We start from the raw sequence: 144179 nt of genomic DNA, 5'->3' as shown, positions 1-144179 counted from the left end.
CATCAGTCTGGTCTTTATGATGTATGGGTGGAACGGACCGGAGCCAGCCAGCCCACCACTTCAGAGTGCACGGCAATACAAATAACACTGCGCTGATGAGATTAAGCAATTCAAGATGTGTGTGTTTGTGTGTGTATGTGTGTTCATTGAAGGCAGATAGAGAGGCGGTTTGTTCCACCAACCACCCCTGCTGACGTGCGACCTCCGCACACCACTGAGTATACAACCACACACTAGATTTGTCCACAGTAAACAAAACTCGACTCTGTCCTTTGTTGTCTTGTGTGCCACGCTGCAGTAAACATACTGAACAATTTCCTGTAAAGTCACAGCGTGTGGGAAAAAGCAAAGGGCACAGGATATGGTAAAACTTTGTCTCTAAAATCAAAGCCTTGAAAAGAACCAAGCATTCTTGGTGAACCTGCATGTAGTCAAGCCAAAGAGAATAGAAGTTTAAAGATTGTGTTGTGGTCCCCACCATAAAGCCAAGAAAAAAACATTTTCACACTTAACTTGACTTGACAAACAGAAAGAGCCAACTAAATATTTCTATTTGATTAGCCAACACATGACAGGTCATAGGAGCCGGATCTAATTGAGAGTTTTAAAATTACAGCCTAAATGAATATATTGTCAATGGTTAGTTTTAGATTTTTGTACACAGTCATTCACTACTTTTTAGGACCAGACATCCTGGTTTCCAAACCAGCACACAATCTTGATTAAGCCCAGACAGGGTTTGGATTTATTTTGCTGCTGAATCTAACTATAAAGAAACAAATACAACCACTTTCCACATTAGGTTCATTTCTGGAGTCCACATCAGTGTATGAGTAGTATGTGTGTATAACCTTTTCCAGGTCTGCTTTGTCTTTTACATTTAAAAAAATCATCATAGGCTGATTTATCTTAAGTTGTACTCTAACGTACCAGTGTACAGCGCATCCAGAAAGTATTCACAACGTTACACTTTTTCCACATTTTGTTATGTTACAGCCTTATTCCAAAATAATTTTCCTCAAAATTCTACTTCACAGCCTTTGCTCAATACTTTGTTGAAGCACCTTTGGCACCAATTACAACTTCAAGTCTTTTTGAGTATGATGCTACAAGCTTGACACACCTATTTTTGGGCAGGTTTTCACATTCTCTCAAGCTTTATCAGGTTGGATGGGGAGCATCGGTGCACATCCATTTTCAGTTTTGAGATGAAGAGATGTTTAATCAGGTTCAAGTCTGGGCTCTGGCTGGGCCACTCAAGGACATTCACAAAGTTGTCCCGTAGCCACTGCTTATCTTGGCTATGTTCTTAGGGTTGTTGTCCTGTTGGAAGACAAACCGTCATCCCAGACTGAGGTCCAGAGCATTCTGAAGGAGGTTTTCATCTAGGATGCATCTGTACATTGCTGCAATCATCTTTCCCTTATCATGACTAGTCTCCTAATTGCTGCCACTGAAAAACATCCCCACAGCATGATGCTGCCACCACCATGTCATGTGCCTTTTACTGAGAAGTGGCTTCCGTCTAGTCACTCTACCATACAGGGCAGATTTGTTGAGTGCTGCAGAGATGTTTTTTCTCCTGCAAGGAGCACCATAGAAGAACGAGAGCTCTTTCAGAGTGACCATTGGGTTCTTGGTCACCACCCTAACTAAGGCCCTTCTCCCCTGATCGCTCAGTTTGGCCGGGCGGCCTGCCACCAGGAAGAGTCCTGGTGGTTCTAAACTTCTTCCATTTACGGGTGATGGTGGCCACTGTGCTTATTGGGACCTTCAATGCTAAAAAAAATGTCTGTACCCTTCCCCAGATTTGTGCCTCAATACAGTCCTGTCTCTGAGGTCTACAGACAATTCATTGGACTTCATTGCTTGGTTTCTGCTCTGACATACACTGTTAACTATTGGACCTTATATAGACAGGACCTTTCCAAATCATGTCCAATCAACTGAATTTACCACAGTCAATCAAATTGTAGAAACATCTCAAGACTGATCAGTGGAAACAGGAGCTCAATTTTGAAAACAGGAGCTCAACACCTGAGCTCAATTTTAAGTGTCATGGCAAAAGGTTTCAAGGTGAAGTGAATGCAAACAAGGTGAATAGTATACTCTAAAAAGTAAACATACACAGAATTAGCCCACATTGTTCAATAAAAGTACAGATTAGACAAAAGTGATACAAACACTGGTTGCTTTAATATGAACATATTTACATCTATAGAAGCCAAGTGACAATAGTGCAATATACACAGATCAGTCATAACATTATGACATTATAACATTATGACTGGTAAAGTAAATAACACTGATTATCTCTTTATTATGGCACCTGTAAGTGGGTGAAATTTATTAGGAAGCAAGTGAATATTTTGTCCTTAAAATTGACGGTCTGCAGTGGTCATTATCTATTAAAAGTGGTCTAAGGAGGGAAACAGTGGTGAACCGATGACAGGGTCATGGGTAGCAAAGGCTCATTGCCTTTTTGGTTTATAGCATCATGCAAATGCAGGTCAAGCGTTTAATGTTTACTTCAAATATCAGAACAAAGATCTCAGTGATTTTGACCACAGCATGGTTGTTGGTGACTGACAGACTGGTATGAATATTTTAGAAACTGCTGATCTTCTGGGATTTTCATAAATATCAGTCATATAGTGCACAGAAATTCTTTGTTGATAAGAGAGGTCAGAGACGATCTCTTTTGAGATTACAGAAACTCGATGGCTGCTCAAATAACCACTCTTTACAACTGTAAAGAAAAAAGCATGCAGAATGCACGTCACACCAACACACTGAGAAGAATCTGAAGGAAAAAACAACTGAACAAGTTCTTAGAAACTGGACAACTGAAGATGGAAAGAAAATCATTCTTAAGTAGCCTTTCTTTGATGTCTGACCCATAAAGACAAAAATGTGTGTGTGTGTGTGTGTGTGTGTGTGTGTGTGTGTGTGTGTGTGTGTGTGTGTGTATGTGTGTGTGTGCATGCTTAGGGAGAACCAAGAATACAGAATGTATTCATTTCAATGCATTCAGAATTCAGCCTTTAGCTCCAGTCTCAGAGGTAAGTGGTAGTGGTATCATGCTGACAGCATGAACACACACACACACACACACACTGATTCCAGAGAGAAGACCCAATTACCATCTCAATATGAGCGCATGAGATTACAGCCCGGAGTCTTTGACCAAAATTATCCCATTCACCTTCCACCGCAACGTTCGCAAAATTGTTTAGTAATTCATTTAATTCACTTTTGCCTTTTCTCTCAGCAAAAACATGAGGTAACTTTTTCCTAACCAGATCACATACGTGCACAGTGTTTTAACCCAGGGTTAACACAATTACACTTTGCAATTTCTAAAATGCAAAATATATAACATATAACCCAATCCATGTCTAAATGAACTGTATCACCTCCTCCTGAGCTTTAGCATTGCAATTGTAATGCATTATAATCCAAACATATGTTCAGTTAGCTTTACATTGTCATTTAGCAGACACTCTTATTCAAAATGATGTATAAAATATGTAAACTGCAGCAGCGATTAGGTGTAGAAAAGCACAAAATATCCAAAAATCATTTCTCATTACATGCTCACACTGTAGTTATTTTATTTAAATCTAACAAAATAGCAAAAAACATAACAAAAAACAAACAAACTAGTGTACAAGTCTACCCATCGTGACCCTCACCAGGTCCTAGTATGAATATGAATGAACATGTTCATATTCACAAATACGAATATACATTTCTTTTGTGTGTGGCATCACATTTGACTGCTCACGCACATCTGACCTACAAACTTTGTATGATTGTTCACATCAAGTCACGTTGAGAAGCTTTTATTGTCATTTCAACCATATATAGTACACGCTGTACTTGGTGAAATGAGATTATATTTCTCCAGAACTCTGGTCGTATATAAAACAACATAGCTGTTTAAGTTTAAGTCTGTAACAGTTCAGTCATGCACAGTCATTTACCCAATAATTCTTCTTACTTTAAAAAAAATCTTACCCTTTAGTATGTGATATCTTACTTAAAAAATCTGTTTAGAACATGTTAATTGTGGGTTTCCTTATTATGCGCACAGGAGCGGCAGTCACCTTTTTAACCACAATTATCGGTGCAAAAATGGTGCAAAATGGTGCAGCTTTCTGAGACTAGTATGGGCCATGATAATGAGGAATTAGACAGAAATGATTTTCTTTGCACATTGTTTCAATTAATGACCATTGTTTTCATTCTGGACCTTTGGATAAAGCTGTGTCACAAGGACAGGCATTCTAGTGTAATAAATCACACTATATACAGTTGTGTTCAAAATTATTCAACCCCCACTGAAATTGATTGTTTTGGTCGGTTTGACATTGATTATGATCATTCAGTCATCCTGCTTACAATTAAATCAAAGAGGCACGTGTAGGTCAGACAAATATAACATAACATTTATAATGAAATAACCACAAATGTCTTTTCTGAGCTCACATCATTATCAGTTTTATTCAACCCCCAAGTGACATTCAATCTTAGTACTTAGTACAACATCCTTTTACAGTTATAACAGCTTTTAAACGTGAAGCATAGCTTGACACAAGTGTCTTGCAGCGATCTACGGGTATCTTCGCCCATTCATCATGGGCAAAAGCCTCCAGTTCAGTCACATTCTTAGGCTTGCGCACTGCAACTGCTTTCTTTAAGTCCCACCAGAGGTTCTCAATCGGATTTAAGTCTGGTGACTGCGATGGCCACTTCAAAATGTTCCAGCCTTTAATCTGCAACCATGCTCTAGTGGACTTGGAGGTATGCTTGGGATCATTGTCCTGTTGAAAGGTCCAACGCCTTCCAAGCCTCAGGTTTGTGACGGACTGCATCACATTGTCATCCAATATCTCCTGGTACTGAAGAGAATTCATGGTACCTTGCACACGCTGAAGCTTCCCAGTACCTGCAGAAGCAAAACAGCCCCAAAGCATGATTGACCCCCCGCCATGCTTCACAGTAGGCAAGGTGTTCTTTTCTTCATAGGCCTTGTTCTTCCTCCTCCAAACATAGCGTTGATCCATGGGCCCAAACAGTTCTAATTTTGTTTCATCAGTCCACAGAACACTATCCCAAAACTTCTGTGGTTTGTCCACATGACTTTTGGCATACTGCAGTCGACTCTTCTTATTCTTTGGGGACAGCAAGGGGGTGCGCCTGGGAGTTCTGGCATGGAGGCCTTCATTACGCAGGGTGCGCCGTATTGTCTGAGCAGAAACTTCAGTACCCACATCTGACAAATCTTTTCTCAGTTCCTCAGCAGTCACACGGGGACTTTTCTCCACTCTACGCTTCAGGTAGCGCACAGCAGTCGAAGTCAGCATCTTCTTTCTGCCACGACCAGGTAGCGTTTCAACAGTGCCCTTTGCCTTGAATTTGCGAATGATGCTTCCTATGGTGTCTCTTGGTATGTTTAACATCTTTGCAATCTTCTTATAGCCATTGCCCTTCCTGTGAAGAGTAATCACCTGTTCTCTTGTCTTCCTGGACCATTCTCTTGACCTAACCATGTTTGTAACCACACCAGTAAATGTCTAGAAGGAGCTGAGTATCACAGTCATTTTAAAGCTGCCTAATTGGTGCTTATTAGGCTTTAATGCTGCTCCCTGATATCCACAGGTGTTTTCAATACCTGATTGAAAACACTTCATTGAACCTCTGTTCTTCAGAGTGGTAGTCTTTAAGGGGTTGAATAATTATGTCAATGAAGAATTCACAAAAGAAACATTTACTACTGTATTACAAAACTAATTAATGTCATTTTAGTTGCATATGGTTCTTTAAGAAGTCCTTGTAGGATTTCATTCTGAATACAATTACAAATGTACACTAAATTCCCTAAAACCATTTACACCATTGGGGGTTATATATATATATAATTGGGGGTTATATATATATAAAGCGAATTAAGTATTGCCATTTTAAAGCACACTGTGTGCTAAGAATACTACACATCCCTCCCACCTGCCTCTGCTGTTTTGCAAGACAAAATGGGTGACATAAACGCATTCAGCCTTGGAAATAACTAAACACAATATTACCATTCATGTATGAGCTCAATAGTAGAATTAGTGTTGCGAATAAGCAAGTAATATGCACTAAATACTAACAAAACAATGTACAGTGTGGCTATAACCTGCTCACAGCATACATAAGGTAATTTCAGTTCCCATAATCTATTTACATCTGACAGCTGAGGAGGAGTGTTATAATTTATAAGCTGTAACACACACCTGGCTTCTACTGACAGCTATTACTAGAAACAATTCAGCTCAGCCAGCGCATACATTATTCCATCTCAGATACATCATCCTAGAATTGTTCTCTATTAGCCTTATCTAGCTGAAATACAGACTAGAAGGCCAAAATATACCAAATACAAACTCCAAAAGCAAACAGGAGAATGGGTTTGTTTTTGAAGACTCTATTTTAGCTAGCAAGAATGAAGCCCTGTGGTACTGTTGGCCCTGCTCACACTGCAGCTGAGAAATCTGAGTATAAATAAATCTTTATGCGTTCAACAGAGATTGCCATTTAGCTAGCTAGCTAATGCGATGAGATAGCTACAGTATCTAGCATTGCAACTAATATTAACTTATTACACTCAAATTATTTTTATAATACCACTAAGAAAATTGTAGAGTTGATGCATTTCGTGTATATTATCAAATTTTTAAATGTGATTTTATTCAGTGTTTGGTGCGTCATGTAATTCTGGGCATATTTAATTTAAATGTGTATTGACTTGAAAGATTAAGAATCTTGGACGATTCATTTTCTTCTAGAAGAAGCTTGAAATAGAATATCACAACCAGTATGGGCACTTTAAAGCCACAAATCCCAAACTCTTACATACAGTTCAGAAGAAACAAGACCAGTTGTTGCAGAGTTTAAAAAGAAAAAGCACGATCAATCTGAGGAGCGAAAATGAAATAAAAAATTACAGACATGCAAATGGAAGATGTGTCTACATCCCCACATTCCTATAAATCTTAGAGTGCTCGAAGGCCTCGAGTTTTAAAGCGGAATTAAAAGCAAACACATGGGTGTCTTTCATCTCTTTATTAAGCATGGTCTTGACCTGTAGCCAGGCAGGATGACCTCACCATGGAAAACCTGTTTAAAATCAATGTTCGGGCCTCGCATTGGCCACGCTCACGCACGCCACCACTGTCCTGTCATTGCCTCCATCTGAAAGCGATCTGCCACCCCGTTTTCATCGCTGTCACATCATTGTCTTCTAAAAGAGACAGAAACCAAATATTCTGACTGTTTACTTGCTGTTTGCATTCACACAGTCTCTTGTTTGTCAGTCTGATAGACATACTTGTCCGTATGTTTACAGTGTCAAAAGCCCGAACAGTTCATTTTACTAAGTATTCACCACTAACAAAATCAGACGAGTGGTCAGAAGATTTAGATGGATATACACACACAATTTGCATGGTGACCAAAACAGGAACTGCAAATAATAAGCATATTTCAAGCATGTTTATGATATATGATTCAGTGTGGAATGGTGTATATTTTGCTTGTGCAGAGTGGAAGCAGTCATGGCCCTGGGTTATGGAAAAAGAGATTATGTTGTTGAAGGCTGTCAAAATATTATCAATCAGTATGACCAATGGAAATATTTTTGCCCAGCATTCTGAATTCCTAGCTTTATGTCCGTTATACCTACTGTGCGGAACTGCTGCCCACACAAAAGCCATTTCAAATGGACAAATAGACCAGAGCTCACATTTAGTACTGAATCAGGGACTGGGAGATTGTTTGGCCACCAGAGAGTATTACAACCAGCTTGACATATTTTCAGTATAACATCCAAAGAGTTTGACTGTGCTTGAGGGCTTAGCCTTTTTCAGTGGCCATTATTTCTGACAGAGTGCATGACTGTCCAGAGATTTTCAGAGATTTAATCTTTCTGTCTTCAAGCTCAACACTTTTTTATCTTGAGTGCCTTTCTTCCATGCTGTAACTTTATTAAACACACAGCTGTTCACGGCTAAGAGGATTCCACTGAAGGCTTTATACACCACGATTAATTACAGTAACTCTTGTCATGGTTGTTCCTAGAACTGCTTTGGAAGTAATAAAAGACACATCATGTCATGTATGTACTGATCTTCACCATCTTGTTTGTAGTTTTATGCAAGCTCGCATATGAAGACAGATGCAAATAATGCTGGTAAGTTTCTAATTCTTGCGAAACACATCACAAAACAAAAAAAGCAAATTTAGAAAAGCATCCATGTATCAATGATAAAGCTAAATCTTTTTACATACTCATATCTGATCGGATATTTATAGAAAATACTGTACCAGGGTTTACTTAAGGAACCCATTGATGTTTTAATTCATGATTACTTCATAGCATTCACAGGAAGTTACTTTGGTACAATTTAGTAAAATCGGATAAAAAAAATTATTTCTCACTATATTAATATAACATTACTTTGAATCATTTTCTCTGGAATATCTCAACAATAGACTGTTAAAGAACAAATGTTTTTCATTATTACAGACACATCCAGCAGCATCCAATCAGAATGGAGCATGAGTTCAGTATTGTGTTACCGTACTGTGTAACAGGAACAGAACGGTCAATATTATCAATATTAATCAATAATAATCAATATTATGACACTGTTTCACTGCAACCCAATGCTCTCAGCGTGAATAAGAATATGAGTCTATTGGTAGCTGTCTCAAGTAAGGTGTAATATTTTATTTAATTTGAAACTTCCAATCCATCTTGGGAGCCTGCCTGATAGTGGTCATGAACCAAGTGTTTAAAAAGGTACAATTCCACTGAGGTACAGCAATGAATAAGCAAAAAAAAAAAACATGGAAGTCTATTTAGGGACTTGTGAATTTAAATGTGAATTTTTGAAATATTCCATCAATCCACATCACATTTTAAAGCAATGTGTGGTGTTATGGCATTCTGTTGGGAGTACAGTCAAAGATTATAAGTCAGTCAAATATATATATATATATATATATATATATATATATATATATATATATATATATATATATATATATATATATATATAAAATTTTAACTGAATAAGTGTATTCCAAATATCTCTAAAATGTTATTGGCAAGAATCAGCCTTCATCTCCTAAGCACAGCATTGCCAGATCATTCCTGAGTGTGACAAATAAAATTTGATTTGATTTGACATTGAAAAGTTCTTTAACCAAGACATCACTACATCACAACCTCTACTAAGTCTACAAATGTGATTGTGAGAAATCTGATATGCAATATACATTTATTATATCCAAAGCATTTACCAAACCAGTAAAACCACATAAATTAACTAAACACATAAAGTTTACAATCAGTATTTCCAAAATGGCACTAGAAATAATCCTATGCAGTTTCTGATATAATGTCATGACAAATGGCCTTCTATATATCACAGAGGATACTGCCACTGCAAATCCATATAAAACGATCCTCTTTATTCATAATCCGATAAAACATTCCTAATGCAAATGAAATAGTCTTTTCTAGCTTGACCCCACTCAAGATCAGGGCTCAGGAGTATAAAAATGATGTAAATCATGTGAAATCTTAATCCAATGTCAGAAACATGACATTTTGGAAAGAAGTCTTTTATCATCTTTTTTCACTACGTGTGTGTATAACATACAGTATGTCTAAATATATACTTATATCACCCACCCTCCAACACACACACACACACACACACACACACACACACACACACACACACACACACACACACAAAGTATTTCAATGTGCCAGTGACTAAGCTCACTGTCAGTGCCACTGTCATTGTTGTCACCTCACAGCAGGAAGAAAGTGAGTAAAAAGAAAGAAAGGGGTAGAAGAGGAGAGAGACAGACAGAGATAACAAGAGAGACACACTCACACACACACACACACACACACACACACACACACACACACACACACACAGGCACACACACAAACATACACACAAACACACACACACACAGAAATCTCATTAATATGCAGGGCATGGCTCTGTCCCATTAGAATTCAAACAGTAAAGCTGGCCTACACACTCCAGCCTGTACACTAAAAATAAATTACTGAATCTGCAGAGCAGCTATTTTGTAGTTTTACACACTAATACATTGTTTACAAATAATCTGAACATTCACCTGATATGAATCAAGAATTAGGACAAATAAGTGTCCATACAAACAATATGAAATTATATTTTTTTTTAAATAGAAAAATGAACTGATGTAAAGAGCTGTATGAACAAAATCATAAGGCAGAGGAAAGCTTCTATGCTTATTTTTTCTCCTAGTAATTCTTCTAGTAAAAAAGCTTTCAAGAGATTCAGTTGTAAGTCACCGGTTATAAGAGAAGTTCAGTGCAGCTTAATGCTGCATAGTATCTGATTTAATAGCTGCCCAAGAAAAGTGCAAAAAGTGCACTTGCTAATCATTTCCTGTTGGAACTATTGACTTCTTCTGTGGCAAAGCAGCATTCTGTCTTTCTCTCTGTGCCTTTCACACTTTCTCTAATTCACTCAATTTTAAAAATAAAACAGAGAAATGTCAGGACTATTTTAGGCGTTGTCTCTTCAAGCTGTGTCAGACTGATCTTAAGATTCAGGGCACATTGCTCACTCCTCTCCCACACCACATCATTACCTTCAGCACCTGCTGCTAATGTCAGAGACCTGCTCACCTTATCAAACCACTTTTTTCTCTCTGTCTTGCTGCCTTTGTTTGGTGCTGTCTCTTTGTGCTAGCCCTCATTTCATTTATTTTTTAAAGCTATCGTATAAGCAGTGGTGATTCAACAGCTCCAGCAAAGAAGGCTACACAGAATCACTGACTTACCTAAAAAAATATATTTTACTATGAATATGTATTAGATGAATGCCAATAGTCTGTTTTCTTCATATCATAGCTTTGCTCTGCTTCCAGTAAAGAATGTTTATATTAGAGTTTTTATCCAATCATATTTCAGCCATCAAGATATGCCAGGGTCAAAGAAATCTGCTTTTAAGCATTCAGAATGAACAGTGAGGATGTTTGTAGAATAAAATACATTCGAATTAAGCTGATTAAACAATCATTTTTCGAGTTTGCCATTTTCATGCCGTTTGATTGGATGGTCAGAGAGTGCACTAGTCAGGGCTTGCAAACCGCATCTGTAGGAAATTGTACAAGCAAAAAATATTATTGTGTAGATTTAATTGCTCAAATGATTTGGTTGCAGATACACTTACAAGGCTATTCTCAAGATGGACTTTTCGAGAAAAAAGATGGACATTGCAAGGAAAGGTCATCTTAAACAGTTCAAAATTGTTGTTAAGGTTTTTTTCAGAATTTGCACAAAAACACACAATTTGCCTTCATTTCAAATCCCTGGGAAAACTATAATGCATTTTATTGAATTAATGTTAATACTTCTGCAAAAGATGATGTATAGTATGTTAAAGGAGACTTGTTGAATTGTGTTAATTGAGTCCTACACACGTTCCCTTTCACTCTAACACACTCTCCATTACTTTGTACTTTGTACCTGAACTCCTCCACCTTCTCCACCTCTTCTCCCTGCAACTGCACCCCTCCACTGCCCTCCCTCTCATTCACACACATGTACTCTGTCTTACTTTGCACTCATCATCCTCTTAATCGCTGCTCTCACTTCCTCCCTACTAATCCTATACACTTCCTGCTTTACCATCTCCACACCATCCAACCCTCTCTCTTTCTCATTGTCTTTATTCATCAGGCAAATCTATTACCTTATAGTTTCTTAAGTAACTTTAAAACATTTAAATTAAATGATTATATTGAAAAGGCCACATGGTAGTGTACCAAGGTGGAGGTTGCTTTTAGGTTTTTATACCCCCAATGAAATATTTTTCAACTCTACAGTAAATGTTTAACATAACACCAATAATACAAGCTATGAAAAAGCTGTAATGAATGTGTAATTATCGATAATTTCTTTAAAAACATTCATTTCTCATTTTTAAAAGGAGTCTCTATTAGCACTTTGAAACACTGCATAGTCTGCTGTTTCTTTGTTTCCTTAAACAGTTTTGTACTTTTAATACATTTTTTTGCTTTTTACTTCTTAACTCCAAGAAAAATAAAATACTGAGGTGGGAAACAGCTGCTATAAAGTGATAACAGGAACTAATTAATTTCTCCTATAATAAATCTAACTATAAATGGGAAATTATAAATACTGTACAATGTGTTTGTAAGATTTTTAGTTTTTTTTTTTTTTGCTTTTTTTTGCTTTGTCAAATTGATGAACTGTATGAGGTCTAAAACATTTCGGGATGTGCTCTTCTTTCCTTTTTGATAGCCCTTGGGATCATAACATTTCACTGTCACACCACATTCTTACTGAGCATTTTTAACAGAACACACAGTTTATTCCTTACTTTAGACGACGCTGACATTACCTGCCACTCTGTTGAGATGACTGGCATTATCATACTCATACTGAAAGATACCCAACAGAATATGTACTTGTCCGACATGCATGCGCTTTATACTGTAATAGCTTGTATACCACAATTTTTCCAAGACTGTGCAGGGCTTATTTCTGCCAAAAATACTAGATACTAGAAAACCAGGTCTTCAATTCATTGGCTCCTATAGAATTTGGGTACATAAAGTATGAAGTCATTGGGTAGATTCAAATCTAAATAAAAAAATACTTCTTATACAAAAAATATATTTATTTTGCATAAAAAAAATTGTCCTTATTCTTATAGGAATCTGACGTCAAAATAAGTAACAATATGATACTCTTTTATTTGTGAAAGAACTTGTAGGTCAAGTGTGGTTTCAGCATTGCTTTATTTAAAAAAAAAAAACGGTATTTTATGATAATGTTCAAAACAATTGGAAATGGTCATCTAAATTATGTCACTACTTAAAACACAAGTGTGCATTTGATCTTCTAACCCAACTTCCCACGGCAGAACCCAAAGAGGATAAGATCCCCCGTTAAAATCTCCATGCCTTTAAAGAATTCTCCCATATCCTGTCTCAAGAAGTTCATGTACACTGCTTCCATCTCCAGCTTCCTTCCTGGGCTTTTAAAACGAAACCTCAGTGTCAATTTCATTCGTAGATAAGTTTGTGACAGATATAAATGAACAAAATTTTTAAATGTTTGGCACATACTCATAACACTAGAAAAACTGTAGTGAACATTTATAAGCTCATTTTTCATACTGCAGTATTATTATGTACAGATTTTGATAAATTGAGCTGCCTGGGTGTTTTATGGTATTCATACCTCACATAATTCTTAATCTTAAACATCTCAGTCTTGGGCAGCTTCTTTACTTTCAGAGTAAATGCTGTTTTTTTTTAAGGAATGGCTGTATGGCTGTTCTACATGCTGTCTGCTGTAAGTGGGTTTCGAGTTGCGAGGAGTGGCAAGCATAAACTTGCGTCTGAGCTTTAAAGGATGATTCAGCTTTCTGCCAGACGCGTTAGTTCAAATCAGCTGGGATTCCCATCACACGCTTCTTGGCTTCAAAATGGCACGAAACTTACCACAACCCAGTGCTGCTGCACCTCTCCCAGCAGGAACTTTCATTAAAAAACCTGAAGCCAGAAACAGTTTCGTTGCCTTTACTGTACTTTTATTTCAGGATTTGGCCGTGTGTCGATAAAGAAAACAATGCACATCACTTTTTTTTGTGACTAATGCATTTTTGGGGGGGTTTCAGACCGGTATGAAAAGCCACAGGATGGGATCGTACCCTTGCCAACACATGATAATGTCCAAATTCTTCAAGGCAATTTAGCTCTCAACTGGGTCGAATAATATGCTATGAATAATAGGGTGCTGCAGAAATATCTCCGTCCTGAAAAAAAAACTGCTCAGTTGTGCAGGCAAGAGGACCTTTGCATTTAAAAATAATCCTTATCTTGCACATTATCCACATGGTTTTGTTTGAACTAACTACATTTGACAGATCATAAAAGGTAGAGTTTACCATTGGGAACAATTACACCAATGCAGCGTTAACTAGAGGCTGCTATGAAAACTAGAACACAGAGGCTTGAGAGAGTGTGCTAGTTTTCCTATATGCTTTAAAAAAAAATGTATTAGGCTGCCATTTGGCAAAACAGCCAGGCCACCACTTCATCAACATTGTCTCTAAACCTTGTCAAAGACTAGAGTGTTCATGTTATCTGTGGTATTCTCCAGTACAATGTGTTCAGAAAACAGCTCTGAGCACAGCACCGAGATCAGCAACAGCTTGCCCATCACTCACAGGTTCACGATGAACTGAAGAAATGAAATTTCCTGCAGACCAAATTTCATTTGTATATCTGCTGAACCAACGTAGAGTGGGACAGATTAAATAAGCGCATGTTTACGCTGACATTAACGATGTAAGACTATTCATCTTTTGCAGCATTCCCTATACGGTGGAAATACTTGGGCAGGATCATTTTATTATGTAAATTAGATAAGCAGAGGTGGCTGGATGTAAACGAATCCGGATTCAGCCTGCCATCCAAGCCTCTTAGCGACAGTTTATTGACCCTGTCTTATCTGTGTCTGGAGAAAACCACAATCCTTCATTGGAATAACATAAGCAGGACAACGGCTTAAAATATTCAGGAGATCGAGGGAATGTAAGTCCGCAAAAGTATCAGGAATCAATGGAATAAATAAACAATCAAAGAGCCGACTGACGGAAGACAGCCAGAAGGGAAAGAAGGAATGAGAAAGAATGAATAAAGCAGTTTAGGATGATAACAGTCTGCTCCTAAATCTAATCTAACATCTTATCCAAATACATACTTAAAAGAGAAGTTTAAGTATATGAATCTTTTGAGGCTCTTGTTATTGCATGTGAACTCGTTCTTGTGCCAGATAAAACTCACCAAAAAAAAAGAAAAAAGAAAACGTTTTTTGAATACAAACGAGAGGGTAGACATTTGGATTTAGAATAATGTTTTATTCATGCTGGGATATTAATGAAGCACTATCCTGTTGCCAAGGCTAATAAAGCAGGTTCCAGTGTTCATGTTATCATTTTTAAGGTATCTAAGAAATCATTCAAAATGTAAAATGATTTATAATCCAGTACAATTGCACACAACAGTGGCACAGTGGTGCAGTGAGTATAGTATAGTGTCTCTGCTTCAGTGTTGAGCTCTGATTACAGTCTACATTAAGTGGAGTTGCACATGTTCTCCTTATGTCTGTATTGGATTTTTCTGGGTTGTAAGCAAAATATAGAAAAAAGAGTTTTGCTTCTCTGGTTTCCTTCTACCTCTTAAAAACATGCCATTAAAGGAATTAAATGTATAAATTGTTACTTAGTATGAATGAATGTGTAAAGCAGACTGTATTCTCATTTTGTGAACATGGGATGTTCATGGAATATGCTTCAGATCTACAATAACAATGATCAGGATAAAGCATTTGCTGTAGATGAACCAAAAAAAAGGATACAGTTGAAAAATTAGCTGAAAATTAATAAAGCATGATAAATAAACCATGTAAAAAAAAACTATTTAGAAATTAAAAAGATTTTGTGTAATTATATAAAAAAAAAAAAAAACACAGAAGGTAATTGTTTATGATGAAAAATGATTTAAAAGTTAATGAATCATGAAAATGGATAGGATTTGTAAAAGATTTCACAAGTAAAAATAAATTAACCATATGGGAACCTGGCACAATAAATACATTTAAAGGAAATGTAAACAGCACCTTTTCGAAGAGTTTTTATTTTTTTTTATTTTTGGATAATAAAACTGTTTATTTAACAGGTCTATTACTCTGAGAGTCAAACATCTGTTCATGACTCTTATTTAAGACTTGGCCATGTATTTCCTTGAACGTGACCATGAGCCCCAAACACTATTGAGGGAAGAAATTTGTTGTTCTGACACAGGTTATGCAAACCATCTGATTTTCATTGTTTTGTTGCTTCCTATGTTTCCCATGTATTACTTTCCGTCATCTCTCCCCCGCGAGAAATCAGAGCTTTCAGGTCTTCCCACCTTTTCTGGAAACAACCTTGACCTCTCCTAAAGCGTAGCAAATGTGTGCAGGTGCAGGTAGTGAAGCGGAAAATACTGATTCTTTGAGCTTTATGGGCATGACACACATTGACTCAGTTTATATAATCGAGAGTGACTCAAATGGATATGGCCCAAACTGAAAACTCGCTCCTTCTCCATTACAGACCCTGATGATTGGATCACTGTGAACCTTCTGTTGTGGATGTGGATTCTCCGGCGATTTATTCATGACTCATGGAATCCAGGCTTGTCAAATTTCTTTTTGGGTTTGATTTTAAAATTTATTACAAGAGCTTGTGATTGTTTTTTAAGATATTTTTTTTTAGGTTATGATGAGCTGATCACTATGTGGTCATTTGGAAAAATAATAGTATATTGATTGTTCTGCCTAAAAGGTTGAAATGGGTTGAATTTCTGTCTCCAGCATGGTCTGAGGAACAGCATGTCTCCCAGAGTGAAATAAATGTACCCCATTGAGTAATGAACTCAAATATATGCCACTTGTAGTAGTGTTTTTTAATTAAATAGAAAGCTTCTTGCTTTTAAATAATTGCATGTGCTTGGGAAATTGCATCATTAAATTTTCTCACTACAGGAATGTACATTAACAACACCACAGTTCTTAAACTCTTCTCTTTAAAGGTCACCTCATTTTTTAACTTGAAGCACTTCGCTTCACTGCTCCCCGTTTAGCGCTGGAAGGGGGCCAGGCACTTAAAAATCCCTGGCATTATTACAAAAGAAATTGCTTAATTCTCTTCTCATAAACCCTGTTTCAATGTGCACTATTAAGGTTTTGGAGTGTTTATTGCTTGTCCGTTTATATAGTGCTAAAAAGCAATATGCAATCTGTAAATCCACTCAGCGTGATTGTAAGAAGCTAATATAACTGCATTAAACCACACAGCCTCTTTTGTTACCTATTTAACAGCACAGCACTTGCAACACCAACGGCAGTATGGTGAATTATACAGGGCGTGAGCATTATTAATGACTGTGTCACTGCTCCCATTCTCATGATGATGAAAACACTACTATAACCATTCACTCAATCTAACCATCAGTGACCAGTCCTCTTCTATTACCACTTCGATGCTAAGAAAAGGGAAAAAAACGAGAATGGGTTTTAATAGCATCCACCTGATACAGACCTGCTGAGAAAGCTGTTTCCAGTTTCATGCATTTGACAAATGAGAGAGTCGCCTCCCTTACGGCTGTTCACCATTAGCCACAACAAAATAAGCTGGAGAAGTAATGTCTCATATTTTTCAGACGATGGTTCGAAATTATTTTGTACACACAGGTCTTGAACACGTGTTGGTTTTCTTAATGACCCATAACCTTTGCTTTACAATATGACTACGAATAGTCAGTGCTGATCAGTCCAAGCTTGTAGATCATGTACAGCATTTGGCAGACGTCCTTATCCAGAGAGACTTACAGGAGTGCTTTGTAGTCTCCATCAAAAACATATCTTCAAGCTAGCGCAAATAGATCAGGATTGAAAAATATTCTTAAACTACTCTTAGAGAGGATTTAGTATAACGAGGTAGTAAAGCAACAAAAACAGTAGAAGATCAGCTTATTTATTATTTACTTTTAGCGCTTGGTGAAATGGTAAGACTTCAGTGGTTGAAAAGACAGTGCCTTAGCTGTTCAGAGGAAGTTCATTCCACCACCTGGCTGTCAGTTCAGAGAAGAATCTTGATGAATGTCTTCCTGGTGTCTTGAGGGATGGTGGATTTCATATGTCTTTGGCTTTGTAGACAATACAGTGGCACTCTCTGTATCTGTATTCAGAGCAGGCATGGAATAAAAAAAAATTATATGTACAACTGTGCCTCTAAAAAATAAAAATATATAGTGAAGGTTTTGTCAGCATGTTGTAGATTTTGAATTCTGCTTCTTACAGTTCCTCAAACTCAGCTACATCGTTTCCGTGCACAAAACCTTGACTGCTCTTTTAATGCATTGTTCTCGCTTATTATTTTTATGTGTACCGGCTTGATTTCCTCAGCAATTTATCTGAACTTTTTTCCTTTCCAAAATATAAAAAACATTTTTTTTAGCAATTTTAGCAATTTACAGCATTGCAACCTTGACCATAAGAAAACAAAAAAACTTATAAATCACACAGCATTTATTATTTAGTGCTTTCTTTTCTCACAAGCTTCATATCTAATTGTTTATTTATTTATTGCCCCATTGGATTATAGACCCAATTCTTACCTACTGAATAGTATCAACCCTGTGAACCTGTCACGTAGAATAGACTGTATGTCAGAATTTGTACTGTTTTTGTATGTATTTTATATTGATCAGATTAATATATGTTTTCTATCTCTTCCAGGCAAGCAGAAGTGTTTGAAATTTGATGTGGGCCACTACAGGAAATCATCAGAGGGAACACTACAGTGGTGACACTGGGTAATTTCAGAAAATTGAAAACAAGTAATTTAGCTGTATTCTGTTTTAGTTATTAGGGACAGATGGTGTGTCAAGGAAGATCAGCTTGAAGCCAGCAGCAGTAGTCGAATCGCAAGGTGACAAGTGACTGAACAAGCATCCCAATTCGCTTCTTCGAGAGAAATCTTTATGAACACATGAGGTAAGCAATGCAACAAGAGATCACTTTTGTTTGGTTTACTGTTATGCCTGACTAGAGCTCTAAAAATTCAACCTTATCTTCAGGTCATTTGTAGTCCTCCTGCTTTATTACTATACAACAGTTATTCAGGCCCCAAGCCATGGAACTGCACTATTAATTATCCCACTCCCATTGTGCTTGTACCTCTGCCTCTAAGTTGGGGGAAAAAATGAAGGCTTAACTCTCCAACAGTAGATGTCACAGTGTATTTCCCTGACTGAACACATGATTTCAGTCAGAGCTGGAACAATCATGTGGGTGTGAATCTGGCCCAGACCAGCCACAACTCCAGCACCCAGGGAAAAGCAGGACACAAAACAATGTCATAATTCAGAGACAATAAGTGTAGAGGAGCTAAAGCAGAGCTCAGCAGGGGATAAAAACACCTCAGCCAGAGGGCCTGACTATTTACCCAGTCTGCACAACATATTGCATGTTTTAACATATTTATCTGCCTGATAAATCCTATATATATTTTTTCATAATCTTAAAAAAAAAAACTCATTGTAAAAAACTTTCTTATTGTGTTTATAAAAGAGTCCAAAATGCTGTAGTAAATTATATGTCTGAATTCTACATACCGTAATTTCTGGACTATAAAGCGCACCCATATATAAGCCGCACCCCTGAATTTTACAAATATTTTTATTTTTAACAAAAATAAGCCGCACCTGTCTATAAGCCTATAAATCTATAAGGTGTCTACACTAATGTACTTTACACAGGCTTTAACGAAAGACACGTTACACGCGGTGTAACGGGTGAAATATGTTGCGCTTTCTTTAGGAGCAAAGCGGTATTTTGGGAATAGCATGCCAGAAGCGAGCTCTCCCTTCACCCAGACTCAACGCGTTACAACGACTTGTATCTAAACAGTAGCCGACCAAGAAAGTCATTGTTCAATGTCTTCCTCCTTCCTTTCACAACTATTTTTCTCTGGAGTTTATCTTTTGGCATTGTCATGCGTTTAAAAATCACCCGATGGAAGTTTTTTCTCCCGATGCCGTGCAGCTCAGGACACTGGTGAGGTGCGTTTTTTCGTTTCCGTTTGGAAATTTAATTGGTCTAATGTTATGGGGTTCAGTTTTTTGGCTTGAAGTTTGTGAAACCGGGAAAAATCCAGGAAAAAAATCATAAATTAGCCGCTTCGTTGTTTAAACCGCTGGGTTCAAAGCGTGGGAAAAAAGTAGCGGCTTATAGTCCGAAAAATACGGTACTGTCTATACTTCTGTTTTATATTATTTCAATGTTAATTTAAGGCATGCAGCAATTCTGATCAACTGTTGAATTGAACAAGTAACATACCAAACTGAATATCTTGTAAAAACTTGATCTGTACCATTAAAGCTGTTTTGATTTTCTGAAATAAGCGAATCTTGGTTTTACATATTTGATAGCAAAATCTATCTAATACAGCTGAGCAACTGAAGATCAAGGGCCTTGCTCAAGGGCCCAGCAGTGGCAGCTTGGTGGTGCTAGGATTTGAACCCATGATCTTCTAATCAGAATTCCAATGTCTTGACCACCTTGCTACCACTTCCCGAGCTTGTAATGCATCACAAATTTGACAAAATTTTCACTTCAAAGTGCAATGTTTTTTTAGTAAAAGCAAGTTTTGAACAACATAAATACATACTTCTGGAAAAGAAAACTTCAGCCTAACTACAAACACACTTACATTACAATTACATTATACATATGTGCATATGACTTTTCTGGCTTTCCTTAGGGACATACACATGGGTATGTTTTAAATTTAGCTCTGCATTCTCTATACTGGAAAGAGCAAAATACACACACACACACACACACACACACACACACTACTCACTGACTCTGAATAAACACCTATTTTTCATGCATTTAGGGCAGACCTGAAGGGTATTTCACTATTGGAGACCTCCTCATATGGATGGCTAACAGTAATGAAGAGAATCAGGCCTAGTTACAGTGCCCACTTTAATTAATTGCTCAAATAGGTGACATCATAGTGTCCTGCTGCCCTGTGAATAGCGACATTGAGGCCTGCTTCAGTGAACTGGCTCAGGCTATTGAAACAGGAATGCATCAATATTCACTGGGCTGTACTGCATTCTTTGTCTCTCTAGCAGCTCCAAGATTAATTCTGTTGCTTCTTCTCTTTTTGCTCCCCATATTTTCTCCTCCTTCTTTTTTTTTTTTTTTTTTTCCTGGTATAGACAACAGATAATAATATATACTGTAGAGTGTGTATCAGAAATGATTAGTTGGAATCTGCACAAGAATAGGTGATCTTAATGGTTTGCCCTTTACTGAGAAGTGGTAGATCAGTAGTTAAGTTGTTGGAATTCTATTCAGAAGGATGTTCAAATTCCAGCACCACCAACTGCAACTTAAGAAGGGTCTTTAACCCTCAACTGAGCAGTTTTGAAAATAATATAATAGTTTTAATTACATAAATCAAGGATTCATTTACCGTAAAGACTACTGTATAAACCCAGTGTATATAAATCTTAATTATATACACTATATGGGCAAAAGTATCGGGACACCTGACCTTTCCTGCCATATGTGGTTCTTCTCCGAACTGTTACCACAAAGCTGGAGGCACACAAATGTAAAGGACGTCTTTGGATGCGATATGATAAAAGTTTGCATTCACTTGAAATTTAAAACCCAAAACTGTTCCAGCATGGCAATGCTCCTGCACACAAAGCAAGCTCCATAAAGATGTGGTTTACCTGGTTTGGAGAGGAAGATCTTGAGTGGTCTGCTATAGAGCTCTGATCTCAAACCCTACTGAACACCTTTGGGATGAATCAGAACACTAACCACACCCCAGGTCTCCTCACCCTACATCGGTACCTGCCTTTAGTGACTACTAACACCCTTGTGGCTGAGGAACACAAATGTCAACAAGCACACTCCATATCTAGTGGAACATCTTTCCAGAAGCGTGGAGGAAATTATAAGGGCAAATTGGGACTAAATGTGGAATGCGATGCTCAAAAAGCACATACCATACATATGACCAGGTGTCCTCAAACCTTTGGCAATATAGTCTAAGTCACATTATCAATAACTATTATAAGAATTTCTTATATGACTGTAGCTGACACGTAACTTCATTGCATATCACTTATTTGCAAATCAAATGTGCAGTTCATGCACCTGCTAAAAGATTAACATGCCAGTACTTGTTTGCAGAATGAATTATCCAAATTGTATTTAAAACCAAAAGCCTATGGGAATACGTTTTCATGCCTGCAAGGTCATGCCATGTTAATAACAGTGTCATTTTATACACAAACAAAAAGATTTTCACTGGACTAAAGTTGGATTTCAAATCTGTCTTTGGAGATTTTGAGTTTTTGAAGAAAGCACCCAGCTGTGCATTTAAGATCAATAAGATGCAAGCTTAAATGTAACTACATCCACGGTTTAACGTTAGATCAACATGGAATCGCAGACCAGATACATTAGTACTGTTTGCACAGCCTGCAAAAATGACAATAAGCAATTTAATCAGACACTTGGGATTTTTTTTAATCCTTTGGAATGTGTGGTGTAACCACAAATATTTTTAAATGTAAATATATGTACCAGGTTTAGCAATTACAGCTTTATATTCCCAAAAGCAAATATTAGTAAAGTGTTCCTATTCTTGCAGCTCAAGTGGAACATCTTTAATACCTTTAAAATTTTATCATAAACATTTTATGTCAATTTAAAATGTTAAAACACTTGAGGTGTCCATGAATACCTTTTAAATAAGTATGCACCTATCTCTGGTTTAAGTTTCAGACCACTTCACAGATAGGGTTCTCAGTTTCATCCTGAGCTTTAATTACTGTCTGTGCAGAGCTCTGTATGTGTGGGCTCATTGGGCTTTTTTACTGTTACAGTTTAAAACTGGATCAGTAGGATGATTGGCTGTCTGGCTAGCTCAGTTGATAGAGCATGGCACTCCTAATCTAAAGGTTCTAGGTTCAGGCCCATAAGGGATGCATGCACTGGGCAGCAGTATGGGTCAGAGATGATGATGGACGATCACATCTAAGAGACAAAAAGCATCATTAACAAAAACATTTACTTCTATACCCTGCTATGAAGACTCTAAGATGAGTTGGCATCAACTCAGTAGCACCCAATATAAACATGGTGTGTACACGGTAGATTGGTGTTTCATCCAGGACAAATGTTGATGGGAGAGACTCTCTATCTACTATGTCCAGGATAAAGCGATAAAGTTAGGTGATAGTAAGTACATGCTGTACAGTATGCTTACACTCTGGTGTCACACGAGTAACTCGTGGCTCGAAAAAATCTGTGTCTTTTGTCTTTTTTAATTCAGGCTGGGAGAGAGAGGGATAGAGAGAGAAACCCAATTAGAACCCAATTAGAACCCACCAACAAATTCAATTAGAATAAACCAAATAATACAAACCCTAAAAGTGAAGTATCTGAGCTACTGGGAGCTAATGGAGTGTTATCTGGCCCTAACTAGACAGTACATTATGGCAGAGTACCTGAGCATGGTGATTGATCCAAATCTGAGACATCTTGACCAAGTCTAGACTCAGTGGGCACCAGAGGTCACATCCTTCACTTCAGTAGAAGTACAGATACTAATTTTTTTTAAATACTGAGGTAAAAGTTAAAGTACTGACTATACTTTTTAACCCAAGTTAAAGTAAAGAAGTTTGGGCTCTAACAAGTACTTAAGTAAAAAGTAGCCATTATTACTACCTGTTTTTGTGTCAAGCTGGTAATTTGACCTCACGTCATTATAATATTATGGCTGTCGATCGATTAAAATATTTTTAAATAAAAATAAAATTGAAATATACCGCATGATTGTCATGAGTTAACTCACGACTAATCACAACTTTATTGCACATTTTTATCTGTTCTGAATGTACCTTTAATTAATACTTTCCAATTTTTTAATACTCTAATCAACATTGGAATGGACAAATATTGATTCTGTATGCAATTGTATGTTTATTAACCATGACACCAGACTCAACATAGAGTATGACCACAAAAAAAGTTGTTTTATTGGTGTGTCTGTGAAGAGAGGTGACAGAAACCGCAAAAAGCGCACCCTGTCTGTTTTCTTTATTTTACAAAAGCACAGCATTTTGTTGTTATTATAAGTGTGTACAAATAAAAGTATATCCTTTACAGTTTCAAATGATGTATTGGTTTTATCTGTACGATAAAAAAGACAAGAGTAATTTAAGTTCGTTTTGGTGTTATGAGGAAAAAATCCCACCAAACACGCAGCTCAATTTACCTCAGAGGGTAAATTGTCGGATGTGTGTATCATGGCAGATTTGGGTGCTGATTTGAGACGTGGTGCATCAGAAAAACAAATGATTACTGTATTTTACGGCTGAACATCCACCATATAGAAGATAAGCAGAGAAAAGATGATGATGATCAGGTGATCAGGAATGTCTCTGTTCTCAGTCATGTTTACATTGCTGACTCCCTCTGTCTCATCCACATTAACCCCATATTTCTTGTTGCCTTCTGACTTGCTCATTGTTTGCTTTATAAACTAGTCTACATCTGTGGTGTGTAGGAACCAGAAAACGATAAAGTAGTGGTCGGTTCAAAAAGCTGCGCAATGGCAGGAAATCGGTTGTTGGGCTGAAAACGGCACGCAATGAGAAGAAACAATATTGACATTTCACCAAATAAAATAATACTAAAGTTAGTTGGTTAGAAAATTTAAGAAGTAGAAAGTGCAGATATTTGTGTAAAAATATAAAGAGTAATAGTAAAAATTTGTCAGAAAAATAAATTGTGAAGTAAAGTACTGATACCAGAAAAATGTACTTAAGTACAGTAACGAAGTTTTTGTACTTCATTACTTCCCACCTCTAGTGGTTAGGATGTGGCGCTCTCACCACTGTGGCCCGGGTTCGATCCCCGATCAGGAAACCAACCCCAGCCACTCTTAGTGCCGGTCTCAAGCCCGGATAAATGGGGAGGGTTGCGTTAGGAAGGGCATCCAGCGTAAAAACGTGCCAAATCAAACATGCGGATGATCCGCTGTGGCGACCCCTAATGGGAGAAGCTGAAATAAAGTTTTAGAAAGTTACTTCCCACCTCTGGTGGGCACAGTCTGGCCATATAGACAGAGCGACACAAACAGTCCTGACAGCCCTGAGAACAGAGACTGTGCCAGCAGTGTACACTGAACACATTAGAGACTGAGCTGCACTTCCTGACTGAATGCAACAAATACAACCACATTCGAATCGAATTCTTCAAAAATTTAATGAACCATATCATCCTCAATTTTAACTCCTTCTCAGCCCCAGACAAACTGCCCCACCTACTGGGAAGCACAGAGAGAACTGCACACACTCGCAGCCCACTACATACACACCTGCCTCCAGGTGAGACCATGTCACAGTGTATGCAACACACACACACACACACACACACACACACACACACACACACACACACACGTATAATATGTATATACATTTCCATTCTTTTTTTATTATTAAAACTACTTGTTTATTCTAACTATTCCTTTTATAACTATATAGTTGTTATTATATTGTTATTATAGTTATATTATAGCATATTATTATTATTATACTTTACTATTTCTGACTGACTGTTATTTCTGTTGTTGTGTCTGTCCATATTTATGCCAATAAGAGAGAGAGATAGAAAAAGAGAGAGAGAGAGAGAGAGAGAGAGAGAGAAAGAGAGAGAGAGAGAGAGAGAGAGAGAGATAGAAAGAGAGAGAGACAGAGAGAGAGAGAGAGAGAGAGAGAGAGAGAGATACGCGGGCGCGTAAAAGGGGAGGGATGGAAGGGATGGAGGGATGGAAGGAGGAGGTGCCCGGCGCATGCGCACTGCTTACGCCGACCACACGCGGCTCATCGCGCCGTTTATTCAGCGTCCACCATGCAGCCCTACACAAACACTCGGGGCTGGAGGGAGAGACGCGAGAGCAGCTTGTCTCCGTGTAAACACACCCGCGCACATCCGCGTTTCCCAGTGTGGATCCGAGCCGCGCTGTTCATCCTCATCATGGGCTAAGAGCCGCAGCAGCAGCAGCAGCAGCAGCACGCCGGGATTACGCGCTTCAGCCATGGGGACGCGGATTATCGGCTTGATTTTTCTCCCTTTTCCTCCACTCGAAGAAGACGGAAAGCGCCAAGAATAAAATGAAAGGAAGGATCCATTAACCCTGTCGGTGTTGTCTCTCGCTTTTTTGCTTTCCTTGCAGTTCTTTTTTGTTTGCTTTTGCTTTTGGGGGAGAGATGATTGCAGATCTGGTGTGTAGCGCCGTGGCTCTGGTCCTGTACTTCAACACACTGGGTGCTGATTTCTGCTACGATGACAGGTACACACACACGCACACACACACGTGTGAATGAAAAGCTGAACCCGTGAACCCCGACTCATCCTAGTGCTCCATTCAGTGATTGACACACATGTCACTCATCATTAGACTTCCGGTTCTGCGTAACCATATTATTACGTCACAATTCGAATTACGCTCTGCGTTTCTATAAACGCACGTGATCGATGAATAAAACCCAGACCGGCATCGTGAACTCGATTATCTCGCTTTGATTTGCCCAATCTATCTCGTGTGCATTACTCCACAACTCCCATCCAGTCGGAGTGTGTTCATGTTGAAAGCTGTGGCTGGTAATTTGAGCTCTTGGATTGGATTGAGATTGGATTAGACTGGATTTGTACGGATCACTTGAAATGCACAACACCAGCCAAGTCCTGGACACATTTCTTCATTGTGGTCTTTTTTCTTCCTTCTTCTCCTGATCGAAAAACAAATGCACATGGTTGTAATCTATAGTACCTGTTTACATGTTGATTGTTAGTGGAGATTTGTGGGCTGCATTGAGACTTCTGCAATTTCCATATAATCTCCTCATGAACGGACAATGAACGACAGATCTTGACCTATACGTAGTTTATTCCCAGATCTCCTGGCTTGCAAACCAAGAAGGATGTGAAGGAGCTTCACGCAAAGTTCTTAAAGCGGAAAAACTATACGATAACCTACTGCTTCGTGAAGCCGGAATTAAATAAATGATGCTAAATAAACATTTTAAATGATTTAATCAAATAAGCGTTCTAGTACATGATTTCCGTCTTAATCATCACACCATGGAGACCAAAGCATTGTTTTGCAGCGCCTTTTCTCACATTCACACCTGATCATATTCTTTCCATTGAAATATTCAGTCTCCTTATTTAAATGCACAGTGATAATTCAGCTCTTGTTTATGAACCATAGCGAGGATTTTTATCGACGAAATTCTTGTTAACGGTCCAATGAAACAGTATTTATGACTTTTTCATGTCTCCAGGTTGATCTGAAAGATCAGCAGGATAATAACTATAAGATCGCTGTCATGACTTGAACCGAAACGTATATTACGCTTTCTATTTAATTATTAAATCACTGTTTCGATATATAAGGAAAAGAAACGATTTATTAGCCGTTGTTGGATACATGAGTTTTAATTTAACATGCAAGCGACATCTCAAACTGTTCCATTTTAAATAGTACGCTCAATACACATGTAGGAGTAAATCTAATCACTTAGATGACAAATAAAAGTGGTCCGATCGCAAACAGCTACGCTGAGAAAGGCACCATGTCTAGATTAATGATCAGTGTGGAGACTACTGGAGCAATAAGGTGTTCATGTGATAAGAGCTCCTAATGAACCAGCAATTAAACCAGCAATTAAAGTTATGGATAAATAGATTTGACTCAATGTTCAAATCTCGATTCGTGTTCATTCAGCCGATGCTATCTGAACTGCGAATTGTGGTGGAATTTAGATTTATAAGAAAAACAGCACAAGTAGGTCTGTGCTTCATCATTTCTCTTCCCCCATTTCTTCTCTTTTGACCTACAAAGTGTGACGCCACGGATAAACGTAATTGATTTCGGTCCTCGGCTCGCCTGTTTGCGTGTTTCTGCGTAACAGTATATTTGCTCGGCGTTACAGTAAGCGTCTCGGCTCAGAGGTGATAGTAGTCCCGCTGCTTTAGCTGCTACCTATAATCTCATTCACTGCAGTGGTCATGCTAGAAATAATCCATATGGGAGGAAATACAGCAGGAGAACAGGCCAGATTGTGTGCTGTGGCCTTTCTGCTTGGAGAGAGAGAATAAAAAAGGAGGACACAAAGGAAGTGATGATGTGAAAGAAGGTGTGGGGGAGAGCATGGCGCGCATGCAGTTTAGTGATGGCAGGATATGTTTTTCATATCAGGGTGATGTGAGCATCATCAACAGCATCTTGAGTGTAGCTATGACACAGGTATTAAAGATGCTGAGCTTCAAAGTGACCACAACATGCACGATTTGTTCGAGTTTTCTCATCCGAAGATTTCTTTCTGTCTGGAGCAAAATGGGTTAAATTCCTGATTTTGTTTGACTTTCGTGTCAAACGAATGTTTTTCCCAAATTGCGTCCTGGGGATTTCCAGTGGTATGTGAAGGATCTCTATGGGTCCATTTTTTTTTTGTTCACAACTCACATTTTTATGTTAAATTACATTATATTCATTATATACTGTAGAGCCTGCAAGTCTACACATATACTGTAGGCAAATGAACACAAAATGTCTTCCAAAAGATTTTAAACTTATTTGATTTGATTTTCCAGAAAATCTTTAAAAATGCCTTTTGAGGAAAAAAAAACCCATTGTGTGGGTTTACAAAAGAGATTTTGTAGAGGAGGCTTTATTTTTGTAATACCTTTTGTTTGGAGTCATTGTATAGATATTTAAACACTTTTTATGTAGCTCGTGAAATAATTTTGAGAGTAGACGAAATATATGTTCCAGTTATAAGCATCTTTTGGAGCTGCTTTAGGGAGAAACCCTGCTGTATACTGTTACACGCTCATATGTTGCTGGTTAATAGCTTCCAGTGTCATGGGATTTTCTCAGTCCGTTAGCTGATCGTGTTTTCTGCATCTTTATGCCTCGTGATTGATCCTGTTGTTTTGTGTATTTACTGTGTTCTGATGTACCAGTGCATTGACTTGTCATACGCTTCAGCATGTAGCTCTTCTGTGGTGTGATGTGATCCTGAAGGCACCGTATTTCTCGACTCTGCCTGCTTATTTATGGATGGGATGACGCTACAAATCTGTTTGCCTCAAGAAGTTTTAGAAGAACATCATGACCACCTGTAGAGGATTACAGGACTCGTACACTTCCCACAACAGCAGGCTTGTATCCGTAAGATAAAACTCCGCTTTAGTGTCTTCCGCCACTGTCACTCATGCGTGCAGCATGTTTTTCCTATTTCCAAATTCCATGTGCTTGTTTGGCAGCATGTGTTTTCTTTTTCTCTCCCCCCCATCAATTGTTTTCTAGCATGATATATTTAGGTTCTTAATTAGCGGGCGTAATTCCAAGCCAAAATAAGCTTCAGCCCCTTATCCTCACCTGTGGCGCAGTGTGAGGAAAGGGAGTTGAAATCATCCCATCAGTTTGGGCCTGGCTAGAGTTCCATGGCTTAGCCTCGTTATTCTTTTATTTGTCCTGAGAAGGAGCAGATGTGGAGCCGCAAGAAAAAAAACAAACCGTGATAGACGTGTGCGAGCGGAAAGGTTCAAAAGCGGTTGTTCGGCCATACAAAAAAAAACCGGACTGCTTTTATTTTACATAAAAGTGGAGATTGAAGTGAACAGAACTTCCTTTAGATAACCCCAGCCGCGTAGCCGCTTATTAAAAACGGAGGTTTTTAGGAGTTTTTTTTGAAGTGTAACGAGACAGAAAACTCGCCAGTCATTAGAGTGGATTGAGTAATGCAAAAAGCATACCTGATTTAAAAGGTTTGAACAAGTCTGTAAAATATCTATTAAAAAAAGCGCCTGAATAAATTCCTGAACTGCTCCTTTTACATTTCCAGCATTTCAATATTTTTTCTTTTCACAGTTCCTGCCATTTCTATAGTTTTTTTTATTAAGGAGTGCCAATACATATTGGCCAAATGAATTAACATTAGCATAATGATTCATACAGCAAACCAAAAAGTATTAGTACAACAAAAAACAAAGAAAAGGATAAAAAATTCCTATTTTTAAAATAACCAGCGCAAACGAAAAGGCGATTTGTGAATCAAAGCAGAGCTCTCCGTTTAGCTAATAGTTAAATATTAAAAAGTGATGCAGTCCAGCACCGATGTCCACGGAGACTCTCTTGGACATGTCGATACTGAGCAATGCCAGAGGATAATGCATTATTATCCTCGCTCATATTTATGCACGCTTTTTTATGGTAAGCATTTTTTCTTTTTGGCTGAAGTAGTCGCAGAAAAAGCAGCCAGCGTTAAAGCATAAATTCTCATTAGCTATTCAGTTAAACGTAAAAACAAAGCCTGCTTTTCCGTTACGGGAATGTTGTCGGTGAACTGAACGCACGCCGGTGACATCATGTCACCCAGGTTCATGCGGTTTGTAATAAGCTGCTCATTAAGGTTCAGGTGATGCCGTCTCCCTTTAGGGGACTTGTGTTCTGCTGTGGAACTCCCAGAGCTGTGGAGCCAACACCTGCGATAAGAAACATGAACCATTATTTACAAGTTTCATATTTCCGGTGTAGTGATCGCCTCATTCAGGCTACAGATGGACATATGGGCAAATGCCAAGGGTTAAGTCTCTGCTATGTGCTGCAAATCTGCTCATAAACATGATGTACAAGGATCATCTCAAGGCTGGACAATGGATGATGATTTTTTTTTCAAGAGTATTGTGGTGAGAAGTAGAAAATGATTATCTGGAAATTAAAAGGAAATCCGATCCTTTCATTTTTAAAAACATTTAATCTTATATAGATTTTTTTTCTTCTTCAAAGATATCTAAAAAAAAATGACCCACCAATCTCTTACAGCGCTAGCATTGATCGTTGCTATTGTTGTCATTATAAGCTCAAATAGAAAGAGGCCGTAAGGAAAAAGCAGCACCGTGAACAAAACAAAGACTGCAGCAGTCTGCAGCACTGCTTAGTCAAATCTAGCTACTTGTTTTGTTTAATACAGGGATTGGCGATCACAGCACGCCAGCCTGATTAAGTTGCGTCATTCTAAACAACATGACCCACTTCTGTCAAAAGCGATCATGGTCATGTTGATAAATCATGTAAAAACAGAGCTATAGTAACTTCGATTTGATATAAAAATCATATTGTGTGCTTTGGGGCGATACGGGCAAAATCTTATATCGCACAATAAATGGGCCAAACCTTTTAAGGCTTTTAATGGTTTTAACAAGTAAATATTGGTCAGAAAATTGGCAAGAGCGAAGCAAATAGAAAGAGAAAAATTATCATTATATTTGTTTTCGGTTGATTTCTTTAAAATCTTGTTCAGCTTCTTACAGAAAATAGTCAGTGTTCTACCTGTTAATATTGAAATTGTTTGTGAATTCTGACATGTTGAATTTTAAATTTTACACAAGAAGACCGTTTTGAGCTTTTTCTTCCAATAGGTTCATTGCAGCAAAACTAAACGTGCAAATGGTGGCATATGAGTGCGTTTGTTTAATTTATGTTTATTTTTTATACCAAATGAGACACATTTCATGTTGGGAAGACCATTAAAAGCATACTATTTGACCCATTTTGGACCTGGGTCAGCGAAGTGGTAGCTCAGTGGTTAAGATGTTCATAAGATCATGAATTTAAACCCAGCACCACTAAACTGCCACTGCTAAGCCCTTGATCAAGATCCTTAATCATTAACCGCTCAGTTGTATAAATGAGATGATTGTATGTCACTCTCGATAAGAGCGTCTGTCAAATGCCGTAAATGCCTGCTGCACATTTTTTACAAATGACAGTTTTCTAAACAGTTTCTAATCAAAGCACCTCCAAATCGCAGAAGTATCTCCCTTTTAGATACTAGTAGAAGTAATAACTTTCTTTCGGCTTCTCCCATTAGGGGTCGCCACAGCGGATCATCCGCATGTTTGATTTGGCACATGTTTTTACGATGGATGCCCTTCCTAATGCAACCCTCCCCATTTATCCAGGCTTGGGATCGGCACTAAGAGTGGCTGGGGTTGGTTCCCTGACCGGGGATCGAACCCGGGCCGCAGCGGTGAGAGCGCGCATCCTAACCACTTGACCACCAGGGACCCCAGTAGTAGTAGTAATAGTAATAGTAATAATAATAATAATAATAATGCATTTTATTTTGGTGAACCTTAATGACACTCAAGGACACCTTACATACGATAAAAACACAAAACAATATAAAATAATTAAACACTATACAACCAATAAGACGTACAAGTACAATGTCAACGATATTCCTGCCTGAAAAGATTAGTTTTCAAACAAGATACGAGAATCTAGAGGAAGTATTTTCCACAGGAATGAGGCAGCAATGCTAAAAACCCAAGATCCCATAGATGCCATATATAGAAAGAGTCTCAACGTGTATGTCAGCCTGCGATACGTACGGCCATCGAGCACAGCTGTAATTCTTGTTTTCTGCAAATTTTTTGTGTAAATAAAAGTCAATACTTGTTATTTTCCACACCTGAATTTTTTGTTGTTTTGTATTAATGTACAGTGTTTTGATATACATCAATATATGTAGTATGATACCGTTGCGAACATGCTACGAGTGGCAACATGATTACAGCTGTTTTAAAGGATTACGTAGTCTAAATGTTTTGGGGGCAATCGCATCCCCTGCGTAGAGTAATGGAGCTGTAGTATAAGCTGGTCCAGAGGGATTTGGTTAAGAAATATTTGGGCAGCTGCTGCTATACGAGAACCACAAGATTAATGAACGGGATTGCGTAAGAAATTGCGTATCGGTCCGATCATACACTGTGAAGTCATGACACCATGGCAACCGTGGTGGGCCGAATGGGTTTTGTTGAGAAAATTTACAATTTAACCCAAATTTCACATTTTATGTATTATATACTGTATATACTATTGCTATATCTAATATCATATAAGCGAATTATATTGCAGGCAGCTGGAGCATTAATTTAAACCCTGTTAGTATAGAGTTTGAGTTTCCAGGGCCGTGTGCGTGTTGCAAACCTCAGAGATGAGTTGCGTGTACTTGAAATAGGCCTGTGTGTATGTGTATGTGTCTTCATGGGTATTACTGTGAAGTCCTCATGCTCCGACACCACGGCTGTGGTGAAATCCGAGGGCGGCAACCCAGACTCCTCACGTCTCCCTGTAATTATCCCTCTCTGTCAGAAAGAGAGAGAGATGGAGAGAAAGAGAGAGAGAGAGAGAGAGAGAGAGAGAGAGAGAGAGAGAGAGAGAGAGAGAGAGAGAGAGAGAGAGACTCGCTCACCCTGTGAGGCCTCCTCTAATCCCCCAACGGCTGCGTCCAGATGGCCTTGTTGTTGCGAAGCAATGTGGGATTGTTTTTGTTATTTTTTAATTTTTTATATATTTATATATTTGTGTTGTAGTGAGATGAGTGATGTATCGAGCTCCGATACAGACATCAACACTACAGAAGATTGCAATTTAGCACCGAATGTCGGAGTGAAACTGAGAAGAGAAAGTGCTGTTCTCACATATTGCTTAGGTTTTTGTTTTTTTTAATGGAGACTTTATGGGCATAATTTCACAGCTTTCATTTATTTATTTGGAAATGCTTGTAAACATTTGACCCTTGTCTCACCAAATCAGACTCAACTGTTGTTGAAATGCAGCATGTGGGCGTATCAGTCAGAACATATATTTTTTTCCTCTGCAGGATTTGATATATTAAAGAGCAAACAGAGTAATAATATTAGTTTAAATGGGCACTTCTTTGATTGTGGAGCCCGTTAACCCATAGATGAAAAAATGTGAGGTACTGCTTGTTGATACCGGTACTTATCAATACTGTTATTAATACTACTCTTAATAGTTTATTGCAAGAATACATGATGTGTTATATAACTAGTGTTCTATATAACACTACTGCATATATTGCATCTGACACTGGTGTCGCTTAGTGTTGTGACGCAAGCCTACACTTTTGAAGGTTTCAACCTTTCCGCAATGCGTGCACACACGTACACAAAAACACACGAGCATGGATATCACATGTACGGCAAGGAAACGTCGGCCACGTGATAAAATCATTCAGATACAGAAAATGACAAGTGGCAGCTACTAATTCACCACGAACACCGATGTATACGGAGATAAAACAACGCAAGTATTGATAACAGTACCAGTTTGTCCTGAAGCTTATCGCTAGGATTATTGTTTGAGTTTTCTTTCCCATACTACTCTAATATGGACAAATAATACATTAAGCATGGACCAAAAGAGCATGTCAATTTCGTTCTATGATAAATAGTTATCCTGTGTGTGTGTCTGTTTTCTCATTTTTATTTTAAAATGCATCACTTCCCTGAAAAATAAAAAAAAATATATTGATGGTTTCCAGTATATCTATGTGAATCTTCCTGATTGTCCATTTAAATGCTCTCCAGAGTCATGTACAGCATGTCGTGCCCCCCGAGGCAGTTATTGCTCTACAGTGTACTGTGTTATCTCGTTAGCAGCAAACATGGCTTGTCGATGTGGGGTTTTTTTGGGGGTCTGTGCTTTTTTCCACACACTGCTCACTTTTCTAATCTCTTCCTCGAGAACAATACGGTTGGATTTTATTCATTTTGAGGAGGGAGAAACGTGTCTGTGGTGTTTTACCACCTTGGGGGTACTGGAATGTGTTTGAGAATGCAATTTTTGTCCTTATACACCTTCTTAGGCTGCTTCAAGCAGTAGAATGGTTAGGTATCATCTCTCTGATCTGTTTGCTGTCTGTCATATTTATCTAGCTCAAGAAGCTGCTGTCACAGTTTGTTTAGATTTAGCGTGCTCCAAGTCGCAAATGCTATGTGCAGTGCTATTGGATGTTGTGTGTGTCAGTTTAGTATTTTAAAATGACCTCGCACTGACATCCTGTTTTTGAAGAAAAATGTCAACATACAGATTTTAATCGCAGCTAATAAGCGTCTTCATGCGCATTTTATTTGCTAACAGTTGCGTTTGTTTGTGTACAATTAGCAATTGTCACACTCTTTACCCTCCTGCCTTCAGGAAAGCAGTTCCGAAGCATTCGGGCCGCCACATCCATACTGTGTAACAGCAGCTGTGTAACATATTATATATATTATACTCTGTTATAGTTTTTCGTAGTTCTCTTTGCACAGTACTGTATATTCAGAGTATACAGTAGGTTTACTGTGTGGCGCTATCTTGGGTTATGTGTATTGTCTTGTGTTGTCTGTCTGTCTGTCTGTCTGTCTGTACTGTCTGTACTGTTTTTCGTCTGTGCATTAGGTTGCACTCGATGCACTTTACATAGCTTTGTGTTGTGTTGTACATCTATGTTGTTTACTGTAGCAGCAGGGTTCTGGAGGAACGTTGTCTCGTTTTTACTGTGCACTGTGTACCACTGTGTATAGTAGAAATGACAATAAAAGCCACTTGACTTGACTCGAATTGTGGGTGTATAACAACCTAGCATCTATGGGAATGACTTGAGGACATTTTTTCAATTGATTGAAATTTAGGAAGGTGGGTTGTATTGATGTTCATTCAACTGAAATCCGCATAGACAGTAATTCATTGTGTATAGTATTTTACTGGGTGAGCTTCAGATATCGGAACATTTTCAGAGGCTGACGAAATTCTGTGCATTTTTTAGAAAGGATTATGAACAATGACACATGCTGTCATCAGGTAAGTGACGCATAGGCCTGAAGGATCACTCGCAGCATGAACATGAGGATGAACTGAAGAAGTAAAGAAAGGTCAGAAGAGATAAACCTCCCAATATATGCCCTAACTGCACTTTCAGGTGTCAGAGTATTGATTAATGGTGGTAGAACTTAGAGAAAAGAATTCTTGTTTTTTCAGCTTGTGGTGATTTATTCTCTTCTCAAACACTTCTTTATCATGGCAACTGGTAGAGGATTGAGGTCATCATTTTTTTATTTTCAAGTATTGCTCTGCATGTGTGTGTGTGTGTGTGTGGGGGGATGGGGGTTGTAGGTGTCACCTTGATACATATACTCTATTTTCCTGTTCACACAAAGTTTTTAGACACATGTACTGTACAGGATATTTTCCCCGGTCACAGTTATAAATACATTTATATATTTATTGAATCAGAATCAGAAATAACCTTATTATCAAGTATGCTTACACACAAGGAATTTGACTTGGCGTCAGGAGCTTCCGGTGCAGGAGAAGTACAGACATAATGTAAACCAGACAGTTAAATAATGCAATATATACGGAGTAAAAATATTGTTAAATAAATGTACAGATGTGATTTACAAGTGTGCAGTTTAGGAAAAGACTATTTGATTCTATGTACAAATATTATAGTCTATTAATGACACAAAAAAGAAGCTCTTATCGAACAATCAACAATATAGTACACTGTCTTTTAAAAAAAAAAATTTTTTTATACCTCACAACTATGACATCACATAAAAGCTTGTTTGCTGCTAAAATAACATGGCCTAATTTGACCTACTGTATCGCTGTATTTTGTGATTTACTGCTGTACATGTTCTCCAGGAGTACATGTGGTTAGAGGAAAATCATGAACAGCGGGGTGGCATTGTTTTCAATTCTGGGTCATTGGTCCCCTCAGACACCATAAACAATGTTAAACATAACCTACTATTGAGACAGTAGGAGAAAAGAAGCAATACGTGTGGAGAGAGAGAGAGAGAGAGAGAGAGAGAGAGAGAGAGAGAGAACATGTCATTTGTTTGTGTGAAGTAACCTGACCAGCTTGAATATGACCTGATGAGGTGAACTGTGTCCTGCCATATGTATAGGTGAAATTGTTGGGAGTACTTGGTGGATGTCCTCTATTTTTTTTTACCTTAAATGAGTTTTTGGAATGTAAAGTAGACAATTAGTTATTTATTATATGAAATTTTGGGTCTGAAAAAAGTAATGCACTCTGGACTAAAAGTGCTGGGGGGGATAACTGATTTGCTTAATTGCATAAATTCAAGCTGTGTAAAGGGAGTTTTTTATGATTTAAAAAACTGAACATTCATTTTGTCAAAATTCAAAGCACGGATTTATGTTAATGCACTCATTGCAATAGTTGTATTTTTTTGTATTTATTTTATTTTTATTATTTATGGAAGGAGTTTCCAGTATTGATGCAAACTAAGAGGAAAAAAAAGGAGTTTCCCAAACACTCGGACATTAAAAACTGTGGTGTTGTTTTATTAGTAACATTTTAGTCACATTTTAATAGTGGAAAAATTGCCAAATTGATTTTTTTTATTGCTTGCATATTTTGCCACCAAATTTTAAATAGTTATATTTTTTAACATCTAGACCCACACCGTATAGACAAAGTATTGGGACACCAGACTTTTAGAGACATATGTTGATTTTTCATTGAACCTTTACCACAAAGTTGGAGGCACACAATTGTGTAGGATGTCTTTGGATGCTTCCCAGAAGAATGCAGGTTATTATAACAGCAAATGGAGACTAAATGTGGAAAGAGATGTTCGAAAAGCACTTACCAATCTTATTGTTCTATGTTGAGAAACTATGATATATTGTGATTATGAAGTGTCATGATGTAATGTCTCTGTAAGTGTTGTGTTATTAAGGGGCGGCCTCTTGTGAAATATGTTTAGCACATCAGCTTTTTGTAAACTCGTGAGGATATAGTGTGCAATGTAATTCATTTATTTATTCATTGAAATGTCTTGGGATCGAATCTCGGACATACTGCTTGCTATGTAACCATTATTAGATGATGTCTAGACAAAAATCTGAGTAGACTGTAGCAAGCTTGTTTTATTTATTATTTTTTTTTTATAAAACCTTCTCTCTTGCATCAGTCGCTGTCTGGGATGTGGAAGAGATTGTGCCCCTCTCCAGCTCAGCTTCATTACTGAAGTACTGCTCCATCAAAGCAGGTGGGGAGATTGGATGGCGTCTATCACTTTCCACCCAGAGTAAATGGATTTTATGATTGCCAGGGCACATTATTGGTGTTCGGGTGCCCAATGTGCACTCAAAAAAGCATTTTTTTTGTAGTTGATGGGATAGGTCAGGCAGGAATTGTGCTTGTGAGGCGGCAGAAATGGGGCAGGTCTGCTGTGCGGTAATTGGTGCGAGAGAGAACAAGAGAGAGGAGATTAACTTTAGGGGACCATTTTCAATCCCTCTTCCTGTCTCGTCTCTCTGTGACCGTTATTTAATTAAAACCAACAGCTTATCTGATCAAGTGGTATTATTTTTGGTCACCCTTCTGTTCATTTGCGCAGATATTACGCTGATCACATTAGCCACTTCTTATTAAGATGGATCCTCTTTAATTATTGGTGGATCGTTTCGCCACGAGCGCCACGCTCATATCCTGTTCCTGATCCAGCATGGCAGAAGCGTGCGTCTGTGTGTGTCAGCGGATTAAGAGAAAGTCTTGTGGTTGATGAAGATTCCCGTTTTTAAATAATGAATCACTCCAGTTCTTTAAGAAGACAATAAAACTTGGCAGCGCAGACAGACAGATTAATTTCGCTGCTGTTAAGAGTAATGCTGGAAGGAGGCCTTTCAGTAAGGGTTTGGTGTAACGTTTCAGCCTCATCAAGCTTCTCAAATCCTTTTTGCACGGAGGCTAATGACTCTAGACAAGGGTCTGATTTAACACTAATGTGCGCTGATGGATTGGAGAACCATTCCATTTCGAACCCGTCCTCATTTTTTAATGGGACCAGAAAGCCTAAAGATGGTGAATAAAATGTGGTTAGAAAGAATCTGATCGATTTAAGCCTCTCAATTTTTGTTATCTCTCGATTATGTCTTGTTTGACATCATCCGCACTTCCGGCACTCACTTTTGTGCAGTTCTGGATGGTTTATCTGTTTCAGTATGTATAGCTTTAGCATGTTTTGTTGATTGATGGCTGCGTAGAACAATAGTGGAAGCGTCTCTGGTGTATAGCAGAGGGAAGTTGGAGTGCCTGTGTGTACCAACCTGTCAGAATGCATCTGATCATCGATGTGTGGTTGTACGTGACTGGATGTCTTTTCTTTACATGTGAAAGTAGTTCCAGCTATAATTCATATCACATGTAAGACAAATCGTAGTCCGATCACGTTCGATTAGAAAAAAAAATAACTCACCCCGAGGTGGTAATGCGGCCTTGACCCAAAATAAGTATTATTTTTGTAATTATTCAATGTATTGGAGTCAATTATTTTACTTAATCCACAGTTACTACACCTCCAGGTATTGTTCAAATGTTTTTTTTTTCTCTCCTTGCAAAATGCTCTTGTGTGCAGAATTAATTGCTTATGCATCCTGTCTCTGGCTTCCATTGCTAATTACAGAGTATTAACTGCTACTAACGGAGGCTTGAGCTGTGGATTTTTTGTGTGTGTTATTTGATAGATAGAGAGAGAGAGAGAGAGAGAGAGAGAGAGAGAGAGCAGGAATGTGTGATTGCAGTAATGAGACAGAAAATCCCCAGAACAATTGTCACTCTTTATTTATTTTATTCGCTCTATTTCCTTTGGAAATAAATGATTAAGCAAAATAATGGAAATTGTTTGTCATGGTGTTTGTTGTCAGATCTGAGTGCTGTGGCAGATATTAGGTTTTTTTTCTGTTCTGTTGGAACTTAGATAAGGGATATGGATCTATAATGCAGTAAAGACCCGCTTAGAAATACTTTAGCTGTTCGTTAACTAAAAAATAATTGCACGTTAGAACCGTCTTCCAACCAATCAGGATCAAGTATTAAATAATTCATAAATGCACAAGTTTAAATTTGTTGTTGTTTCCATAGTAACAGCTTATTTACTGGGACTTGGTGTATTATCTCATGTTACCTAAAATGAATTAAAAACCATCTGGAAAAAGAGTTTGTTTCAATAGAAATGTACAATTTTAAAGTTATCAATACATTGGTTAACAATACATTGGTTAAGGCTCTGGGTTACTGACTGAAAGGTCGGGGTTCAAGCCCCAATATCTTCAAGGTGTCACTCTTGGGCCCTTGAGCAAGACCTTTAATCCTCTGTGCTCAAGGGAACACTGTATCATGGCCGACCCCAGCTTGCTAACATTGCTGGAATATGCCAAGAAAGATTTTCACTGTTCTGTAATGTATATGGGACAAGTAAAAAAAACCCTTTCTGCTTCTGTTTATTTAAATTAAATGGAAGGAGTCGCTAATTAAAGAAGATGAGAAATGGCTTGTGAATAAATAAATAAATTAATAAGTAAATAAATGAAGAAATACTGAGTTAGGGCATAAACTAATAAATAAAAAACGAATTACTTTGGTCATATAAAATAATACATTTTTACATATACTAAATTGGGGCTGTTTCTGTATTATTACATTAACATATTTTTGCATTTCCAAATTTTTATTTATTTATATTAATTTCTTTCTTTCTGTGTTTACAGGTAAATTTAGTGTGTGAGCTCGATCTTAGTCTAAAGCATGACAGCTATGCTAATCTTTAGTTAATTACACGTAAGGCTTTGAGTGGGAGACCTGCTTGCAGACCTGCTGCAGGGAAAAAAATGCTATCGGTAATACGGGACTACAAAAAACTGATTCAATCACAACAACTTGGCTAAGTGGCGTTTAGGTAGATAAGTGAAACGATGGCAGAGTTCCAGTAGGCCAAGGCAGTAGCAGTAGCAGTAGAATCAAAAATATACTTATAACTTTTTAACAAATTGTACACTGGACTGAAATGAAGATTAACATGCTAATAAAGAAAATAATTACATGCAGATGGATAAATGGATGGATGGATAAAATGCTGAAATGCAGAATTTCCCAAATAAAGTTGATGCATGGAAAAGCAAAATTTCATTATAGCATTTTAATTAACAATAGTGGATGCGTATATATATTTGTTTTACTTATTCACTTATTCAGTTATTTATTTATATTGAAGTCATTTTTTTTTGTTCTCCACTGTCTGTGCTTTCAGGCAGTGCGTTTTTCCATCCTGAGATCCCAACTCACAAAAATGCTTTGCCAATGAAAAATCTGTTTCAGCTCTATATGAATGGATTTTATTCTGGAGAGCTGATACAGCAATGTTGTCTGGTACCAAAATAGGGTTACACAATAAACATTCCTCTTTATTCTGCGCTATTCTTTACAAATGTATTGTGTAACGTCCTACAGAGATTCCTTACGAGTTTCTGTATAAAATCTCTGCAGTGAAAAGCAAAACGGAGTTTTCCAAGAAAGTTTCCCCTTAAGTTTAATTACATGTTTGCACAAAGCTAATTGTGTGTACAGTCAGCAAAAAAAAAGAAAAGAAAGAAAGGAAACATCCTGGCTTCTGCACTTTTGGACAAACACTATTTTTAGGGTTTGTTAAGCTTTAATTACTGTTTGGTTTTGTTGTTATTTTAAACTAATCACGTTACGATGTTTATCAGAGGCTGAAAAGCCTGAACAAACCAGCGGATATGAGCAGTTTAGTTTTCACATTTGTGCAGCGTTTGAGGTTTACATGACTGGCAAAAAAAAGCTAATATATAAGCAAATAATTCACTGGTGTTGATTAAAAATGCTTGAAACATGGAAAAAACTTATATTTCAGCTTTTAGAATTTTTTCTTAATGGGGTTTGAAGAATGTTAATGAAGATATGAACACTATGAAAGAAATATTGGCTTATTCAGTGACTATGGAAGGTATTAAACACACACAAAAAAGAAATATTTATTATTTTTAATAGAATTTCTGATCAGGTTTGCTCTCATTCAGCTTTTTAGGTGCATGTATTGGATTATTTTCATACAGAAAAAAGGTATGCATGGGAATTAACTGTAAGTTTAGATTTACAGGTCTGTATCAAATATATTTAACACAAAAATGAACATTAGTTCAGGTGAACATTTGAGCATCTGGTATGAAGTTTTTCAGAAAGCAAAGGCATGTTCATTAACATATAGGACTCATATATAGCTTTCATTCATTCATTTTCAGTCAATACTTTATCCTTGTATGGATCCTGGGGATATAAACTACTAATTTGTTTATATTCTGAGAAACAGAAACCAAGAAAGTTTGTCCTGAAATATTCCTGAAAGCTATAAACAACAGTAACATGCAGGCAGGAAACAGGCCAGATTGTTCACACACAAGTGGGAATAGGATCAAAAATTCATGACCGTTAGTTTACATAAAGAAAAATTGTGACTGGTTGTGTACATAAAGATGGCTTCTAGGAAACCGGACCATCCGTGTCCAATGATGGCATGTGCCTGCATTGTGTTTTAGTTCTATCACGTGTTAAACTTGGTCCAAACATGTCAGGCATAAAAAAGTTTTTGTAAAAAATGTAAGATTATATACATCTATATCTATGTAATAAACCTCAGCATTCTTTCATAAGCATACGAGCAAACTCCATCATACCATCATAATGTATCCAAGCCCATATAAAAAAAAAATAATAATAATAATGGATATGTAATAAATATATTTGTAACATTTTAAACACTTTAAATTTTTCTCATATGATTAAAAGTACTGAGTCTCATTAAGTCCTAACTTCTGTTCTTTGCTAACGCAATCACGCGTGCGGTTGCGTGGTACGCCAATGCGGGTATTTTCAAAACATGCAAAGTTTTTGTAGACTCTGTAGCCTAATACGTGCTCCACTCCAACTTTACTAACTGTTTTATTTAGGATACAGTGACTTTCCACATTTCCAAAATACGTGTTGCCATATGACTCGTGTTACCATGTGACTGAAACTAATTATCTTAAAAGTGCAATATGTTCTTTATTATATGCAGTTTTTTTTTTTACTATGGTCATTGTGTGTTTTGTGCATTTGACAAAAGTCTCTTTTTCATATACATTCTTTTTTCCCCTCCAAGCTTTTGTAATGTGCTCCCTGTCTCTTCACTTCATCGCCCAGGCTTTGAAAGTAAAGTGAGAACTTCGGTTTCCTGCACAATCCTGCTGACTTTTATCCTGGGCAGCTCTGGCTGGAGCTGTAGTAGGAGTTTTCAGTTTAAACCCTGTTCAATGCAGCAGGCTCTCAGGTGCTGGGTGGCATATGAAGGAATGGAGCTCGAGATGCCTGTAGGCTCAGTCATCACTCCTGACTTCATCCTTGCTTTGCTTTTTGGCTGCTGTAGCCACGGTGGACATATTGGACAACAGCTGTGGGAAGCATGTGCGTTTGACTGGCTCTGTTCCCTGTGTTGTGTTTTTTTGTTGATGCTTACCTCAGACCTGGATGCCTCCAGCATGCCATCATTCACATGCCTGACATCATCACGAATCCGGAACACACTTGTCCTCTATAGAGATGTACAAGCAGACATGGCTCCAGAAGGTAAAGCGGTCAGGCTGCGCTGTGTGCTGTAAGAACTATTCTGCTCATTTTTTGACTCGAGACGTTAATAGAATATTCAACAACAGGGAGTTGAAATTCTCACACTAAATGTATTATTTTCCTATAGCAGCACACTAATATTCCCCAAAGGAATATGCATGGACTTACAATATTCTCCATACATTAAAGAATTAACAAGTGTTAAATACCCACAATCATAAGGTTGTTGTGTGCTTTTTAACTGTCTTGTTCCACATTTAGTCCATATTTGCTGTTATAATATTATATATAATAAAAAATAATTTACTGTTCCACTGGATTTTGGGGTGTAGTTGTAGGGATTTGTGCTCATTCATCCACAAGCTCCTTATGTAGGTTGAGGAGGCTGCAGTCAGCTGTACTATAAAGCGCACCATATATAAGCCGCACCCACTGAATTTTACAAATATTTAGTGTCTACACTAATGTACTTTACACAGGCTTCAACGAAAGACACGTTACACACAGTGTAACTTGTGAAATATGTTGCGCTTCCTTTAGGAGCATAGCGGTATTTTGGGAATAGCCTGCCACTGCAATTTTACAGTATTACTGTGTGTGTTCAAGACGAGGATTATGTCCTTATTATTTTCTAATGCTCATTTCTAAGTTTCTTTGACTAACCCATAACGCTGTTGCCAAGAAAAATAAAAAAGCACGAGTTTTGGAAACCTGTTTGTGCTTATATGATTTCTGTTGCAACTGGAGTTAGCGCGCTATCCCTTAATCATGACTCGAAGCGTTACAACGGCTTGTATCTAAACAGTAGCCTACCAAGTAAGTCATTGTTTACTGTCTTCCTCCTTCTTTTCACAACTTTTTCTCTCGGGAGTTTATCTATTGGCATTCAAAAATCACCCGGTGGAAGTTTTTTCTCCCGATGCCGTGCAGCTCAGAACACAGGTGAGGTGCGTTTTTTCATTTCCGTTCGGAAATTTCATTGGTCTAATGTTATGTCGCTCAGTTTTTTGGCTTGAAGTTTGTGAAACCAGGAAAAATTCATAAATTAGCCGCTTCATTGTTTAAGCCGCGGGGTTCAAAACGTGGGAAAAAAGTAGCGGCTTATAGTCCGAAAAATACGGTAATTTTTTTAATTGGCTTTAAGAATACCTTTCAAAAGAAGAAATCATAGCACGATTGGAAAGCTGTCACAAGGTTGCGATGGACTTTAAAAGAAAACATGGCAGGAACATGATGCACATCAAACTTAATGACGAAACTTAAAACAAAACCAGGTTTGTAGGCTTGCAAATAATTTAACCTATTAAAGATTATTCTGGATTGTAGTTATTGGGTGGCTTGAATTGTGTTTGTGACATGCTTATACACAGGAATTTTCCAACAATTAACATATTTTGTTTATTAAAGGAAGTCAGAATGTTTCTTATTTTAAAGTTCAGTCTCTCAAGGACCTCTTTAAATACACCTGGCAATGTTACTGACAAGCCACAAAGCCCTCCTTCTTAATGACTTTCTCCTGGCAAAAATATACAGCTTTAACTTGGACATTGGAGACTCATTTAAAAATACTACATAATCATCTCCTGACAGAAAACATCACCATTTCAACAATTCCATTTCTTTCTGGAGAATTCATAGACATTCATATTGCCAATGATTTCCTGTACAGCCGCCAGTATGACTGTCAGACCTGTTGTAATTGAAATTTAATCAGCACCTTCTGACCAGGTCTGATCAGATTTGGGGTCTCACCATGCTGCATGTAATGGATAGTAGACAATACCTGACTCAGGAACTTGATCAACTGCTGTGTTTTTTGTTCTTGGCTTGGATTCAAGAATGAAATGAGTGAAGAGCGCTGGAGGGAATTTCTCTTGAAGTTGTGCAAGTTGCGGGTTGAGATCGTTCATCGATAGCACAGTCTTCACCTGAACTAGGAATCAAACGATGTTTATTTTCAGTTGTCGTGACGTTTGAGTTTTGGTTTCGTTTTCTTACATTATTCATCATACATCGTAGGAACCCAGGTGGGGACGTGTCAGTTGCTGTTTATTTCATTTCATTTCATAGGTCTAAAATATAATAAACATTTTAAACAAAGAAATTTATTACAGAACACGAATCTCAGACTTCATCTGTGCGCTGCATTGTGCATATCCTGTCTGAGCTCTGAGGGCCTGCTGTCAAATATACGAAGATTTATGGCCGAGGAGATGGCAGGTACAATACCTTCTTATGGCCGTGAACATTTGGTTCCTCCCAGAAGGTCTGAGCCAATTATAGCTCACCAGCCAGCTGTCTCATGGTAAAAACATCCTGCCTAATTAGAACAAGTTCAAATGAAGCAGAACCACTGCAACACGTTTTTTTTTTTTTTTTTTTTTGTGAGCGTGACTGCTAGAAGATTGAGCTCCTCACAGCCTCATTGTAAGTATTTCTCATCAGAGGGCAAATTCTTTCAAAACAAAGAGTCCCTCAGAAGCTCAGAGGGCTGCGGTCATACCCCCCTGATCAGTGCTCATTCATTCAAAGCTTGTGGGGACTCTAACAAGGGTCTGCTGCCACCGTTTTTGATCGGCCTCTTTGATTTTAGCAAACTTCGCGATCTGGCTTCATTTGGCAAGATGTGAGTTTGGGGGGAAATGCAGCTGCTGGAGAAGAAATGAACTTTGGTGAACTTTTGTTGATGATTTACCGCTCTCTTCTTTATTGCTGGAAAGCTCAAACTGTAGTCAATTAGTGTTCTTAAATTGTACACACACACACACACACACACACAAACACACACTATTAGATCACATTCTTTTAAAATGAGATTTGGCTCATACCTTTTGTAAAAATCGGTCATTAGTAATCAGTGATCGTCTAAAGTCATTCTAAAACATCCAGATGTTAAGCCATCTGGCCTTATCACATGATCACGATGTTGTCCAATTAACTGCATGAATGACTTTCTCACTTATTTATTCATAAATGTCTGTATATTAAAACTTAAAATCAGCACTTGCTTATTGTGAAGCATTACAGGAAAGCATGCATTTCACACACATTCGAGACTCTTCCATCTTGGGAAAGTATGCGTGAGTAAGTAAACAGGGTCTGTGATTGATATAGGATGTCAAGAGAAACAGATGAATTGGCATGCGATAGGGCCTCACGATCGAATGTCAGCCTGTTAAACGTGCCTTCAATTACATGATAATGGCTTGTCATGTGAAAAGACCAGGATGGCGAGTCGTACCAAAAAAAAACCTTTGAGGTGGGGGGATTGATCCAGTATTGTTCCATCGTAAAGTAATGTACAAGCGTAAAAACAAAAGAATAAATAAAAGTGTAGTGACCTCAAATTTTATGCTTAGTCCTGGTAACATCCTTGGGTTCCCCTGTTGATGCCATTGCTTTGAAATATCAAGCGTTTAGATCGCAGAAGGAAAAAGCGTTCATGTCCTGACAGTCTTAAAGCGGCAGCATTTGCAGGGAGAGGGTGCCTAAGCACATAGGCCTTAGAATGAAACTGTTTCAATTGCAAATTATCATGCCTCTCACCCAAGACACATCCTTCAGTCGAACTCACATTTGTCATTGTCACAGCCGTTCCTCCTCCCTTATTTTTCACTCGCCAAGTAAATCCATGCTACGGCCCTGAACGTTGCGCTTCCTGTTAGCTAATAAGACGTCGGGATCTCAACCGATGACACGTCTCATTCCTCAAACTGGAACAGTTCAATTTCTTTGAAAGAAAATTCAACCAATTGTTATACTACAGCACATTCAGATTCTTGCATCTGATTGATATGATGTTAGAAGATTGAGTCATTTTCCATAACATCAACTCTGACAGGTTTATTTTAAAGTTCTCGCTCTGTTATTCAATCCAGTTCAGTTTTATTTATACCTTGTCACAAAGCAGTTTTAGAGAAATTAATAGGAGTCTAGATTTTACATTCATAAATTACCCTTTATAAGTTTATCCCTGATGAGTGAGCCAGAGGTAATGCCGACAAAGACAAATTACCTGAGGTGAAAAGAGGAAGAAACCTTGAAAGGAACCCAACTCAAAAGGAAACTCGTCCTCATCTGGGTGACAATGGATTTCTATTAACTGTAGTTTTATTTTTGTTGAGGTTAATCTGATTGAAACTTGAGTGCAAAACTGTACAGGGCATTCTAAAGCCAACTTCATGGTTCTTAATTAAAAGCCATCTGCAGTAATCTCATGAACCTTCAGGTTGTTCACATGGAGCCTCCCTTAGCAGCATCAGCAAGTGGGTTCCAGCTGATGAGAAATGATGAAGGGCATTATATTATGTTTTTATGTCTACATTTACAGCTTACTCAGGCACTTTTAAAACAAACACTTCTTATGAACTCGTGTATTCGTTTATTATGGAGAAGTGTAGTTGACTATTTTGCACAGAAAAGTCTCCAGTGTTATTGCTGTGTGATGGAGGTACATGGTAAGGCTTCAGGACAATATAAATAATGAAAGGAACATGTTTTTTTGAGTATTGTTTTACTGTAATGTAGAAAACCATTTCGATAAATGGAAAAAATGGACAATTTGAGTAAGAAGTAAAAATCACAAATTCTACTGTTTAAGATGAACTGAAGATGAAGACCTCAGTGGCACCGTAGCTCATCATTGATTATTTCCCATAACAGTTTTCCTAATTAGGTTTTTTTGCTTCCCACTTAGTAACGTGGAATTCGTCAGCATGTGTAAAGTAGCCACCTGAGACCCTTTTATTTGGTAAAAGGTCAACAGCGCCTCTGAATCCCGTCGTTTCTATGAAAGCAAGCATGACCGTTTGATCATGTGTACGTTTTTGATGTTTGCTCTACTTGTTTCCACACTTAAACTTGACCTCTGACCTTCCATCTAGGCACATTCAGGGTGAAGTATCCACTGACATTCTGGATTGCTTCTGCATTGCATCAGTGGCACTGAGAGAAATTAGTCTTTTTCGGCTTGATTAAAAAAAAAACGTTGTTTGAAATGAATATCCTCAGAAGCCACAGGACCACATGGCTTTTCACAGTATTGCCTTTCCTGTATTGTGAGCACTTGTCAGTGGTTATCACAAGAAGCTTTGACGTACACATTTAACCTACTTTAATCATCTGGGATTTTTCTTCCCCCCTCTCGGGATCTTTCTCCTGGGACTACTAGGGGTTGGGTAGCATCTGTACAGCGTAACCTGATCCACTATGTAGACACATGCAGGAGATTTGTGATGTATGTTTCCAAATGTTTTTTTAGTTCATTGTGGAGAAAATATGCTATGAAATATATACATTTGTACTGACACCGGCCAAAGCAGATCTATTTTCCTCTTCTGGTTAAAGTGTTTTACCGGTTTGGTTACAGTTGGAGAGCATTTGACGACACAAGAGGTGGAAAAATGAAATAAAATAAAAAAACACTGTTGAAATTGCACAGAGGGTACTTTGAGATCGGAATCTGATCAGATCAGCGAGGCCACTTCGGCAGTGCTCAGAAATGGAATGAAAATCGATCACAACGTGCAAAGCTAACACTTTTCCGTTTTCCGTTCTTGCGTTCCAAACTCAATATAACTTTCATAACACTGGTTAGAACAAAACAAAATTAAATAAAACTTCACTTATTATTCAGATACTCATACACAGCTACTGCAAGCTGCATTTGGGCCTAGTAGTCTCATTCGGATACGTTAATTCAGATAAAAGACTAATGACTAAGACTTTTGGTTGATGTATAATTCGCAAATTGTCTTTGTTCACCAAAAAAGAGCGCTAACAGAAAACACATTCTGTTTTAAAAATTAAACATCAACAAAAGTCTTCGTGAGGGTTCAAGTGGGTCCGTTTATTGTTATGTGCAATAACATACACAAAATTACTATTATACATAATTACAGGTAGTCTATGACTTCTGATGACCACATCGTAACTTGAAAATATTGTTAAGTCGAGACATGGCTAATCCTACCCAGGGGGTCTTAAAGAATGTGATCAGTATAAGGTAGTACTGTAATTCAACAAATTGTAGTACATAATTTAGCAAAACGGAGCAATTTACAGTACTGTACTGTATAAACTATACAACAATATGTATGTGGCTGCAGGTGAGTTGACGAGCACCTGTTCTTTTATCCGAAAAAATGAAAAGTCGAGCCATTATAACTCAGGGAACCATCTGTGTATTTTTTTGATTCATTTAATTGCGTATATATAATGAAAATGTCTTATAAATTCAACTTTGTGGTAACAGTTTGGGGAAGAGCCACATATACGTAGCTAGAAAGGTCAGGCGTCCCGATACTTTTGTTCATATAGTATATGGAGCTTTTAATGCTCTTAATAACAAACAGTGAGCTTCAAACAGTTGCTGAGTAGTTGTTTGGACTCTAGATGTGTTGAATTTACATCAAACATTTGAACCATGATGATTTTAGTTTTGTGTACACGAAGACTATATAAGCAAATTCCTCTGGTTAGAGCATTTCCCCAAACAGTTCAGTGCAGGAAAATGAAAACGAGCAAATAGTGTCACAGCAGTGTCTTGGAAGTGCATTTATTTGATTCCTGCTCATTTTCAGATTTTTTCAAGACTTGATTTGCTGCTTATTACTTGTTTTTACATTTTGTTGGTGCTGGGATTAGAACTCATGACATTCTGGTCAGAAGTCCAACATCTTAACAGTTTAGCTACTAAATCTCTTGTCTCTTCTGTGGTTGTGTAACTGCTTCAATTGTTAAGGTATTTAAAGATAATTTGAGGTTAAAAATGGTGTTTGTGTTGAACTGAAAAACATTTGACCATGCACACCATCACCTCATCCATCCAGCCGAGGTTCTGCATCACTGGTTGCAGTGAACTACACAATAATCCGTTAAGCCGCTGTAGATGAACCTTGCGATTTTATATCCGTTGCCTCCGGGAAGAGGTTGCATGTCTGCGATTGTGTAATTGCATTTTGAACCCAAACACCACAAGAAGCAGCTGTTTTCTTGTCACCTTCAGGCTGGAACCCAGACAGATTCAGAACTCTGATTCAACCTAAACCTGCATTAATGTTACTAAGCAGTGGTATCACACGACACATGAAAATATGATTTGATAGGAGTATAGTTTGGTAAAGAAGACGTTGGTTTTCTTCACATAAAACTCTGGTTGATGCAGAGCTTTGAATTTGACACTTCTCTACAAGGCAGCGGGAGCCTGGCTCAGGGAAAGCAGCCTGGAATTAAAGCAAGTTTTGAAATCCTCAATAGAGGAGGTCGGTCTTTTACAAGGAATAACTGATTGGCCTTGGCGAGCAAAACAAGGCTTTCTGACAGGTGCTGTAAAGGGCAATGCCGACTCCCTCTCCGGGTCTTGTTTGGAGAGAGCGAGCAAATTTATTAAGACCGTGCACAAGCATTTCCAGCTGTGGAAGCTGGACATGAACTGACAAGCCCCCAGCCATGAGAGCCTTACAGGCACTTATGAAATCCCCAGTCACTGTCAGGGAGCTTCACACACAATCTTTCAAATCCAAAAAGAAAATCATATCGGACTTGAAAAGAAAAACATGGTTGATTTATTTAGATTTTTTGATTTGTTAATACTCCTGCAAAGCTCTGGCATCCCATCCGGGGTGTATTCCTGCTTCACACCCAGTATTCCCGGGATAGGATAAAGCGATTACTCAAAATGAATGCACGATTCTAACCATAAAAATTATATTCATATATAAAGATCTAAGTGTATCTTAATATCAAAAATCTTCTTCTATTTGCACCAAATAAATGTATTATTCGTTATGTTCTTTTTATTTTTTTTATTGTCAGAAGTAAATTGAAAATTGTTTATTTATTTTTGTAAGTTCTGTCTGCAAATATTGTGTTTTATTCAAAGGATGTGATTTACACCAAATGTCTCCTCCCCACAGTCTTCTCAAATCTTGATGAACCCCTTCTATAGAACAAAACAAAATAACTCCGCGAAGCCTTTAATAAGAGAATTGCATGTTTATAGGTTTTTGGAAGATCAACATTCCGTGTAGAAAATAGGAGGGTTGTTTAACTGAAGAGGCAGTAATGTGTTTATTCTGTGTGGAAAGCAGCTGGAAAACAGGTCAGTGCGTGCTTTGAAATTCGGTTTGCATGGATTTTAATGCCAAAGCGCAAATGTTCAAGGTCACTGAAACCAGTGCATTTTTTTTGCATTTGCGCAAACTCTTTGCAAACTTCTAACATTAATCATCGCATTGTTTAATGATTTGTGCTTGTGCCGTCCTGGATATGGTTTATTTTTTTGCTTTAGTTGCTGTTCTAACAACCATCTTTGGTCCTCTCACGTGTTAGAGGAACTTTAAGGCTTTTTATTGTTTTGTTTCTATTCTCGGTATGCTGCAATCAGTGTTTTGTTATTGCTTTTAATTATTAATTTATTTATTTTAGCTGGATGGTGTGTTGAGGACACTGTTGGTTTGGCATTCAGGGAGGTTGAGGGTCAGGTCCATTAGTGAAAAACCTGGCTTGTAGCCAGTGATGCAGAGGCAATTCTTCTTTTTAAGCCGTGGCTTTGTATCGATGAAAATAGATCACCAGTGCTGACCTCAATCAGCTCTGTGTTCCAGGCTTTTAATCTGCTGTCCTCGAATTTCCTAACTTTAAGCAATTAATCAATAGGAACAGGACTGCAGCAAGACCGATTTGTTTATGTCCTGTCCACTGGTATTGGCTCTGATTGTACATGCCGTGACTGATCCAGAGGCCATCAGCGGGATGAAGAACTGAAGGACTGTCTGGGCTTTAACCCAGTTTAATGGGGGTTGGCTTGCCTCGGGCTAGTCATCTTCTGGCTTGTCTTTACACAGCATTCCTCACAGAGACAAAGGCACATGAACGGTGGAGGGCAGGAGTCCTATTTGTCCAATACACCAGCAGCCATACTTCAGACAGGCTGTTAATTTAGGAGTGATTTTGGAACATTTTTCAAGTTCATGTATAAAGGCGAGGCGAGTCGAGGCTAGGCAGTTTCAAAAGAGATTTGCATCTTTTTGTATACATGCTAGAGTTGGTACGTGTACACATGGTTTTCTAATTGTATGCTTTTTTCTTCTTTCCCCATTTATGTTCGTCAATGCTGCCATGCCTCCCTTCCTAACATCCCATGACTTCAACAAAGGTAAAAAAAAAAATTATAACTCCTACACATAGATATTTCTATTATAATTCAATATTTATTTAGTTACATTTTTTTAACCAATTACATACCTATTTTTTTATCTGCAGTTACCAAAATCAAACAATAATTAATATTTTGTTATGAAATAACTGCCCCATGTATGACTAGCAATTACAGCAGAAAAGATTTCAATGTTCAACACGATCATCTCTTTTGTTAACTTCAAACCAGATGATTTTAGTCATAGTCATTGAGAAAGCTGTGTTAAACAGTTTGTGGCCTTTAATGAAGTATAAAAGCAGCTGGGCTGCCCACAGTGTTCCTCACCTCCAACGGTGTGCTGGCTCTGAACACTGATTTAATGGAGCTTTCCCTCGTAGATCAGAGACGGAACCACACGAACAGACGAGATGATTGCAGAGAAGAGAATTATCACAGCTTAATAGTTTACGATGAAATACACATGACCATACTGCATCTCGCCATTAGTAATAAGTCCAGCATTTTAACATTTTCTTTCGAATCTGTCATTTAAAATCATATAAAGTTGTCGGAAAGGAATTGGGCATTGTTAAGAATACAAAGTGATGGTTTTTGATAACTAGCTAAATTTCCTCAGTGCAGAACTAGCTTTTCACTGTTCACTGGTAAATTACTTACAAAAGGGGTTCTATGTAAATTATGGGGTTTGTAAATAAAACAGCAGTATACTGTAAATTTAAATGACAGCAATTTATTAATATATAATATACTATACAGTCAGTGCACATAAAAAAACATGCTATAAATATCAGTAAACTTTAAAGTTTGTAAATGTAGAGCTGGATAAATTACTTATCAAGGCTTATCATTTTACACTCTTGTTTTTTTTTTCCCCCTCGATAATATTTGCAGCGTGTCAAGTCAAGTTTATTTCTATAGCGCTTTTCACAACGGACATTGTCTCAAAGTGGCTTCACAGAATTAAAGAATCATGTGTATTTATCCCTGATGATCAGCCTGGGGTGACTGTGGTGAGAAAAAACTCCCTTAGATGTTATGAGGAAAAAACCTGGAGAGGAACCAGACTCAAAAGGGAAACCCATCCTCATTTGGGTGATTTCCAGAGTGTGTTTATAGTCTTTAAACAAAACAAAACACCAGACAGTGAGAACTAACATGAGCACCAAAATGTAAGATTGTGTGTAATGTCTTTTCTACAGTCTTATACAGTCAGCTGATGATATGAGACAAGGAGCTACTGAGCAACTCATAAATTAGCTCAACATTTGAGATCGTTATAGATCCAACACCAGCTTCCCAGCAGTACTTTTCATTTGATATGCTTATATGTGTTGAACCTGTTGCCACACACTTGTATGCAGTGTAAAGAGTAAATTACACATTCTGAATCCAGCGCATATTGTGCCACACGTTAGCTTTTTCTAATCAGATCGATGAGCTCTAGATAACTGCTGGGAAGAAATGTCATTGATAAGTATCTTCGTGGAAATTCAAAAAGTAAAGGATGCGGAAGCAGGAACTACTTTTACCTAAATAAAGCAAAATAACTAGCAATAAAAATAAGAAAACAAATAGATAAAACCGATGGCATGAAACAACTAAATTATTAGACGAGCAAATAACAAGGAGTGAAGTAAACCAAGAGTTAAGTGTACAAGTAAATGAATATGAAACATGAATCAAGTGCAAAAACAAACATTTTGCTTGTAGGAAACCATGTGTAGCAGCTTGTAGGAAATGCTATTTTTGAGTAATCATGACCACTTTATGTGGGAATTTATAAAGCAGTTGTTCTTGTATTCTTTAGTTATCCAGCTAACAAGTTTTACATTTTCTTTGCTTTATATAAGCTATTTTTTTTTCTGTGAGCTAGTTGATGAATTGATGCTAGGTCTAGCTAGGCAACAGAATTGCTAGGTTTCTAAAAATTGCTAAATCTACACTTAAAGTTGTCAAGCACCAAGTGTCTACTATGTAAAGGCTTTTATGTGAGGTTTTGTTTTCACATTCTTCTTATATTTTAACACTTTGACTGGCTGTTTAGTTATTATTTGTTAATCCGGAGGTCTTTTTTGTTATGTTCCTATTATTAGAGTTTCAACGTTTTTTCCTGTTTTGGACATTATTCATGAAAGTGCCTCATTGCTGCAAGGGAATTTTTTTTTTGCTCTGTAAGAGCGTGGCTTTTCGTGGTTTGTTCCAGTAACCAAGCTGATTTGTCGCGCTTCCTCAATGTTTTGAGGCAGACCTTGTTAACGCGCCCAACGCCCGAGCCACCATGTCTACCTTTGCTCTTAACATTTTCATATTTTAGAAGGGTTTTATTTTACTTTTAAATCGGATTAATCTGTGATTTCATGGCAGATTTTCTGCCTGATGAAACTTTTGTATTCTTTTTTCTTACTTGCACTGATCCTGTGTGTACTTAGTGACTTAACTTCTCAGCAGTAAGAGCTTTTCATTTTACAAAACTGCTATATATGTATTTCTTTTTTTTTTTTTGCATTCATGATCAAAAAGAGAAAAGTAGGAAGGGATGAGAGTAAAAAAAGAATGTCCTGCTTTGCACCTTGTAACAAAAAGAATGGCGCTTACATATGTAAAACGGGGCTTTATCCCAAGCATTAGCACACTCATCCTCTCTGAGTGTTATTTGAAGTGGTTTGGGAAGAGCCAAGAACACAAATCTTGCTCACAGGTTTCAGCACTCATATTTGGGGGGTAAAGGCCAAGGACCTTTTTTTTGCTGTGAAAGAAATATGATCCAAAAAGACTCTTATCCAGAAACTTTGCCCTGCTTATGTCTGCTTTTTATTGATTTAGTTTAAACAGCAGGTTGTTTTACATTGTTGGAACAGAAGGCTGGGGAAGACTTACACCTCCACCGGTTTCCATAGCATGGATTTGGCACGGCGTGAACAGTGGGGTACGAGACATTGTGCACCGAGATTATGCGCGTTAGGCCACAGATCCAAGAAGTCGGTCTATGCCTGCAGCCGGCGAGCCGAGCTGAATATATCTTCTGTGTGAGGGCTTTAACCCACTTTGTGTGACTTGAATTTTTAATGAGAGTTAAGCTGCAGGAATGCACTCACCAGAGCTGTAGATGTGGTAAACTCTCTTTCTCTGTGACTCTCTGTATCTCTCAGACTCTTTTCCCTCTATTTGAATTATTCAGCAGAGGCGTGGGCAGACGACTTACTGATGCAGAAGTGGTGATTAGATTCACCAAGAGCACAAAAGGAATGAGACACATGGTCTGTATCAACAGAGCTGTCGCTTCTGAAATCATTAAAATAATACTGGGTATGTTTCAAGAGAATGAAATAACAGCAACATGAACAGATATAAATTCTTTCCTTTTTTCCCCCCCCATCTTTTTGACCATAATTTTAAACAAAAAAATCAGTTTCTCCAAAAACTTTGGATTCTTTCACTGTTTTTTTTTTTTTTTCTTTTTTTTTTCTTGCTGAATTCATCATTCAAATGAATTGCTGACCAGGTATTATATCGATGGTAGAATGTTGACCTGAGTTTGACATTTACAGAATGTGTGGTGCTGGTACAAATAGCACAAAAAGTCATGTTTATTCACACCAATATCACTGCCATATGGATGTCAAGCCATCAGCTATCAGTCTATCAGCCATAAACATCCAACTGACATCAGAAACTTTTAGCAGTGAAGGAGCAGTGAAAAATTAACACGCGATGTACATGGAGAACATGAGAACTTGCAGTAACTTGCACCAATGCGTTTCAAAAACAAATAATAGTTTTAATTATTGAAAAGTGGAAAGATTTCTATTAAACACTTATTGCTGCTGCCCATGATGCACCAGGACTGGAAAGTTATCGGAAATCAATCAGATGTGTCTTTTAACTAGCTTTTGTTACTTTGTATATATACATGTTATGAAAATTTTTCAGGATTTTCAACATTCTTAATCAGCTGAAGTTTCAGTTTGCATTTGAGTAGCAACAATAGAGCAGCTTTTTTTTGCTTGTTAATCGAGCCTGGCTCGACTTATTCCTGAACGAGTTAAAACTAAATTTAGGAACAACAAATTAATATTGCTTTATATTTTATTTTTATTCATGATTTTTCTGTGAAAACGTTGGTATGCTTTGATATTCAATAAGCAAACTATTATGAACGTCTGTACAATTTACTTTTGAACTTAAGTGCTGTTTGTTATTTTTATGCATTAGTTCTGTTCTGGGATGCGCAGTCTGCTGTCGACATCCCCATGTCTATTGCATACCCATCCCCCTCTAGAATTTCTGATTGACAGCTGTACTTGTGGGAGGGACCTTGTCTCATGGCTTGCTGGGGCCCCTTAGATTTGCAGTGTGCCACTGTCTAGACCTAGAATAATAATGTGCAACGAAGGTAAAATGAACGGAATTTCCATATACCAAATGTTTCTGTTTTTCTTTTCTTGCATGTGAGCCTATTAAGGTTGAGTATTTTTGTGGTTAAATTAGATGGCCATTTCTTTTCTACCATCAAAGTTTCCAAAAACACCAAACTTCTGTTAACACTTTTGCGCCTTGGTTTTGGATTCAGGCGGTGTTTTTTCCCAGAAAGTCACAGCTGAATGAAATTTTTGGATTATGTAGATTTACTCCTGTTGTAAACATTGTCACTTGACATTTAACTAACACGAGACAATCAAAATCTTTATAAATTATAAGCATCACATCACATTCATTAATAATGTTTTAACTGCTTCACTACAAAAAAAAAAATCTTCAGTCAAGAAATCTGTCATTGCATCATTGTCATCACTCGCACCCAATCAGGTACTTTTTTTGCCTTACAGTAAATCTATTGTAGGGTTACAGATACCTTAATGAGCACCTTTGCTTAATGAGCTTGGATATTAAAAGCGACCTGCTGATTCAGTAGCTGAAATATTTAGGCCATTTTGTGGTAGAGAAAAATGTCATGAAATTCTTTATGTAGGTTTAGGTAGATAAACTAAAAAATATATATTAAAATAGCATATAATTGTAAATATACAGTGTATATATATATTCACTCAGAGGGTACGAAACTTCACTGTAGTAAATTAAGAGTAGCCAAGAATCTATCGTTGTTTTTAGTATTTTCAACAGCTTACTAGACATTTGTTGATCTGCTTGTTGTGCAGGTTGTGTTGGTTGTGGTTACTTTTGCTTTACGCTGACTTCATTCAAGTGAACTTTGAGCTTTGAATTTGAAGGCCTTAGTCTTGCCTCTAGTCATTGTATGCCATGAAAGATGTACTTATTGATGGTGGCATGTGGAGTGCCAGAGATTAACCGTGTATAATTTTGAAATGCGTTTAATATCGTGGTTGCGATGAATGCGTGGCTGTCTTGCTGCAACCCTTCAGTCCTAATGAGTTAAATATGTTTGAGCCCATGCTGCTCTCAAATAGCGGCTTAGCATTCTTCTAGCATGGCCAGCTTTTTGTTGTTAGTGTGGGAAGTCTCCGTCATTTATGTTCTTATTTAACAAGCTTGCATCTATAATATTCTACAGATTGGATTTACTGCCATGAATGCCAATGGGATGAATCTGCTTGCTTACTAGTCAAGCGCCAGACCTCCCAGCTTCACGTTTTTACCCGAGCTGCTGTAAACAGGTGGTCCTGAGGACACGTGAAACACAAACGCATCAATAAGAGCAACTTTATTGTCTTGAGCTTTCCTGTTTTTGGTTTACTTGATGGCCCTGGTGTGAGTCATATGCCTATGTTGCTTTTATGAAACTACGCAGTAACCTCAAGCAGTCCTGACCATGATTTGCTTAGACAGCATGAGACGCCTCGTATTTCAGTCGGACACTAGCTGGTCTAACAAGATCCTGAACGTTATAGCGAATGTTTCAGGGCCAGGCATTTGCATTCCTGTGTTACAGTGGCTTATAGCTACAGCCCAGCTGGAAAGAAAAGTGCTAAAAAAATCATATTAATTGCTTCCAGTAGGTTCCTTTCGAGCTGCTCTCAGGTCTGTTGGTCTCACCAGTCATGGCATTTCTCAGAGATACTGCATATTGTCTAGTATAAGAGTCCAAGGTTCATTTTACATAATGCATTCTGGGATGGGTTTTAAAAGCAACCTTACAGGAAGGGGAAAGATCATAGTCATATATAATACATTGATCCCCAATGTTTGTGTGTGTATACTTTTATACTATTCTTTTTACAAGTAAAAGATGTTTCCTCAGATTATGTTTTTTTATTCTTTAGCCTGGCAGTCTGTCTAGGAGTTTATAGGGAGTAACAGATGTTCAACCTTTTCCTTTCTTCTCAAAACTTTACCTCAGTGTGAGGTAGCTGAAGTATTCCAGAAGGCGTGGTTTGGTTTTATTTGTTCTGAAACAAAGAAAAAAAAAAGGTTTGGGCTGAACTGGATGTATTGTAATGTCAGCTTTTGTGCTGTATGCATTTTTAAGGTTAATGGTGAGCTGGTGTACAGTAAGAGCGAGTTTGTGCATGTTAGCTGCGATTATTGGGCCTTTTGAATTTTTGTTATCTTTTTACAAAACTTTTTTTTTATTATTCTCTTTTTTTGTAACTACTTCTGTACATGCTTAGTGCCCATAATAGTGCTCTTAGTGCACAGAAAACAAGTGGTTAGCTTAGCTTTAAGCTGTTAAGATTTTATTGATCCTTCCAGTGCCAGATTAGTCAAATGTATAAACACAACAGTTGATCTTTTTTTTTTTTTTTGTTATTTTATATAGGGGTTGTTGGATTTCTGCCTGATCGATATGATACACTGAGATAGTGTAGAGCCATACAATTGCATTTATTCGAATTATTTGGATAAATAATAATCATTTAAGAGAGTAAATGAGTGTTTGAGAGAAAAAAGTGAGAATTATGTCTGTCACTGGACAGGCATTGCAGAGGTGTGCAGCCAGTTCTGGCTTTTTGATTTGCAGAGCCACTTTTATAAACTGCCGCTGTGATACTTTGTTCGGAGGCCTGTTCAGGAGAAAGCATAAATCAGACTTAAATGAGGCTTCATGTACGCACAGATTCAGTTCAATGAAAAAATAAAGCCACTTGTTCCTTACAGCAACTTCACACAAGCATGAAGCCATGGTTCAGTTCTAGCTGTTGTCCAGCCTCCACTTAGTAAACGCATTCATTATAAGAGAGCGCAAGGCCTCAACTGACACCAAAATATTTTAAAAAAAGATGACGTGTGGTTCATTCTTTTTGGTAAAATATAATTTTTAGCAAAGTCATCAGCCTAGACCTCAAACCTCATCCCAGATGTATTACACTGAACTAAATTGCTGATAAATGTTTTCCCAATGCAAGTGAAGCGTTTCAGATGATTAATGCTTGGCAGAAGGGGTCTAAATTTGCTTTGCAGAGTGCAGAGAGAAGAAGAGAGGTTTGGAAAGAAGGAGAGAATGGCAATAGCATTGTCTCTCTCTTTCTCTCCTCCCCCACCTCTCCCTTTTTTCTCTATCCTCTCTCTACAGGATCATTTTTTCAGGCACTTCTAGCAGATGACTCAGAAAGGCAATAACTGTTGAAAGCCTTTGAATAATTTCTGCTTGGATTTATAGGTCACTGTGCCATTTTTTTCAGACCATTTCTAGAAAGGCAGCCAGTGATGCAATGACTTGTCCTGTCCTGTCTTTTTTTTTTACATTCTATCACTCCCAGTTGCTTTCCTCTTGACCCAAGTTTGACCCAGACTGCAGCTTCCTCACAGTTTTAAATAGATTAGACTCTTAACAACAAAACAAGGATTAGAAAACTCTTTTTTATAAAGTTTATTTTTGAATTCTATTTTCTATTTTGTATACCTCAGAAATTTCATTTTAATTTATATTTCCAAAATATGCTATGCATACACTTACAGTTAGGGTTACTATCGTGGAACATTTGCTTATAATTGAAACGTTATCACTTATGCTATTGCAGCTATAAACCATTTCTTTCTTACTTTTGCCTCTTTCTTGAAGTTGATTAATAAAAGCATGTTTGTCTTTCTGAAAAACCAGTAAGCTCAAAATCCTCTGTCCTAAAGATCCGGAAGTTTCATGCTTCACTAAACCTGACTTCTGCTGACCTTCTCATGTGTTAGACAATTCACCTAAGTCTCTCTGATCGCCGTGTCTAAGGGTTTTAGGATCTCTGCATATTTGCTAATGCTTTTTTTTGTTGTTGCATGTTATGCAAGCCCACTGCTTCTGTAATTCCTTGGACATTCCTTGGAGTAAAACACACACGCACTGTTTGAGTATCATTGTCGACATGAATTATTCACAATAGGAAATTTTATATCTAATGACAGGGCTTGAAAATAGCAATTCGAATAATCCGTCTCTACTCAGAGCCAGCTTGTGCTGGATTTAAGGCTCTGACGGAAAGATTTGGAGCTGCAGACTTTGAGGTCGAGGTGATTCATGTCTTTGCAGCTATTAAAATGAAGTACTGATCTATCAATCTATCCACAGTGTGATTCGCGCCGTCATCGTTCCGTGCTTAGGAAACGTGTGCAAGTGCGCGCTTCCGCTTTGAGGCATACACTGACTGCGGCTTGACGCGCTCATTCTGTTCTGGAAGCCGGTTTCACGTCTGTGTTTGCGCTTAGTTGTAGCAGCAGAGGTTGGACATGCGCTCGGTACACACTACGGCGAAGAACTTGCAATGTTCTTCACCCTTCTAAATACTGCAATGTGCACACACATCTGTCAGCACTGGAAACACTCTGATGACACGAGGACATGCGCGGTTTATGTGCGCACTGGTACAGGAAACGGCAAGAGCTCCACAGAGGCGACAGTCTGTCTGAACATCTAACTAAAAATGCCATTTTTCTTGCTGAATGATTTGAAAAAAAAAATGCAAGGAACCGGAGTGTATCGCTTCCATGCTGATGCCCCACTTCTGGTTGGAATTCTCATTGCTAGGAAACCACTGGCTGCTGCTGGGGATGGCTCCAAATGAACAGCCTAAAGATGCATGAGATTTCTGTGGATGCGACGTTAAAACCATCCACATGGTTTTGGACTTTAGGTTTAGGACTACATTTTCGATGGCTGCTTTAGGACAAGTCTTTATCAATCAACGGTTGGTAGATCTTATGTTTACAAACAATTTCCTGCTTTCACAATTGCTGCATTTGACCACATAGTGCACAGAAAAGGATTATTTACACCGATCAGGCATAACGTTATTACATTATAACATTATGACCGGAGTGACTGATTATCTCTTTATCATGGCACCTGTTGATATATTAGACAGCAAGTGAACATTTTGTTCTCAAAGTTGATGTGTTAGATGCAAGAAGAATGGGATTTCTCTGAAGCTGTTTTGTGACAGTGGATGTTGTTGAAAGTGTTATACAAATGAAACCGAATTGAATTATGAACTTTGCAAAAATGTTCACTCCCGATTCACCTTCCTGTCTGAATGACCCCTTATGACCTGATGCTCCACACACGCACACAAAAACATATCTAATAGCTAGAAGGCTTCCTGCCCCGTGCTCTATGACCTGGCTCCGGGGAGGAAGAGCTTGATGACGCATGTTAGCACAGCTGTCAGGATGCTTTCCGAAAATACGGACAACTTGTAGCGTTTGATCTGCGTAAGATCCGTTCCTATGTGTTTGCTTTTCACTTGGGAATTGGGCAGAATAAAAGCTTTATTTTCTTGAGAATGTTTATATTTCCCTAGTGTTTTTTTCTCCACGTTTTCTTATTTATCCTCATTTGACTTTCTCTGGTAAAATCCGGAGCTGTTCTACCACAAAGACATTCCGAACATGGCAGTGATCCACCAGGGGGATTACAAACTTAGCAATGTTCCTGTGGCTCTTTAATTTTTTGTTGTTGTTGTTGTTGTTGTTTTTCCCTGTTGCCTGTCAGATTCCATACTCAGCTTGAATTTGTTGTAAAAAAAAATAAAAATAAGTTAAACAGCATGCTCAGAGCAGCCTTAGCTTTGCAGAAGAAATAAAATAAAAGCATTCTGACATTTTCTAGCAAAGCACGCACAGCATTTCCCCCCCTCTCCTTTCTCTTTCTCTTTTCCCATTAAGCACCTGTCAGTGTTTTTTCCCCCTTTCTTTATCTTGCTGATTGAGCTTAAGTAGTCTTTTCGGTTGTCCCTCAATAGCACTCTTTCTGCTAATGAATAGACTTAGCTGGTTTTAACCAAGCCTTTTCCAAGCTTCAAGAACTACTCATCTGTTAAAAAATAAAAAAGGGACTGAGGGTGTGACTGCACGCACTGGTGCGATAATGGACCACACATGGACCATGCTGGCCTCCTGTTGCTACGCCCTTAACCACCTTGTCTTCTCCTCCCTCTCTGCAGCTGGTGGAGAGCCACAGTTGTTCCTTTATGTGGTTTGTTCTCAAAGCTGTCATATTGACAGACCTGGGAATGTTCTATTGTCCTCATCACTAGGGGAGAGGCTCGGTACAACCCTCTCTTCGTCTTTGTCCCCTGCACCCACTCGTGACGATAAGCGCCAGGGAAATATCTCCAACATGTTAATACAACTTTCCTTTTGTCAATTACAGCAACCAAATTAGATTTTTCTCAACGCAAACCAGGACAATTGCATTTTATCGCCTCGTTCCTCTAAAGAACATTTCCCAGTCGGAGACGTAAAAAGATTTCCTGTTATTTTTTTTTTTTTTACAACCTGATGAGCATAGCAATCTATCAATAGCGCTTGCGGTCAAATATCTCCATGATTCCTCAGGACAAGAACCGCAATTTCTTCTTTTGAAATTCTTACATTCGCCAGCGGAATGCATATTTGGAAGCAATGTTTATGGCTACGGTCTAACGACCGGTTAAAAGACAGTGCGTTTGTGACACCGAGCTCGTCATGTTTCTTCAATCCACAGCGCTGTAGTTTCGACCGCAGAAATGCGTAATTTAGGTCACAAAGCCGAATCTGGAACTTTATTTACAATGCCACATGGACAGAAAGGGAGTTCAGCTCTCTATAGCATAAACATGCCTTCTATTCGGCAACATTATACACACACAAGTCTCCGTTTCATTCTCTTAACGTGGACCCATAAATCTTGCTCAATGTGAACGGATTATAATTGCCGATTTTGGCTTCAAACACGACACCATTTGATGCGTCACCCACATGCTGGAGACTTTTTCTCTGTGCGTCGTGTCTGGTGATGGCTGGGGGCCAGGGTAATTTCTAAAACTGCTGCACTGCCGTGGGATTTTACTCAGTCTTTTAAACTCCTATAAATCATATTGGTTAAAAAAAGATGAGGTAAGTTTTGTGAAGGCTGCAGATGTAAGTCAGTGTATTAATAGCGAACATGTAGTAAAGATTTAACAAGAATGGAGTTTTCAGACCTTGTGAAATGTTTGATAGAGTGCAGATATTGTGTGACTGGTTAGTTTATATCTTTTGGAGAAATCTAAAGGATGATAAGTCCTAAATAAGTTACCAGGTCCCCTATATTGGTCAAACCTCCAGAGTTCTTGGCCAGTCGGATATTTCTGTTGCTTGGAAACTCAGTGAACTAATCAGGTGTGATTATTACAGAGTTATGTCCAGTTTTAATCCTTATCCTCTCAGTACTTATCTATTGATTAGGTATCACATTTACACCTGCCAGAAAAGAGTCTTTAGATAACATTTTGGCTATGAAATGTGGTGACCTCTCACACAGTATGACATTTATTTGAATCTGGCTACCGTTGTCAATGCAAAGTGACTGAGGGTTGTGCTAGCTTTACATTCACAGCGTTTCACAATCACTCTTATCCAGACCCACTTGGAACGTGCAATCGTTTTTAGAAGTGGGATTCGAACCAATCCGTCCCAAGGAGACCTGAACTTTAGATCACTTCACCTTGCCATTCCTGCAACCACTACTCGAACATCCGGTAGTAATTCCGATTTTGAAAAGCTTGGCTATATTTTATGCCACCTAATTAGTGGAGGATGAAGTGCACTACACCTGTACTTGAATAAAAGTGCCTTCCTTTGCTTAAATATTACTCCAGTAAAAGTAAAAGTGCTTCATTTACATGTGTTCTTGAGTTAAAATCAATTAAATAATTGACTGTTGCACCATGTTTGGTAAAGACTGGTTCCTACCAGCATCAAAACCATGTCCATGTACACCAAGTACACCTGTGTATAGTGTTAAAGAGGCAGCAGTCAGAAAGCATTCTGTTTTGTGAAAGTCATTATGTTTTGTCTTTTTTATTGGCTGGTCAAGAAATTGTATACATAAAAGCTGTTTCAGCAGCCTACTGAACCTATTTGACCAGTGGGCAACTATAAATAAAAAACAGCTTGTCCCAGATGCCTGGGATAGCAGTTTGACCCCCCCCTGGACCAGGAGATTTCATGCTTCGTCATATGTTCTCCATATGATCAGCGCATATGTTCTAAGCTGAATAGGAGTATAAAACGACACTTGTGGGGGGAAAGAAAATTTGGGGTAGGGAATCCTGGCAAGTTTTTACTTTCTTAAGATAAATAAGTTACTCAAGATTTTTTCAGTTGATATTTTTTGTACCCTTTTAAAGGCATATTGATCATCATAAAGTGGATGTTTTGAAAAACGTCAGCAAATTTTTGCTTAAAAAATAAAAAACTTAGCTGACTGTAGCTCAGATATTCCTCAATCGTTTTTTATCACATGTTCTCCAAATCCGACTTGCACATTTGATTTCTCCTCACAGATCTTACAGCCAAATGCCTTCTAGTCCATTGTTGCTGTTTCTAAATATAGTGCAGGATGATGTCATTATACTGAGAAGTATCTAGTATCTAGTGAAGATCCTTCTCTAAGGTGTGCCACGAAACCCGAGCTGTTTGTCAGAGATTCATCTGGAGCTTGTTGATCAGGCAGTGGAAATGGTGGACATTTGGACGCATCTATCTGAGGCAGTAAGGAGGATGCAGGCCTCGAGTGGGAGACTTCAGCCTGCGGTTAATGGGGTTCCCCTTTGTGTGGTCAGCTGCAACTATGCAGATACAAGCACAGGAAGCTCGGCTTTATTGGAACCGTATGATCCTTTGGCACGGGTGTGTGTAAGAGATCTTTTTAATTTTTTTATTATAATTGGGGTATACAATATGTGTATATATACCATATGTATCATTCAATCAAGTGTAAACTGATGGTCGGCTTGTAAGAATCATGTGACGGTATCTGTTTTTGTCCTCTCTCACAGCACAAAAAGAAATCAGTTGCGAATTCAAAAGGCTGTAAAGCTCAACTGCTTACTTGCATGGCCGTGTGGTTTCTTCGAGCGCCTATAAAGTCAAAAAATGCGTAAATGAGCTCCTTTGCAAAGACTCAAATTGACACCATGTGGAAGACAAAGCATTTAAAAATAGTTAAGTGGCAGGGTGGTTCTTCATTCTGCCTCTTTTATGGGTTTAACCTCGGTCCTCATCTCACGCAACAGCAATACGAAGGATATTTTAGCATCATTTAAATTAATCTAGTGTCTTTGAGCGAAAATGAACGATTTGAAAATGAACTCTCATTTGCATCGCAGCCACTAGTTAAGGCGAATCGTGAGTTTAAATTACCAGCACCCGGCCTTTTCTTCAGTGATTTGGGTTGTCTAATTGCTGTTTCATCTAGCCACAATTATAATGTAGACTTGTAAGTGCTCTCATTTTGTTTAGTTCGTGTATAATTTCAGATTGTTCTGGAATGTGTACTTAGTTACACAGATGGCGCCGCCTTAAAGACATGCAATCAGCCGTCATCATCTCCACAGCTGAAAGCACATTGGGGAAATTAATCTCTTTCATAGTGTAGGTATAAACAAGCAATAGTAACGTAATTTCACATATTTCTACCGGAAGATAAACTCTAGGCTTTATGATCCTCGTCTTTTTAGAAAGAGTTGTTTGGGGTTTAGTTCCACCATATCATCAGGCGTGGAAGCGATCTGTTAACAATGCCAAGTTGCATGATTAGTTCAGCGCTGAATCTTGTTTCAAGTTACGTGATCAGCAGTGGTGACAGACATGCCTGGTCATATGAAACCAGAATGCGTATCTTGTGCATTACTTTTTTTTTTTTATAGTAGAACGGTCGTTCCATCCAAAAAGTGCTGTCCTTTGCAGCGCAACAGCAAAATGAATGAACCTTATTATTTCGTCAGTTTGAGTGGTGTATGAACTTACACACCCAGTCCATGGAAATAAATTTTCTCTGTGAAAGCAAACCTGCGATACGAGTTCCTCTCTGAAACAAGCGCAAAATCAGTCCTGGGTGTGAACTCGGTACTTAGTATTCACTGATTATTCAGGCTGATTGTAAGAATGCCCAAAGAATGCTTCTAACTCTATAAAAAGCTCTGCCTGCAGCTCTTCCAGTAGATAATATAATGAGAACATTCAGCTGGTGCCTCCACACCTTCATACCGCCCAGGGTCAGATGTCGAGTCTCTCCCAGGTCACCGGTGCAACATATGTAAATTCAATTAAGAACCAGTCACCTAATGGGAGGTGGATAATGTGTGCACTTGTAAGCGAAACGTTCTGCGATGGCAGCTCTGGTGTGATTCTATCTAATGAGATCACACTGTGCGGAACTGTGAAGGATCCCCCCCGTGATGCTTTATAATTAATGTGGACGTGGAAGCGTGCTTCGGGCTTCAGCTAGCTCATTATCACAATGGAAGAGTTGCACACTAACAACCTTAATTGAAGGAGAAATCATCTTTGCCAGGAACAACGTGCATGTGACGGTGGAACGTTTTTTGCATGCAGGATGTACAGGTGGAGGAGAAGTGAGAACGTGTGAAGACTGTGATGAATTTGGAATTGGGAGTGGGGAAAAAAACGCAGTATCGTACAGTGGAAGGAAAAAGGGTTGCAATTTCTCAGGAATGTTCAATCAGGCTTGGCCACTCGTGTTTTTCTTTCATCGTTCCAGCCTCCGCCCTTTCCCCTCACAATACTATGTAGTTATCAGGAGATGAGCATATGCCTTGGAGAGAAATGAAAGAACAAATTTCAGTTCTCGTCACCCAGTCGTTCAGGAGAAATCTCATTCCATCTCATTGATTTACTGGCTTTGCTCTTGAGATGATGGATTTCGTCGCGCTGCACAAAAAGGTTGGCTAATCAGAATCCTCTCTGGAGCATCAGTTCCATGATGAGCAATGGTCGATGTGTCAGGATTTATCAGAACTGCATATTTCAATGGTCTTAGCTCTGAATGCACAAGGCTATAAGCATGTTCTGATATACGTGTCTACATTATGGGTGGATAAATCATAAATTCTAAACCTAATAAACTAGACTTAAACTTCAGAATATTCTAATAGTAAAATTATAGTTAAGTTCAAAAGGGGTTGGAACAATAACTGGCTGATAAATTAAACATTTTCCAGGGAGAGAATAACAATACAGTAATCCCCCGCTTTACCACGGTTCGAATCTGGCGCCCCGGTTTATCGCGAAATTGCATTTGCCACATAACTAATTAGTTTGGCTGATTTTCCCGGTCTCTCGCAGATAGCACGAGACCAAAAAAATGAATAGGGAATTGTTTTTATTTAGTTTAATGTTGAAATAATGAAGTGTATTAATAAAAATATAATTATCAATTATAATATGTAGTAAAATGTTAATACCGTACCATTTCCATAAAATAGCATTTTTGGTGTGGCGTCCGTTTAGCGTGTTTTTTCCTTTATCGCACACGGTTTTGGAACGTAACCACCACGAAAAACGGATTTTACTGTACAGTCAAAGGTGCTGTTAGAGCGGTATAAGATTTAAATTCTGTTGATGTTGCCAGAGGACATTATTTTTTTATTTGCATGGAACGAGTATCTTAGAAATCCCAATGATTTTCTCATAAATGTAAAATGCTATGTAAATGCAAACTGTTTTGGTTTTCGTTTAATTTGTTTATCAGTAGGTCACATGACCATTGCATGGATGTAGTCGACATCCATGCTAGAAACTCAAATGTGTTGCTTTTTTTTTATATATTTTATGTCATTCATATACTGGCTTTGATTGTCTTCGTATTAAAGAAAATGTGAGAAATCAACAGAATATTTTTGTTTTTTTAATATGTAACAGACTATGTCATTTTTCCTGTCAGGTGCCTAGACAATCCATAATCTTAGTCTAAAAACACTATCTATCTATGATAGATAGGGGTGCAACTCATGGTAATTATGCTAATAAATATATTAACCCCACATACCTGTGTACATATAATGTAGTCCAAATAGTTGGTACTTATAGTCAAGTCAAATCAACTTTATTTCTATAGCGCTTTTCACAACAGACATTGTCTCAAAGCAGCTTTACAGAAATTAACAGTTAAGGTGAATGGTGTGCATTTATCCCTGATGAGCAGCCATGGCAACATGGCGATATGGCGACTCTCTTCACATGTATGCCTGTGAATAAACAGCAACATCTTTAGTTATATATATTTTAGGGTTGTCTCACATTAGTTGTGTTTAGCATCTTCATTTTTTATCTTTCTGACAATTACATCATGCTTTGCATCTTGGGGAAATGTCTGTTTGGAGGTATTGAGTTACAGAATTGAGTTGTGTCGAACCACCAAGAAATATTTAAGCACTATTAATGCATTATAAAAACATGTATGCAAAATGAAAAAATCAATTTGTGAAAGTCAATAAATAGTTTTTCGTTCCTTTTTTTGGTTATTGGAAGAAAAATCACTTGAATGCAGCATCAGCAGTTTGATCCTGTTTATGTTCCAGGCAAAAGACTGATAGCGCAGACACCTAATCGTAGAGATGTGCTCACCCTCGCATATTTCACAATTGTGCATATGCACATTGCTCTAGCCCTGTGTCATTATCATTAATATTTCAGCAAAGGTGCTTTACTGTGGTCTATTGATCAATTGGTATTTACTCGGCTAAATGCCGCACTTCTTGCTGCAGTGAGTCTTGGCTAAGATATGACATACTATAGTCTGGCTCAGCCTGTTTATGCCTCATAAATAATTCCTGTGTCTTGTGCAAACAGCCACTCCAACCCGCAAGTGCAGAACATCCGCCACGTGGCTTCAGAGCTGGAGTCGGTATGCTTCAGTGGCGAGAGCAAAGCCAAATAAAGCAGTCTAAAAAAGACATTCATCAGATTCCAACTGGATTTTGTTTTCTATGTATTAGAACAACAGTTTGTGAACACTGAGAGCCCTGTTGTGAGCTGTGCTAACAGAAAAACCTGGCAGATTGTCGAAATGAGTCTTGAACGCCAAGACACCCAACAGTTAAAGCAATAACCGAGACTGTCACCCACACAGCAGCATGAAAACAGAAAAGTCATTTTCTCTGAAAATGTCTCTTCGGTGTTTGTGTAAAAATGCCAATCTCCCCAGTTGTTCTGGAGCCTCCAGTCTTGAGTTCTCCTCCCTGTGCCACATGTTCCTCTCAGCCAGACCTCTGCATTCTTCAGGCCCGTTCTTATTCATTCGCTGTCTGCCTCCTCGTTTCATCCCGAATGATAAAGCAGCCTGCTGGTGGCCAGGACGGGCCTCAAAAGCAAAACCGGACAGACTGAATACCCCTTTCTGTAATAGGAGCTCCATTGCAGGCAGTCCAGCTGATTTATTGTCCCCTGGCCGGAGGGGCATGCAACATGACAAAACACCCCCTGTTGTGCAGAGGCCAGTGCGTGGGATGTACTTTCGCTCGAGGTCAAACTGGGATAAAAAAGGTTTCTGTTCCAATCAAGAGGATTCGCAGCGCATGAAACATTTGGCTTTTTAGGCTAATTGATAGAATGGATGCATTCGCTTTGAGAAGCAGAGGATAAGCAGCAGTTGATGTGGCTCATTTGCAGAGTGCTTTAAAAGCTGGTAATAGGATTTCAGCAATGAAGGTTTTAATGCTTTCCGTTCTAGTGTGAAGGGCTTTTGAAGCATGCAATTGCACGATCTGTGTATTTAGGTTTAAAAATAGAGTACTTAACGACAATCAGTAGGAAACCCAACAGTTTGTATGCTTACACTTTTGTTCTTTTTTTTCCCCTTATGGTTTATTTATATTACAATCCATCAGCATTTTAATCCTATAGCATGTGATTTGGAAATCCTCTAAGAATCTACCTTATGAAATGAAAGAGCAAAGACGCCGTGACCGACTAGACTTCGTGTTTAGGATGTAAGACAGCGCTCTGCCTTGTGCCAGTGATTTATGAGCGTCGTAACAGGGTTGTATATCACTCAGCTCGTCTTTTCTTGCTCAGGAAGGCTGCTTTTAATGGCTCTCACACCTGCTACTGGCGATAGCTTACCTGCAGACGTAATAAACCCCTGGGGAATTCACATTCTATAAGACATTCTTTTCATTTGATGTAATTCTTCTGCATCAAATTATTAACATAGTGTGAACTTCTAGAATATAAACCCGACTCCTTTTTTGTATTCTAATGCATTAGTCATAAGTTGAGGTGTGTTCATGGCCGGCTTCTTGATGATGTGTATAGAGGTGGAAGAAACAAAACATTCAATCGCAGCACTGTGTGGGTTTTTTTGTGTATGTGTACTGAAATGTTAATAGTGTGACAAAGCAGTGTCTTTCAGCAACATCTTATTTTTATTATTATATATGTACTTAGTTTAACATTTCCAAAGGGAAGTAATCCAAACTTTCTAGTAGTCTACCAGTCTCACAGATTCTACTCTTACAACCTGAACGTGAAATCTGATCCCGCTACAGCGCCAAATGGGGGGGCAAAAAATGACCTAAGGAAAATATTTGAAATTTCAGATGCATATGGTGATGGTTTGAGAGCGCGCTCCTAAACTGCGACAAGGGAAACAGGGATTTGAATTAAGTGCCAGGTAATATCGGAGCGCAGTAGTGGCCGGAGTGAGTCTCTCTTTCTTTCTCCGCTGTGGCATGAAATAAAGTGGACCTTGGAAATTGCACACTTCATATATAACATGACAAGAAGCCTGAGGAATTGCACCGAACAGCTCTCAGAGTGCAGATCTTAGTGCTTCCTTTTGTCAGAGCGTCTAGCATCATGCATTATTTCATTACAATCTAAAATAAAGTGGGGTAATGACTTACAATCTTGGTACTTATCCCCAGAGGATGTGACACAGTCTAGTTAAAATGAGGTGCTGATCTCAGCTTCGCACTAAGTTAATAGGCAGATAATGTGCTGATCATTTTTCTTTTTCTTTTTTGTTGAGGTCGCTTAAGCAGGGATCTCTCCTGCATTTGTATCCTTATTAATAGAGGATACCTGGGTGTATGTATATATATATATATATATATATATATATATATATATATATATATATATATATATAAAGAAAAATCGAGCAGAAAGTATGGTGTGTTTGTGTGTGTATGTATGCTGAAGAAATTGTAAAGTGATAAAAAGTCTAAAGGGAAAAAATTATGACTTTTCTGGAGTAATACAGAGTTTGTGGAATAGAAATGAGTAAGCATGGAGAGTTTACAGTTCGTACAAGCCTTCACACTCGGCCTGCCCTCGTCCATGTTTCCACAAATCTTGCTAATGTTGCTTTTATTGTATTGAGATAAAAAAAAAACATCCACCCACACAATGTTAATTTCATGGTAGCCCAAGTTGGTTTGTGCCCAATACAAAGCTTCTGACCCTCTCTTTGTGTGTGTTTGGATTGGCCTGGGTGAAGTTCCTCTCGCTCTCCCGATTTCCACATCAACCCACAGGTTGACGTTATGACGACAAATTACCTGCCAAACCGATATACGTGAAGGTTTTTGGTAGCTGAACAAAATGCACCGGGAAGGCTGTTAATACATTTTGAATTTGTGTCTGGAGTCTAAATCATTAGGCCATGTTTCTCCCTTCTGAATCGATTTGTACTGTTGCCTTTTTTTGGGGGCGAAATTACCTGTCTTACTTTGTTTTTCATATCAGCAATGTGCTCGTGTATAAATTATTCATTTATGCAAATTGGCTCTTTTTTTTCGCTCTCTACCAAATTGAAGGAGCACAGGATGAAGAATGACATCTCTCCTGATCTGCATATGGAAATGTCCTTGTATTGAGCGAGGCTGTGGTTTTAGAGACGCACTATACTCGGTTTTTTGGAATCTCAGGTTTTCATGCTGAAGAAATAAAGTGCACAAATGGACCTATAAGAAAAAAATGGAGATGCTATTTTGGAGTCTAAGAACCACTCTTTGTTGAGCGTGTTTGCTTTCGAACACTGTGGAATGCACAAGGACAAGTCCCTTTGTATTGAAGCCCTTGTTGTTCAAGCCACAATACATGTATAAAGTCTTCTGAATAACCCATGAGCAGAAATGGTTAAATGGCAGATGCTCTGTATTTATTTTGTTTTGATTTTGTAGCAGCTGAGTGCATATATAATCATTCTGCAAATTTAAATAGTAAAAAACAGTAGCAATTCTTGCGGGAGTGAAGCAGCAGGTCTTGAGAGTTGTTCATGAGCACCGCTGGGGAGGAGAAAGTTTTCTATTATTTAGCCGCAGGCATTCTCATGGGAAGAAACCATAGACAAAGGGCTTGGGAAGCAAAGCTGAGTGGTCGCAGCAGAGGACCTCCCCACAGGCATTCGCAAAATATGAATGTGGCCCTTTCAGACATTGGAGCTGGGTGATGACCCATACTTGGCAAAAAAAAACAACCCACTGTTCTCTAGATGCCAATGCTGCTTTTTTTACCCCCCCAACATCTTCCTGTTTACTGGTGAGGGATCATGTTTTACATCATTTTTTTAGTTTGTCAGATACTAAAACAAAGTTCAATTCAAGTGTCATTAAAACGGCATCTACAGTACATTTGCGGATATGTTTTGATGACTTTTTATAGTTTCTTTTTTGTTTCCAGCAAGGCTTTGTTTTGTCTTGTAGCCAGGCAGCGTTTGTCTGGAAACATCAGACTGCTATTTACACCACTCTGGGTTTCACAGTCGGCCGCAGGGTTTACTGAATTTGTACTTTAGTCTGGGGAATGCAAGCTCAAAAGTACAGCGGCTCATTTGGACATCACTCCTCATTAGTACAGCTCCAAGACCGCTCTACGCATGGCAGAACAAACATGATAGGCAAACAGGTACTGACAGGAGTCATCTCAGAATTCCCAGCCAAGATGGTGCGGACTTTTTGGCGTTGGGTGTCACATGATACCCTCAGCCCCTCAAGAGACCAGAGGTGTGCGGTCTCGCATAGATTGTTCCCCTGACTGGAAAAGGCATCACTAGAGCTCCCTCTTTTTTTTTTTTCCTTCAACTATTACACACATGTGATACAGGAATTACTCAACTAATAATAGTAATAATATTGTGCCAGGGTAAAATTTCTAAGTTTCTTCAGTCTTTCCAGCTCTCTCTCACCTCCTCATCTGTACACTTTGCTCAAAGGATATGTTTCCAAAACTTTAGCTTTGATACTAATACCACGCCAACATGCTCGTCATTTAATAGGGAGCAAAATTCTGCGCCAAGTCATTACTCAGCACAATCTCCACATTACATTGCATTGTGGAACTTTGAGTGCAGTGCGATTTCGTTTCCCTCTGTCTACTACTGGATTTCTCATTCATTTTACTTTGAACATTGGTGTAAAATGGTGAATAGGGAAAAAAAAAAGGTCTTGCTCTTTGTTTTTTAGGTGCACTTGTTATCCCTTGTGTTACTTCTTTTATTAAATGGCAGAAGACACAGGACCCAACAGTTCCCCCACAACTAACACAGAGAGAATGACATGAAAATCAAGATCGCAACAACTAATGATGCCCGAGCGATCACTTTTTGAAATTGTTTAATGATACTTTAATTTAGTAATAGATTTGTAACTATTATCATTAACACTGAAAAAGGCTTTAAAAAAAACGTACCTTTATGCAATGTTTTGCAACTGCCTTTCAATGATGTTGGCACCTTTGGGGAATATAAGCAATGAAATCTGTGAAAAGTCTTTATTGTTTAACCTTTTGATATTTTATTCAATAGATTAAGTTTATCAATATGTTCATCAGATCAAGAAACCAATATTAATGGAGGACACTGTATTGAATTAGAACGGCTTCAGATCATCAGGACATCAGATCGGCTGCATCATAGTTTAGTTCGGAACCTTATTTTTTTTCTCACAGGAAGGCTTAAAAAATGTATAACACAGATTTTTATAAAAAAAATATTAAAAAAGGGGATCGTGTAGTGTTATTGCTACAATAGTACTACAACAATTCTCTTATCATATTGAACAGTCGTAGGTCTCATCAGTGCTTCACTTTGTTCTGTATGACTGACAGATTCTTTAAAAGCATTGCTCTTTGAGACCCCTGACCAAGCTAATAATTGCAGGAGCTTTAGTTATTTCTCCTCGATTCGGTAAGTGGCATGGATTTTCCAAGCCTGTGGTAGTGAAATAATAATGCATGCAGCTTAGGTCTCGTATACTGGCTTTCCACACAGCAGGATAGAGTTTATTTGGCAAATGGTTTACAGAGATTAAAATGGACCTGAATAAACAGAAAGAAGGAAGAAAATGGCTGCCAAAACAAAGGGTGGAATTCATTTCACACTGTATGGTGAATTTGAATGTGTTGGATGACGGATTTATCATTTTCGCTTACTTTCTGTAAAGCTTTCTGTATTGTTCGAATTGTTTTTGCAAACTGTGTCTTGCATTCCTTCTGCCCTTATCCTAAGCCTCTATAATTGTAGAGCTGTGTTTGGCAGCACGTTGAACAGTGTTCTGAAATCTCTCCGTCTCCATCTGTTTAGTGAGGTGGCAGGTGGACACGGTCACTACAGGCAGCAAAACAAGGCAGTATGCCAGCTAGAAACCTCTGATTAAAGAGGGAAAATACTGCAGCGAAGGAGGAAATGTTGAGCTTCATACAGTGCTGGTCGGCTTTATACCTTAATGAATTCCTGAGTCTGAATGATGTGAATGGTGATGAATAACTTTCTGTAACGAATATCTAAAACAACAGTTCGGACGAAATTCTGACCACTGTTGTATTATTTCTGTGGTATATAACATAAATTATCGCTTTATTATTATTTTTATAATCTATAGATTTTAGTTTGTAGATTCACACTATTATTTGTCATTTACAGCTCGATATTATTGCTTTTATTTTCCGTAGCTTAACGTTATTATTTTCTACATTTTACATTTTATTTGTATATCTGCTATCTGTGATTGTTTTTGTGTTAGATTCAAACGAGATGCCTGTTTACACTGTAGGAGATAATACACACACACACACACACACACACACACACACACACACACACACACACACATATATATGTGAAAATAAAAGTATGTATCAGAACATTATAAAAAACATAAGGAAATTAATGTGTGTGTGTGTGTGTGTGTGTGTGTATATATATATCATTATGCTGTACTATACCTATACATGGTCAGATTATGCTAACACACACCTTGTTGTCTTCATTATCAGTTTATCTCCCAGTACCTGTACCTGTCTCACGGTTCGTCTTTTTGACATGGGCATCCCGGGTCTGCGTGCATCTGTTGTTTTTCTGCTGCAGTCTTAATTGCCTGCGGTAATTACGAGTGCCGTGGGGAGTGATTGCAGCGTGGCGTAAAAAGCACGTTGTCGCGTGTGCCTTGTTCCATCCATTGCAGATTTTAATTACAGGCCTGTATGTTTCCACACACAACACAAGGAGACTAATGGCGCTTGCCAATACTCCCCCTGTGTACACACACTCACCTTCTGTAAGGGGCAGCGTTTGTATGTGTGACTCACAGTAAGACATCACATCGTAGGGCAACCGAGACTGCATCACAGATGACTGATAAATGGGTCATCGCGTGTGCGTGTATGTTGTCGGGGCCAGAGCAGACAGCATGGACCCCAGTGGGTGTGTGGGCCTCTGGGGCATCCACCCGGTGATCTCTTTCTGTTCTCTTTAGGTTTTTATTTTATGCCTTTGGCAAACAAATTTGGATGCTCCCCAGGTTGCTGTGTCCTCTGTGCATGAACAAACAAATCGTTCTTTATGTCAGTCTCCATCATTTATTTATTCTCTGTCCCTCTTCTTTTTGCCCTTCCCCTCTCTGACCACAAGTTTGATCGACCTGGCTTTTCTCTCGGTTTCTCCTCGCGCTTTGTTATGCCGAGATGGAACTCCCTCTTCAAATGCATTGTTCTGTTTTCTTTACGTTTTTGGGTGTGGTGTTTGTCCTCAATTGCCAAATCTACAGAAGGAGGCTGAATCATTTTTTGCCTTCGTCTCTGTAGTCTGGTCACTACCTCACGTACACTCTCTCCTGGGTCTTGCTTCTGAAGCGTTAAGCTATTTAGTAAACACCACACAGTTCCCAGACAGAATGTCATGAATTTTAAATAAAAGACACTCAATACGAATGCAGCTTTTCTGTTAATAGCCGCTGCGTTTTGAATTTAATTAGTTCTCTCATTCCTGCTCCTAGTGGACTCGTAATAATTATGAAATCGTTCAAGGTTTTTATTGGGTTTTTATCTCCGCACAGCGCAATATCGTTTGGCTGAAAAGAAGGTCTAATATAATCGATCTGGACTGGCTCAGTTCTTTCGCTATCCATCATCCTGATCCTAGGACACGCTCTGGATTTAAGTTTAGCTCAAGCTTGAAGGTGAGTGCGTGACAGCCGGACACAGGTGCAGAAAGATAAATGACCTTTAGAAAGCTGGAGAGCTCGGTCACCATTCAGTACACACACGTTCATCCTCTTATTACACACACACATGCAATCAGGCTGCACTTCACACTCTTTTGGCAGGAATGGGAGGTTCAGTCCGCTTCTTTTAGAGATCTTTCAAGGCTGGCTTGTCAGCTCAGAGGGTGATGAATGTCGACGGCTGTCCACTCGGGACCCTTCGTTCAGTCAGTGAGCAAGCAGTGAGATATGTGAGAAGCTCTGCCCTTTTTTCCTTAAAGCAATGTCTGTGTGCATAGAGTTCAATTCAGTTCAATTTTCCTAGCAACCAGAGAGCTCTGCTATTCCAACTGTCACACAACATGCGTGATATATCTGTTGGGAAAATCCAAACCAGTTGTTTTTTTAAATGTATTAATTATTCTCACCTTTATCAGCATTATTATTATGTATTTTTTACTGCAACTTTAAATCGTGTACCTATTTAGGAGAGTGATGAAAATGAAAAATATAAAATATATAAAACACTAAACATTATGACATTTTAACTTTTTGACAGGTGAAATAAATGACACTTCACCTAGTGGGTGGGATTTATTAGGCAGCAAGTAAACATTTTGTCCTCAAAGTTGATGTGTTAAAATCAGGAAAAATGGGCAAGCATAAAGATTTGAGCGAGTTTTGACCAAATCGTGATGGATAGACAACTGGGTTCAGGGCATCTCCAAAACTGCAGCTCTTGTGGGATGTTCCCGGTCTTTAATAAAAGCTTATGGAGCTCATGTATGATTGTGTGCACAGGGTATGTGGCAATAAAGATTTTCCCCAAAAAAATCAGTTGAAAATGCACAACATCCAGAATGAACTAATATAGGTTATGGTTTGTAGTTGAGAGGTCTGGCCCGTTTTGTAACTTGAACCATATAGTGTATGTTTATATGTGTGTATGTGTGTATACTGCACACTTAGACAGAGCTAATGTTTATTTGGTGACCGGGAGCATGCAGGCCAATTCTAAAGCTGTGTCTGTTTTACACTGGCATTTATATACATGTATTCTATTCATTTTTTATAAATGATCTATACACACGATTAACTCCATTAACCTTGTCCCTGAAAGTAGATTCAGACGTTTCCAGGAAGAAAAATGCTTAACCGTTTGCATTATTAGGCCTAGATGATAAAATGTATTAACATGATTAAATGTTAAACTCGCACATACTTATCTTTGCTTATGTCCTCACACACCTTCATGCTCCATCAACCCCCCCATCACAGTAGATAATAAATGGGTCATTTGCATTTAACATTGTGACGAGGTGTTGATTTAAAACAGTGTTTCATCCATGTGAGGTTGAAGGTGTGAGGCCAAACAAGACGATATAGAGCAAGAGAATGTATGGAATAGACCGCATATTCAGATGAATGTTCTTGTTAAAACCAAATAAACGAAAAAAAGTTATTCAAGGGAAAAAGACTTGTGTTTGCTTTACACAGCTTCCTCTCGGTTTAAATCTAATAAAAGTGCAGGGAGAAATTATATGAAGTGCTTGTAGATTTCATAAAACTTTTCTTTGTGTTTGTTTTACAGCCGTGCCATCAAAACCAACCAGGACCTGCTTCCTGAGACGCCATGGACCAGCGTGTTCTATGATGATTTCTGGGGTACTCTGCTCACACACAGCGGCAGCCACAAGTCCTACAGGCCGCTCTGTACGCTGTCCTTTCGCATCAACTATGCCCTGAGTGGCCTGGAGCCATGGGGCTACCATTTAGCCAACGTGGCACTGCACTGTGCCGTAACAGCGCTGTTTACGCGCCTGGCACGCCTGCTGCTGGGTACGGGCTGCTGGAGGCTGCTCGCAGGCCTGCTTTTTGCCTCACATCCTGTTCACACCGAGGCTGTGGCGGGCATTGTGGGCCGGGCCGACGTGGGTGCTGCTCTGTTTTTCCTTCTGGCACTGTTCTGCTACATGGGCCACTGTGACCAGCGGGCAGAGGGGGCACAGCGGCAGTGTTGGGCGTGGTTCGCGGGCAGCCTGGTCTGCTCAGCCTGCAGCGTGCTGTGGAAGGAGCAGGGCATCACCGTGCTGGCCGTGGCAGCGGTCTACGACGTTTTCGTCTTTCACCGGATGAAGCTGCAGCAGCTCCCCGGAATCTTCTACAAGGTAAACAAGTTTTGTGTTGTGTTTTTATTTGTGATTTTTGGCAAGTCAGCTCCTGAAGTTTTTTTGTTGTTTTTTTTTTTTCTGACACATGCAAGTGATTTCCTCCACTCCCTTCTTAGCTCAATGAGTGCTCAGTGACCCACCGGTGGAAAGCCAATATCGCTGTGCCGAGCCAGTGGGTGTAAACGTGTGTGTGTGTGTGTTGTGTGTTTGCTTTTCATTAGAAAATCGCTTTCTGTGTATATTCAGCTGGATGATCCGAAATGAACCGGAGTGGGCTTTTTATTCTTCGGTGCTACAAAAATATACGAGAGCAGAGGCAAACAAAAGGAACGTTTGTGCTTGGGTTGGTTAGAATGCAACGGGCCAATGAGTCTGTGTTTGCGATTTTTATATAGGAAGTATGTAATGGTTTATTGAAGCATTCACTCTTGTTCAGAACACCGTAAATGCCAGCTGTAAAAGGACGAATGATTCAACCTCTAGTATAATGAACCTGTGATAATTAGAACATTTCCACAATAATAAGACTAATAAATTTAAGAACGGCTTGATCATGTTTAAAACCGGTCTGATAGCAGCATCAGCGAAGGGCAAGCGATGGAGATGAATGGTCCTGTTACTTCATAAATAATGAAGTAAGCATGTGGAAAGTTTTTTTTTTTTTTTTTTTTTTAGCAATTAGTGTTGAGATCAATCATAAGCTGGAAGAGAGAGAAAGAGAGAGAGCTGTTTGTGTTTGCTACCGAAATCAATGGCAAAAAACGGATTTGACATAGTGCTGCAATTCTCTTTAGTGCAAACACCCTTTTCAAGCATCTGAGTGTTGAAGCAGCATTGCCTCAGCCATGGCTTGTCAGGAACATTTAACATCTACCCATGAGACCTGGTGACTTTGTCGACCCCTAGCAAGTCTGTGCAAATTAAACACGACATGTGCACCACTGCGACTTGCCCTCGCGGCTACTTCACGACGTGTTCATCCAGTTTCTGGTCCGCGTGCTTATGTGTAATCCGTATGTATATCCCTAATCATTTGATATAAATTCTCAGTGCTGTGATCTATTTGCCCTGGGCTGTAGTACTCATTTTCATTTTACGCAACAGCACGAGGCCTTTGATGCAGTCATCGTATTCATGGCTTCACAGCTGACAGTATCTCACATTGACTGGATTCAGATCAGAAGCTCGAACAGACCTGTCATTAAAGTATAAGCCTTAAGCCTGAGTTGTGCTCCAGTGCCAACAGGCTTTTGAACACGAGATGGGGCGCAGATGTCCGAAACTAAAGCATCTGTATTGTCCGCCCACATTAACAGGGACTTGATTTGAAAAACCATAGGCCTGACTGTTTACAACAACCTGTTTATAACAGTTTGGGTGTAGCAAACGTATCAATTGAAAAGGATTTCTTGTCGCAATTTCTTAGCATTTTAAGCACTGATCTCTTCAAATTAAGCAGTGCCTAAAAATGTACACTATAATTGAGCAGATTGTTAAGCGCCATGCTGTAATTGTGTTAACTTATTCTGCGTACTTAACTCATTACTCAATTATTTCATCCACTGAAAGTTATTGTATAGAAGGTATTCTTTATTACTCACTAACTCACTCACCCACTTTCTATGAAAGCTTTATCCTGCCAGGGTTGATGTAGGTCCTGTGCCCATCCCAAGAACACATTCAACTCACATTCACATGAGCAAATTAGTTTTTTATTATTGGTAGTAGTATTTTTATAGAATAGGAGGAATACAGAGAACCAGGAGGAAAACCTCACAGACAGGAAGGCGAATATCCAAAACATTTCACAGACAGTAACCTGAGCACCAGAATGAGCTCACAGCAACACCATGACACTCTTTATTGCAACAGACAACAATAAGCATACAGTAGCATACCTTTGCTTACTAACATGTCCCACTCTCTGGGGGCAGCCAAGATCCTTGTATTGTTCTGAAAGATTGTAAGCATTCAGCAGCTCATTTCGGACCCTTCTCCAAAGCAGTTCTGGTGAAGCATTGTATAAAGCTGGATTTACTATGTGTTTGTCTGGGCCGTGCACACTGGCTTCATCAAACACTCATACTTTGTGTACATACCCTGCATGTTTTTCCACTCAGCTATTCTCAGAGCTGTCACCCTGTGGTACGGTTCACGGGGCCAGCGCCAAGCCGGAGGCGAATAATTCCGCAGTTTCCCATTCGAAAAAACACGCCACATTGCGCTGACAAGTGAAAGCTGACTATAAAGGAGAAAGAGCTGCCAGAATTACTAACGAAACGTTTAAGCTCTGTGAAATGTCTCTGATCCCTGATCTGAAGGACAAATTTATTTCATCTTTGACACTGCAGTTCAGTGATAAATCCTGACAAACTGACCTGAAGAGCTGACAAACTGCTTCCTGCAGCACTAAACATGTTTAGATCAAAGTGAAAAACAAGGCAATGACGTGCTAAGGCGATGCTTGTCAGCAGATCATAATAAACACTTTAGTATGTCTTTCTGCGTCTTTTTTACAAAGTAACGTGTCTGCTAGCTAGACAAAAGCAGTCGACCAGCCCTTCAAGTGCTTCTGTGTAAAACATTTTATAAAGCTAAAAACAAAACGGATTTATTTAACGTATCATTAGGAAACACTTTTTATTTTTTATTTTTTTAGGTATAGATTGCAAATAGAACACTTACCAATCATTGGACAAGACACCTGTCATTCAAGATATACAGGAAGTACAACAGCATCTTCTTGCTTTCCAATGTGCCAATTCAGTTATTTTTGTTTATGTTTAAAGGTGCACTAATTAAAATAAAAGATAGTTTAAAGTAAGAGAACTGAGAACTTTACACATATACAAGAAACAAAGGTAGAAGATTTCATACTGTATATCTTGAATGACAGGTGACTCGTCCAATGATCGATAAGTGTTCCATTCACAAACTATACCTACCTTTTCCGGCTCGTCGGACTTGTTGTTGTGTTTTCGGATTTGTTAATGTGTTTGCTGAGTTGTTATTTTGTTTTTTGATTTGTTCATTTGTTTTTGCATTTGTTCATTTGTTTTTGCATTTGTTATGTTGTTTTCAGATTTTTTAGTGTTTTCTAATTTGTAAATTTGTTTTCTGGATCATGCGTTTTGCACTTCTTGGCCACCGTAGCCTGGTGTGCAGTCAGCGTTCCAATTCATCCCAAATAGGATGTGGTCAGAGCTCTATAATGTAACAGGCCACTCCAAACCATGTAAACCATTATCCTCATAGAGCTCACATTGTTCACATTGCTAAGCTGAAACTGGTTTGGGTCTCCTGGTTCAAAAAAAGGTAAAATGTAATGTTGTTTTCATTCAAAAACATCCTGTATAATTGTGTAAAAGTTTTAAAAGGACCTCATGTGGCCGGTGTCCCAATACTTTTGTCAATAAATGGTTATAAAGAGTAAGGTAAAAGAGTGGGGTGTGGTAGTGCAGTTTAGTGATAATACTGTAGATATTGGCAGTGCAAAAGCACTTCAACCGTGTAAACATTGATAAAATGAACAATGGTATACAGTGATGTGTATAAGTGAGTGAATATTAGTGTAAAAAAACAAGTGTACAAGTTCTTAAACTAATAAATATTGTAAACGTTTGGTAATTTGCTTTTGTATTTTATTGTGTGTATTCTTTGAAAAGCACTTTTTCTAGTTTCATTCAGATTCTTCTTAGAATCAGCGTAGTTTATGCATGTTTTTATCTCGATGAGCTTAAGATCTAAAAGCTATAGAACACACAAGAACACTATCACATGACAATAAAGTGTCAAAAGTTGCCAGTGATTTCCACATGACCCGTTACTGTAGGTTACAGATGTCACGTTTCACTATAAAAGCTTCACATCTTAATGTGGTCTCAGCTCCTTCTGGACATTCATGTCTTGAAAAGAGTCCCTATTAGTCTTTTAAACTGCCATTCACAATCATTTTATAGTCACGCGTGGCTTGTATATTTCAGTTGGAATCGAATAGAAGTGTACAATACACACCCCTGATATACTGGAACAGTATATGTGCAGGCTGTTACGTGGTGCGTGTTGCTGAAGCTTAGCCACGAAGATACACACTGCTTGCTTAAACAGCATAATTAATATCCTTTAGCTTGTGTAAGGTTTTTATTAGGCCGTTGATGGTCGGTATCCAGGATATAACCTTCCACCCATTTACTGCTGGGTTAAACACCGCAGGGGGATTAATCTCAGTGAAAGCTTCTGTATCCATTTCTTAGGGGTCAATGGGAGCTGAGCAACGTAGCCCAGCACTTCCAGGGATTAACTAAATGTCACTGAGCCAAGGCACTGAGCTAGCCAGCCGCTGCTAAGAATGGCTGCACTGTGTGCTAGTGTACACTTAAATTTGTTTAGTACTTACTCAGACACACCGTGACCAGCTATATTACACATCAGACCTGGTTTTAGAAGAGAATTTATACTATGTACTCAGGGATTTTGGATTGATATGACTTCAGTAATAGAATTATTATTAAAGGAAACAGGTCGTTTCCGTTAGTAGTTAGTCCTACACGTGAAAATGCACCAGATTAGGTGGTTGCATTGGTTATTGTTAACCCACCCACGCTCTTGTTCCAAATCCATGCTAAACCCAGCGTAATTTGTGGCCAATTTGTCCATGCAGGCTTTCACATGCTAATGCTTTTTGTGTGTGCCGGGTGTTTAATGGCCAGTCCGCTATTCTTCGGATCCTCTCTTTTAACTAGGCATAATGATAGCCTGACAGCAACGTGGCGTCAAAGCGACTCGGACATGGTTGTTGTTTTTCCTCAGCGTGAACAAGTATATACAAGGTTTGCATGTTGAAAGCTGTTTCTTATAGAATTAAAAACATAGCTGGCGTTTGTGTGCAGGAATTGGAAAGCTATTTAGATGAATCAGGACATATCGTGTTAAAAGAAAAGTCCGGGAACTTGTTTGTACCAAGTTTGCAACAATGGAGCTCAGAGGAGATCTTTTGTTGAGCTCTTAAAAGCATTTAGCCATTGCTTAGACCGAAACAAAAAAAAGAGAAATCATTTATTGTTATGCCAGTTGAGATGATTCGGATTACAACATAGCCTGCACTCTACTTTGACTTTATACTTTTGTATAAATATTATTTACCCACATACAGCTTTTTATCATGGTCATTAATATATAATATTACATAAATAGAGTTTAAAAGAGTAAAAAATACCTAATAAATAAAGGGGTAATTATAAATATGGCAGATTACTGAGTGAGTGTAAGAATTTGAAGGAAGCCAGTGAAGGAACAGTTGAGTTGGCTGTTAATGGATATACATAAGATAGTGTGTGTGTGTGTGTGTGTGTGTGTGTGTGTGTGTGTGTGTGTGTGTGTGTGTGTGTTGTGTGTTTTTTTTATAATTTTGTTTATTTAGTAGAATAAATAGTAAAAAAAAAAAAAAAAAAAAAAAAAAGGTAGTTAAAAAAAAAAGAAAGAAAGAAAAAAAAGGCATTTGTCCTGTGACACTGTCCCGGATGGCCCCAATCTGTGAGTCAACCAGAGTGTAACCAAGATAAATTGATCTTATTGTTCATTTTTAATATGATATACATGTTTTGTTTTTCACCATATGTTTGCTATTTTATTTTATTTAATTGTAGGTTTTGTTTATAATTCCTTTTTTTTTTCTTTTTTTTTTTGCAGACTCAGTCCACTAACAACAACCATATGTCATTTAAACTTGCGGTTATGCTTCTTGGGTTTAACTAAAAAGAATAAATAGTAAATGCCGCCATAATTTGTTTTAACCCACAGCAATGCTGAATTCTTAGATCTGATTAGTAAAAAATAAATGATCATAGACTGGTGAAGGAACGACTGACTTTGTCTGTGTTAACTGAATGCTTACTTCTTGGAGGTTCCATTTCCATTACATTAGGCTCCAAAGTGAATTTTATTATTTTTTTTATATACAACAACCTTCTGTTGTATAAGAGAATATAAGACATTTCAGTACATGCCATTAGTGAAAATGAATCAAGTCTGGGGTAACAGTAAGTCACTTTTAAAATAGGCCACATCATACCACATGATTATTGATTATATTCCCATAACCGCAACTGCGTTATTTTCTTTTACTCTTTACTTTCCAGTACATTGAGATTTTGCTATGTTTCTACTATCATTTTACTGATAATTATTTTGTCAGTGTAAGCACTTATTAAAGCTGCCTGAATGAGTGATGCTTTTAGCAGTTCGTGTCCACACCTCATTGTCAAGTACAGCATCAGGAGTCAGAGAGGAAGAGCAATAAGTTGTGTTCGCACGATTCTTTTTCTACAACCAAAATACATGCCTGGCAGCTATTACCTATCTGTGTGTCGTGAGCGTATCTTAATGTGGAAAAAAGCTTTTTATTGGCTAATTTTTTTTGGGTGGAAGTGGTTAAGAGGCTCATTTTAAATAACAGATACGGATGTTGGGAACATGCAGCAGAGTTTGGCGAGCGCACCGTTGTTGTTGTTTTTTTTTTTTAAGGTATGAGCTTAAAATTGTTGTTCATTAGCGGTGTGCAGTAAAATGGCGTTCCTGAGACTTGGCAATGAATCCGTTATTCCACAATGCGTATTACATTGTTGTTTTGCCCTTAGAGTGAAAGTCTGACAGGATATGTTGGCGAGAATTTTTTTATTGCGTTTGAATAAACATTTTATGTAATCAAAGTCAATTAGTTAATTGAGAAATCTTAAAATAGCAAGACTATTTTATTTTAAATGGAATTGTTAAGAGGGATTAGGCCTTTCTGTTGCTGGGAGGTGCTTTGCTTAATTGCTTTAATAAAATAAGAGCTGTGGCATGACTTTAGGCTGTGCTATTTTCTTTTATAAAAAGACGTAATCTTCCTGAATTTACAATTTTACCGGATGCTTGACACACATAAATGTTCATTTGCTGTTGGAGAGGATGTTGTTTCCTGTTGTTTTGTGACTCTGTGTTTAGTAGGTGTGTGTATATCCCCAAGCATGATCATATAACATTATTTTTTATATGTCTGTACTCAGTGTGTGGTGAAAGAGAGGATTATTTTAGATTTCGACTCTGCTTTTGTTTTTGATTATTAGTTATTACTCCGACTTACTTTACATCAAGGTTATATAGGACTGAATGAGTTAGGGGAGCGGATCATCCTACTCCATCCTACTCTGTCCTCTACATCTGCCCTTTTCTCAAACCAACTACCTGCATGTCTTCCCTCACCACATTTCTAAACCTCCTTCATAGGCTTTTTCTTTTTTTTCTTCTTTCTGGTCGCTCCATCCTCAGCCAATGCCCCTCCTCTGAGCATTCATTCCTAGGTACACTCTCCACCACTTCATCTAATTCACTTCAGAATTTTTTCTTCTCCTCCAACTCACAACCCACTTGGAGCATAAGCACTGATGACATATTATAATCACCTCTTCAACTTTCAGCTTCACGTTCATCACCCTTCACCCTTTAGCCATCAGAAACTTTCTTCACCACACTACACTCTTACTGTACTCTTCCTTCAGAATCACTCCTTCACCATTTCTCTTTCCATCCACACCATGATAATGAACAGTTTAAACCCACCTCCAGTATTCCTGGTCTTACTCTCTTTCCACTTGTTCTCCTGAACACACAACATATCTACCTTTCTCCTCTCCATCATATCAGCTACCTCTCTCCCTTTACCAGTCATAGTACCAACATTTAAAGTACCAACCCAAACCACCACTCTCCTACACTTCTCTTTTTCCTGCTGTCTCTGTAGAAGTCTTCCTCCTCTCCTTCTCCTCCTTCGACCAACAGTAGCCCAATTTACACCGGTACCCTGTTGGCAAACGATACCTGTGGTGGAATTTCTCTTTCGTGAGCCACATATTTGATTTGGCACGTGTTTTACCCTGGATGCCCTTTCTAACGCAACCCTCCCCATTTATCCAGGCTTGAGACCGGCAATAAGAGTGCACTGGCACTCTTGTGCAACCCTAATGCCTAGGTCAGATGCTAGCAAAACAATTAGCCAGTGTTTTTACTTTGATATCCAGTTTGCTTTGACATCACTTCCTCTCAAATCACCTGAAACATCTCATCATACACGTTAGCAACCATTATCTTACCTGCTGAAAAAATGAATAAAAAAATCACCATTAAAATGTTTTTTATATATTGTTGATTTTATTGGCTTCTTTTGGTGCCATGTTATGTCTAGTGGTAGTACCTTTTAAGGACCAATAAACCCTTTTGGCAACATGTAGATGACGTTTGTATTTACAGGACACCAATAGGAACCACTAGGTGATGATGGTTTAATGATGCTTTGAATTTTTGTTAGCTGATGGTTCTAATTAAAGTCATTAGAACTTTTTTTGATGATTTAAAAGTTTACAATTACGGCTTGTGTCAGACACTCTTATCCACAGCAACTTGCCATTTATACAAGTGAGTAGTTGAGACCTTGCTCAAGGGCCCATCAGTGGCAGCTTAGTGGTGCTGGACTTTGAACTCATGAGATTCCAAGCAGACATTCAGCATCTTAAGCATTGAGCTACCACTTTCTATTGGGTTTTCTTCACAGGGTTGGGTATATACAGCATTGTGTATCATAAAGTCCACTTAATTACAAACTTCTGCAAAATTTGTTATATATTTGTTGGATTGTTTGTTTGTTTACACTTATTGATTCTTAAAGATTTTTACAGAGATGGCTTTTTTAATCCAACGACCTAGATCGATAACCATAAATACTATAAAACATGCAGATGTCTGCATTTCAGGATTTAGTTTTTGGTAGGTTTCTAAAATTACTTTTTGGACTCTCATTTTTATATACATAAGCAATAACATGTATAAACTGTATACTATGCATGCTTTACTTCTTTAAAAGAAAAAGTCTGTTGTCAGGCTCTTACATACACATACACACACACACACAAACACACACACACACACACACACATGCACACACACTCAAACTCACAGTAGCAGCTCAACTTTAGAGTAAAGACCAAGTTGTTTACATTTATCTCCAGAGTTCCAGAGTTCCATATAATGTACAGTGATGTTGGTACGAGAGTGAATAAATGCATGATGATGATGGTTTCAGTCTGCTGTGATGTACCTACCTCCTTAGTATTTTATACAAAATGCTCACTGAAGAGTTTACCAGTAACATTGTGGGATTCTGTCCAAGTTCTGTACCCCGAAGGAACTCATTCGTTATCACACTTCATCGCTACCCGAGGCCTATCTGAATGATCTATTCCTATATGCATACTTATCAGTAATTCTTCAAGAAGTACGACAGTTTAAGCATGATTAATGCCAACTAAGTGGATTATCAGATAATTGGACAATCTCGTCTCCTCCCTCGCTCTGATTATACATGTGAAAACTGTGCTGTTTATGCTAATGGACGCAAGCAGAATCAATGATATTCTGCAGCTGTTTTACACCCACACGCTCCCTCCTTCCTCCCTCTTCCCTTGCTTTTAGGACGTGTGATAAATTACTGTTGTGTATCGAATATATGGAGTGCAGTTGGCAAGAGAGTAGATTTCTCCATAGTTTTATGCAAAAAGAATTGCAGTGTTGTGAAGACCACCAGAGCTCATTACAGCAATATGTTATAATTCATGGACTGGATAATGCTATACATTATTCTGATACTAGAAGACATGGTTACGATGCTGTAAAATAGCGTTTAGCGATGTTTCCTTTTCATTTATAACATGGTCTGTTGGAATACGCAGTTCTGGTTGTATGTTGCAGGTTGAAAATTGTTGAATGCACAAGTAGTTCGGTTTAATTGCAATTTTAATTTTAATTTCGGACTTGGAACAATTGCAACCATAGTAACATACGGATACTGTTGAATATTAAGCAAAACGGCTTTTGTAAACATTTCCGTATGATCTTATTAAGCTAATTAGATGATTTCTGTGAATGATTTCGAGCAAGCAGAATACTTGATCTAATGACCTTTATATAATATAACTAATGAAAGTTTACTGTTATTTTTATGCAGTTGGTCAGTTTCTTCCACTGCAACGATCAATGACAGCTTTGTCAATGCTGGCCAATGACCATGGTATAAGTGGGCTAATCCATGATTATCCCTTACTTATATATCAGCACTTAAATTGTTTATTACAGTTTTCTCAGAAGCACATTGTTGATATTTTTTTTTGGACCACAGTTATGGCTGCAGGCAAATTTAAAGGTCTATTATAATTTATGTATAAATAACTTACTAATTTACACATTTGTAAGAAGAAAAGGAAAGGTGTAATGTACAGCTGCAACTAACGATTATTTTGATAATTGATTATCGGATGATTATTCTTTTACTGTAATCAGATAAAAAAAAAAATTATCTGTTTTGCTTATAACAATATAAAGCCATAATTCAGGGTATTTATGTATAAAAGTGTACTCAAAAATGTAAAAGCCACATACTGAGTTTAAACTGAGTTTAATCTTTAATTTAGACATTTTAAAGCTTATCGTGGCTGATTGTTGGGGAAGTTTTCCTTTGAACTCCTTTGTTGTTTCTTTCTATTAAAAAAAGAATACACTTTAAGTATAAAAGGTGAAGCAATTTGTGTAAATCAACATTTGTATTTTATTTTGCAGATGGCAAGTTGACAACCATGCTTAAAAAATCTATATCAAATATAATAAATCATTGTTTTGACAAATTTTGTTTAAAAAAAAACCTATATAAATATATACAATAAATGTAAAACAATATAAATGTAAATATATAACCATCTAGAATATGTAATTAATATAATTTTGTATTATTATGAAATTATATATACATAAATTAAATATACAAACATTAAAAACAAGCATTTGAACATAGTAAAGCCACAGTAAATCACATTTGAAAATAGATAATGTTATAATGCTATAAAAAGAGAATGGAATGGAGAAACGCAGCAAGCTAACAGGCTTGATTTAAAAAAAAAAAAATTATAATAATAATTCATTGGTGTAAAAATGCATAATTATTCTCTGAAAACCACAACACTGACTGCAAATGTAATCGTTTACTGCTATTGTAATTTGCTGCTTTTAGATTTAGTGTTTGTTCTCACCGCTTTAATCGAATCCATCACAATGTCGCGAACGAGCTGATTATGCAACCTGACGCTCGCGAGTCACGACAGAACAGATCCAGTGCGAGTCTCAAACAAACAGTTTACACAATAGCACTTCATTAAACTATACCATTTTCACATGATGAGGATTATACAGTTTTTGCTTACAGTGCTGATGTTTCGCCTTCATTCGTGACACCACTGGGTTTTCTTTTCGCGTGCTGTGCATCACTGTGGTACTTCCATGCCACACAAGCTCAGCTTTGTATAACTTCCAGGTACAGTTTTCTTTGTTGCGTTTAATATAAAATGCTCCTACCTTGTATTACTTGAGACGCACACTTCCCTGCTGCCGATTGACCCTATACTGTCTATACTATAGACTATAGACTATAACTTGAGCAGCCCAACTAATCGATAACAGCAATCATTGACAATGAATTTTATTATAAATCATTATCGATTTTAGCGATAAGTTGTTGCAGCTCTAGTATAATGCTATATAACTGTTATAATGTAAATGATTAAGACTACCTATTTTTTTTTTTTTTTGCGGTTCCACACCATTGATTCTACATGGAGGCTTTTTTAAAAAAGAATTGTTACATTTTTAAGGGTGGAAAATGATCACACCCGCAGCTATTGATTTTTTTTCTTATAGCACCAATACCTGGTGTTTTATTCCCTATTTAATGTCTACAAAAAATTAACACTGAAAAAAAGAAGAAAACATTTAAATTCCTTAGTGCGTTGTCATACTTTATTATAGTATAGATGATACGCCGATCCAGTCTGAGTTGCTTCCTTTCTAATATGCTAAGACATGTTTTATATAGATCATGAAAATAATAGCTGAGTTGCATAAAACTTGGCCTTGAAAAGTCTGTGACTTCAATCATTTTACCATGCGAGGCTACGATTTTATTCGGCTGCATATTTCTCATAAGCAATATAACAGCCATGATGCCACATGCCTCCCAAACAATAGAGGTTAGAGAAGCATTAGGACAGTCACAAATTATACTCCCGTCGACCTCGGAAACCCCGCCGACCTCCTCTGGGCATTTTTTCTGCTCTCCAAAGATTCTGTAATGGAGAAGGATGCTGTTTAGCAGAGCATGTAACCAGCCATCACACAGTAAGTAGAGGCAAAGACTACAGGGACAATTGAAACAAAAGGCATTTGAGATTTAAGAAAAGGAGTCATGATTAAAATATTCAGAAACACCCACTCTTCCATTTTTCCCCCCTCTCAAAAGCTGGAGACACTCCCTTATCTGGTCTTCCCAGACATCCTTGTGGTTCAACCACATGTGTTTCATTTATGGTTGATCATAAATCACTTTCTTTTCCTATTCACTACATACTTTTTTTGTCATAGCATTGTACCGAGGGTTATCGCTAACGTCAGCAGGCATTAAAGACATGTTTTTTTCTGAAGACATTGTTAATATTTGTAAATTTAAAACGATATACTTTACTTATCATATCATGTCATACTTGTAATAAATAGTTAAAAATGTTAATTTCTCAAAGTTGTTCTTGCTCGAATATGACCTAGTATGTGATAAAGGTGTCTGGACTACATTGTTTATATTATTAATATTAATGTAAGTATCAGTCAATACCCAGTGCTCTCATCTTTACAGTAACCATAATTCTTATGTAACCAAGAAATTATGTAAACCGTATAGAAGCTTTATTATAAATTCTTATGGAAAGATTCGCTCGAGGCACCAATACACAAATTCACACTATCAATTTAAATGCAAATTAAAGCCCAATCCATTTTTTGATTATACATAATCACACTAATAATCGTAGTCTCTTATACACTTAAAATGCCAGAATCCCAGCTATAAATAAGGAATGATGATGCTGACAACCAGCAATTATTACAACATTGTAATAAGACCACCAGAGCTCTTAAACATAAGCCCAGACTCTTTTTGTTATTGAGTCCAAATCCATGTTTGTGATTAGGGAATGGTGATGTGACACAATTTCCATCATACACAATTTGTATCATGATGTGTACGCTCTTGGCTAAAAATGCCCTAAAGTAGGCTTTTAGTGAGTTAACAACAAATCAGTGTGTCTGGAAATAAGCAAGAATGAAGTCTTGTATTGCTATATTCTGTTACAAAAATTTGTCACATATATGATGGCAGTGTTCTTTTAAAACAGAAAAGAAATGCCCCATGGACAAAGTGTTTAACAGTGAACATGTGTTAATGGCATAAATCTTCAGAATCCAAGCCAGTAATGATTCAGCATTTTAGAGCATTCTTTTTCTTCTTCTTCTTTCGGCTTCTCCCATTAGGGGGCGCCACAGTGGATCATCTGTCTCCATACCCCCCTGTCCTCTACATCTGCCTCTTTCACCCCAACTACCTGCATGTCTTCCCTTACCACATCCATAGACCTCCTCCTTGGCCTTCCCTTTTTACTCTTTTCTGGCGGCTCCATCCTCAACATTCTTCTACCGATATACCCCATGTCCCTCCTCTGCATCTTGCCTCCCTAACCTTGTCTCCAAAATGTCCTATATGCACAGCCCCTTTAATAAACTCGTTTCAAATCCTGTCCATCCTTATCACTCCCAACGAAAACCTCAACATCTTCAACTCTGCTACCTCCAGCTCCACCTCCTGTCTTTTACTCAATGCCACTGTCTCTAAACCATACAACATCGCAGGTCTCACCACAGTCCTATAAACTTTCCCTTTCACTCTTACAGATACCCTTCTATCACACAGCATTTTAGAGCATTGTTAATCCTAATAAAGACACGGAGAAAACTTTACTAACTGGTAACTAAATAAAAGTACGTTGAAGCACATTCAAATTCTTGACTCCAGCATATACCAGTCAGTAAGTTTGGTTCAGAGCACAAAGTCAGCTTTGATACATTGCCCCAGGATAGGCACCCTGCTCAAGAGCCCAACGGTGGCATATTGACAGTGTTAGGGCTTGTTCTCTGATGTACTGCCACCACTGCCCTGATAGGTGGGACATCTTCTAGTCTTTGTTAGATGTACAGAGGGATTGTTCCTGAATGTGTGGTTCCCACTGCGAAGCATGGACTAGGAGATGTAAGGGTGCTTGTCACACTTAACCAGCATGGCTACCACAGCATTTTGCAGCGACATGCCATCTGATTTGCACTTAGTAGGGCCATCATATTAGATAATACATTTAAACAATTAAAAATGTAAAATATATTTTGGGCTATTTAAGACATTTCTGTTTACTACAAAATTCTACTTTGTTCTTTCATAGTTTGACGGTCTTAAGTATTAATATACAATGTTAAAATTAATACAAATAAAGAAATGGCTGGTACTGTATATTTATACATATAATTGTGACTCATTTTACGTGATCATAACTGGGGCTTGTTCTTGTTCCATCTTGTGTTCTTAATTACAAGTCTAAAGTGAACTCTTATAGCCATTCACTTATAACATTGTGTAGTTCTTTTGTTAAATTTTAGCCTTTTTTTTTAGGAGTAAACTAATTATTTGTGATATGATGCTATAAACCCACTGGTGATTTTTTGTGATTTATTTTAGTTTGCAGTGCTACAGTACATCACCAAGCTACTCCCTATATCCAACTAGCAGCTTGTGTGGTCAATTCTAAAAGCATGGTGCGGTTTCTGCTCTTATAAAAGTGTGTGTCAGGGCATTGTACTGACCAGGTGACTTCAGTGTGATTTTAAGGGCTTTTATTAAAAACCTAAGGTGACCACACCACTGTTCCATGAACGAGCAGGCTGATATATACCACAACTGATCACATCACACTCACTTACATACACTTTATTCTGACTGGTCAAGTGTAGCCAACACAAACAGCCCAGCACTTTCTGTACACAGTCACAGTAATGTGGTGGAAAAGGGAAGAAGTCTAAACTTGTCATAAACCACAAAGTCTCTCTCTCGCTTTCTTTCTCTCTCTCTCTCGCTCTCTCTCTGAGAAAAGTAACTGCAGTTTCAAATCATGAATTTCCGACAGCTGACATCCGAGTTCAGTCCATAACTGGAGTCTTGCCTCGGTTTAGTCCTGTGATTGCACATGCTCTCCATCCAGAGTGGACATAATTGGAACATTTTGTGTAATGTGTTTGGGCAGTAGCTGCAGCTGTCATTGTCAAGAATGGGCTTTTCATTGCACCATTTTTAAACCTCTGTATTCAAGCCTTGATCAAAGTTAACCAATTGTTAAAAGTGTAGACAGGGTTTACCTCTCCATATGAATCAGACTTTATTTGATTAGGTTAGGATGTGGAGGTGCACTAGATAGCCAAAACATTCTTGCTACATAAACACCAACAGAGAAAATTGCTGGAAGCAGTTGGAAAATGGACCACAGAGGTAATTCCATGGTCATGATTAATAGGTTCTTGCTATAAATGCATTTGCGTTTGTTGCTAATAAAGATTTATTTTAATCATCACTCGAATTCCTTCACCTTTTTGGTCGACAATGATGCATAGTTACAGGTGTTTCTCTTGGCTGCCTTAGCTAGAAAAATCACTTCTAGCTGTCTCTGATATGGACGTGATGGCTGATGTGTTCTGACCCAGCTGTTGGATAAAGAGTAGTTTGGAGAGTAAGCAAATTGCTTGCCAACCGTCATTCTCAGATTTTTTTTTTTTTTTTAACTGCACTGAGCTTTGCATATCACCTTGATGGATTGTAAATGTTCCACTTTATTACAAAATATAAAGTTTCATACACCCAGGTTAAAGCTAAATCAAACATAATTCATAGCTTTAACACATTTTTTTTACGATGTTTGTTTTACATCCGTGGCCTTTCTTACAAGCTGGTCACCTTGAATGAAACTGAACTCCATATTTCTTTTTGTGAATTCAGCCATACTGCAGGATTTGCTATTGCTTTTACTAGATATTGAACTTGGCCGAAGATCGTGTTCGTGATTAGAGAGTAAGCCGTGTTTGGCGTATTCTACATGGAGTTTTATTATCTCTTTATTCAAGACTGCTTTAGCTGCATTTACTCATGATCTGTAATAATCCTAGGTATTGTCTGTAAGTACTACACTTCGAGTGAAGTTGGAAGTTTTAAAAGGAGGCTCATGGCTCAGGCTGATGAATTGACCACACTTCTAAAACCTGAGAAATCTGCCAGTAAGGCTGGCAAATCGAAACGTGTTCATGCATTGTGGCCGTGATTTGTGCCAATATAAAGTCATTTAACGGGACCGGCCAATAAAACCAAGCTTAATTAGTTGTATTTCAGAGTGAAGAAAAGGTGCACTTCTGTGTATTACTGTCATTGTGGTTCATGGAGAGTCTGCCCCAGCTGATTAAAAAAAACCTGGGCAGTTGCTCTTTTTTCTGAACTCTCTACTGAGTACTATACATGAATAAATATTAGTACCATCCTTTTGCTCTTTAAACAGGCTTGATGTAGGAACATGCCTTTGGGATTTTGACACATGATCATGTCAAATAATTCCTGCAGATTCGTCAGTTGCTTCAAATCTGCCTTTAGAGTCAGCTCTGGGAGCTGAGAAAGCCACTGGTGGACAACGGAAATTGTCAAGTTCAGGGAAGCAGTTTAAGATGACTTTGGGACAATATCATATTTGAGAATTCTATTATCAACACTCAAATGGCCTGTGGAAATCAGACAATGCTAATTTTTATATAGCACAATAGTTCTGCCACCACAAGACAGACTAGGTTCAAAGATTCATGCTTTTGATACAAATCTACTTCAAAAATCCTTCTATGTTTGATTGTAAACAGTGGTTATTTGAGCTACCTTAGTTTTCCTGTGTGGGCAGCTCAATCCTGTCTGGACTTTCTTCTCAAGCCTCTCTCATCAAAGTTTTTCTGCCCTCAGGTCTACCATTAATTGTATGTTTTTCATACTGTTCGGATTGTTGGGGGAAAACCCAAAGAGATTGGCAGAAATATATAAACCAGGCCATCAGGATACAACAAACAATCAACGATTAATAATATTTCCCCCTGTTTTAGTGACTGACATGAACACTGGCTCTTGATGTTAATCTGCATGATTTTATACACTCTTCTGCTCCCACATGATCGGCTAATTCGGTTAACTGCATAAACGAGCCGGCGTTTCTTATAAAGTGTCCATTGCGCTTAGACCCAGTTTTAAAATCTTGGATTGTATGTTCACTGAAGTGCACCAGTAAATGCAGGATCCTGATTTTAAGACTGTGGAAACCCAGGGATTTGTTTAATTGAACTTATCTCAGTCTCTACAGTAATAAATGTCACTGTTTATTGGAGACTAATTCCTGACCATCTCTTCTTACCGTCTGGCTCCTTCTATCATGTGCTATGTTTTGGCAGGGGACTCTATTGAGGTGCTGCTGGTGATCTCTTACACCAAGGGATTTGGCTCTGAGAGATAAACCTGACTTTCTGGGTGCTACAGGTTAAATGCACTAATCCAGGCTTTTCATCTGCTTTTCGCAGATTTAGAATGTGTTCTATGGAGTATAGTTAAGAACAAAGGCCGGAAACAGTCCTCGTTAAAGGATAAAGCCTGAGGGGATTTCACAGTTTCTAGCAGTAATAATTAAAAGTAACTTACAGCTTTTTCTTGTCCCAGATTTAATAGAGCCTTACAGATTGTCTATAGCAAAGGGAAAATCCAGTTCAACCCTTCGTGTTCCTTGCACTTGTGAGAGGTTGTCTATAAAGAAACGATATATAGGGAAAAAAACACCATCTGGATTTCTTGTAAATTTCCTCTGCGATTTTGTTTTGTTTGTTCTATGTTTTGTACTTATGAAATAATTTCATTCATCTATTGAAAATCGTTTAAAAGGCCATTTTTATTTTTCCAGTGCACATTTCCACATAAAACGTCTTGTGTTTTCATTTTATTCAGTGTCCAATTCTCATCAAAATGATGCTTTGTAAACCCTGGATAATTGTGGGTACCCGATGACATTTAATACACTCCATTAAAGCAATCAAAATTTTATGTCTTTCAGTAACATTATGCCATAGCGTGCAAGCGACTACTTTCGAAAACTCTACACGAGTTATAAAGATCAATGTAGGAAAATATATTAAGCACCAAAAAATCTCAACAGTTTGCCAGCTTTAACTGTTAATGAGCTTAATGCGTGGATTAGATGAAATGAGATGTCAGACGAGACTATATTAGGAAACAAGCGCACGCATATTCACACTCCAATTAGCATGTGAACAACACAAACCTCTGGGGTCAACCTTATAACGCAAATACATTGTGCTAATTGGTGTGAAAGGTTTTGTAAATTGCGTTTTGAAGCCAAGAGTTGCGACTTATCAGGAAGCTGTCTGTAATCACAGTCCAATAGTAGGATTCAGAATCTAACCATGAAATCTAATGCTGTTTGTTTTCTTTGCTACTCAGACTGTTTGCTTTGTAGGCTAATTTGGTCAGAATGTCTTTATTTGTAATAAATGCATTCACTAAAAGCAAATGGAAAGCTCGTAGACCACATCGCAGGCCACAGAAGGTGTAGAAGCTTTCCACTTCATGTGATTGCGAAAACTCACCCTGTTACTTCCTGTTTGAATTTGTGTAATGGTAGGGAAAGGGTCGTTCTAGTTAGTGGAAAAGACAGAAAGTGTGATATACAAATCCAGGCTTCTATAAAATTGGTTCACTGTAATTTGCTTACTCAGCTGTAAATCTTCTTACATTTAAGCTGCTAGTCAATGATATGCCGTGACAATGATATGCCGTGAATCCAAAAACAGCTGCTTACACCATTGTGGGGAATTCAAGCCATGGTTCTGGAGGACTTCTTCCATTTGAAAACCTGTGATCAATAGCCCCTCCCATAAACAAGCCCAGATTTTTGCTTTAAATATTGCCATCTGCCATCAGATCTGCTTCAAATATTTGGGGGAAAGCATGAAAATTTATACAAGCACACTCCCAAATCTAGTCAAACATCTTCCCAGAGTGAAAGTTATTATAACAGCAAATGTTGGGGGCTAAATGTAGAATGGGATGTTCAAAAAGTGTGTTCAATAACTTGTCCATATAGCGTATCTGGGTGAATGTGGGTATAGCCTCATTAGACACCAGGTACCTGATTAAAAAAACAAAACAAATGGTTTGATCTGAACATTGTTTCTTTCAAGACAGATACATTTTTGTCGCCACTGTGGAAATCTTGCTTCCCTTCTTTAACAGTTAATCGATCACTGAGTTCCTCCAATGACCACAGGTGTTTAAGATAACAATTGGACTGAGGCCTCAAGTCTATTTACTAGTTAATTTTCCCTATGTAGAAATGCGTAGCGTCACTGGGAGGCTGTCGAGAGATGTTTACACCATGCTGATGGCCCACTTGACGTATTGCCTGCAGGCACTTTGCCTCCATTTCTCTGAATTATCAGCACCATGCAAACATTCTTGTGATTTTTCCGATGCTGAATGATGTGTATTTTTGTGTGAGAACATTTGCACCGATGGTCTGTCATTATATGTTTTCGAAGACCACCGCTCTGGCTATAAAATATAAAATTGGCGCTCAATTTACTTGTAAACAGAGGCTTGAAATATTCGCATTTCACATTTAAATTCAACTTGTACTTGATTTATATAAAGATGGATTTTTTTGTGCCTCACTTTGTCTGCAAAATATTTTTTTTTTCCCCCAACGAGCTAAGCCATGCATTTACCAGCTGTGATAGTATTCTGCTTTTTATTTTTTATTTTTTTCCTCCCCCCAGTTTTTGGAAGGAAAATGTTCTCAAAAAAAAAAAACTCCCCCCTTCTTCTAATTGGTCCATTTTGCACTTCATCTCCAAGGATATTATCCTCACATGGCCGCTTCATAAAAGCTCAATTGTTTCATTTTAAACTGATTGAGGCTGAATTACAAAAGACTGAGAATAGGGGGATGAAAAAGCCTCTCTCCCTCCTACTGGGTTTTGCTAAACCACTTATTTCAAGCTAAACTGGATTAGAGACAAGGAGGGACAGTGCTTGAATTCCTCAGCAGGCCGCCATGGCAGTCCTGCTCTGCCCCTCTCGCACTTGTGCTTTCAAGAGTTTCTCATTAAGGACCCTGGTCCTCATTAATGGGATGCGCGAGTTTGTTTACATGCGAGTTGATCTTCACCGAGATCTGAACTCAACAGACTCGAGCATCCTTGGCCAGGAGACATGTTTAGGACAAATTTACGGCTTTTCAGATGGAGATTTTGTTTTGTTTTTAATTGCCTGTTTTTTTTTTTTGTTGTTGTTTTTTGGTCTGTTTTCTTGCCTGTTCATTTTTTGGAAACTGAGCGTTTAAGTGCTCAGCGGGACGTTGCGTGCAGAGCCGTTATTAAAGAAGCTCTGTTTGTGTGCGATACTCTTCAAGTTTGTTGTTTAAGTATAGACGTGTAACTAGCGAGTCTTCACCACGCATATGGATGTGGTTAGCGATGCCGAGGTTCTTCATGTGCCAGAGACCAGACAGACTGCAAATGACACAGTTGTTTGTCCCTCACCATATGTGTGTGTGTGTGTGTGTGTGTGTGTGTGTGTGTGTGTGTGTGTGTGTGTGTGTGTGTTTTCCTATCTTTCTGAGGAACATGAGGTCCTTATACGGATAGGAATGTCAGACAGATTGGACCTTGTGAGGAAGTTTGGCTCCACTCAACATGGAAAACCCGTTTACAAAAACTGGAGGTTTAATTTCAAAAGATCTAAAAGAGCCTTCTTTTAGTTCCTGGGGTTAAGGTTAGGTTCATTTTGGGTAATTATTAATTAGCTGCAATACAGATTATGTGAGCTGAAGGTCCTTATGAGCATAGTAAGACCAGCATGTGTGTATGTGTGTGTAAGAACCAGATGGTAACCACCACTACACTTATCATGATTCCAACATGAACATAACCTTGAGTTGAATAGCATGCATGCTCACACACATGCGCTTCCATTCTCTTAAGGAAGTCACAACAGTAAAGATGAAGCTCTAAGGAGTCATGCTTTGTGCTTCTCACCTCCTCCTCTCACAAGCTGCCTTCTATCTAAGAGTAGTGATAGAATAGTTCACCTGTTAAACCTCCAATTTGATTGGATACTCTTTCCCTCTCGCTCACATACAACTCTCCATATCTGTGTGTTTTGCCTAAACGGTGTGAGCATTGTGGTAAATCCTGCTGGGCCCCACGAGCCAACACAATCCCAGACCCCTAGTCTCCTCGTAAATCTGCCAAGGATCCTGAGCGGCATGCAAGTATTAACATGGTCGTATGACCTCGCTGGCACAAGGACAGTGTTCTCTCCGAACTCTTCATTCATGCTTACCAAGACCAGTGTTAAGTATGTGCTTGACGGCTTTTCTGCATTAAAAAAAACCCCTGCTTGATTAGTACACCACCTGACAATCATGAAGTAAAGCCTGTTATTTAGGAAACACTGTGTAGAGTAGCCAAAGTGCTGTAGAGACAGACAGTGTATGAGCCTGGAAAAACTCTTTACTGGGGACTTTTTTTTAAAACATATATTGTTCTACATGCTTTCCAGAACTGAAATTAGATTTTAGTTCCCTAAAAATGGGAGGAAATTACATTTAAAGATTCCACTTCAGTTCCATTGTGGCTGCGTTTATATTTTGGACTCTTTTAAACCAAAATGATATTTGCTGGAGGAAAGCCTACGCAGCGTTAGAAAATTGCTACAGCTGAAGTATTGGAGAATATTATAGGTAAAACCACAAATTTGGTCAAATTTGGTCTTTATTTTCTACTGCATCTTTTTTTTTCTTCATTATTCTGAACTCATTATTATGTGTCTGTAGGATTTCCAAAAATTTCTATTGGTGGGGTCTATTTAAACAGCGATTATTGGTCCTTTGGTCATATGTAAAATAAATAACAAAAATGTTTTTTTTTTTTGTTTTGTTTTTTAAAATGAAGTTAAAGGCCGGATAAAATCATCATGGATGCTGACTGATAATACCTACAGAAAATACCGTGCCAAAAAATATTGCACTGAACTGTATGTACATGACGTATTGAAAAGCCTCAATGTCTCTCCGACTTGCCAAAATCTGATAACAAGTAATTATATGAATAATACAACTGAAAGGATCCAAAAGCTGTTCTGAGGTAATAATACTGGTTCAAGGCGGTTGTAAAGGCAAACATCAGACATGCATATATTTATGTGGAGTATGCTGATGACATTCAAACATTCATCATTTTTTACCTCCCCACCTTCACCTTGAACCAGTCTGTCTTCCTACTGCACACTTCACTTCTGTCACACTGTCCTCATACATGCCCTGCACCTTCACATACTTCTCTGACACACCTGACTTCCTCATACAATACCACAACACCTTTTTCAGCACCCTTTCGTACACTTTCTCTAAATCCACATATACACAATGCAGCTCCTTCTGACCTTCTCTATACTGCTCCATCAACTTTCTTAAAGCAAATAATGCATCTGTAGTGCTCTTCCTCGGCATGAAACCATACTGTTGCTCACAGATGGTCACCTCTTCTCTCAGCCTGGCTTTCACTACTCTTTCCCATAACCTCATGGTGTGACTGATCAACTTAATTTTCCTGTAGGTACTGCAGGTCTGCACATCTCCCTTGTTCTTAAAGATCGGTACCAGCACACTCCTTCATTCCTCAGGTATCCTCTCACCTTCCAGAATCTTGTTAAACAATCTTTTTTTTAAAAACTCTATTGCCAGCTCTCCTAAACACCTTTACGCTTCTATCGGTATATCATCTGGTCCTACTACCCCTTTTCCTTTGCATCTGTGTGCACCTTCCTCCTCTCTTATACGTCACTATATGATTCTCTTTCTTTTTAAAATACATATTTACCACTGCCATTTCCATCCTTTTAGCAAAATCTGCCACTATCTGCCCTTTCACATTCTTTTCCTTAAGGCCATACCTACCCATCACCTTCTCATCACCTCTGTTCCCTTCATCTTCATGCCCATTGAAATCCACCCCAATCACCAATCTTTCATTCCTGGGTACACCTTCTACCACTTCATCTAACTCATTCCAAAATTTTATTTTTCCTCCATCTCACAACCCACTTGTTGAGCATAAGCACTGATGATATTTATCATCACTGCTTCAACTTCCAGCTTCATGTTCATCACTCTATCAGAAACTCTCTTCACCTCCACTACACTCTTACTGTACTCTTCCTTCAGGATCACCTCTACACCATTTCTCTTTCCATCCACCCCATAATAGAACAGTTTAAACCCACCTCCAATGTTCCTGGTCTTACTCCCCTTCCACTTGGTCTCCTAAACACACAACATATCTACCTTTCTCCTCTCCATCATATCTGCTATCCCCTTCCCTTTACCAGTCAAAGTACCAACATTTAAAGTACCAACCCAAACCTCCACTCTCCTACACTTCTCCTTTTCCTGCTGTCTCTGTAGAAGTCTTCCTCCTCTCCTTCTCCTCCTTCGGCCAACAGTAGCCCGATGACGAATCGGAACAAATCAGAAATCTGTGTGAACAGATTGTGATGCATTTCGAACGGCTACTTCCTTTTTTTTTTTCTCAATCATTTAAACAGTGGAATTTGACTTCTCCAGACATATCTGCATACTGTGTAATCACCTTGGACCGGTCTTGTGTTACTCAACGTCACATAGTAATGCCTCTTAGTGAAACTAGGCCAGGTTAGGTTGTCCTTCGAAGACTAATCTGTACACTGAGGTGTGCATTCCATAAGCATGCCTCTGTTTCCGAGATGATCCTTTTAACACTAATTAATTTAGCATGTGTGTTTATTTAGTAGCAAGCATGTTGACATACAGGTGCTAATCACATCATTCCTCAAAGGCATTGTGTGGTAATTGGATTTATTGGGGGGAAAATATGCACAAGCGCAGAAATGATTTCTTGAAGTATGACTAGCTTTTAAAATGTTTGTGAATGTCACATATGAATAAAAATACATTTACGCATTACATTCTTTTGTAATAACCTTGAAAACTTACACAACAATGTCAGTGGTATAGAAAAAGAAAAGAGTTAAAGCAGTGCCAATGTGGCTACATATTCCGTATGAATACCGGAAATAAGATTTGTTTTGTGCATGCATGAATGCTGAAGAATCCATAGCTCTAACGTTAGCCGCGAAACAGTAAGTGGTTAGGCTAAGGTTAAAAGGCTAGCATTTTGGATGCTTTAGCTTTTTGTGTCCAGCTTCAAGAATTTCTCTAAAAAGGAGAAAATTCTGACAATTCCGCATATCAAGGAAGTGAATGAATAAAGGATGGAAGGAATGAATACATTTGTTAAAGTATGCTGAAATAAGTAGAACAGTTAAGTACAACGTATCATTAGAAAATTAAAATTTTATGTAACAAAGCTAAAAAAAAAATACTAATCTTTTCCATTTATTTAATAGTTGATTTGTACCAATTTAATTGTTTACTCAAATTAATCAACATAATAAAAATGCATTGCATTAATTGGAAATTATTTTATTTGTATAAAATATTATAAAATAAAATTTGACATATTATTTAACCAAGCAGGCATTTAAAATTGCTTTAAAAATGTAAACTGTTGATGTCCACAAATTTTAATAATAATAAACTGCGTTAAAAAAAAGAAAAGCAATTTTACGTTTTGCATTTCTTTCCCCAAACCTAACTGAAAGTGAACTGAACCGTGACTTAAAAACGAGGTTTGTGCCAAACCATGCACTTTGTGTACTGTCATACCGCTAATATATATATTTTCCGTGTACTGTTCTTCAGACTTCCACTTTGCTTGCATCCTGGTGTGCTTTATGCTTATTCAGACTTCCTCTCAGCTGCACCAAGTGTTTCTGCATTTCTCTTTAGTCGGCTTGTTCCGCTTGGCCTCTATAGCCCGCTGCTTAAATATGCCACTGGGATGGACCATTTTACGTCCACTTTTCTTCGTTGTGTATTTTGCCCTTGTGGGCTTGTATGCTTCACCTGCAAGCTAAGATATAAAAACCTGATCAATCCCTCCTAGACGTGCCGTTTTTAACACTAATTAACTGTCACTCTGAGCTGATGTATTTCACTTATTTTGTAGGAGTATCATTACTATAATGCACACTCAGGCAGTTTTTCCCCATACTGACCTGGACTGGACAAATCGATATGCCCAATGTTGATGCAGCCCTTTCAATGGAAGGTAAAATTAGGGAATTAAAATAAGTTGTATGTGGTCCTTATTTTACTGGAACATCTATTATATAACGCTACTATATAAGTGCATTAGAGTTTTGCCATATATGTGTGTGTGTGTGTGTGTGTGTGTGTGTGTGTGTGTGTGTGTGTGTGTGTGTGTGTGTGTATTGGGGGTGGGGGGGAGATACCTAAGTGCCAGTGTAGATAATAAGATTAGAAAGCTTACAGCAGAAATTGGCCTCTTTAAGAGATTCCCCTTGAGAGGGCTTTTCTGTTTACAATGAATAAAAACAAAAATGATAAAGACAGGGGAAATCAATACTGTTGCATGCTGCTATTGGGAAGCACAGAAAATACTTTGTCTTGTATTGTCGAGGTTCTCATCAGTATTGTCTATGTTTTACATAATAAATCAGTTGTAATAAATGAGGAAGTTGGATAAATGGCTGTGCTTGACAAATCACTAGCACAGGCTCCTTGGACAAGCAGATTGAATCTCTGGTCGTTTTAAATTTGTGGATAGGAACAGTAGATAGGACGGTTTAACATCGTATAAAAAAAGAAAAATAAACCCTACTGACTTCTCTGAAGCAATTCTTTATATCACTAATACGATTCAGTGTGGTGCAACAAACCTTAATGCTGAAACTGTGTTCTTGAGAATGCCCAAATCAAAGCTGTCAAATCAGCTTTCCTATGTACATAGTAATGAGAGAAAGAGAGATTGTGTAAGTGTGTGTAAATTGCTCACTCTTTTTTGCAACTATAAATGTCTATTACTATTTTATGATTTATAATCATTAATTGAGGATGATTATTAAACTGTTCACAATTACTTGTGCATTCAACAGTCACACCTTCCAACCAATCACACTGGAATACTATTCAGACAGACCATAATATAATACATCATTAGCAATCAATTTTTGGTTTTATCAGTTTGCTTTTCAAATAACCAGACATGGTCCTAGGCAGCACATTGGCGTTTGTTTTTTTACCTTGCTAATGAATACATTATTTGTCCACCCCTGTGGCACTGCTTTCTTAAAGCAACTTAGTCAAGTGCAAACGTACCTCACTGTGATCACAAAGCTTATACATCCATAATCAGATTTGTGATATACACTCACCGGCCACTTTATTAGGTATACCTGTCCAACTGCAAGTTAACGCAAATTTCTAATCAGCCAGTCACATGGCAGCAACTCGATCTGCGTCAAGACAATCTGCTGCAGTTCAAACCGAGCGTCAGAATGGGGAAGAAAGGTGATTTAAGTGACTTTGAACGTGGCATGGTTGTTGGTGCCAGACAGGCTGGTCTGAGTATTTCAGAAACTGCTGATCTACTGGGATTTTTACGCACAACCATCTCTAGGGTTTACAGAGAAAAGTCAGAAAAAGAGAAAATATCCAGTGAGCGGCAGTTCTGTGGGCGCAAATGCCTTGTTGATGCCAGAGGTCAGAGGAGAATGGCCAGACTGGTTCGAGCTGATAGAAAGGCAACAGTAACTCAAATAACCACTCGTTACAACCGAGGTATGCAGAAGAGCATCTCTGAACACACAACGCGTCGAACCTTGAGGCGGATGGGCTACAGCAGCAGAAGACCACACCGGGTGCCACTCCTGACAGCTAAGAACAGGAAACTTAGGCTACAATTCGCACAGGCTCACCAAAATTGGACAATGGACGATTGGAAAAACGTTGCCTGGTCTGATGGGTCTCGATTTCTGCTGCGACATTCGGATGGTAGGGTCAGAATTTGGCATCAACAACATGAAAGCATGGAGCCATCCTGCCTTGTATCAATGGTTCAGGCTGGTGGTGGTGGTGTAATGGTGTGGGGGATATTTTCTTGGCACACTTTGGGCCCATTAGTACCAATTGAGCATCGTGTCAACGCCACAGCCTACCTGAGTATTGTTGCTGACCATGTCCATCCCTTTATGACCACAGTGTACCCATCTTCTGATGGCTACTTCCAGGGATAACGCACCATGTCATAAATCATCTCAGACTGGTATCTTGAACATGACAATGTGTTCACTGTACTCAAATGGCCTTCACAGTCACCAGATCTCAATCCAATAGAGCACCTTTGGGATGTGGTGGAGCAGGAGATTCGCATCATGGATGTGCAGCAACTGCGTGATGCTATCATGTCAATATGGACCAAAATCTCTGAGGAATGTTTCCAGTACCTTGTTGAATCTTTGCTGAAGGCAAAAGGCGGTCCAACCCGGTACTAGTAAGGTGTACCTAATAAAGTGGCCGGTGAGTGTATGAAGAATAAGGCTAGTTAGCATGTATATGCTCAGGGTATTTCAAAAGACTAAACAATAGGGAACAATAAAAAGGTATTGTCTGTAGGAACAATAAAAAGTAGCTCTTTTTCCTCATTGTGATCAACCTTATGACATAAGCATTTTTGACTGCATCAAATATTGCCACTGCTGTTGGGTAGATAGATAGATAGCTCTTAACATGTACCTAAAGGTGGCACACTTGCTTTTATTTTTATTTATGCCCCAACCAAGTTACGCACCAACATCCCCATCGTTTATTTTAAAATTTCAACCCCATTAGAGCAGAAAAGATATGGAAGTTGTAGACTGGCCAAGAATATTATACTTCTAGCCCTGATCACGTATCCTTTAAACTAAAAAATAAAATGGACTGATTCTTTTTATATAATGCTGAATGATGTCATGGTGAATCATGCATTCTGAAGCATGTACCTCAGGGTTGACTGAAATGTGCATGAAAGCATATTGTGTTCCAAATTGCACTCATGAGCTCCAGCAGTTGTCATGTTAAAGGCAGGATCTGGTAAAGATTCAAGTTCTGGTTTGAAATTCACAAACCAACCATAAAACTGCTTTGGCCCAATTTCTATAAATATTTCTCTTTGCGGTCAAAATTGTGATTTTCATTGCTGTTTTCTCTGTGCTTTAGAAAAAGAACATGCGCCTCCTGTTAAGTGTGTTTCTTCTGGGCTCCTGGGGGATCTTCCTGCTGGGGTTCCGTCTGTACTGGATGGGCAACAAACCTCCAAACTTCTCCAACTCTGACAACCCTGCAGCAGACTGCCCATGTTTTCTGACCAGGGTACTCACCTTCTTCTACCTGCCCGCCATGAACGTGTGGCTCCTCCTTTGCCCGGACAGGTTAAGCTTTGATTGGTCGATGGACGCGCTACCTCTTCTGAGGAGCATCACAGATTGGAGAAACCTCCACTCCATCATATTTTACGCCACACTGCTGGCACTGGCATGGTTTGGCCTTTTTACTCGAACATTCAAAGAGAAGGAGACAAATGGGAAAGCCCATGTAGCAAACGGAAAGCCCAGCGCCAACGGGCACAGTTATCATTCTGACTATGAACATTCCATTCCAGATTCGGACTCTGTTCAGACAAATGGGCTCAATGGGACAAAAAAGCACTATACATCTAGGACTTCTTTGCCCACCACTGAGAATGTTGTGGTCTTCTCATTAGGGCTGTTAGCCATTCCTTTTCTCCCTGCCACCAACCTCTTCTTCTATGTTGGTTTTGTGGTGGCAGAGAGGGTCCTCTATATCCCCAGCATGGGCTTTTGTCTGCTGGTGGCAGTGGGGATGAGGGCACTCTGGATCAGATTAAGGACAAACTCATCTAGGACTCTGGTGCTTGCCTGCAGTACTTCTCTGGTGCTGCTGTTTGGAGTTAAGACATTTCAGAGGAACCAGGACTGGCATAATGAGGAGATGCTGTACAAGTCAGGGATAACTGTAAACCCTGCTAAAGGTCAGTTAAATATTTCTATGCTTTTTTTGTGATTTATAAAATTATGATTGACTCTGAATTGACAGTGGAGCACTGAGGCTTCATACAAGGTGATACATGAGAATACTGGCCTTAGCATGGATAGTCCAAACTTTTTGAATTCTGTTTTTACCTTTTCATTTGGGACATATTTATCTTTAGTATGTGGTCTTTCAACATTCATCATGCTCATTGCATTTTCTTTTTTTCTTTCTTAAAAGTAAATATAGTAAAAATTACTATACAATTATCTATTGCATTTATAATCTAATCTATTTTTGATAATAATAAAGAATGTGATTTTTTTTCCTTTATGAAAAAGCAGAATCTATAATAGGCAAGTGCTGGGCTAATGGGATTTTTATGTAGCCAGTAATTAAATTATGTTTGAAAACTGTTATTTCTGAAAAAGCTTCAATTCTGTCTCTACTTTCTGCTGTAGCTTGGGGAAACCTGGGAAATGTCTTGAAGAACCAGGGGAAGATGGCAGAGGCTGAGCGAGCATACAGAAACGCTCTGTACTACCGGAGGAACATGGCTGACATGCTGTATAACTTGTGAGTGAGCGTTTATCTTTTTCGCTTGGGACAGCTGAGGCAAACTCTCGACGGATTCCTCAAAAAAATATTTTTTCAACTGCATATACTATCATTAATCATTCATCTGTCCCCTGCAGGGACACTGCAGCTTTCTTATGAACCCCAGGAGTCAGTGTATTTATACCTAGAATGTATTACACACTGTACATAAAAGTTCAAGCAGTACACCAAATAATGATAAAGTTTCACCACTTCAATCTTTAAGCATAATTAGGATAATAAAATTAGGCTAAGTTCTAGCCATGCTATTATCAGCCGATTAACTAAAATGTTAGTGAATAAAAGGAAAGAAAGTATATTACTCTTTATATATACACTACAGCACAGTCAAATTCTTTCTTTCTTCGCAACTTTGCAGCAACAGTGGCAGCTTGGGTGCCTGAGTCTCTTCACTTGATCACTGAGCTACAACGTCTTCTTTATTAATTGTAATATTAGATTAACTGATATTAACCTAATGTATTTTAATAACATTATAATAACCTTATATATCTATTCGTATAACAGTATGTAATTGTAACTTAATAGCATATCCGAGATAATCGTCTAAATATCTGTATATCCGCTGTTTATTTATTGTAACGTTTGTACAGTACCTCATTTTGTAAGTTTATATCTCAAATTTCTCTACATGTATTGTGCCTTTCACACATCTTGCTTTAAATGAAATTTTCTCTCATTTTCTTTTTCACATATACGTCGTATATATTGTACACAATTTTCAACACGTCTATCTGTCTGTCTGTCTGTCTGTCTGTCTAGCCAGCTAGCTACTATGTAATTGCCCCAGTTCACTTAGAAGTTAATGAACGTTATGTAGTGAAAAAACTGTCCAAATTCAATAACAAACGAGCTAATGTTCGCTTATATATATAGGGCTGTCAAAATGTACCTGTTAATAACGTTAACGGCATTAGTTTTAACGGCACTATATTTATTAACATGCGATTCATTCAGGGTGCATTTCTTTTTCACCATATTTATTGTTATTATTATTATTTCTATGGTATAAATCTTATATAATATGTATAGGTATATATATATATATAAACCTTTGAAATATACTTATCTGACGAGGTGGTATTGGTTGAGCCGGAGGGGTGGGTGGTGGTGGGTATTATTATTATTATTATTATTACTATTATTATTTATTTATTATTAGTATAATTATTATAATTTGATTTTTTTTTTATTATTGTTATTATGAATTTTTTCGATTAACCCATCGTCAAGATAATAGCGCGAGCCAGTGAAAAAGTAGTACTTTTAGCTGATTTGTCAAAATTGTAGTTTGGATATATGAGTATACAGTATTTATTTATTTATTTAGTTAGTTTTTGTTTGTTCTGTGTAATATTGTTCTTACTTTCTTTTCTGACTTGGGTTTACATGTAGTATTTAATTTTAAACCATTTTTATCCTACCTGTCATGCATGGCGATGAAGGATGAATTTACACCCCACCATCTCAGCGAGTAATAATGAAGTTTAAAATCATAATAATAATAATAATAATAATAATAATAATAATAATATCAAGCACTATATATTAAGCTGGCATCAGACTAATAATGCTTTATAAGCCAGGGATAAGAACAGGCTATAGCTCACATTGTGCATATTAATGTATCTGGAAAGTCAGTAGCCAGGGTTATTATCAGGTTTTAGGCTTATGGCTTATGGACTGGTGGCTGCTGTCTAAATCAGGGACACCAAATTGAGTGCAAACAACAATATTTCTCTTTTCACCCTAACCCTGACTTGTTAATAGCCTATTAATATCCTAATTAATGTTGCAGCAAGTGTTTTCTGGCAAAACAACAGCAAAGCCAAGCTCATTCCACATGTGAGCATCTTCTTTTCAGGTCAGTAAGCAAGCTGTAGTGTGTGTGAATGCTGACAGCTTAATGAGTACCTCTGTTTTCTCCTTTTTTTTTCTTTCTATCTCAGGGGTCTGCTTCTCCAGGAGAACAACAAGTTCTCAGAGGCACTCCACTACTATAAGCTGGCTATCGGGAGTAGGCCAACTCTCGCCTGTAAGTGCTTTTTCATTTTATTGACGATTTAGTTGACTCCTGCAGTCGTGACTGTGCCAAGCAACTGCGGATTTCAGAATTGCCTTTATTGCCAAGTATGATGGGTTGCAAGTACAAGGAATTTGTCATGGAATTTGTCATTCAAAATATAAAAACCATGAAATTAAAATAAAGTGATAAATAATGAGAGACATTGATTGTACAATTCGCGTGTGTTGATATTTAATTACTCAGGCTTTATCGAAAAAAATGTCTTCCAAGGTTTCTGGTTACCTGAAGTTCAACAGTGTCGATCTTATAGTCGGTTATATAAGTTTGTGTCTTGTCATAAAGCTAAAAAAATGTAGTCCTGCTTCTAGAATTAAGAATCTCGTATCGGGGGTATTTAGAGAGAATACGACTTGCTATGGATATTTATAATATTAATAGTTCAAATTCTAAGTTGTTGTTTTTTCTGGCCAAAGTTTTCAGCAAAAAGATTTGCTACATTACCCACAATGCTGTTTGTCTGATTGTCCTGCGAATATTGGCGGCAGCAGAAATGCAGTGTTGCTCCATTTCTGTGATGCAGAAATAGAAAGTGATGCAGCAGTGCTTTAAGGATTTTAGTACTGTATATCCACATCACCCACCTCCTCGGCTGTTAACTCAGAAACGGATCATGTTCCACATCTGCAATTTTCACAATAACACTGTCAATATAACATCTTAAACCGCTAGATACTGTACTGTAGGTTCTTAAAGTTTAAAGTTTGCTTTGTGTACTTTTTAAGCATTGGGTTTTTATTTCTATTACCTTGAGCCTTTTTTATTTTAGGAGCAACAAAATCTGACCATGTCCTTTTTGTTTTGATGTTTTTTTTTTCTGTCAAACATCATAGTAACTGTGCTTTCAACATCTTTCTTTGACGTTAGCATGTCACACCACCACAGAGAAACAAATACAAAAAAGATTCAATCAGAGTATATATACCATGGTTCAGGCAGACTTTGCTTTCGGTTATAAGAGTGCTTTGTTACATTTCATTCTGTACTGCAGCACAAATAGTAAGGAATGTCCCGTTGAACAAGAAAGGCATTATACCTGATTTATTATTTTTTTATTAAAAGGCATGCCGAGTTCGCCATCTCATTTCTATTCATTGAGTGGGAGTTAGGGAGGAAGGTAAGAAAGAGTCAGGATTGATCAGCCCCCTCGAGGCACGAAGACAATGACTAATTTATCTGATCCACTGCTGAAAATGGCTATTTAGCAAAGCAAATAAAAAATACGCTACATCAGAGCTAGTCCATCATGGCCCACGGATCTTAGGCTGCCGAAGAAATCGATACTTCCCCTCATTCTCGCTTTAGACTGCATCCCCCGGAGTGTTGAATATGTATTGGCACCCCGCAGCCCAGTCTGCCAATTCATCTGCCACAATCAGCGGGAGACCTTCCCCGAGTCCCAAAGAACCTAATTACCCAAAGCCCTGCATGGTAATAAACTTTCACACTTCACTCTTTTTCTCTTCCCTTTTGTCACACTCTCTCTCTCTCTCTCTCTCTCTCTCTCTCTCTCTCTCTCTCTCTCTTTCTCTCCGCTCTCTCAGCTGCCTACTTGAACACTGGTATCATCCTGATGAACCAGGGTCGCTTCGATGAGGCCAAACGAACGTTCCTCACCTGTGCTGACATCCCAGATGAAAACCTGAAAGATCCTCATGCACATAAGAGCTCCGTCACCAGCTGCCTCTATAATCTAGGCAAGCTGCTGCATGAACAAGGCCACCAGGAGGTGAGTTGTAGTCCAAATGTCATCTCGGTACTTTAGCGAGCCATGCAACAGTCGCATCAGACACATGCATAGAGCTTGTAGAGGCTTGATGTGTTGATGGGAATGTATTTTCATTCATTCCACAGGAAGCCCTGTCTGTGTATAAAGAAGCAATCCAGAAAATGCCCAAGCAGTTTGCTCCTCAAAGCCTCTACAACATGATGGGTGAGTTGATGTACTTCTGCTGTAGAAGTATAGATAATTATAGAAAAATAAACAATATCACCATGCAGCTTCACGGAAATACAGATGTAGGTCGGATTGGATCCCTAATGAGCAAAGCAAGTAGGTGACGATATTGAGGAAAAACTCAAACTTGAAATGAAGAAAAAGCCCTAAACGAAACCAGACTTATAAGGTCTTATTATAGAATAAGAACAGGGCACACGATCACCATTCATCCGATGAGTCGACCTTAATCTCTAATAGGATTAGAGATCCATTTAGATTTGCTGTTAAATGTGTAATATTTAGTACATCATACAGCATTATTGATGACCTTTTACTAGCTTTTTGCAATATTATACCAAAATGCTGTTATTCTGATTGGTCTATTTTTACATAGAAAACAGATACATGTGATTGTTGATATGATGAATTTTTATTCAAAGGGGCCGAATTTATTTTTGTTTATTTATTTGTTTTTGATCATTGCATTTAGTCAGCTAGAGCGCTAGCAGAGGGTTTTCCAACGCGATGCTTCAGATTTAGGAGGGCTTTGAGGTTTCTCTGTAACTTGACAAAATTTTGGTCATAAATTCGAAAGAGAGGAAAGGAACGGGAAAGGTGTGAGAATGACTTGATTATACTTTCAATAGCATATTGCTAATAAGAATAGGAACTTAATTTTGGTGGATATTATAAGTATAAATCAATCTGGTTGATGTGGTGTAAGAGGATTAAAACACTTGGAACTTTCTGGCTATTGGAAATAATGTGAGGTGAACTCTCCAGTGGATGTTTAGACAGCTTAACTTGAACTTTTGAACTTGAACTATTATCCCACAACAGAGCAGACTAATGCTTTATACTCTGATGACTGTATAGGACTGAATCTACAACTGACAGTAAAATCTATGGTGGTTATATCAATTTAGACCCTGGGATATTCGATTTAATGCAGCATTAGGACATAACAAGCAAGCAGGGTCTAGGATACATGTATGAGGAAATAAAAAAAATGACATTTGGACTTAAAAATATAAAGCAAGCTGTAAAACCTGCTGTACCCCATGTGGGTTGTCATATTGATTTTTTTTTTTTTTTGCACTTCTGGAATTTTTTTTCCAAATATGAACATGAAACCATGAAATTACCATAATATTAATCTTTCCTAGTCCTACTTTCAGTCATGCTCATTTCTTTTCCTTCCATCATTTCGGGTTCCACTTTTCCTTCTTTCCTCACCCGTACGCCAAAAAGAACCAGAAACCTCTTATTAGCATATGTGACTTGACAGGCGAGTTAAGATTATGACCTCATTATAATATTTTTATAAAGGATTTTAAATTCTCCATCATACATTTGAGTGTTTAGATGCCTTATGAGTGTCAGGAAGCTGAAAATGGATATCCCTGTTCTTTACAAGAATGTTGATATCAGCTCGGTATTGAATTTTAGTTTTCAGTTTGTCAGCTGCACAAAGGATAGAGCTTGCGCCACATAACCGTGTGCCTTTCAGCACTGTAGAATTTGTGTCGGTTTTAATTTAATCTAAGTTTAACTCACTCGCCATAAGACCAAGGCAGGACTCCAGGTTTGGACGGATATATAGGGAACTGCAAACACTGTAAAACTCTACCACCAACTCCTAAATGTCTTAATATAGCTACCAAACACTCCTGTACTCAGTTCTCTCTTACACCCTGCTCTGTGTAATATACAGTAGGTTTACTGGCGGCGCTATTTTGTGTTTTGTGTATTTATCCAACACTGTCTTGTGTTGTCTTTGCACCAGGTTGCACACGATACACTTTATGTGGCGAGGACACTTTCTAGTCCTTAGCCCTGTGTTTTTCTGTTATGTAGCTTTACGTTGTTTATGTAGCACCAGGGTTCTGGAGGAACGCTGCCTCATTTCACTGTGTACTGCGTCAGCTATATATGGTTGAAATGACAATAAAAGCTTCTTGACTTGACAAAGTTTTTTATATGCATAAAAACTCCAATTCCATTGTTCAGTAGTAGATCAACTTTATATCCTGGGGGTTTGTTCATAGGATTAATTAGGACCTTAATACCTTCATGTGCACACTTTCTTTTTCCCGGTACATTCACCAATGTTCCCAGTTTATAATAAAATAAACATTTTTGTAACAATAAGTGAAGGGACCATTAAGTAATATTACAAAAGCGTTGCTGTTCAGTGTAATTAGGTTTTCTTTAGGCATTATCTGATAATGGGATTGTATGTGGAACTGATGCAGATGCATTCTTTCACCTCTAAATACTGCGCAGCAAACTACAGTGATTACAGCAAGTGCAAGAGGGTTAAAACATAATCGTTCCAGCCATCCCTGGAATCTCCAGGCGCTTATCTTTGCAATGATGCCCGAGTTATTTTAACTCCGAACATACCACTTGAATTACATGTGCTGTAATTACTACAAAATAGGACATGGGTGTGGATTAATTTTGTAATCCAGGATACAAGTTCAAGCGAAACTCCATCTTCTTCACGTCTGAGTTGCCCTATCTTTTTACATTAATTATATTAAAAACTTTGCTTGACACTTTTGAAAATGTGTCAAGGATTCTGTTGTAATCCAGACAGTATAAGGAGGGGATATTATTCCAGGTGCTGGGCGGCTTTAAGCCTGGTGTCAGATGATGTCTGAAGGATCAGATTCTGTGTGTCTAGCTTGAAAAGCCTTTAAGCCTAGTTTCCAAAGAGCAAGGTTAGCGGCGAGCCGGTCTGCCTCTGTTCCAGAGCAGCACGCTGATGTCAGCCGTACAGGAAATCAGCCATTAGTGTGACCCCTGTCTTTTTTAATTCCTCTCTTAAATTGTTTTATCAGGTTGCTGGTGGTGTTGCGATAGCGGTTGTCGTTTGAAATTGAAAGTGAACCGCCAGAGCAACATTATGTCCATAGCTTACAGATATACATGTACATCAAAAAAAGTTCTGCTTTTACTATCCAGTTGGCCGTAAAGGTGCCGGATCAAGTTTCACAGTCGGTCTGATTTGACTTGGGTCACTTTCAGATGACTGACTGTTATAGGATCTGGTAGTAAAAACAAAAGGAAAGGGGGGGATGTGTGCTTCTATAACCTTTGACCTCTCAACCTGCCCTCTGTCTCCAACCATTACAGGTGAGGCCTACATAAGGATGAACAAGTTAGCAGACGCTGAGTACTGGTACAGGGAGTCTCTCCGGGCCAAACCGGACCATATACCGGCGCACCTTACCTATGGGAAGCTTCTGTCTATGACGGTAAGAGCCATCACCAGGACATGTACTTCAAAATCAAATAAAATTGCTGAGTTTGCAACAATTTTTCTTAGAAATCCAAATGGTAAAGCTTCCAGTGAAAGACTCTGTGTCTTTCATTGTGAGACTCTTTCCTGCTCTTGTCTCCTCTCATTTCCAGCTTAATTTTACAGAACCACACGTCTCACGCTTCATCCTGGTGACCCCTTTCATAAAGAAAAGAAATAGTGCTCTTTTTTAGTTACCCCAAAACTCAGGACAAGCACGCTGAGCTTTTCTGAATGGGTGTTTGTTCCGAACTGGGCAGCGATATCCAGTGTGCAATATGAGCACATCAGATTTCATAAATCATCATCATAAATCATCATCAAGTTGTCAGGTTTGGTTAAAAATAAAAGTGATGTACCTTAAAGTTGAAAGAATGCCAGTACATGTCATTGCTCATTTATAGCAGTCCAGACTTTATTTCTTTTTTTTTTTAAGCCAAACATTTGTTTTAACTTTCTTTATAAGGTTACGAGAGGGAAACAGTAGTGCTCTTTATCTGTCACGACAGAGCTTCAGTGTTTTAGTGATATTGGCCTTACTTGTTGTTGCTGGATGATTTTTAGTCTCGAAGTTCCACAACCCCCTTGGCAATTAATGTTTTTTCGATCTCCGGTGCATCCAGTGTATGACGGTGTGCGCACCGACACACTTTCTCAGCGATGCTCTATGGGCAATAAAGAAACAAGAGCAGTCCATTAGAGAGCACTTTCTGCACCAGACCGAGTTCGAACCCGGTGGAGTGAGAGGAAACTTGTCTTAGCTTCAAAGCAATCTATTGATTTTGAGGCAAGGGCTGTAGCTTGAACCGACCTCATTTATTTGCTGATAGCTGGATATGGGGAAAGTGAGCGATGGGGGGGGGGGGGATGGGGGGTTGGGGGGCACCCAGTCCTCGAACGACCAGACACTGTTGAGTAACCTTGAATTAGACTGAAAATGAAACTTTGGATACTGAACAAATGTGTTTGAGGCGTCTGTTCAAGCGTGTATTAGTCAGGCTTCAGCATTGTGGTTTCTTCGCATGATATTTTTTGTTTTAGTAGATCCACTTTTATCTTTGATTTAGTCTGCATAATGAAACAGATGTGTCTTTTAAATGACGACTCATATGTCAAAAAACGGAAACACTGTTACTGAATGCAGTCCTATTTTTATATAATGGTGGAAATGAATGCTGTGAAGTACAATGGGAATTGGATGTCAGACTGACCTTTAGATTTAATATAATTTTGTTTTATTTTGGCAGGCTTGTAGATTCATACTCAAAAAAGACTTGAGACTGTAATTGGTGCCAAAGGAGCTTCAATAAAGTATGGAGCAAAGGCTGTGAATTCTTATGTACATGTGAATTTTTTTTTTCTTTTTCTTTTTTTCTTTTTTTAAAACACACTTTTTTCACATTGTCATTATGGGGTATTGTTTGTAGAATTTTGAGGAAAATAATTAATTGAATCGATTTTGGATTAAGGCTATAACAACAAAATGTGGAAAAAAGTGAAACGCTGTAAATACAAACTTGCGTACCGAGAGTTTGTCCTGTCAGTGTATCATGTCTAAGGTTCATCTGCAGGCAGGGGGTGATGGTATACAGGCAGTCCGTGAAGGGGCGACACATGGTGATTGGATGAAAATCAATGCTTTTCCCTGCTGAGCCGACCCTTGTGACCTTTCCTTAGTGACCCGAAGCCCAGGGTGTCAGGGGGCTCCTCAAGCGCGTTATCGAATTCTGTCATTTCCGCAGCTAATCACACTCAGACTCTTTTCATAAACACCCCAGAACAGCGGCCCGTCTGTTGTCTCTCTGATGTCACGCTCAGATTAGGGGGTCAGCGGAAACAGGGTGGAGTGTGTGTGAGTGTGTGTGTGCGCAAGAAGGTGGTTGTGGGCAGGATATTGGTTAAGAGAAGATAACCTGAATATGAGCACATAATGTAAAAAAAAAGCATTGCAATTAGTAACATGAGACCTTATTTATTTATTTTTTTATGTAGCAGCTTTTTCATAAAAAAAGGTGTAAAATTCTCACAAATTGGAATTACAGCCTTAATATATGTTCCTTTGATTAAATATACACTAAACTGATTAATACATCTTATACATCTTATTCATCTTAGTCATATTGTGTAAAAAGTCACTTATGTCTAACAATACACAATGTGACTTAGTGATAATCGAACACACAGCTGGTGTTAGGGTTTAACTCCTGTATGTGTATATAGTCTAAGTACAAATACGTCACTTTTACACCATTCCATCTGCTCTGCAGCTGAACCCTTCCTCTGTTTATCAACCCAAGTGTGAAAGTGTGTTATGATAATTTATCTGATACCATAACCAGCATGTCTCTCACACGTAAAGATGTGTTAAGGGTCGACATATTTCAAATAAAATATTTCATCACATTTACACTTCTGTTTATAGCACACCCTCAGCTCTCTGCTTAAAGAACTAGTAAACTTAAGTGAAGCCTGGACTCATCGTAATTCGTAGTTCAATTGTCAGTGAATTTAAAGCTGTACTTTTTTTTGAATCCTTTTCTTGTGTGTGTGTGTGTGTGTGTCTTTGATTTAGGGTCAGAAAGCCGAAGCAGAGAAGTACTTTGTGAAGGCCATTCAACTTGATCCCACTAAAGGAAATTGCTACATGCATTACGGTAAGCGCTTTCATCTTATTTAATTTTTTTTTTTTTTTTTTAAGGTTAAATGTATTCTGTACTCATATATATCTTTTTTTTTTTTTTAAGTATGTACGTATTAACATGGCACTTACATTTGTTTTTTTTCAGAAGAATTTCCAATTAAATTGCTTTTAGAAGCTTTAAAAAGCTAGAAAAAAAACCTTGAACATTTTTGTGAAAATGTATGAGAATTAAAGGACAGCAAACTTATCACATTACCCTGTCATTTCTTTTCTTACACAAAGCAACTTAAGGTTTTTTCCCCTTTTTATAAAACCATTATTTGCTAACATTTTTTTTACATTAATTAAAAAACAGTCACACTTTTTCTTTCTTTATAGTTATATATATTTATATATTATAAAAAAAAAATCACATACATTTTAAATGCTGTAAACTATCATCCATCATAAATCTCTCTTAAAAGAATTAGAAACATAACTTGCCATGAGAAGACTTTTTACATCAACAACCATGCAGTTACACTAAGAAAGTGTTAGCATTAGAGCCTCTTTCCAAGATGGCTAAATCTCAGAAACGTATCATTGTAAAAAATCTTACAAACAACACTTAGACACAACACAACATTGTAAACACTGCAGCTATAAATGCTGACAGAGCTTTTTTTGACCAATCAGAATCAGGCATTTCATAATACTATGGTACAAATGTGATTATAGTGATGCCACGTGAGGCCAACTAGTTCATGCAGTAGCTTATGTTTGTTTATCTCAATCTGATCAATAAAATGCTTGACAATTTAGCATTTTTGAAAACTGTGGTAGCATCTAATCTAGGCTAAATCTGTGCTCTCTTTTTGCTCCATTCGATGAAAGGCTTGTTGATGTGAGTCCATGTTTGAATACTGTGAATAGAGTTGTCGTTCCGCCAAAAGCTAAACTAATGAGCTGTTTTATCTCTATGGGGAATTGACATGTGTTAATGTGTGTACATGATTCAAATTAATGATGTCCAATAGCTATCAGAAATGATGGGGGAGTCCTCTGTGACTGGATAAAAATGCAGGAATACAATTGATATCAATTGCTTTTATGGAAAAAACTTTTTTAGGCAAAAAAGAACATGGAAGAATGTATTGAAATCAGTCAGAATATTACCGGAGGTTATCACTGGTTGGCTCTTGGCATGTTTTTCTTGCCAGCACATGTGCATCGTTTTCCACAGATTCCTTTCAAATCACACTTTTCGCATAGCCAACTGGGCTCCAGACAGAGAATTTTCTCTGTATACTGTAGCTGAGACCTCTATCAAAGTAGTGTTGACTAGCCCTACTGACTGGTCTTGCTGCCAGTGGATTTACATAGTGCTGTTTTGTATGTCTGATCAGGGATCACACAAAGCTGTTTGGCCAGTAAATGAAGGCTCACACGTTCCTTCGCATTGTTCTCCAAACTGCTTCCAGCACATTAGAGAATATGACTCCTAATGTTTCTTACTTCGGTGATGCTGAGTATGGATTTCTAGAATGGATTTTATATCAGCCTGAACAATTTCCTTATGGGGATTTGACTGGAAGGCATTTCCTCCAGCATCGCGAAAGCTGACAAGATTGAAGGCAAGCCATATTTGTCCACTTAGCCCACAGATGTAGCCCAAATCAGTGATGGTGGTGGAGCACCGACATTCGCTGGAGAGCACTTGTAGTGGTTCAGGTTTCCTCCACAACTATTTGGGAAAGTATGCATGGTTTGGCAAGCCATAGTGGGAGTCTGATGCTCTGGAGATTCTAGAACGAACCTGGTACCCAGCTGCCTTAAATTGTCAGGACCCACATCTCTTTAGATGTAAAGAGTTTACGACATAGTCCTACCTTTGTTCGTCCATTTGTAAAGTCTGAATCAGAGCGTAAGTGATACTTTGGTTGAAGGGAAAACCGCTGGCAGTGGGATGTGTACGGCTGAAAACCTTCTCTTTCATTCATCGGACTGAAATGCGAAGACTGGAAATGTTAAATAAAGCTTTGCTACTTTACTAGCACTTTCTACTTTAATAAAAATAGATTAAATTAATAATTAGTTAAAAAAATTTTGTGTATGACATCCAGTGTTTTTGTTGTTTTATTATCCATATAATAGAATGCATTGCTAGTTTAATTAGAGAATAGAAAACCGTTTCGGTCTTTACTTAAGTGCGAGTCAGGAGTGTAACTGCACATTTGCTGAGGGGTATACAAGATCATGTTTGGTGCCCCTCTCCCCCTCCCGAAAAAGAGGGATGAATACAGGAAGAGATATACTACATGCAATGGTGTCCTGTGCACTGCATATACTGTATACCCAATGTTTTGAGCCTCTGGTGCGAGTGTGCCCAACTGAACCCCACAGAGAGAAAATACAACAGGTTCAGAGTCAGTAAACTAAATGTATTTATCAACATGTAAAAGCACATATATATTCATGCATGCCCATTAAAATTTAAGTCAGATTTACTATTCTTTGTTAATCTCTGTAACTGGGAGGGGCTGAAACAGACCCTTTTCTCCAAACCAAAAGACATTTGATAATTCGCTCTTTGAAATGTAACACAATGCGGCTTTAATTTACTCAAATTTTCTGCCTCAGGTCAGTTTTTGCTGGAGGAGTCCCGGCTCCTGGAAGCTGCAGAGATGGCGCAGAAGGCTGCTCAGCTTGACAGTGAGGAGTTTGACGTGGTTTTCAGTGCAGCACATATGCTCAGGTAAGACTGCAAGCTGAGATTTGTTTCGGGCTTTTCTATGAATTGATGCGATTCTCGGAAAAACTTCCTGAGTAAATTCGGTGAATGGTAAATCAAATAATTCTCACGCACCAGAGACATTCATTATTAACCCTGCTGCTGTGAGAGGGAATCTCATTACCACCAGAGCAAATGCACTGTAAGCAAACAAAAGGATTGTAGTATTTAGAGACACACAACTAATAAAGATGGTCATAATTTGGAAGCTTACAAGGTGAATTTGTTCAAAAAAAATCTTTGGGATTGGATCATTCTGTTAATTTTTCAATATATAATGAAGATACTCACAGAGACTAGACCAGGGGTGTCCAGTCTTTTCCACAAAGGGCCAGTGGGGGTGCAGGTTTTTATTCCAATGAAACAACAGCAACACCAGATAGTCCATTGAAATTAAGATCTAAACAGATGGTATCATGGTTAAAATGAAAACTTGCATCCACACCAGCTCTTTGCGGAAAAGATTGGACACCCCTGGACAGGACAATAAAATAAGAGAGCAGGAAAAGAAAATCTGTGTTGTCTAATCTAGAAAAGTGTCTCCACACTCTGTTTTTGTGGGGGTTTATTTAATGAGCAGCATAAAAATTTCCAGCTGAATGCATGATCAAAAACGATTATTCCACATACATAAGCTCACAGGAGCCCATGACAGGGGTGCGTCACAGTGATAGACAGAAAACAGAGTAATAACATCCCTCCCACCAAGAGAGCACAGCCAGTTTGGCTCTTTTGATTCAAGGCTCAGGATTCAAACTTGCAAGTGTCCGTACATTTTAAAGCTTCAATTCCTGCCTAAAGGCTTCCAAGACAAGCAAAACCATTTCATGTTTTGTATTTCTCATGTGGTAACAGGATTTTTGTTGCACTTAATAGCAAGTATTGCAGTGTTTTAAAATACTAAAGGGCTGAAGTTGTTGTCAAGTCTTCAGGCAACGCTGTACATGGGTTTGGCTGTTAATCGCAGTCTTGAGCTTTGCCTCCTGCTGTCCTACTGCCATGTGGCCATGCTCATTCAGAGCATATATTCTTTAAGATGTTTGTTTTGGAAGAACACATGGAAGGATCTCAGCTTGGGGGGGTGAAAGGCAAGAGGGTGGAGAGATATTGAAGGAGGCTTCAAATGTTTAGCTCTTTCTTAATGCTCTCTGGGACTCTTTCTCCTCAGTCATCTTCAAACAAACACTGGATATTCGAAACCCTGGCCATGTTTGAATTCTGGCATGCTAAGCCAAATACACTGGACTCCTGGATCACAAAGAGAATATATTCAGACTTCTAAAAACTTGTTTTTAAGTCTATTGAATTAGCATGCCTGATTTTTATTTGGATCAACATTCTGCCATGCATGAAGAGCTGGGTCAACAGTTTTTTTTTACGGCCAATCCAGTGCATCACAGTGCTCCAGTCATGTGACACATCGGCACACCCATTCTTGTTGTTTGTTTTAACCAAAAGTGCCATCTCGTAAACAGAATCTAGGATTTTGTGGCAAGAAAATGACCAAACAAAAGTACTGTACGAGTTCATGGAGGTTTATTATATTCAAGGAAATCCACTTACACTTCAATTTTCTGCTGCTCTGCCTTTAATAGTATTTTTTTCTCATTTTGTAGCAGTGGTCTTTAAAGCAAGCCCACTCCCATCTGACAGACATTTACTCATTTTAATACCACTTTGATGGGAGACCACGTTCCCACTGGTGGCACAATGGTATGGCAAGAGACCAAGGCCATATTTTACTGTGACTGTGAAAAGGGAGAAGAACGAAGGCATACACTCATCATGTAGTGCAGTGATGATAAAGCATGAAATAGAAATCTTGTGGATTACACATGGACATGGTTAAATACTAAACCCACATTAAACATCCCAGTATATTTGAAGTTTTATTATTTGTCTGACTTTTATAATTGCTTTGGTTTCAATTTTACTATTCTCTTATATGAATGGATCAGACCAATTCAATTTGATTTCTATTTTGTGGATAGCTGTGGTGGGTAAAGGATTGTAGTAGTTAGAGACACACAACTATAGCGATGGTCATAATTTAGACGTTTACAGGCCGAATCTCGAAAAAATAATATTTTGGATTAGATCATTCTGTTAATTCTTCCGAATATAAATGTGTCAATACTCACAGAGACTAGACCACGGGTGTCCAATCTTTTCTTGGGGGTGCAGGTTTTTATTCCAATGAAACAAAAGCCACACCTGATAGTCCATTTAAAAAATGAAGATCTAAACAGATGGTATCTGGTGTGGCTTGGTTGAAAGATTGGACACCCCTGGACAATGACAATGAAATAAGAGAGAAGAAAAAGAAAATCTGTGTTGTCTAATCTAGAAAAGTGTCTCCACACTGTGTTTTTGTAGGGGTTTTTTTATGCGCAGCATAAAAATTGGCAGCTGAATGCATTATGAAAGAGAGTAGCCCATCCAAAAATTATTCAAATAGATTTATTCCACATTCTGTTTCATAGCAATTGCTTACAAATGACAGTTTCCTTATAAATGTCTAAAATTATCACACAAAACATGATGACCTTTTTTTTATTATTCTTTGTGTCCCTAGTTTACCCCCTGGCCTTTATTTTTCTTTGAGTTTTTAGAAATGTTGCTAAAGTTCAAGTCTGAGGACACTCCAGCCTATTTTAACCACAGATGATTCTTCAAAAAATAAACAGCTACAATATTGTGGCCCATATTTGCAGTCTTTCACCAAACACAGACAGAATGATGGATAACTTGGTCCAAACTTGTGTATAGAGGTGATGTGTGACATCCGTGCCAATAAAGTTTTGCATTTCAGCTATTTTTTTTTTTTCTTCAATTTTACATTTGAAACCTTAGAGCAAATATAGAGTATGTTTTTCCCAACACACCAGTTCCACACAAGGCATCTGTGCTTTTATCTTAAACAGGTCGTACAAGGCAGAGTGGTGTTTGGCTTTGCGTTTTGAAGACAAAGGTTTAAAAGGGCTTGGAACCCTGATTGCAAGTTTTGGCCAAGCTGCCTTTTTCCCATTTAAACAAATCAGTCAACCTTCTCTTTCATTATTAGAATGAGCAAGACCGGCTGTCCTACTGTAGTCTCGAAACGACAATAAGATGCTTGCTACCAGATAGTACAAGCAGCTGTATGCTGTAAAACTGTTGTGGAAAATTAATAAATACAAAAAAAAAGGTTTCTGGGGAAAACGGGGGCTTCTAGAAAGATCCAAAGGTAGTTTTTATAAGTGATGAGCATATGGAAAAGACTCTTGCCTTGTGCTTTTACTGTCGCTTCTGTAGTCTTCTGGGATGGATTGAGATGTATTTGTTTTTCTATAATGGTTGTACTCTACTCTTTCTTACTTTGTCAGTGCAAATTTGCATTTCCATTTCTTTATCAAACCAGTGTGGAACATTCACTTCATCATGAAGACAATAGAATATGGGAGACGTCCTGTACTATGAGGTGCTCTAGAAGCCAGTGCCAAGATTTGCTCAATCTGCCCCATGTTGATTCGGTGTTTTTGCTCTTACAGACAAGCAAGCCTCAATGACGCAGCCGAGAAGTACTACAAACAAGCAGCAAGCCTGAGACCTGATGTGAGTAGCAAACTTTGGGACTTTACTGTTCCTTGCAGTGCAGTTGTTTATGTGGCTGCTTTTAGATTGATATATCCTGACTGGATATGTGCAAAAATGAATGAGCTCATGTTACTGTCATATCTTTAGCAATTTAAATATGTAAAACATTTAAGAATAATATTTTGCAATAACACTATGAGTTAAAGATAAATAGTACAGGATCGCTGTTTCCAAATAACTGCTTTAATCGCTGCCTGTATGCACATGCATTAGTTATGAATTAAGTAAGGAATAAAATATGACCAGGTGTTTTATAATACAAATGTACAGAGTACGACATGCAGTGAAATGCTTTGTAGGACTGTCCAACAATGAGTTTTTTCTATAACTAGGAAAAGAAATTAAAAGAACAAATCACTATACCTTTAGTTTATGTTATTATTAATGATATTGTGGCTATAAACAGACTTTCCCTCTCATTAAGTGCTTCTTTTGTAATAAGTACACAGCTTGTCATGTCACTGCGAAAATGTACTGACTTTTACAAAATGATGACACTGGAGACTACTTTAATAAATGTAACCGGTATGATAGGGCACTACTTTTTTTTGCTAGTTTGCTCTTTTGTGTTTGTTTGTTTGTTTTTTCTGTTCTTTAGCTGTTTCTGTAAAAACAATAGTGTCAATATTGTGCACTAATACAGTATAAATTTAAGGTACATGTTAGCACTGCTGATAACCATTCTGACCGATGAAATTCAAGAACAGCATTGTGGTGTAATGCCCTACTATATATGTGAGGTTTGCAGCAGTAGAGCATTTTTCTCCCAGCTTTTACACGCTATGTAAACAGTTTTTGTTTGAGATGAAACATTCGATCGAAAACACTACGAACTCACAGCCCTCGGTTACCTGCTAATCTCTGCTCCAGCTGATTTTGTGTCTTCAACAGCTGGTTCTGTTGAGGTCATCTGATCCTCCCCACATCTGGAGCTGTTGTCTTCTCTGCATGCTTTAGCAGGGAGAATGGCAGACTGGAGCTGGGTGGACAGAGGGGATGAGGTGGGGGAGGGGAGGGGAGGGGGCGCGTGGGTGAATGCGCAGGGTTGTTTGAACCTTTGATGGAGCGGTGCCAAAAGCACATCCATCAGGTTTTTCATTCTGAAGTACCAGCATGTTGCTGTGAGCGTGGCCATCGCTCTTTTCTGACAGTATCTCCTCTTCAGAGGTATAGGCCTTAATTGAAAGTTACTTCATTGTGTTAGTCACCCCTTCCCCCACAAAGATCCGTATCTATGTGAAGGTCCATACCCATGTTAAGGCTGTTTTAAGGACTGCTTTAGATAACGGCACATTAGTTAATACAAACAGTATCTCCAAAGATACACCACCACTGTAAATATTCAATTTAAATCCGATGAGACATTTTGCTCCCTTTCATAGGTAGATACATGAAGCCTGATTGCAAATAAAATGGTCGACAAAGTGTAAAAATACATTTGCTCTGTGAATACCCTTTAACATGTGTTGACTGTCTGATCTGTTGCCTGTGAATAGTTAATGCCAAAGCTGTACTTGTAGTTGGTCCTATTTTGTGGTTTGACCTCATATTGTAAGGTCACATACCTGTGTAATTTATTACTTAATGCACAACCAAAATGACCACCTTCTTTTATATTGCAAGTCTGAGGCCTGGCAAGTTGCCGAAAATTGTCTGCTAAACTAACCTCTGAGGTAAAAGTCTCCCGAGTTTTGCAGAAATATACTGCCGTCTTTCCTCAGAGACACCAAGTGAAGCATGAAATGGTTCCAGAAATGAGTATAAGATTAAACCACAATCACTCACTCGCAATTAAATGCTTTAGCATATTGGACCCAGCATGAGCTGGGAACTTTGCTCATGCCAGGCTTGCCTTTATTTTGGCTTCAGCCCCTGTAGAAAATGTGTTTTATTATGAACGTATGGGGACCTGAAAAACCTTCGGCAGTACACAGAGATTATGTCAAGACACATTTGATCTATTTACCTACTTCCATCCTTCTCTCCTGGAAGAATCTCGGCATTCGACATATTGTTCCCATTGAAATCTGAAGAAACATAATTCATCTGACCTTGACACGAAACGATGAGCATCCAGAAGGATGATAGAATGTGAAATAAGAGTCTCAAGCTGAATGTTTTGCACTTTAAGACATCAGATTACCTGAAACTAGTAAATGCATTAAGAAGTCAATTGTGTGTTCACATTTATGCCTCATTATAAAGTTTGCCCTTATATGTCCTTTCTAAACAAGTAGAACCCGTTAATTGTGGATTTTGTCTAATATCTCTTTTTTTCTTGTTATTTTCACTCAGTACCCTGCAGCCTTGATGAACCTTGGTGCTATCCTTCATCTGAATGGCAAACTTCAGGAAGCTGAAGCCAATTACCTGCGAGCCCTGCAGCTCAAACCTGACGATACCATTACACAGTCCAACCTGCGCAAGCTGTGGAACATCATGGAGAAACAAGGCCTGAGGACAATGGCCCCTTGACTCAAAAACATTAAGTGGAGCTCAGTTTGAAAGATACCCTCTCATGCGAAGCAATCCATAGATCTTGCACAGTTCGGCAAGAGTTGTCTGTAGAGAGACTATGGTGTTTCCCTCGTAGGTTTGGTCTGTTGGAGAACTTGCTTGAGGACTTTTACCCATGCAAGAACTTCTCTGGGGAGTGCAGGACTCGGCGTTCTCAACACGAGCACTTAGGTTGAAGCGGGCTGTTAGTACTTGAAGTTTCTCGATTCTTTGCTATTACTTAGATAAATGATGCCTAACTCAATATGTAGGGCTGCGTTTGGCATTTGCAAAATTAGGAACGAATGATTTTTTTTTTTATATATCATTGGTCTTAATTTCTTTGGGTTCCTTGAGTTTTATGATTAGATGATCTAATCTTTAAGGATACTGATTGCAGGAATTATTTAGAAAACAGAAATTCTGGCCACCTCTAATGGTGCACCATTTATTTTCATTTTTTTGTAAACCAGTGTTGAATCATTGGTAATTCCTGTCCCCTAGCTAATTCTCTCAACTACAATTATAAAGCAGTGAATGCAATGGCTCACACATGCTTCCTCCAAGACATTTTCACATTGCTGCTCTTGCGTCGTCACATGGCAGCTGAACATTGCATGAAGGAAAGTGTTAACTGGTCTCATTTGTACAGACAGTTGACTAGTGATTCATCAAACAAACAAAAGCAGGCAAATAATAGCTATTCCTCTATTGCAGAAAAGAGGTATGATTATTCTTTAATGGATTCCTGGTCACTTGTGCATGTCAGGATCCAAATTCATCTCCTAACCCAACCGTGAACAATTTACAGTTTAGCTATTCATAAGCCTTTATTAAATTATACATTTTTTTAACAAATTATTTAATTCTTTGTCATATTGAGAACAGTTTTGATGTGCAAACATTTATCAAATGATTAAGGGGTAATGACAACATGATAAATTGCCATATTGAACACAATTTGAAAAGTTCATATCCTGGAATAAGTCTCTCTTTTTTGGGGGAATTTGAGGAATATCATGGATGGTGGTGATCATCTTTAAATATTAATTTGAAGTGTTTAAAAAAAAACAATAATATAGCACCCTTAAAGTTAATAAGCTACTTGTAGCTTGAAGGATTTTTCTTTTCTTTTTTTTTTTAAGAAACAAGCAAAATGTACTGTAGCACAGAAGGCTTCTTTGCTTTTTGTTAATTAAAAAAATATTTCTGTAATTGACACAGAGCTAAACGACTTTTGGTTCACTCGACTCTGTGTCTTTAGCTAACAGGGTTGTATCAGTTGTAAACTTTGTACAGAACTGTATAGATGAATGGTGCAGTAATTTGAGTGTAGTCTGAACAGGAGATACACACAAAATGCTACACGTTGGCCTTATAGAAATTTGTTCAAATCTTATTTTTTACTATTTCAACCCAAAGCTTTATCTACTATGTGTGTGCTGAAGCTTACAGTCTGCCTTTTGCTGCCATATGAGTAACACAACCTGGAAGTCCGATTCCTCTGTAATTTAAAGGCATTTATTTGGATTGTGTTGTATTGTTTATTTATTTGGGACAATTTCCAGCCTGTCATTTTTTTTTTTATTTAACCCATCTAGAAACATGAACATACACTGGGCCTCATTTCTCAGTTTTTTTGGTACAGGCCACAACAAACAATTTATTTTTTTATTTTTGAATCATTTCCTTTGGGAATCAGTGTATATTATTTAATGCCAATCAATAAATTACAATAAAGTGTGTTAACTGTATAGCTGATTCATATCTACCGAGCCTATAGAAGGTAACATTCGTGGTGAATAAGGGCCAAGCATGGTGTACACTAAATATTCCAGTAATGCAGCTCAGCCATCGCACTGCATTGGCTGCAATATTCTTTTCCTTTTAATTTATAGGGTACAAATTGTTTTTGTTATTTTACTATATCAAAAACACTATATGGTGAAAGTATTGGGGCACCTGATCTTTTCAGCTATACAGTATGTTGTTCTTCCCCAAAATGTTAGCTCACACTATTGTATAGGATGTCTTTGTTTGCAGTAACATTATATTTTCCCTGAAGAGTGGTGGTTATTATAACAGCAAATGTGGCGTTCATAAAGCACATATGAATCTTATGGTCAGATGTTCATCAACGTTTGTCTATATACTGTATAATGGATTATTTGGCTTCCGTTTGTTTTTCGTAAGATATTTGAAATTGTGTTTTACACCTGATAAGATAGAAACAATTGTTTTTTTGCTAAACTGCCAAATTTCTTGTCTAAATCACCATAACAGTTTACAAATCAATTTATTTGTACCCAGTGTGATAAATGAGGCCCAATGTGAAATACTGGAATAATGTCTTGAATTTCAATGTAAATGTTTCAAGGTTGCAGTTTAAAGCAGATTAGGTGTGAGACTCTGAGCATCACCCACAGCCCATGAGTTACCAAGCTGGCACCAGGCTTCATGGTCCTCTAGCAGGATGATTACACAAATATCCCCTGATTTAAAGACATTTCTTTGACCTCTGCTAAGCCAGAATAAAACCTTTAGCTAAAAGCTCTGCCAGTTGAAAAAGGATTTGTTGATATAACCGTGCTAAACAGGAAGCTCTTGAGCTACTACTCAAGCATGTCCTTCTGAATGCCTTTCATTTCATTTCACAGCAAAACTGTAGCCGAAGAATGGAATTGTGTCACGTGCAAAGCTTTGAGAGTCTCCTAACCAAATATAAACCACATTGCACTCATCTAACAATGCACAGCCATAGGTTTATAAGGAATCGTTTCTGTCACCTTGGTGGTGGGTTTTTTCTTTTTGTTTGGTTTAGTTTTTTGGTGTGTGTCTGTTTTTTTGTATTACTTATACTGAATTTTAGTGTATAAAGTAACTTAATATATGCCATTGTATAATAACTCCTGAGATTTTTTTTTTTTTTGGGGGGTCACTAAATCCTAACATCCACTTCTATCATTTTATTTTTGTCTTTAATTCAGGTGTTAATATTTGTACATATCGTGTGCGAATATATAACTTGTAATTAACGTTCATGTACTGCAGTCAGCACTACCACTAGCTGTCATGTTTCTCTTGTTTGGTTTAAATCATGAAGAATATTCAACTCTTTTTTCCCACTATATTTGAAAGGCATTTTATGGGATGTTTAGCAGAGTTTAATTCTTAATTTATTTCCATTGTGGTGTCTTGTAAAAAATAATAATAATAATAAAAAACAAAGCAGCTGGCACTGTGTTGTATAACCATGTAACATGTTCATTCATCTATTCCCTCCTTCGGAGACACTTTGGAAAGCAAACTGTTGATTATGGTGAAAATAGCCAAGCTGTTAACTGGCCTACTATGAAATCTTCTTGTTTATTCAGATGGGCATTTATCGTAAATCTGGATAAGGATATTTTACAATCAAGCTTCCTGAATTATAATAAATGTAAAATTCAAGCATTGTGCCACTATCATTGTTCCTTTGCTTCTCTTTTTAGCTGATTTGACCATGTCTAATTTTTCTCCTTGGATCTTGGGGCATGATAAATTTAAATGGCAAAAAATAATAATGCTGTGCAGATCAGACCCTGCAGTGCTTAACTATACTGCAAACACTGCATATTTCCCTTTGTCAATTTCTCCTCGCTTTTCTCACCTGTACAAAATTGAAAACCATTATATACGAGTCTTGCGTTTGTTTGTCTTTCCTCAGGGATTTCAGTCAGTGGGGTCAGTGCAGAAGAGTGCTTATGGAGCACTGAGAGTTTACTAAATTTCAGATGGTTTTTTTTTTTTTTTCCTTTTTAAACTTTGTATTTCTATAAATTATCAATTTGTAGCTTTCCTTGCTTCCTTTTTTTGTAATATATAAAATAAAGTATGTGCCAGATATGACTTTTGTTCATGTCACAAGCTGGATTCTTGTTTTGTTTTTGTTTTTGTTTTTTGTCTTTTTATCTATATATTGTTTCTCCACAAGTTTCTAAGGCAAGGATACTCAATAGTAGTCAATTTGTGAAGATCCACTTACATAAAATTGCTTTCTTATAAATTTGGTTCAGGAAAAGGAAAAAGGATGAGGAAAATGATGAGACATCTGTTTCAATTTTGATGCTAGGAGTTTATTAACATAACTCTTTGCCTAATTCTTTTGTGTTGACTTTTTTAAGATACCAAGATACGCCATTAAACCAGAGACGGTGAAATGAAATGAAATTGAATTAAATTTAAAAAAGTGAGGGCATAATTTCTGAAAGAATATCCATGACCTTGTAGCTACTTGAACAATCCACAAAAAAGAATCAGTCACTGAGTTGCAGACATTCGTTGTTATGCTTTATTTATTTTTTTTATCAGTTCTGCTAGAGTATTTTTTTTAGGTACTTTGATATGTCTATTTAAATAATTGACTCAGTTTCTATGATGGCAATTTGCATATACACCAGAATGTTATGAAGAGTGATCAGATGAATTGCAGTGAATTACAAAGTCTCACTTTACCATGAAAATGAACCTAATCCTCACAACGTTTTCACTGCATTTGAGCCCTGCCACAAAAGGACCAGCTAACATCATGTCAGTGATTCTCTCGTCAACACAGGTGAGAGTGTTGACGAGAAAAAGATTGGAGATCACTCTGTCATGCCGATTGAGTTAGAAAAAACAGCCTGGAAGCTTTAAAAATTAGGGTGGTGGTTGAAATCATTGTTCTTCCTTTGTTAACCGTTGTTCCCTACAGAGAAACACGTGTAGTCATCATTGCTTGCACAAAATGGGATTCACAGACAAGGATATTGTTGCTGGTAAGATTGTACCTAGATCAATCATTTATCGGATTATCAAGAACTTCAAGGAAAGAGGGTATAATTGTTGTAAAGGCTTCAGGGGACCCAAAGAAAGTCTAGCAAGTGCCAGGACTGTCTCCTAAAGTTGATTCAGCTGTAGGATTTAGTGCAGAGCATGGCAGCAGGCATGTGTGAGTGCATCTGCACACACAGTAAGGTGAAGACTTTTGGAGGTTGCCTGGTGAAAAAAAGGTTAGCAATGAAGCCACTTCTCTTTAAGAAAAACATTAGGGACATACTGATATTCTGCAAAAGGAACAAGGATTGGACTGCTGAGGACTGAGGTAAAGTCATTTTCTCTAATGAATGCCCTGCCCATTGTTTGGGGTATCCAGTGAGAAAAAGCTTTTCCACTGAAGAAAAGTTGAGTGCTACCATCAGTTTTGTGTCATGCCAACGATAAAGCATCCTGAGACCATTCATATGTGAGGGTTGCTTCTTAGCCAAGGACGTTGGCTTATTCACAATTGTGCTTAAGAACACAGCCATGAATAAAGAATGGTACAAAACATCCTTCGAGAGCAACTTCTCCAAACCACCCACATTTTGGTGACAAAACAATGCCTTTTCCAGCATGATGGAGCAGCTTGCAATAAGGCAAATTGGTAAGTAAGTGGCTCAGGGAACAAAACATTGAAATTTTGGGTCAATAGCCAGAAAACTCCCCAGTCCTTAATTCTATTGAGAACTCGTCGTCAATCCTTAAGAGGCAGGTGGACATACAAAAACCCACAAATTCTGACAAACTTCACACATTAATTATTCAAGAATGGGCTGCCATAAATCAGGTTGTGGCGCCAAATTTGACTGACAGCACACCAGCGTGAATTGCAAAGGTTTTTAAAAATAAGGGTCAGCACTGCAAATAATGACTCTTTGCATGAACTTAATGTAATTGTCAATAAAAGAGTTTTGACACTTAGGAAATGCTTGTGATTATACTTCAGTGTAACATAGTAACTTTGTGAAAATGTACATTTGTGTCTTTCTCAAAACCTTTAGCCACGGCGTTGATGAGAGTCCTCAAGGTATTGAGCCGTGCTCTATGTTTCATTTGTGCTGCCCGAAATCCAGCAGCAGAAATAGTAAAAAAAAAAAAATGTCATGCATAGAGTTGGGGATATGCCTTTTCCGTCCACTTTAATAAGAACACCTGTTTATTTACCTACCGATTAGTTGTCTTATCGGGTGGCAGCAGGACACCGCATAACATCAGATAAAACGTCGGAAATTGTGGAAAAATAGGATCTTGGTAACTGTGGTATGATTGTTGGTGCCAAATGGGCTGCTTTGAGTATTTTTTTTAACTGCTGATCTGGGATTTTCTAGATTTTGATCCGTGACAGTTGTGGACGGAAATGGCTTGCTGGTAAGAGAGGTCAGAAGGTAATGGCAAGATTGGTTTGAGCTGCCAGGCAGGATATACTGTAGTAGCTTATATAATCAGGTTGTACAACTGCAGAATAACACATCCACACCTGCCAGCCAAGAACAGGAATCTGTGGCACATGGACACAGACTCACTAAAACTGGACCAAACATTTTCAGTCTTCAAGCGTAAAAAGTTTGTATGAGTCTGCGTCACATTTTTAGCTGTTAAGAGTGGAACATGATGCGATTTTCTTCTGACCATGCACCTCAAGGTTTGCTTGCTATGGTTGTATTTGAATTACTATAGAATTCCTGTAAGCCCACCAGTCTGGTCATTCTCCTCTCCTGATTTCTCTTATCTACAAGACATTTCGGACTGCAGCACCTTTGCACTCTGAATGTGTTTTTTGCTCACTTTTGTATATAAATTCTTTAGTTCTTCAGTCTTTTTGAGTGAAAATCACAGAGCGTCAGCCGTTTCAGACATACTCAAACTAGCTCATCTAACACCAGCATCCGTTGCATAGTTAAAGTCACCAAAGTCACATTTTGTTCACTCATTCAGATGTTTGAAATGAGCATTAACTGAAGTATGTGTCCTGTATCTGCAAATTCTTTTGGATTGTTCTGCTGTCACATGATTGGCTGATCGAATAATAGCATAAATAAGCAAGTGCACAAGTGTTCGAATTAACATGGACAGCTGACAGCACAATTTGACTTGAATATATATTTTGTAGCTATCAATAACTTTGCCTGCAAGGTTTCTATGGAAACTGGATTGGCACAAGACTCATATGCAGTATGTTTGCTTTAAGAATTCACAAGGACTTCACAAAATGTGAAAAAAGTGATTCCTTTGTTCTACTTTCCTCCCCTCAGGACTTTAACTTTCCACACATTAACAGTAGCAGGCTTCATTACAAGTAAAATTCTTTTTGCAAATGAAATTGCCATAAAAACAAAGTGCTGCCATTGGGAAAATAGGCTACATCATGTAAATATTCCCAGATGTACGAGTGACATTTAACATATAAATCTGGACATGTGGCTCATCCTTATACAGGCACACACACTATCCTGATGACAAGCAGAAGCTCTAATCTGTAAGATGTTCCTCCTCTGTTCATTTTTATAATTTATTACATGCTGTGGGTATATGTTCCTTTCAAAATGAATGTGAGGTGGTTTTTTTATGCTCTCTGGTTTGGAGCTGCTTGAATGAATAATGTAATCATTCATTGTTAGTTATTTATAGTGTAGGTTCAGTGTCTCTCTCTCTCCCTCTGTCTGTCTGTCTCTTTCTCTCTCTCTCTCTCACACACACACACACACACACACACACACACACACACACACACACACACACACACACACATCTGTACAGTGCAGTTGGAAAGTATTCAGACCCCCTATTCAAACCTTTTTTTATATTGTTGTGTTGCAGATACTACAAGCATTCAATAAATTTTTCCCATTAATCTACACGTAGTACCCATTAATGACAAATGAAATAAAGAAAATCTAATATATATTTCCATATTGAAAAACTAAAATGTACACAAGTATTCAGACCAGTTTATCATTACTTATTTGAAGCATCTTTGGCACCAATAACAGCCCTTAGTCTTTTTGGGTACGATGCAAGAAGGTTTGCACACCTGGGATTTTCCACCATTCTTCATTGGAAAGCTGGGTCAGGTTGGATTGTAACCATTGCTGGTCTACAGAGATGTTCATTAAGGTTTAAGGCAAGTCTCTGGCTGGGCCACTGTAGGTCATTCACAGAGTTGTCCCTAAGCCAGTCCTGTGTTGTCTTACCTGTGTGTTTAGGGGTCCAAGCTGAGGTCCTGATCTCTATGGAACAGGTTTTTATTGATATATTTGTACTTCGCACCATTCAGCTTTTCCTCATTCTTGACCTGTTGCCAAGTTAAATCTTGTTCCACACAGTCTGAGAGTCGTTCAGGGGCATGTTGGCAAAATCCAAGCAGGCATCTATGGGTTTTTCACTGAGGAGAGGCTTCTATCTAGCCACTCTGCCATAAAGCTTAGAACAGTGCAGGACTGCAGTGATGTTGTCTTTCTAAAATGTTGTCCGATCTCAGCGGCAATCAAGAAAAAAATCATTCTCAGTTGTTGTTGCAAAGGGTCTGAATCTTTATGTGCATGTGATATTTCAAGTTTTTTTTATTGAAAAAGATTTACAGACATTTTTAGAATTTTGTTTGGGAATTCTGTTGTTAATTTTCATAATATTTTTAAATTACATTTCTTTGCATGATTTTGAAAGATTTCCTTGTGGAAATTTTCCTATAGATGAATATAAAAGAATGGTTTCAACAGGTTGTCTTTTTTCTTTTCTTTTTTTATTTATAATTTTTTTTTAATACAAAACAAAGTTCTCTTTTCCAGCTTTTGCCGCCATTTTGGCAACAGTGTCATGTTTGTTATGTTTCCTGTAAAATCCTTTATAACCTTGTAAACTTGTGACAGTTCCTCAGTCAACCATAATAATGATTTCTGTATGTACTTATATGAAAGGCATTCTTAAAGAATATATAATTTAGATTGAGATATTTATAATTTAATCATGTATGACATCATGACCACCTGCCTTATATTTTGTTGGTCCCCATTTTTGCTGCCAAAACAGTCCTTAACCTTCGAGCAGTAACAGCATTAACTTCTTCAGCAATTGGAGCTACAGGAGCCAGCCTTCGCTCCCCACGAGCTTCGACCACCCATGACCCAGTCGCCGGTTCACCACTGTTTCTTTCTTGGATGGACCTTGAATAGATACTGACCACTGCTGGCCAGGAACTTCTCACTAAGGCTGCAGTTTTGGAGATGCTCTGACCCAGTCGTCTAGACATCACAATTTGGCCCTTTTCAAACTCGCTCAAATCCTTATGCTTGCTCATTTTTCCTGTTTCTAACACATCAACTTTGAGGACAAAATGTTCACTTGCTGCCTAATAAATCCCACCCACTAACAGGTGCCATGATGACGAGATAATCAGTGGGATTTATTTACCGGTCATAATGTTCAAATGTCATAATGTATGTCTAGTCTGTGTATATCAACGTATCAAAAATTTTATTTACATTTCACAATAAAAAAAAATTATGAATTGAATGAATTTCTTTAATTGATTAATTAATTCTTTAAACATAAGCCAATAAATGGATTTACACATTAATGTAAAATGGTAGAAAAGAATTGTGATGATTGTACCCATAGCTAAAATGCAGATAGTGTGGGCTTGGACAGACACAAATACTCTTTTTGAACGTATTTATTCATTAATCACCGTTATGTGGCAGTCCATTTGTTTCTGAGTTACACAAGTTCCAATCATTGTTTTTAAGTTTTGTTCTTTTTTCACAGTACAGAAACTTTCACCACGAGTGATCTGATTTCCTGCTCCTCTGTCAATAAATGCACATTTTAATCTGAGTATTAGCCATTAGGTCATGGACTTTCTGTGTCCAGCACTCAAAGGAAATCAGGCACATCTGTCTTCCATTTCCATGACCTACTTCATTCCAATATTGAATTTTTGCATTCAGACGACTCTGCATTGAGGCAGAGGAGCTTCCTTGTGAGCCTCTTTTTCTTATTACATCGTAAGGGCAAATCTGCCTGCTGTTATCAAGTGAATATTGCTAGGCATGCAAAAAAGACCTATCTTTGAGTCTTTGATCTGGTCAGCGAGGCCCAACAGCTTTAGACGGTCATGCAGGGGCTTTTGAGGAGAATTGGCTGCGTGTCTGGTGGAATCTCTATTCTTCGGATCCAACTGCTGTTGTTATTGCACGATAGAAATAGTATTAGAAGAGGGATTGGGCTGTAAATGCTCGACTCAACAGTGCAGCTTTTGATTCTTCATACTATCATTGCATAAATTGAAATTGTTTTATTTTTAACTGAAGCCAGTAGATGTGAATCAGTTGAATAGACTCTGCCTGGCCAGATGTAAGTCTGGAGAGTCGTAGAGTTTACGCAGCAGGAGAAGAGTCCTGCTGATGACAATCTCACTTAATATTATTCACATAATTCTCATTATTTACATATACTTGAGTTACTTAAATAAATAAGATGATCAAATTGAGGTCACTCAATTGAGGTCACACAAAAAAAATTATAATAATTATGGATTGGACACTACATGGTAACATAAAAGAATGAGATAATTACGTCAAGGTCATTACATTGTAACATGAAGGAATAAGAACAATTTATTTAAGGTCATTAACTGTAGTAACATGAGGAAATTAGATAATTCAGTCAAGGTTGTTACTGTAGTAACATGAGGTAATGAGATAATTAAAACAAGTTTTTACATACTGTAGTAACATGAAAAAATGAGATAATTAATTTAATGTTGTTACATAGTAACATGAAGGAATGAGATAACTGAGTTAAGTCAAGTCAAGTCAAGTTTATTTCTATAGCGCTTTTCACAACAGACATTGTCTCAAAGCAGCTTTACAGAAATCAACAGTTAAGGTAAATGGTGTGCATTTATCCCTGATGAGCAGCCGTGGCGACTGTGGCAAGGAAAAACTTCCTTAGATGTTATGAGGAAGAAACCTTGAGAGGAACCAGACTCAAAAGGGGAACCCATCCTCATTTGGGTGACATCAAGAGTTTGATCATAAATCTTTCAACAATACAGAACACTGGAGAGTGAGAACTAACATGAGTACTGGAGTATAAGATTATAAGTAATGATCTTTCTACAGTCTTATACAGTCTTTATGGTTATAAAACTAGGAGCTACAACATTTGTAATCATCACAGATCCAGCATCAGCTTCTCCATGCCCGAGCCTTTAAACACTCCAGGAGGTCCAATGTCAAAACCACACATGTAGTGGGATCCAATTGGCACTGGTACGTCTCTAGATGGTTTCGGGATGAGTCATGAGCCATGGTTATTACCTAGTAAAATAAAGTAATGAGATAATTACTTTGTTGCAACAAGAAAATTGAGTAATAATAATAATCCAATAATCCTCAATTTAATAATCAAACAGTGTACAATAATTAAGCCATAGTTGCTGCTTATACATAAATAGATAATGTATAAATGCTTTGCACTGCACAAACAAGCGGATTAATTCATAGCCATTGGTACACTTTTTTTATATCAAAATTCTATCCTAATACATGCTCTCCTATTAACCCTAAATCTGTATTTTTCTCATATTGTATAAATCAGCATGCAAACACATTATGTCATTATATTCAGGTAAAAATAGCTTTAGAGAGAAACACGCTGCCACGGATTTTCAGCCTGCCATCAATATCCTGGGCAACAATAAGGAGCAGAGAGATGCTGAACCCAGATTAAAGAATGATCTATTTTATCCTTTACCTGGTGTAACGTCTTAGATTGCTTCAGTAATAAAAAACCTACTTTAAGGCTTTTTATCCCTATGTACAATATTCACACTGTTTTTTCCCCAGAGAATGCAGGAAACTATTATTTATTATCCTGTCTAAATGCAAAAAAGTACTGAGAATACATAGCCCAGGCAGCATTATCATGTGATGATTTATGTTTTCATAAGAGGGGCTACAAAAATGCCTTCATATCAGCTCTATTCATTAAAAAACTGCAGAACACCACCATAACTCTATCCTGTTCCAACACTGAGGGCTGAACAGTACACCATGGGTTTTTTTCCCCAGCACTGATAATATTTTAGTGATAATAATATTATGATGGTGGAGAGATGTTCACTCAGGTTAGGGCTGCTTATCTATGAGACAAACTATTACATATGACAAACATATTATGTACGCCATTTATTTTTTCCTAAGTGTGCTTAGTTTTTTTTCCCTGGAAAAGTCGTCTTTCCTCTGTTCTTGAGTGGAACGGAAAGCACACTTGAGCCACAGCTGTGACAGGATTTTTCAGGGAAATGAATGGAGTAATGTCTAGCCAAAAACCCTTATAACGTGAAGCTGTGTGTTTTTGTTCTATTGAGAACAAGTGTATGTACTGTATATGTTGTGCACAAATATTTCTTCTTTTTTTTTTTTATCACAGAAGCACCTACTCTAATTATTCAGTTTGTGTTTTCTGGCAAAAAAAATACAAATCTGCTAGCAACTCCACTGTGAGTTGACTAGCTACTGACTACCAAAACAAGCTAGTCATGTATGTAGCTCATTAGTGGCAGCTGCTAAATACTATTATTGCTGCACTGTGGATTTAAGTGTTTTAGATTATTTCAGACAAAATCAATAATATGGAAAGTGAAAAATGACATCAAATGTGGTCTACCCATCTTACCAGTTTGACCTGCATTGTGCGTAGCTGTTCAATCACAGCTAGAGAAATCAATACGCTATTTAACTAGGTGTAACTTAGTTTAAAAAATAGTAAAAACAAATGACAACATTAATAAAATTTCATTTTATTCCCAACCAATAGTTAAATGTGCTTAGGATTTGATTCCAAGCTCCAAATTCCCACTTAGGAGGTATGTACAATGTAGCATTTGGGAAAGATAAAGTGGAACTGGAAGCCACAGTATGTAAAATTACATTTGAGTGAAAATGTGGAAAAATGTATATTCTGTATGTATAACTGAAATTTAAAAGACATGTTTTTCTTTTCATACATTTGCATATGTTTGGGGTAAAGTTAGTAAAATAATAACTTCTTAATAATTATTAAGATTTTATAGATTCATTTTAAATTTAAATGTTTCTAACATCTAAAAAACGTATTTCTTAAAACCCTCATCTAAAAGAAAAGAAAAAATCTGTTGTGAAGTTCCAAGCAGAACTATTCTCCGAAGGGGCAATCTGAAACACCCTTACAAGTGCAGTGATATTCACACTGCTGAAAAATCAGCGTGTTCAAAATATGCCTGTTCCTGTTTGCACATGAACTGCAGACTAATACAATGGCGTATGGTGTTGACATGTAAATGCTAGACCAAAAGCATCTCATAAAAGGCTACAGGATACAGGATGTGCTTAATGCATGTCTCATTTCTCCTGACTGTTTTAAATCGCACCCTTTCAAAGAAACAAATGCTAATCTCCTCGAAACGAATGACCCTAAATATTTGTTTAATGCCCTACACTATCTGCCTGCATGCATGGCTTTATGGGGTATAAGAGGACAGGGTGTAAAACAAGGAGTGACTAACATAACCCAGAGCTAAGTTGTCCCAGAATGCATCTCTCCAGGGAATTATATGAAACAGCAAGCTTGTCAAGAGCGGAGTGCTTTCTAAAAGGTGACATGCCAGGCAGAAATCACATCCTAAGAGAATGATAGCCCCATCACCCCAAAAACCCTGTGTCAGCACTTTCACTCATCATTGATTTTTTTTTTTATATGTGGCCTTTTATTTATCTCTGTATTTACACCCCATTTCTTTCTATGTATTTCAGAATATAATATGAATGCTTGAGGATAAGTCGGATTAGACATTTCACTTAGACATTGCAGACATGTTTTAATAGCCAACTGTGATGAGAGAGAGAGGGGTTAAATCTGTTTCTGTGTGATACATATTTTATATTTGTGTTTATATCCTACTATTGATGACATACAGACATGGACTTTGACAGAGGTGCAGGAGGCCTTTGGAATTTTTGTTCATAGTTGCTCAGGTGAGTTAAAATAGGGAGACAGACATCGTATTTTGTATTTAATTATTTATTTTTTTGTTGTTGGTTTTTATTCTTAAATGATTTCCATATAGGCTTATCATGTTCGTTGTGTTCCTGTTCTTGGGACTGGAAATGGATAATAGGAAAAAGATCCCCATCTAATCTAATATTATAGATTATTGTATTTTAATTCAAGAATGTTAAGCTTCATTTTGAACGTGTCTACTATGTGGTGTAGGAGAGACCACCCGAGTGGAGACATGCTAGGAAGTGCTGTGTATTTTGGCTGATGTAAAAGTTCCTTAGTGAAGACACCACGAAGTTTAAAGTAATTTTTTGGGAGAATAACTATATTACATTCAGTAATAGTGAACACAAACTTTTTACCTGCTAACAAACCTGACACACACAGAATCTTAATCTTATTATCACATTGCTCTAAGGTGTGCAAACCTTGAATATTTTAGCATAAAAAATACAGACAAATATAGCTCAAGGAAGATGTTTTTAGGAAGATCCTATTTAAACCACAGCATTTTTTTTTTTATTCTGGATTCAGCAAGTGTTGATATATTTTTATAGCAGGTCTGGCAATAGTGCAGCTGAAAATCGTAGGTTTATAATAATACTAAAGAGATTTTATTTCTCTATTAACAATGTATACATGAACTTAAATGCCATCAATCCTCTAAACCTCACCGCTGCTGATTTTCTTATAGCTACATCCTTTTTTTTTCTGTGGTAAGTGAGACATTACATTTGACATTACAAATACATATTTCTTTTTGGGGTGTTTTTTTTTTTCTTTCTTTAAAGTGAGAGGATTTTTACATCTTTAATTTTACAATTTACAATTACAAGAATTATGAGGAACCTTGAGAGGAACCAGACTCAAAAGGGGAACCTATCCTCATTTGGGTGATACTAAGAATGCGATTATAAATCATTAAAATACAGTATTACAAACACCAGAGAGAGAGAATATCATGAGCACTAAAGTGTGTGATAATGAGTAATGTCCTCTGTTCTACAATCTTATACAGTCAGTTGGAGTTGTGGAACCAGGTGATTCTGAGCAACTCATAAATTAGCTCAACATCTGAGATCATTATAGATTCAACACCAACTCCTCCATGCCAGAGCCTTTAAATGTTCTGTGATGGAGAAACAGCACATGTAGAATGTTTTAGAGTATTGATTAAGTTGTTTATCCTCCAAGTCCAATGTCTGAAATCTTCATAAAATGGGTTCTATACTGCACTGGTACAGCTGTTAGATATTCTTACCACCTTATCTGTGTAAAGCTGCGTTGAGCCAATTAAAAGCGCTATAGAAATTAAAATACTTTGAATTGAATTTAAATGAATTGAATTAAACTGAACTGTTTAATTCTAACTAATTAGTTACTACAGTGGAACCCGGTTATGTCGATGTCCTAGGGGGTCGACAAAAAGCATCGAGGTAACCGATGATCGAGATAAACGAAAGTCAAAATGGCGGCAATATATTAACGTGCTTGAAATTTCTTTATGTACATGATGTGCGTTAATAAATGAGAATGTGCATGCACGTGTTTTTGGAGGGTTTTTTACACAACAGCGTTGCCGCGATTTGTTTGATGAAGGCATGCTATAAAAATGTACATACGTTTGTTAACAACAAAAGGCATAAGTGCACCTACTAACAGCAGAGATTTACCAGTATACAATACAAACCACCGTCCATTCTCCATACAAACCTTTATTATATTCTCCAACATTATAAACACACAGATCGCTCAAAAAAAAAAAAAAAAAAACAGCGGCTGTCCACATGTGGAAAAAAAGAAAAATAAACAGTAACTAAGTTTCTGAAAACTTATGACCATCAGGCTGAAGTAATCCATACAAACACACAAAGCAAAGTGTCCAAAAAAACTTACGTCCGCGATGCCGAGGGGGGGATAAGCCGAGAGAGAGAGAGAGAGAGAGAGAGAGAGAGAGAGAGAGAGTTTGTGAATGGAAAAATAGGGAAATTCAAAAATACCGCGACCGGCGGCACGGCGCGAAGCCGGAAAAAAACCCGCAAGATCCAAAACCGAACCCGAAACCAAAAACGAGGGACAGAAAAGTCTCAAACTTGAACGGCCGAAGGGGGCGTGGCAGGTGCTTTCTGCCGCTTTCTGAGCTCCGGCTTCAACTCCTTACCGAGAGAGCGCGCCGGTAAGGAGTTGAAGCCGGGAACGCCGCGCTCCCATTCATCGCATAACATTTAACACAAAAATGCATATGTGCACTTACTAACAGCAGAGATTCACCAGTATACAATACAAACACCTGTAGTATCTGTAAGGTTTAATTTTTCCGCCACTTGCGCAAGTTCTTCTGCGGCTGCACAGCGCCGATCGACATAACTGACATTAAAATTTCTTATTTTTCCCCCCTTGTGCTCGAGATATTAGGGTTCCGCGACATAAAAAAAGTCGACATAACCGATAAAAAATGCTTAGAAAAAGAGAATTTGGCGGTTTCACTTCAAAAACGTCGACTTAATAGGGTTGTCGAGGTAACCGAGGTCGAGATAACCGGGTTCCACTGTATTAGTTACTATTGTAACTAACTACTATCTACTACTACTAACTACTATTAGTTACTAGTGTAACTAAATTTCATTTCATTTCATTTCATATTT

At 38.0% G+C, this 144179-nt stretch overlaps 1 protein-coding gene across 3 annotated transcripts; it reads left to right on the top strand.

Moving 5' to 3' along the window:
• Window positions 1-25972: 25972 nt before the first annotated feature.
• On the top strand, window positions 25973-129410 carry tmtc2b (transmembrane O-mannosyltransferase targeting cadherins 2b). Of its 3 annotated transcripts, none has more exons than XM_046864525.1 (12): window positions 25973-26099; window positions 78509-79085; window positions 107336-108167; window positions 108628-108742; window positions 110734-110819; window positions 112412-112596; window positions 112722-112800; window positions 115948-116069; window positions 118686-118767; window positions 121374-121488; window positions 125055-125118; window positions 127456-129410. In XM_046864525.1, exons 1-12 carry the CDS (start codon window positions 26017-26019, stop codon window positions 127633-127635), a joined length of 2520 nt encoding a protein of 839 aa, XP_046720481.1. In that variant the 5' UTR covers window positions 25973-26016; the 3' UTR covers window positions 127636-129410. The 3 variants fall into 3 exon arrangements, with proteins under 3 accessions (XP_046720481.1, XP_046720483.1, XP_046720480.1); XM_046864527.1 differs by lacking the exon at window positions 25973-26099 and adding an exon at window positions 60921-61359; XM_046864524.1 differs by lacking the exon at window positions 25973-26099 and adding an exon at window positions 65194-65323.
• The last annotated feature ends 14769 nt before the right edge of the window (window positions 129411-144179 follow it).

This window comes from Silurus meridionalis, chromosome 13, assembly GCF_014805685.1.
Source record: "Silurus meridionalis isolate SWU-2019-XX chromosome 13, ASM1480568v1, whole genome shotgun sequence".
Classification (NCBI taxonomy): Eukaryota; Metazoa; Chordata; class Actinopteri; order Siluriformes; family Siluridae; genus Silurus; species Silurus meridionalis.
Note: the sequence above shows the minus strand (reverse complement) of the source record. Positions and strands in the feature narration are given on the sequence as shown.

Excerpts from the sequence above, each read along its gene's own strand:
- tmtc2b (XM_046864524.1), top strand. The coding sequence starts at position 65,232 with ATGGGGTTCCCCTTTGTGTGGTCAGCTGCAACTATGCAGATACAAGCA. Across the intron at positions 108,743-110,733 it reads GCTGACATGCTGTATAACTT|GGGTCTGCTTCTCCAGGAGA; the intron begins GTGAGTGAGCGT and ends TTTCTATCTCAG. Across the intron at positions 121,489-125,054 it reads AGTGCAGCACATATGCTCAG|ACAAGCAAGCCTCAATGACG; the intron begins GTAAGACTGCAA and ends TTGCTCTTACAG.